At 39.6% G+C, this 123,832-nt stretch overlaps 2 protein-coding genes across 3 annotated transcripts; both read right to left on the bottom strand.

Moving 5' to 3' along the window:
* Nucleotides 1-20,656: 20,656 nt before the first annotated feature.
* On the bottom strand, nucleotides 20,657-50,948 carry Rragb (Ras related GTP binding B). 2 transcript variants are annotated; one of them, XM_036174222.1, is made up of 11 exons: nucleotides 50,156-50,946; nucleotides 49,307-49,340; nucleotides 46,158-46,257; nucleotides 41,920-42,003; nucleotides 40,071-40,137; nucleotides 37,908-38,130; nucleotides 31,867-31,962; nucleotides 29,646-29,768; nucleotides 27,314-27,405; nucleotides 22,510-22,625; nucleotides 20,657-21,299 (listed from the first exon to the last, which is right to left on the bottom strand). In XM_036174222.1, the coding sequence occupies exons 1-11, from the start codon at nucleotides 50,245-50,247 to the stop codon at nucleotides 21,202-21,204; spliced, it is 1,125 nt and encodes a 374-aa protein (XP_036030115.1). In that variant the 5' UTR covers nucleotides 50,248-50,946; the 3' UTR covers nucleotides 20,657-21,201. The 2 variants fall into 2 exon arrangements, with proteins under 2 accessions (XP_036030115.1, XP_036030116.1); XM_036174223.1 differs by lacking the exon at nucleotides 41,920-42,003 and having other exon boundaries at nucleotides 20,749-21,299; nucleotides 50,156-50,948.
* A 13,930-nt stretch (nucleotides 50,949-64,878) lies between these two features.
* Foxr2 (forkhead box R2) lies at nucleotides 64,879-65,775 on the bottom strand. Its single transcript, XM_036175683.1, has one exon. It carries the CDS (start codon nucleotides 65,773-65,775, stop codon nucleotides 64,879-64,881), a length of 897 nt encoding a protein of 298 aa, XP_036031576.1.
* Between the last annotated feature and the right edge of the window lie 58,057 nt (nucleotides 65,776-123,832).

The following is a 123,832-nucleotide window of genomic DNA, read 5'->3' as shown; positions in this document are numbered from 1 at the left end:
GGCCTGGACAAGTCTCAGGCTCTGTCCTTGAGCTGCCATGGAGGCTGTCTGGCCTAGCACATATTACTGTGGGGGCTGACTCAGAGGCCCAGGCTCAAGCTCTAAGTTGGTGAGGGGTCCCAGACAGCAAACAATTGACTGAACCTTGAGTAGTCAGAGTACATGCAGAAAGGGAGCTACTGAAAAGACTTTTGTTCATGGCCCTCCTAGAAACTGCTTGCTCAAGTCTCAGGAAACAAATTGAGGCCTGAACTCTGAGAGAAGACTGAGCAGCCTGTTATGACATCTGTTTGCTCCTTTCACTATGTTTTTAGTTCTGATTTTGAAAATACATTGCTGTGGATATCACTCTGTATAAATAAAGTGCTGATTGGCCAGTAGCCAGGCAGGAAGGATAAGGTAGGCAGGACAAGGAAGAGGAGAAGGCTGGGAACAGGAAGGCGGGGAGGAGACACTGCCAGCCGCCTCCATGAGAAGCAACATGTAAAGACACTGGTAAGCCACAAGCCATGTGGCAAAGTATAGACTAACAGAAATGGGCTAAATATAAGAGTAAGAGCTAGACAATGGTAGGCCTGAGCTAATGGCCAAGCAGTTTAAATAATATAAGTGTCTGTATGATTATTTTATATGTGGGTTGTGGGACCGTGGGGGCTTGGTGAAACCTGGGGAGAAGGTCTCCAGCTACAATACATAAAAATCTGAGATTATTTGATAGAGCAGAAAGACCAGGAGAAGACCAAAATGAAGAATGATAAACTGTTTCAAAAGAAAGATGAAGTAACAGAAGGCTCACTTGAAAAAAAAAAAAGGTTTGTGTCTACATCTCTCATACCTAATAAAACAGTCTCAAACATGTTTGGTATTACTCTCAAGCCAGGTTTGCCTACTTTTATTTTTTCAATTTAAGAGGGCAAACATGTTCAGGTAAAGAATAAGGGTAAGAACCCAACTAGATGAGTGCATAGTATCATACCAGGGGACACAGATGACTCATTCAGTTTCTTTTTTCAATGAAGATTTATTGAATGCCTCCCATATTCCATGCACTGTGTTCATCCCGAAGATGTAACAGTAGAATACAAGGCGTGAGTCTTGTACTTATGGAGCATCCAGATACCCAGCAAAGGATAGATTTCAATCAGTTATGTCACGGACTATATAATTATGTGACAGGTATGATTCCTTATACTAGTAAGGATTCTCTAGAGAAACAGAACCAATAGAATGAGTAGAGATTGTGAAAAAGGATTGGCTTACATGATATGGGCCAGTTAGTCCAACAATGGCTGTCTGGATGCTGGAGAGATTGAGAATCCAGTAGCTGCTCAGTCCACAAGGCCAGGTGTCTCTGTGGTCCCAATCTGGTGTTGAAGCCTGGAGGATTCTTGGAGAGTGTTAGTCTTCAGTTTATGTTAGCAGGCTGAAGAAGATGGGTTCTGATGTCAGTGAAGGTGGTAGCAGCAGCAATAGCAACATAGTAGATGCACTGACCAGCAAGGAGCAAAGGCGGACAGGCAACAGCAACGCTATTTTCTATCTTGGTCACTACTAGAAAGTGACACCTACTCTAGAACAACCAAGAGTCATATTTCTTAGTTGATTACTTTAAAGTCCCATAAATTCAGAAGTTATGATGGTTCATTTCAACTGACAAGCTAATTAAGAACCACCTGGGATATCAATAAAGCATAGCTTCCAGTGTCTGTGAGGGTTTTTCCAGAGAAAGTTAATAAAGGGCAGAAGACTCTCTCTGAATGTGTGTGGCACTATCCATGCCCTGGAGTCCTGACCCAAATAAAAAGGGGAAGAGAAGTCAACTGTGCTCCAGCATCACCCTATGTCTCTTTCCTGATTTACCAGGATGTGAGCAGGCAGCCTTCCACTGTCAAAGTCAGGAACTGATCCTGTTGTCATACCTGCCTCAGGATGGTACCCCTGAACTGTGAGCCAAAACAAACCTTTTCTCCCTTCAGATGCATCTTGCCAGGAATTTGGTCATAGCAACGAGAAGAGTAAGAAACTCCATTATCTCTTTACTTTCAATTAAGAAAATCTGCCGGGCGGTGGTGGTGGCGCACACCTTTAATCCCAGTACTTGGGAGGCAGAGGCAGGCAGATCTCTGTGAGTTCGAGGCCAGCCTGGTCTACAGAGTGAGTTCCAGGACAGGCACCAAAACTACACAGAGAGACCCTGTCTCAAACAACCAAAAAAAAAGAAAAGAAAGAAAAAAGAAAAAAAGAAAATCTACAGATATGGTGTCCAAAATGTTAGGAGTGAACATTGCAGGAGTAAAGTGACCTATGTGGTGGCTAAATTTCTCCATTTAATTTCAAGTAGTAAAACACTGCCTCTAAATAGACCATGAAAACTTCATTATGGATAGTCCGATTCTAAATCCCTTTCACATGCCCCATCTTATCAGACCGGTAGAAGAGTCGGTGTAAAGCAAAAGTAATATACCTGCACCATATTCCACCTCGCATTCCTCACCCCACTCAACACTGCACAGAACTGGAGAGCATTTAGTTAACCTTCTCCCAAGATTGTGTTTCATAACATATGATCTTGTGTAAAAACCTGTATGACCTTTGCCATTAGATCTTCGGGTGCATGTGTGAAGCGTGTACGTGTATGTGTGTCCACATGCTTGTTTTTAAATTTGATGAATTTGTGGGGCTTGCAGATAATTCCAGTAGAGATATCACATGAGCATTTGCACTGACAACACAGGCAGATCATGAAAGCAAATTGGAAGGCTTCATATATAATGAATTTAAAGCCTTGGCGTTTATCTATGCAGAATATATAGTGAGAAGAGAAGAAAATACGCTTTTTTTTTTCGAGACAGGCGGTGCCACCGCCCAGCAAAAATGCACTTTTTAAAACTGTCTTAGTTAGGTTTCTATTGCTGTGATGAAACACCATGACTATAAGCAAACTTTTCACTTGGACATCACAGCCCAGCATCAAAGGAAGTCGGGGCAGAAACTCCAGACAGGAACCTAGAGACAGGAGCTGATGCAGAGGCCATGGAGAGGAGCTGTTTACTGGCTTACTCCCCATGGCTTGCTCAGCCTCCTTTCTTATAGCACCCAGGACCACCAGCCTAGGGTGGTACTTCCCACATCAATCATTCATCAATAAAATGCACCACATAGTGAGATCCAGGACAGCCTCCAAAGCTACAGAGAAACCCTGTCTCGAAAAAAAACCAAAATAAATAAATAATTTTTTAAAAAAAGAAGAGAGATAAGATGGTCTTTGGGAAGTATGTGGAATCTAAGTAAATCTTTTACCCCAAAGATGGGAAAGACTTAAGCAGGTGCTCCAGGGAGAAAGGGGGCTGTTCTCACATCGATGACTGTGCAGAAGGAGACCCCTCTCTGTCTAGGCCCACAGAAAGAAGTGTTACTCTACAGTATGACATCAATTAAATGACATTTTTCAACAAGAAGAACCGATGCCAGAGAAGTGAGCAGGAGGTAAGGGAGAAGGAATAAACAGCTGGAGGAGGTGGCTGCAGGAAACCATCCTGTATGATACTGGCCTTGTACATTTGTCAGAGCTCATAAATTGTACAAAACAGTGACTCCCAATTCATCACTGTCAACTCATAGATTGTAACAAATGTGCCACACACTAGCAAAATGTTGCTGGTAGGGACACATAGGAACTCAATACTTTATAGGAGTTTTGAGGTAAACCTGAAACTGTTGTTTAAAAAAACCAAGACCTTGTGACAGCTATTGTGTGCTGTCCTTTCAGGGTTTTCTCTTTCACTTGCATCGAGTTTGCTGTCGCATCTGTAGCTGAACATCTTTGGAGATGGTTTCAGAGAAGTATGGCATAAAAGGAAGTCATGCTGGCTGTTTTCCGTCCCCTTCATTCAAGCCAGAGTCATCTGCAGAAAGGGAACTTAGAAGATGCCTCAGCAGACTAGCCTGTGGGCAAGGCTGTGCTGCATTTTCTTGACTGATGATCGATGTGGGAGGGCCCAGTTCAATGGGGGCAGTACCACTCCTGGGCTGGGCCTGGGTGTTACAAGAAAGCAGACTCAGCAAGCCCATAAGCAGCATGCCTCCTTGACCTGTACATCAGTTCCCAGCTTCTTCCTGCTTCCTAACTGCTCTGTGGAATGGTAAGCTGAAACAAACCCTTTCCTCTTCAAGTTATGGAACAGGAATCTTAAAAGGTCTTATTAAATAAAAAAAAAAAACAAAAAAACTCAGTGCCAGCCATTGAGGTGAATGCTGAAAGATCGGAGAGACAGAACAAGTCACAGCTACCTCACCTCACCAATTCCTCAGCTGATCCTGTTTCCTCAAACTGGAAGCCTCTGTGTCCTCATCAGAATGGATCTCAGCTGAACTGTTGCTAAAAGCCTAAAAGCCTCTAGTTCCTGGTCCTCAAGCCTTATATACCTTTCTGCTTCCTGCCATCACTTCCTGGGATTAAAGGTATGTGTCACCATGCCTGGCTGTTTCCAGTGTGGCCTTGAACTCACAGAGATCCGGATGGATCTCTGCTTCTCAAGTGATAGGATTAAAGGTATGTGTGCCACATCTTTCTGGCCTCTATGTCTATCTAGTGGCTGATCTGTTCTCTGACCCCAGATAAGTTTATTAGGGCGCACAATATATTGGGGGGATACAATATCACCCCAAAGTTACTTTTGGTCATGGTCTTTATCATAGGAATGGTAAAGTAACTATGAAAGCAGGGTTTTCTTTTCTTTCTTTCTTTTTTTTTTTTTTTTTTTTTTTGGTTTTTTCGAGACAGGGTTTCTCTGTGTAGCTTTGCACCTTTCCTGGAACTCCCTTTGGAGACCAGATTGGCCTCGAACTCACAGAGATCTGCCTGCCTCTGCCTCCCGAGTGCTGGGATTACAGGAGTGTGCTGAAAGCAGGGTTTTCAACTCCTCCTAAAAACAAAATGCACTGTCACTGAGCCCATCCTGTAACATTAAAGCAATAGTCACAAAAGTCCCTTTTTCTGATACCTGTCCAACCAGCTCCTCAAGGACACACAGGGAAAAAGCCATAGTAAGTATCGTGAGCAGCAGATAGTACCCAGAAGCACAATGAGTACTGGGCATATGCCAGGGATAACTAGTCAACCACAAAGCCCATCTTGAAGGTCTCTGAAAATAAGGATTCCCTGGACATATGTGGGCTTCTGTAGGATTACTTTCCACTTTCCAAAAGTGGTCCTTTGGAGCAAGCCATTTAAGTTGAAGCCACGTGGTGATATATAATCCTGCAAGAAGAGCTCCCATGCCTGCTATGGTGCCCCTCCATGTCACTATACAGCCCTTCACAGAGATGCTAGGAACAATCAGGAGTCTCCTACTCCTAGCTCTCCTCCATGTCCTAAAGCCAAATCTACTCCATGGCAAATTGTGCCCCCAAATGTACATTTTCTTCTCAGTATCTGTAATTTTATAGAAAATAACTAACAATAAACAGTATACTTTTATACCTCCTCAAATTACCTATTCACCTTTTTTTAAAAAAGATTTATTTATTTATTTTAAAGATTTATTTATTATGTATACAGTGTTCTGCCTACATGTGTCCTTGCAGGCCAGAAGACAGCACCAGATTTCATTATGGGTGGTTGTGAGCCACCATGAGGTTGCTGGGAATTGAAGTCAGGACCTCTGGAAGAGCAGTCAGTGCTCTTAACCACTAGCCATCTCTCCAGTCCAAGATTTATTTATTTATTATGTATACAGTGTTCTGCCTGCAGGCCAGAAGAGGGCACCAGATCTCATTACAGATGGTTGTGAGCCACCATGTAGTTGCTGGGAATTGAACTCAGGAGCCATCTCTCCAGCCCCATACCTGTTCATCTTTTTTAGTGAATGTTTCAACTAACTCATGATGAATCTTGAAGGCCATAGTAATTAGTTATTTTGCTCAGATATACATTTGAATTATTCAAGAGAAACTATTCAAAAGAAACTATCTTCCCAACTAAAAAGTAAAACACAATATCCCTCCTTATTTCTCCCTACTTTTTGTTATAGAGGCAGAAACAGCTAGGCACTCAACATTTTTCCTTCTACAGATTTAAGATTGTTAAGACTTCCTTTAATGGTGGTCTATGCATACTGCAGTTCGCCAGTTCATTCCAGATATATAAGCATATAGCAAACTTGACTTTTACAATTATTATTCTAACATCCATTCTCCAATTTCTTTAGAGAAAAACATGTTATTTCATTTGGGGATGCAGTTGACCTAATGAAAAGCTGATACTTCTTAGGCTTCTGACTAGATTCTGGCCAATGTGGTGGGAATGGGAATAGTGTGTGTGTGAGGGGGGAGGGAAGGGAGGGAGAAGGAGAAAGAAAGAGATTTCCTGAAAGTCTAAAACATTCAGCTCCAAGGAGGATGGATGTGATAGCTACAGTTTGAATGGTTATATTGAACCATAAGGTGATATTTTAAGAATAATGAAGCACAGGCAACTTTGGAGGTGGCTCATTGGTGCTGTGCAAGATGAGGACTTGAGTTCAGATCCCCAGCACTCATGTAAAAATCAAGTGTGGTGACATGTGTCTATAATTCTGAGCTGGGAGTAGGAAGAGACAAGCAAATCCTAGGTGGCTTGCTGGCCAGCCAGTGACACATCCTGTCTTCAACAGTAAGGTGGAGAGTGATAGAGGAACATACTTGAACTTGACCTTTGGTCTCTACACAAGCTCATCTACACACGCAAATGAATATACCAAACACACACACACACACACACACACACACACACACACACACACACACACACACACACACATATACACACACACACCCTGCAGAGAGGAAGAGGAGAGAGTGGGAGCAACAAAGCAGGAAGAAAGCCGGGTGGTGGCGGTGCACATCTTTAATCCCAGCACTCAGGAGGCAGAGCCAGGCAGATCTCTGTGAGTTCGAGGCCATCCTGGTCTACAGAGTGAGTTCCAGGAAAGGCACCAAAACTATACAGGGAAACCCTGTCTGGAAAAAACAAAACAAACAAACAAAAAAGCAAGAAGAAAACTGGGTCTTTTCTGGAAGCAGTCCAATTCTAGACAATATGATGCTCCATTGCATTACATCTTTAGCTAACCATTGCCTCCATTTCTGTGATGGTCTCTGAGCCTGGAGGTTTATATAAGGTTCCTTCCATTTGTGCCCGAGCACTCCACTAACATCTGTTCTGTGTACCCTGACCAGTTGTGAGTTTCTCTGTTAACCACCAGCCCTTCAACTTTGTCCTTTCTGACAAGTATAAGGCACAAATAATGTGACATAATGTTTAACCATTAGGTATTTGAAACATTCCCACCATTTGCTATTATTATTATTATTATTATTATTATTATTATTATTATTATATTGGTTTTTCTTTTCTTTTTTCTTTTTTGTTGATTCTTCGAGACAGGGTTTCGCTGTGTAGCTTTGCGCCATTCCTGGAACTCCCTTTGGAGACCACGTTAGCCTTGAACTCACAGAGATCCACCTGCCTCTGCCTCCCGAGTCCTAGGATTACAGGCGTGCACCACCACCACCCGGCTATTATTTGTTTTTCGAGACAGGGTTTCTCTGTGTAGCTTTGGTGCCTTTCCTGGAACTCACTTGATAGCTCAGGCTGGCCTCCAACTCACAGAGACCTGCCTGCCTCTGCCTCCCAAGTGCTGGAATTAAAGGCGTGCACCACCACTGCCCGGCTTCATTTGCTGTTATTTGAAGTGCATAATAATTTTCCTTTTAAAAAGAAATTTCTTCAAATGTACTTTGACCATTTCCTTAGGTTATTTTTCCAAATAAAACAAAGGGTTGGAAACATTATGTCACATTATTTGTGCCTTATACTTGTCAGAAAGGACAAAGCTGAAGGGCTGGTGGTTAACAGAGAAGCTCACAACTGGTCAGGGTACACAGAACAGATGTTAGTGGAGTGCTCGGGCACAAATGGAAGGAACCTTATATATAAACCTCCAGGCTCAGAGACCATCACAGAAATGGAGGCCAAAAAGATCCTAAGAGCCAGATGTGAGGGAAGACAAAAGCTAAACAGAGTCTTCTGACCCATGTGGTGGTGGTGCACGCCTTTAATCCCAGCACTGGGAAGGCAGAGGCAGGCAGAGCTCTATGAGTTCGAGACCAGCCTGGTCTACAGAGCAAGATCCAGGACAGACACCAAAACTACACAGAGAAACCCTGTCTCGAAAAAACAAACAAACAAACAAACAACAACAAAAACCCATCACCACCAGTGTCTTCTGGACATGACAGGATGGCTGCACCCATGAACTCACAGCAGCTGTGGTTGCTTGTATAGGATCACGCCAACCAATATTCTAATATTCTAATGCAGAGGGAGGAAGGACTCACAAGCTCCACCTCTAGCTGAGGAGCTATTGATAGTTGGTGGCTTCTGGAAGAGTCAGTTTCCTAGACGGTTGAGGCCCCTGGTAAGTTGACCATACTCCAGATCACATGCCCAGAGGTATATGGACAGCACAAGCTGGAGTCAATGGGCTGCTAAAAAAAAAAAAGGAGGACACTAAGTTGAAAAGGTACAGGGGTTGGGGTAGATTTGGAAGGAGTTGGGAGTGAATATGATAAAAATACATGGTATGAAATTTTCAAAGAAAATAGAATTTTTTCAAAGAAAGGACAATTTGGGGACACTCAGCAATATGCAAGTATAAAACTAAAATTTTGTTTTGTATTTTGAAAGGTACACAGTGGCATCTTAAAATACATTTTTTGAGCCGGGCGGTGGTGTGCACGCCTGTAATCCCAGTACTCGGAAGGCAGAGGCAGGTGGATCTATGTGAGTTCAAGGCCAGCCTCGTCTACAAAGCGAGTTCCAGGACAGCCTCCAAAGCTACAGAGAAACCCTGTCTCAAAAAAAAAATACACTTTTGATGGCTAATGAGGCAATGTACATTTTTATACTATTACCTTTGTATATTGCTGCATAATTTGACTCAACCTAGAAAGGAGGTTCCCTAGTAGTACAAAATGAAATCCAATATATCTTTAATTTACCTATTATATTTGTAATGTATTTCTGGATAACAACTGTAATAAAACTTACAGACTTAATAAGCAAACTAGCTTTTCATAGTTTCTGTAGGTAAACTAGGTGGAACATTAACAAGGTTTCCTTGAAGCTGACACTCATGGTAGTGATGGGGACTGTGGTGTCATCTAAAGGCTAAGCTGAAGGAAAATTTGCTGCTAAGCTCATTACATGATTGACAGAAGCACTCAACGAGCTTGGAAACTAGTTACTAAAGTCTCATATTGTCCCAGGCTACTGGCCAAGGTCACACTCAGTCAGTCCCTCAGTTTGTCTGGGTAAGCACGCAAGACAGCAAAATGGAAGCTTTGTAAACCAATTCCAGAAATGACATCCCATCAGTTGTAAATTCTATTTGGGGGAAACAGTCATCAGATGCAGCTGAAACTCATGGAGAGGGCTATGTGACTGCATGGGGGCTGCCGACTTCAACTACTGAGGGGCCTGAAGTCAGCAGCTATTGGATATATAAACTATAAAGTCAATTTCAATATTAAATTTAGACACATAATGATTTGTGTGGTGGCTATTTTTGGTTGTCAACTTGACCACATCTGGAATTAACTAACACCCAACTGGCTGGGGACACCTGTGAGGGATTTTTTTCTTCATTAAATCATTTGAAGTGAGAAGACTCACTTTTTAAATCCACATCTTTTGAGGTGGGAAGATACATCTGGGTTACACCTTCTGGTAGAAGACCATATAAGAACATGGAAGAAGGAAGCGCTCCCCCCTCACCTCTCTGCCTGCTTGTTCTCGCTTTGCTGGCAAGTCCATTCCTTCACTGGCATTAGAGTCTACTTTGGGATTCTAGCATACACATAAACTGAGACTTCCAGCCTCATGGACTGAACTGGATTCTTAGACTTTCTGTTCATAGCCACCCATTGTTGGACTAGCTGGACCACAGCCTGTAAGCTACTCCAATAAATGCCATATATATATGTATATTATAATATATACTCTATCAGTTCTGTTCCACTAGAGCAGTGGTTCTCAACCTTCCTAATGCGAGCCTTTTATACAGTTCCTCATGCTTTAGAGCAAGAAGCATGCTCTTGCTTTCTAGAGTCTATTGTAGCAGGAAACTTGAGTGTGCTCAGAACAAAAGAACTGTGTTTCCTACACATTGGAACATATCTAGTTCAACTCTGCTTCTGAAACTGAAGCAAACCACACGTCCTCTAACACCTAATGCTTGCCAGTTAAGATGAGAAACGTGTGAGCTTCATGAACAATGTAGATCATTTGAGCTGAATTTATAGACCCAGAATCCCTTGAATGAAGGGATGGCCAGGTTCCCCTGAGAAGGACCTTGATTAAATGCCTAGAATTTTACCGTTAGCCTTTCTCCGCTCCTTTCCCAAAGAGCTTATGGACTTTTACAAGGGTAACTGTACAGGTCTGCTGGATACTGGTTCTGAATTGATGCTGATTCCAGAAGATCCCAAGAAGCACTGTAGCCCTCAGTTAAAGTATGGGCTTATGGAGGCCAGGGGATTCATGGGGATTTGGCTGAAGTCAATGTCACAGTAGGTCCAGTGGGTCCCTGAACTCATCCTGTGGTTACTTCCCCAGTCCTAGAATGTATACTTAGAAATTGGCAGAATTCTCACATTGGTTCCCTGACCTGTGGAGGAAAGGCTAAAGGGAAGCCTTTAGAGTTGTTTCTGGCAGGGAAAATAGTGAATCAAAACCAGTATGGCATCCCTGGAGGAACTGCAGAAATCAGTGCCGCCATCAAGGACTTGAAAGATGCAGGCATGGTGGCTCCCACCACATCTCCCTTTAATTCTCCTCTCTGGCCAGTGCTGAAGACAGATAGATCATGGAGAGTGACAGTTGACTATCAAAAACTCAATCAAGTAGTGACTCCAATTGCAGCTGCTGTACCAGATGTAGTGCCCTTACCTGAGCAGATTAACACATCACCTGGTACATGATATGAAGCTATGGATCTAGCAAATGCCTTTTTCTCAGTACCTGTCCACAAGCAATTTGCTTTCTGTTGGCAAAGCCAGCAGTATAAAACTGCAAAGTTTTACCTCAAGGATATATTAACTTTCCAGCTCTGTGTCATAACATAGTTCAAAGGGATCTTGATTATCTATCTCTTCCACAAAGTTTCACATCGGTTCACTATAATGTGCCAACTGGACAAAGTGAGCAGGAGGTAGTAACTGCTTTGGACTTGCTGGTAACACATATGTGCATATCAGAGGATGGGAAATAAATCCAACCAAAATTCAGGGGCTTTCTATCTCAGTGAAATTCTTAGGAGTTCAGTGGTATGGGCATGCAGATATATTTCTCCTAAGGTGAAAAATAAATTATTGCACCTGGCTCCTCCCACCACCAAGAAAGAAGCACAACATTTAGTGGTCCTATTTGGATTCTGGAGACAGCACATTCCTCACTTAGGTGTGTTACTCTGGCCCAAATACCAAGTGACTTGCAAAGCTGCTAGTTTTGTGTGGGGCCTGGGACAGGAGAAGGCTCTTCCACAGGTCCAGGCTGCTGTGCAGGCTGTTCTACCACTTGGACCACATGATCCAGCGGACCCTATGGTACTCGGGGTATCAGTGGCAGAGAGGGGTGCTGTTTGGAGCCTTTGGCAGGCTTCTATAGGTGCATCGCAGAGGAGACCTTTGGGACTTGGGGGCAAGGCTCTACCATCACATGCAGACAACTGTTCTCCCTTTGAAAGACAGCTCTTGGCCTGCTATTTGTCCTTACTGGAATCTGAACGTTTGATAGAGGGCCACCAAATTACAATGCAACCTTAGTTGCTCATCATGAGCTGAGTGTTATTGACTCACCAAGTCATAAAGTAGGATGTGCACAGCAGCAGTTTATTATCAAATGGAAGTGGTAAATAAGTGATTGGGCCCAAGCAGGTCCTAAAGGCACAAACAAGTCACATGAAGACATTGACCAATGCCTATGGTTTTTACTCCTGTTAAAATGCTGCCTGATGCTAAGCGTGAACCTATAACCTCATGGGGTGTTCCCTACGATTGGTTGACTGAAGAAGAGAAGATGAGGGCCTGGTTTACTGATGGCTCTGGACATTATGTAGGCACTACCCAGAAGTGGACAGCCCCATCATTACAACCCTTTTCTGGGGGCAACTCTTTTTGAAAGACACTGGCTAAGGGAAATCTTCACAGTGGGCAGAATTTCAGGCAGTATAAATGGTGATATATTTTGATTAGAGGAAGAAATGGCCAAATGTGTGATTGTTGACTGATTCATGGGCTGTAGCCAATGGATTGGCCGGATGGTCAGGACTTGGAAAGAACGTGAATAGATAGTTGGTGAAAAAGATATCTGGGGAAGAAGTATGTGGATAGATCTCTGCAAATGGGCGAAGAATATGAGAATACCTGTGTCCCATGTAAATGTTCATCAAAAGGTGACTTCAGCAGAGGAGGAGTTCAATAACAAAGTAGATAGGATGACCCCTTCTGTGGACACCAATTAAGAGAATATCAGTGGTTATCATAGTTAAGTTTGAGATATTAAAACAATGTCCCTAAAATTTATAATTCATTTGTAGTTGCATGAGGGATGGTTATATAATGCTAGGCATAATTATGATCTGGTTAAATATATAATGTGTTTATAATTGTATGTCGGATAGTTTTATCATGTGAGATGTAATTGTGACCCGGTTAATGTTTTCATTTGGAAATAAAGCATGGCATAAGGAGATATGATTGTGTGTCAAGTTGACAAGGGGTGGACTTTGGTGGCTATTCTTGGTTGTCAACTCGACTCCATCTGGAATTAACAAAACTGAAGTGGCTGGGTACACCTGTGAGGGATTTCTCTTTTTTTTTTTTTTTTTTTTGAGACAGGTTTTATTTGTGTAGCCCTGGCTGTCCTGGAACTCACTCTGTAGCCCAGGCTGGCCTCAAGCTCAGGGATCCACCTGCCTCTGTTCCTGAGTGCCGGCATTAAAAGCATGCAGTACCACTACCCTGTGGCATTTTTTTCTTAATTAAATCATTTAAAGTGGCAAGGCCCACTTTTAATTCAGATCTGAGGTAGGAAGATCCACCTTTAATCTGGGCCACGCCTTCTTTGGGAAGCCTGTGTAAATAAAGGACAAGGAAGATGAAAGCTTGTTTTCCTTCTAAGAGTCACACTAAGATCCTTCAAGCATCTTTTAGAGTGCCCATAAGAAGTCATTTCCATTTTTCAAGAGCTAATATTTTGAATACCTTCTTAATTCACTTTATCTATTCTCACTGTTTAGTTGGTTCATACAGTAGTATCAAGACTAAATGTGAATGTCTAGGCTCCATCTCTCTCCCCTGAGTTAAGACTGGTATAGTGGAATATGCAGTTCTGTTTCTGTTCATGCCTGACATAGCACAGCACTGTTCCCAACTCCTTTTTCAAACTGGATTCTCCTGCAGTTACTCAGTCTCAGACACCTCCATTAACCTAGTTGTTCAAGCTGAAAACCCTGATTCTTGCTGGACACACCTCATTAAGAACTCCTTTTGGCTCTAAGAAACTAGCCAGAACCCTTCTAATTTTCATTGTTTTGGCCTAAAATCCCAACATCTTATTATTATAAATGCCCACATTTCATTTCTTCATCTCTCCAAACAGTCTGTTTTCTAGCGGCAATCAATTTTTAAAAGTATGACAGTATCAGTCTTCAGCCTAAAAACTCTCTAGCAGCTTTCCCACTTTAATGAGAATAAACATCAAATAAACCTAAAGAACCTGATACTCTTCTCATCCACTTTTTTCTTTCTTTTTCTTTTCTTTTTTCTTTCTTTCTTTCTTTCTTTCTTTCTTTCTTTCTTTTTTTTTTTTTTTTTTTTGAGACAGTGTTTCTTTGTGTAGCTTTGGAGCCTGTCCTGGATCTCACAGTGTAGACCAGGCTGGCCTTGAATTCACAGAGATTTGCCTGCCTCTGCCTCCTGAGTGCTGCGATTAAAGGTGTGCACCACCACTGCACGGCCCTCACCCACTTTCTTTCTTTTCTTTTTTCTTTCTTTCTTTCTTTCTTTTTTTTTTTTTTTTGCTGAGGATCGAACCTAGGGCCTTGAGCTTGCTAGGCAAGCGCTCTACCACTGAGCTAAAATCCCCAACCCTCTCACCCACTTTCTATTTTTAAATTTTATCATGTATGCTTGTGGACACACATACGATGGTACGCAAGTGGAGGTCAGAGGACAACTTTGTGGAGTCAGTTTGCTCCATCTCCCTTTACATGGGTTCTGGGGACTGAACTCAGGTTGCCAGGCTTGCTCCTGAAGCACCTTTAAATGCAAGGCATTCTTGTTTGCCCCCAATTTAAAAATAAACTCATCATCCCACCTCATCTATTTCTCACTACTCTTTTTTTGTTTTGTTTTGTTTTTTGTTTTTTTTTTCGAGACAGGGTTTCTCTGTGTAGCTTTGTGTCTTTCCTGGAGCTCACTTTGTAGCCCAGGCTGGCCTCGAACTCTGAGATCCGCCTGCCTCTGCCTCTGGAGTGCTGGGATTAAAGGTGTGCACCACCACCGCCTGGCTATTTCTCACTACTCTTGCCTCCCATTTAGTTATGTTGACCTTACTGCTGCTTCTCTAGTATTTCAAGAACCTTCCCAAACCAGACCTTGTAATTTCCTCGGCCTGGACAATGTTTCCCTAATGCACATGACTCATTAATTTTATTCACATCTTTGTTCAAATGTCATTTCATCATGGATGTTATCTATTCCCTAACAAAATGAATCCGTTATTAGTTCCTGTCAACTTGAATGGACCATATGGTGTACAAATACATCATGTGTATGACTCCGTTTTTTGTATTAAAATAACATTTGAATGGACAGACTGAATAAAGGAGATTGGCTCACTAATGTGGGTGAACCTCATCCAATGAAGATGAATAGAAAATAAGGGCTGATCCTTCTGGCAGCAGGAGACTGGCCTGACTGACCCAAGTGGGGAAAGCCATCCCTTTTCTTCCTGTTTGAAGCAACACTGGCTTTCTTGGGCTTTACATTTGTCAGCATTTGGACTGGAACTTATACCATCAGTTCTGTTGTTTCTCTAGCATTTTGTATTAGACCGCAGGTTGGCTATTAGAGGCCCAGAGGCCATTTAGGTTGGACCCCTTCTTCATAGTCATCAACTTGGAGAATAAAAACAGTTCAGAAAAATTATCAGGATTTCAATTGTTGTCAGAAAAATTGGCCCTGAGTCATCTCTCAGGCCCTGGGTGGAAACATGACATCCATAACTGCATAAAAAGTTAAATAGGGAACTATTTAAACCTGGTGCCACGCCCCCTAAACCTTATGTGATTACTGATGAAGAAGGATGTATCATTTCCCCTCTTGTAAGACACAGCTGTGGTGGTCTGAATGAGAAATGCCCTTACAGGCATTGTATGAGTACTTGGTCCCCAAGTGGTGGAATTGTTTGGGAAAGACTAGCAGGTGCTTTGAGGCTTCAAAAGGCCCTGTCCATCCCCACCCCATACCCTCTGCTTCCCGGGATCTGACAGAAACGTGAGCTCTCAAGAGCTGCTCCATCCAACATGCCTGTTGCTTGCTGCCCATGCTGTCCCACCTTGACAGCCTCTAACCTTCTAAAGCCATAAAGTCAAGCAAATACTTGCTTCTATAACTTGCCTTGGTCATGGTATTTTATCACAGCAATGGACAAGTAACTAATACATAACCCAAACAGGCCTACTAGCCACCTGGACAGGACAAAGTCCCTCAAAAATAGCCGCTTATTCTAGAGATCCCTTTAGAAAATAATATTCAGCCCGCCTAAACTGAGTACCAAGGCTCTGGTCCCCTGGTCACTGTTTGTCTCTGCCCCATGACAAGTACTCTAAACTTTGTTTATCTTTGACACTACATTCTATATGTCTCATTGAATTCTTTTGATGGAGATCACAAGGACCAGGGAGACAGATAGTCCAGACCAAGATCCTAGTGACATGTGAACACAGACTAAGATGTGACTGGCTGGCTGGCTGTTCTATGTGTCTCCTGTTTGCCAACTACAGACCCCTGGGACTTCTCAGATCTCCATAATCACATAAGCCAATCCCTTATATCCCCACCCTCTCTCTCACACACACACCCCACCATCACCACAACCACCACCCCAACACACCCTACCTCTTTATCTCTTGAGAAGCCCAAATATAGTTTCATGTATTGCTTTAACAGGTTATTGGGAATTTGGTAGCTTGAAATGATAGAAATTTCTTATAGTTCTGGAGGTCAGAAAAATGATGTGTTTCACAAAGCTAAACTCCAGGTATCAGTGTGGGTGTTTCCTTTTTTTAAAGATTTATTTATGTATTATGTATACAGAAGAAGGTGTCAGATCTCATTACAGATGGTTGTGAGCCACCATGTGGTTGCTGGGAATTGAACTCAGGACCTCTGGAAGAGCAGTCAGTGCTCTTAACCTCTGAGCCATCTCTCCAGCCCAGGTGTTTTCTCCTTAAGTCAGTTGGGGAGAAGCCACTTCTTTCCTGTCAGTTCCTAGTGGCTCAACAGTATTTCTTGGCTTGTGGCTACCTGCTTCCATTTTTAAAGTCCACAATAGTGATTTTAGCCTTTCTCCACAGTCACTCTTGATACTGACTGTCTTGCCTTCTTTGTCCAAATTTAAAGGGTCCTTATATGTTGCGCTGCATGGATCATGTAAGAAAACCTTACCTCTTTAAGGACAGATGACCAGTAGCTTTAATTATGTATATAATTTTAATTTCTCATTGCATATTGACATAATTCAAGGAATTAGGAGTGGGTAACTATTCTGCCTATCTCAACACCTTCCTCTAACACTGTTGTAATTTTTAAGTTTTAAGTTAAATTTTAAGTTTTATTTATTTACTATGTACACATTGTTCTGTCTGCATGTATACCTGCAGGCCAGAAGAGGGCACCAGATCTCATTACAGATGGTTGTGAGCCACCATGTGGTTGCTGGGTGCTCTTAACCTCTGAGCCATCCCTCCAGCCCCTTCATAGTACTTTTATCTCTCAATATAACATACATAATTAGTTACTGCCCATCTCCTTTATTTAAATGTAAAAGTCTATGAGTTCAAAGGGTTTGTTTTGTTTACTCCTGTGTCTCAGGCTCTGAAGATATTATTTGGACCATAATAGATTGTGGGCAAAATATCTTCTGACTAAAATAATAAGGCTTGTGATATTGTTAGTGAGGAATTAGTGTTCCTGCTTTAAAGAGAAGCCAGGAATTTAAGTGTGAAATCATAAGCATTATTTTTGGAGACCTGAAACAGTTACACACTTTGTCCCCCTCTGTTAAAAGGGCCCTAGGGGAGACTGTAATCCTTCACAGTGGGAATAAAGGGAAAACTTAAATATTGCAAAACTGCTTAGGTGTGAACCTAAATCCTTGAAGCTCTAGAGTTTTTCCTTTTGGTTTCCTGTTGTTCTGCATCTTCTACTGTGGGAGTTTCTTAATCCATGCAGCTAAGCCCCAGGGCAAATGGAGCGAGATGGATATGCAAGTGTTTCCTTTACTATTTTTATAGAACCAATACAGAGTCTAATAGACAAGTTATATACATGAGGGTGTAGCTCATACTCTCCATCATTAAGTTGCAGTGAAGTTCAGGAGGCCATATAATTTCAGGTATGTGAATGAGTTGTAGATCAGACTACCGGAGTTCAAGCCTCAGCTCCTCCAATAGTACGTGACTGTGCTTAAATTTCCTAGCTTCTTAAACAGTTTTCTAGCTTATAAAATAGGAACAGTAATAAGAGTACTACTTATCTCATGGGGTTCTCATGAAGATTAAAATGAGATAATCTTTGTAACACTCAACTTCAGACATAAGTAGCCAACTAGAGGTAGTACTGTTTTCATTACCTGGCTAGCTTGTCACACTCTAATGATTCAATAAACTGATAGGAAAACACCAGGTCAATGAGTCAGCATTCATACTCTCCTTATTCTAATGAGTTTTCATTTGTAATATATTGCCTATGAAATAGAAGCTCCCAAACTATTGTGGGGTTTTTTTTTTGTTTGTTTTTGGTTTTTTGAGACAGGGTTTCTTTGTGTTGCTTTGGAGCCTGTCCTGGAACTCGCTCTGTAGCCCAGGCTGGCCTCGAACTCACAGAGATCTGGCTGCCTCTGCCTCCCAAGTGCTGGGATTAAAGGAGTGTGCCACCAACGCTCAGCTGGTTTTCTTAAAAATCTAAAACAACGCTGTTTTAAATCTCAAACTTGATAATCATTTTGATAAGCAGTGATATAAAACTTTCTTTCTTAATACAATGTCTGGAGAACAAGTTTTCTCACAACTGCTCCCACATCTATACTGCTTCTTTGCCCTAAAGCAATGGTTTCCATAATGTAGTCTCTGGATGAGTAGGGTTAGCAAACCTATTGGAAATGTACATTCATGAGGCACATTCATGAGGCCCATCCAAGACCTACTGAATGAGAGCTTTCAAGGTGGGCCTGGGGCAGCAATATATGTTTTGAAATTTTTATTTTAGATTTATTTTATGTGAAAGTGTTTTGCCTGCGCTATATACCACATGTGTGCCTGGTGTCTGCAGAGGACAAGAAAGGGGTGCTGGATCCCCTGGCACTCAATTTATGGATGGTTACAAATCACCATGTGGGTACTCCTTTAAAAAAAAAAAAGATTTATTTATTTATTATGTACACAGTATTCTGCCTGCATGTGTCCCTGTAGGCCAGAAGGGGGCACCAGATCTCATTACAAGTGGTTGTGAGCCACCATGTGGGTGCTGGGAATTGAACTCAGGACCTCTGGAAGAGCAGTTGGTGCTCTTAACCACTGAGCCATCATCTCAACAGCCCCCGTGGGTACTCTTAACTGTTGAGCCATGAATACTTTTTAACAAGCTGTCTCTTGTGATAGTTACTGTGATATATGCTGAAGTTGGAGCAGCCCTGTCCATCCTACTCACATAACAGTATAAAAAAGCTTCACTTTATTGTGCCATTTTCAAGCTCTACTTCTTATTTTTATTCACCTATTTCCAAATTCATGCTTTCATTGTCTATCTACCTACTTAACAGAAAGTTATCAAATATTTCCTTCGAAATCCCATCTTGGCGAGAACAGGCCAAACAAGACTCACATTAGCCACAGAACAGATCTCTATTCATTTGGTTTTTTCATTTTCTTACATGCTAATGGGATAAAGAGTCTGGAATATCTACCTGAAAGATTTCTTCTGTGAATAATACAGCTTCTAAAATTATTCCCATTAAGTTCTTTTGAGTCTATACAACATAGGCTACTTACAAACATGTTATTTGCTATTTAATAAAAACTACTTATTTCTCAACAGGGAATAAAAATCAAGCTCGGGAAGACATTTCTTTTTTTTTTTCTTTTGAGAGACAGGATTTCTCTATGTAGTCTAAAGGCATAAATCATCACACTGGCACTGGAAGATATTTTATAGCAAGTACAGGAGCAATGAGAAAAGTCCATAGGGCTGTGTATTTCCTAAACATGTGTCTCTGTGTTCTGTTTCCAGGTTAGAGGTTACAGCAATTCTAGTTAATGTTTTAAGGTGCATTTGATGTTACATAATATATAAATGACATAGTAACCACTGCTGAACCTCAAAATTTTCATCTTACTTTCCTTACTTTCTATCCAGATTTTATTCATTCATTTTCTAGTTGCTTCCTAGAACTGACTTTTTAATCTTTTAACATTTTATTTATTCAGTTTGTGTTTCTCCCTTTGTGTGTATGTTTAAATATGTGGGTATGCATGCAGAGATCACAGGACAACTTGTAGGAATCTCTCTTTACCTTCCACCGTATAGTTTTTGGCAATGGAACTCAGCTCATCTGGCCTGGTAGGCAGGGCATTTACCAGCTATCTTTTAAAAAAATATCTATCATCTATCTATTTATTTATTCACTTGTTTATGTATGTATTCAGCATGTATGCCTGCAGGCCAGAAGAGGGCATCAGATCTCATTACAGATGGTTGTGAGCCACCATGTGGTTGCTGGGAACTGAACTCATGACCTCTGGAAGAGCAGCCAGTGCTCTTAACCTCTGAGCCATCTCTCCACCCGTTTACCAGCTATCTTACCAGCACTGAAGACTTTCAGTCCAGATCAGGCCTGGATTATTAACATAGTATCTCCAACTGCTATCAGCATATATGGTATAGATAAATTATTTTGAAATATTGATTTCAAAGAATTATCCTGCTCAGTTGCTTCTTGTGTTTTTCTTTTTACTATAAAATTCAGATATCACAGATATCAGACATTTAAAGTCTTCCCTAGAACTTGGGGCTAAAATCTGGCTCCGTTCTTCAATTAACTTTATTTTATACCTTTTTCCAATAAGCAAGTTCTCTTCTCTAGAATAAATGAAACTTTTAAATCATAGTGTGAAGTTCAAGATATAAGAAAAAGAAACACAGACACTGAAATCCCTAACAGCAAACATTTATTTACAATCCAAGTTAAGGAATACATATATATGTATGTATATATGTGTGTATATGTGTATATAAATATATACATACACACAAATACATATACATATATGAGTTTTGAGACAAGATCTTGATATATATCCCTGGCTGGCCTGGACCTCCCTATGCAGAACGGCTGGCCTGAAACTTGCAGCAATCCTCTTGCCTCTGCTTCCCAAATGCTGGGATTATAGGCATGAGCTACCATGCCTGGCTGAGTTACGGAGTATTTTTAATTCATGCTGAGAAAACAGTAATACTTCAAACTTACATGTATATATTTGATAATGAATACAAGAGGATGCAGGGAAGGACTTTGGCATACACAACTATTAGAAGAAGGTTATCAGAACACAAACACCATTAGAATCATGTTATCAGAACACTTACATATATCACCTAAGTATATGTTACACCAACTTCATGGACACCCCATCTTCTAACTCCTCACTGGCTATTTGAATAAATAGCATTCAAAGTTAAATGGTAAGACTGGGGAATAGAGAAGAAATACAGATGTGGTAAGCATCACAATATTTTAGAGTCTACATATACGAATACAACAATAAAATTAAGAAACAGTGTTTCAACTTTTTTGTGTTAAACAATATTCAGCAATGTTTAGCGCATGAGAAGACACTGTTTTGGTCCATCCACTCTCTCCAGCTTTTCAAAGTGTTTCCTGGCATTGCGGATGTTGATCAGAGTAGCTGCAGAAGCTAAGGGTGGAGAGACACCCAACAGAGTAAGAAGAGCAGTCAAAGAAATGTCTCTCTAGTAAAAGTAAATAAATTAAAAGATCCAAATCCTTCAATGTATGCCAGAGAACATACAGGAACAGCAAGCCTCAAGTTATCAAGGTTTGATATTTCTGAAGCAGATTTTCATATATCCTAAACATAAAATTTCACAATCTTTTGGTTTGAGACTAATAGAATAAACCTCAATATCTTACGTTACCTTTAAATATTAACCTAAAGTAGATAAAACCAGAAGACAGATAATTTAAACACATGGGATTATGGAAACACTGTGAGAACCTTTAGTCTAACAGTTGTAAGCAGACATGGCTTCCATGGTATGGAAATAACAAATACTACTCCTTAATGCCCATAACAGAAATATGCAGTTGTGGAACATGTCGATTCATGACATGGTTCAGCTTTTAACAACTCAGAGGTTACATGGCTAGTCTTTTAAAAGTTTAGGGATCTGGGTTCTCTTTTCTTTAAAATTCCTCAATTTAGTAACCTGCTGTGGTAGTTTGAATGTAATTGGCCCCCATAATCTCATACGGAGTGCCACTATTGGGATGTATGGCTTTGTTGGAGTGGGTGTGGCCTTTCTGGAGGAAATATGTCATTGTGGGGGTGGGCTTGGAGGTTTCCTATGCGCAGGATACCACCCAGTGAGTTAGTCTACTTACTGCTGCCTTTTGGTGAAGGTTTTGCCAGCTCCATGTCTACCTACATGCTGCTATGCTCCCCGTCATGATAGTGGGCTGAGCTGTAAGCCACCCCCAATTAAATGTTTTTCTTTGTAAGAGTTGCTGTGGTAATGGTGTCTTTACACAGCAATAGAAACCCTAAGGCACCTGCTTTCTTAAGTTCTCATTAAGAAAAATATAGTACCTGAGAAAAGTTATTTTTCAGCTTCAAAATGTAAGCCTATAAAATCATTTAACACTACTACTACCACTACTACAGTAGCTTTAATATATATGTATATTATTCATTACATATGTATAATATGTAAGGTTTACCACACCATTTTAAAGTATACAGTTCAATGAGATTAAGTAGCTTCATGTTATTGTACAACCACCCTCATTATAAAATAATTTTTAAATATTTAATAAAGTACTACCTCTTCAGCCTTTGTTTAAAAATTATGAGACTTTGAAACTATGTCAGCCAAGTTTCAACTTACGAATGGATGGATCAGACATCACGACCATGACATAAGTGTTGGATGTGAATATGTCAATGAAAGCAGCGAAGTTAGAGTTCCTCACTTCCATACTCTGGAAAGAGGCAGCCAGCTTGCTATGGGAGAAAGGAAAATGGTGGTTAAAGAAAAGACTGAAATAAGTTGTTCTTATTATATTAGAAATTTTTATAGCACCGGATCTCAATTCACCACTTGTTAAGTTTCTGAGGAAACTGTACTGATGAACTTAACATGTTAGGTTATTGATTGATATATACTAAGAAGTGAAAATGGGCTTAACTCTAGACACATATTAAAAAATGTTACCGAAGATTTTCTAATAATTTTTATAATTAGCATACAAAGCAATGGGTTTCATTATGGCATTTTACTTACACACACACACCTCACTTTGTTCTTAATTGCCCCCTCCCTATTCTCCTAGAACCCTCTCCCCTCACTACTGCTAGTTTCCTTATCCCCCAAATTATGCACCTATCTGTTTTCATGTCATGTGCATCATATTTCCCTCCCTTCTCTCTAATCCAATTTAAGATATCTTCCTACTCTTTTATGGCCCCATTTCTTATTTTTTTAAAGATCTATTTATTTATTATGTATACAGCATGTATGACTGCAGGTCAGAAGAGGGCGCCAGATCTCGTTACAGATGGCTGTGAGCCACCATGTGGTTGCTGGGAATTGAACTCAGGACCTCTGGAACAGCAGCTAGTGCTCTTAATCTCTGAGCCATCTCTCCAGCCCCCAAACCTTTATTTCTTAAGCGTGTCTTTAATCCCAGTAATTGGGAGGCAGAGCCAGGTAGATCTCTGTGAGTTCAAGGTCAGCCTGGTCTAAGAGCGAGATCCAGGACAGGCACCAAAAACTACATGGAAAAACCCTGTCTCAAAAAAACAAAACCAAAAAAAGAGTATTAAAATCACCAGTAGCAGGACCCATCTGAGTTTTCATGCTCTTGTGTATTTGTTTTATGAAATTAGGTGCTGTAACGCTTATACATTTACAAATGTTATATATTCTTAATAAGAAGTTGTTCCTCATATTACTATGTAGTGTCCCAATTGATCTAATTTTCATTGGAAGCATACTTCATCAAGCATCAGAATAGCTGTACTAGCTTATCTCCTTCCATTTGCTTGAGGAGTTGACTTCCATTCTTTAGCTCTATGTCGATAAATTTCTTTGCCAGTAAAGTGAGTTTACTGTATGCAACAGTTAAATAAGGAACTGAGGACACTTGCATTTAAGGTTTCCTGTGTCCTATGGGACTATTTTATTGTGTTAAACGTTATGAGGTCCTTCCCAGCTCTCCTTTCTGCATTTTTCCCTTGAAATTTTGTCTTTCCTGTGATCTCATGATTGAGACTGTCTTTCAGCTGTGTGTAGTAATTGTTCTCATATTTTTTTTAAGGTGCTGGTTTGGTAGTCAGGAACTCCCACAGTTTTTGCTTACCTTGAAATGTTCTTTTCCACTTATTAAAAAGGTAGCTTTCTTGGACATAGCAATTTTAGTTGTCAGTTTGGTTTCAGGGCTTGAAATATATCATGGGATGTTTTTCCAGCTTTTAAGCTTAGTGATAAGAGATTTTATGTTATTCTGATGTTTGCCTTTGTCAGAGGATTGACATTTTCTCCTTATAGCTTTTAATACTGTTTCTCCGTTTTGTATTTTTGTCTCATTTGTCATGGAGAGGCTCTTCTTTGGTGATGGCTACTTAGGGTTGTAAATGCCTCGTGTCTGGCTATCCATTTCTTTCCCTATATTTCAGAAAATGTTAGAATTTCACTGAATATACTGGGAACTGAACTCAGGTCCTCTGCAAAAGCAACAAGTGCTCTTAACCACTGAGTAGTCTGTCTAGTTTGATGCCCTAGCATTTTATTTTAGCTCTCCTCCCAGATTCTTAGGTTTGAGCTTTTGAACATATCTTAATAATTCTTATAAGTTTTGGTCATGCTAATTTTTTCTTTTGGCTTTTTGAGACAGGGTTTCTCTGTGTAGTCCTAGTAGTCCTGGAACTTGCTGTATGGACCAGACTGGCCTTGAACTCTCAAATACTGGGATTAAAGGTAAGCGCCAGAACCGCCACTGGCTGGTCATTGCTAATTTCTTCCTTTCTTTCTTTCTGAATGCAATTTGTCCTCTACTTCTAATATTCTTTTTTTTTTCTGCTTGGTTTTGTGTTAATGATTCTTCCCACTGTGTTTTTTGATATTTTTTTATTTTGTGAAATTCAGAATTTCAATTTCCTTAATATTTTCTACCTGTTAATTACATTTCTCCTCCACATTGCTAACTTTTCCATCCACTTTGATAACTTTCGTATCTAGGCCCTGAACAATCCTTACTTCAGTCATTTGTGTTCTGAGTCCTCTACTTGAGTACAGTCATTTTTTAAAAGCAGGACTCTTATGTCTTCTGGCATTCCAGGTATTTCAGTATCTTTGATTTCTAGTAAGGAGGAATTGAGAGCATCTGTGCACATGAACACAGTGTCACAATGGTCCATTCTCTCTCTACTGATGCTTTGTTGTGTTTTGTGTGTCTGTTGGATGTAACTTTTAGTTTTACTGTTTCTTTCTTTTCTTACTGGTTTGGTTTATTTTATGCGAGTCATCACAGTGAGCTGCCTTCACTTGGTAAGTAAAGCCAATTTAGTAACAGAAACAATGGTTTGACAGAAGCCCTGGAGTTAACATGCTGGAAAAGACCTTGTATCGATCACTATGTCCTTAATGTTCAAGACAGAGGGACTAGGGTACTGTGAGGAAATGTATCTTACTTGTTTATAGCTAAGGTTATTAATAATTAAAAAGTAAAAAGAGGGAGGGTGAGGAAAAGGGAAAGAATAAAGTATAATAAAAGTAAAGTACAGGGCTACAGGCATGAGAAACAATAGAGCAAACAAAGAGTAGGTGCAGAAAAGTAAAGTCTGTTATAAAACTTATTCTTGCAAGCTACAAATTAAAACAAAATTATTAAACAAAATACAAGCATATAAATTAGGAATTACATAAAAATAACTAAAATGAGACAACATTATAATCTTAGGATTTCTTCCTTTGGGATGAATATAGTTGCTCTCCAGTTTGGTTGTCTCCTTTAGCTGTTAGTCTATAATTTAAACATGTTATATGGGTGTGTCTTCCCTGTTGCAAGGTGTTTCTGTGTTGTACTTGTTTCCAAGTCTGAAACAATCCATCTGCCAGCTACTGACTTACCTTGAATGATTCCTGGCCAGTTTTTATGAGGAGCTTTTGAGTCAGAGGCTCTGAGGGAACGTGGAAGGCTATATTTGTATTCACTTCTGTCATAGGATGTTGTCCTCGAACCCAGACTCCTGCTATTCATTTGCTAAGATCTATACACACACCCCAAACTGTACTTGTGTCCATCTATAACAGCGTGCCAGGTTCAGCATAATTCCTCTGTGTGAGCATGTTGGTGCTTGTGCAAAGAGTGCTGACGGGACTCCTGCTTCATATGCCCTTGTTGCATTTCTACCCTGGTATCCCTGGTAATCTCAATGCTCATGGTGTATCCAGCTCCTAGTTGGGTCTCCATAACTTGTCTATCTCCAAATAACTGCTCCTATGACATCAATGCTCAGCATGGAACAGCTTCTCCCTGTTCTTAGAAGTTCCCTCGATCCCAGTGGAGGCAGTGTGGTACACTCCAGTCTAGCTGCTCACTGTTTCTACTGAAGACAATGATTTTGATCTCCACTCAACTCATTTCTTTTCTATAGCTCTCACATCCCCTCATGCCAACACTTCCAGCTGTTCTACTTTAGTTGCTAAATAGTCTTATACTCTACTCTTGCCCTCTTAGCAACAGTGTTTCCTTTTTATTTTTATTTTTTTGTTTTCCAAGACAGGGTTTCTCTGTGTAGCTTTGTGCCTGTCCTGTAATTCACTTGGTAGCCCAGGCTGGCCTGGAACTCACAGAGATCCACCTGTCTCTGCCTCCTCAGTGCTCAGATTAAAGGCATGCCTGGCCAGTGTTTCCTTTTTAAAAACCCAGGCTTTTTCCTTCACCAGGTCACAAGTTCCCCATTCCTTTTCAAAATCTTACTGGATATTCTATTTTTTTGTGGTTTTTTTTTTGTGGGTTTTTTTTTTTCAAGACAGGGTTTCTCTGTGTAGTTTTTCACCTTTCCTGGAACTCACTTGGTAGACCAGGCTGGCCTCAAACTCACAGAGATCCACCTGCCTCTGCCTCCCAAGTGCTGGGATTAAAGGTGTGTGCCACCACTGCCCAGCTATTTTTATTTCTTAAATGGTATCAGATATCTCAAGAATGATACTTGACTTGAGTATTTTTTTTTCGAGGTAGGATTTCATTGTGCAGCCCTAGCCATCCTGGACCTCACTCTGTAGACCAGGCTGGCCCCTGCCTCCTGAGTACTGGGATTAAATATGTGTGCCATCACCACTACAAGTATTTTCTATAAGCTTCTATACCAGTTTGGTTCATATAATCCATGGATTTGGGTTATTTTTTCATTAAAATTCCTGAATTTAGTAACTTTCTCAAGTTCCCATGAAGAACATAGTGTCCTTGCCCAGCTACTTTTCATGTTCAAAATCTAAGACTATTATGCTTATATTAAAAACACAATGGCTGCACCTCAGCCAGTTGTAAGCTCTCTCAGAACTCAACTTTTTATCTGACTAAGCAAACTAGTGTAAACATATATGCACAGTTAACTAGTTTCTTTAAATTTCAAAATAATAAATATTACCCAGAAATTAACAGGTTAATACTTATAAAGTCTCTTACCTACAGCTCAACTTGAATTGCTTAATAATGTTGCTGATTTTCTCAAATCTGTGGGCATCACGCTGTTCTTTACACTGATAATGAGAAATGACCTGTGAAGAGAGATATTATCCTTTGAGACCATGCATATATACTCACATCACTGTTACTAATTAAAACAGACATCTATGAGTCCTTTGGTCATCTTGGTTTTAAAAGCTGAGCTGTTACCTGGCATCCTGTTTCTTGCTCTCTTTTCCATATCCTTGCCAACAATTTCCATATTCATTTAGATAACATACCCAGGATCATTTTGTTATAATATTAGATAACTTGTGTATTCTCTAAAAATTATTTCTGACTCATGACAGTATGACTTTTGACCATGGCGAGTAAGCAATACACATTCAGTAGAAATCACATTTTGAATTGTGCTTGGAATATGCTGTACATATATTATACTTAGAATATATTATACAATACTCTCTTGTGATACTGAATCGCAACAGTAAGCTGTAAATCCCAGTTTGTGAAGGTAAATTCCCAGTTTATAAAAATAAAGAACTAATCATTTTTGGAGTATTTGCATTGCTAAGCTTAGTAGGTTTTCAAGTTAAGAGTTTATCAGAGCATACCCTATCCTAGTCAAGGAGCATTTGGTGTTTTTCTCAATTACATTAATCACTAAATTTTACCTTATTAACATTTCACAAGATGATCTTTGACTTAAAATAGTATAAGTAAAATGGAAATAAATAAAAATATCTAGCTGCTCTTGGGCAGTCCCTAACATATAATTTTAAAGAAAGCTATAATAAACTATCTGTTGGAATCATATTAGAAACCTTTACTAGATGATCCCAAGTACTGTCGATCATAAATGAATGTATTCAGGACAAATACCAACACCAGGTAAAAATACTTTAATAGCACCTTCCAATTTTAATAAAACCACAAGTACCCAAAAGGCTGAAAATAAGTTGCAAATTCCTAACATAAGAAAATCCACATCATTTGCCAGAAAAAAATTCACATGGAAATTCTGACATGATGTTAAATTATAATTCTTTTTTTTTTTTTTTTTTTTTTTTGGTTTTTCAAGACAGGTTTTTTCTATGCTATCCTGGAACTCACTCTGTAGATAGACCAAGCTGTCCCGGAACTCAGAGATCTTCTGCCTCTGCTTCCTTAGAACTGGGATTAAAGGTATGTACCACCACTGCCCAGTGGGCTAATTTCTACTATTTTTCAAATGTATTCATTGGGTTCAGTGATTAGGAGTGCTTCTTGGTGTTCCAGAGAATACAAGTTTGGTTCCCCGTACCCATGCCACATAGCTTATCACTGCCTGTAACTTCAGCTCCAAGAAATCTGAATACCTTCTTCTGGCCTCCATGGATACCCAACACACAAGTGGCAACCACCCCCCACACCCCCCCACACACAAATAAAAACAAATATTTAAAAAAATATGTATAATACAGGTTTTGTATCACTGACCCATGGTTGTACAGCAGACTCTGATATCATTGCTAAATTCAATTTATAAGAAAAGTAGAACTACCAATTATGCCTCTTACCTGCTCCACTTCTCCATCTGAATTCTTAAGTCACTGAGTCTTTTAAGTGTTAGAAGTGTTCAGCCCGGTGGTGGTGGTGGCACACACCTGTAATCCCAGCACTGGGGAGGCAGAGGCAGGTGGATCTCTGTGAGTTTGAGTCCAGCCTGGTCTACAGAGCTGGTCCAGGACAGGCTCCAAAGCTACAGAGAAACCCTATCTCAAAAAACAAAACAAAAACAAAAACAAACAAACAACAACAACAAAAAAACACTGGGTCTTTAATCCCAGCACTTGGGAGGCAGAGCCAGGTGGATCTCTGTGAGTTCAAGGCCAGCCTGGTCTACAAAGTGAGATCCGGGACAGGAACCAAAACACCAGAGAAACCCTGTCTTGAAAAAACAAAAACAAAAACAAACAAACAAACAAAAAAGAAGTGTTCATATCGTATCAATCTTTTTGATAAATGGGTGGGGAAAGAGTTTTCTTAAAAGAAAAATGTCCTACATTTCTTAATAGAGAATTGGGTAATAAGATTCCTGCATTATAATTGAATAGTTATTACTGGAACTAATCTGCAGTCTCTAATGAGCCATACCTGCAAAAATCTAAATTTATAAAAGGTTACTTACCAAAGGACTTTTTCCGCACCACTTGCAGACAATATTGCTTTATAAATAAGATCATATATGCTGATGTAAAAGGGGAGTGGTTCTTCCTAAAAGCAGTAAGATCCTGTTTTCTGAATGGAAGAAGACAGTTTGAAATTTATCTGTAGAGCAGAAAGTCCTTACCAGAAAGGTAGCTCTCTCAAACAGAAGTACTTCATCAGCCTCAATAATTTCAGCAAAATTCCGCAGGTTCAGTTCCAGTTGCTGAACATTAGGAATCAGCTGATAAACAATGCTGGACCAAGCCTAACAGGACAGAAGCACAATCAACTATTACTAACAGGTAGCCAGTTCCAGGCCTCTAAAATGAGTAAGTACCCTACAAGACACAGACAGCTAAATACATTGAAAATTGAGTTCAAAACAAATACAGACGTTAAATAGAACAAAACGAAACAAGAACATTAACCTAATACTTGATTTGTATCCTTGAGTTGAATGTTTAGAGTTCAAACACTTGAGAAATGCTGGAGAAATTTCTTTCCATGAGTAAACAGGTAATGTTAATGTCATCGTGTAGCCTTAGGAAAAAAGTTGCAAAGTATGATCTACTATGCTAAAGAAAAAACCCTTCTAATCCAGACATCCAACAAATATTGAAGTCCAACATTATACACAGCTTTAAAAAGAAATAATGCTACATTTAGCATACATCCAAGAGTCAATTTTGTGAAAGTATCAGTCACAATGACAAGTAGCCCCTCCTTTCAAAGATACAACATATTCTTATAAAAGAAACAACTAGGATTATAACTTTCAAATGTTTGGTCACATCTATACAAATTACTGATTCAATTGAATGTTAAAAGGTCTATTGTGTGACTGCCTGAAACTGACTTCATCCAGGAGTATGCATGCAGATGAGATTAGTTTCACCCTCCTAGTATCCTCTTAAGGTGCTTGTTTTCATATTTCTGTTATAACACTTCCTTTACTCTCACTCCGATTTTTCTTGTTAGGTGTACTTCATTCTTCTGTCTCCTACAAGACGTCAGGAACCTATCTTAGCCATTTGTGTATGTGACAGCATCCAATAGATAGACAATGAATGCTTGTTGAATAAAACAATATCAAAATTTAAGTCAGTTCTATGCAACATTGATGGAAGAGATAGTAGTAGTGCCATGTCTCTGGTTTTCAATTAGTTTACTACTTAGGCATAGTGTTCCAAGTTCCCAGGTCGGTGTTAATGTCACTGCTGAATTTACCTTGGAGAAGGCACCAAAGCTAACCACAGCAGAGACATTGTCACTCACAGCAGTGTTGTGATTAGCCAATTGTCTTTGGTCGTGTTATGTATTGCCATCCTTCACACCGCAGCTGGTTCTTATCAGTGCATCATGTCCATCCTTATTCACGGTTACCTGTTCTATGGGAATAAGGCTTTGAGAGAAATTCGGCCCATATTAATCTAGAACAGTACTTCCTAGACAGGTATCTCAAAATGTTGTTATTAGAGTGAGCCTGGGTCAACATAATACTGGGGGGAAATGAATGTTAAAAAAATCAATTGCTATTTTTAAAAGTCCAGTGGCTTTTGTCCTTGGCAAGTCAGGTTTCTGTGCATCTGGTTGTAGACACTTGTCTGATGAGTTGAAACTGAAGCTCTAGCTACCAGTGACAGAGAAGGATCCTTTGGCACCCTGCATCACACTTGTCAATGTATACCAGAAGCAGTCTGAAGGAAAGGTCTGACCACATGAGGACACAGAAGTAGTGAATTTTTAAACCACTAGTAAGCAAGAAAAATGGAAGAAGTAGGAGGCTATGTACCAGTAAGGTAACTTCAACTTCATCCACAGAACTACTGAGATCACCTCTAGACTTGCAAACAGTATGAGAATCATTCCAGCAACATTAACAAGGAGGCCTGAAAGCTGAAGTTACAGTATTTTTACATATATCACATCTCATTCTAAGATTCACTTCTCCCATTTCTCCACTAAATGTTTTTCTTCTATTGCTATCTGAATTTAAGCAGATTAGTTTATACCATGAGCATGTAAAGTACCTGTACATTAGATACCACAATAATCACTGAAACCACAATGGGTCAAAATGGATGGTGGATGTTAAACAACATTTTTGCTATGACAAAGAACAGTAGCAGATTAATCATGTCCAAACTGGCAAACTTGGTGACAATGTCAACTCAATCTAAGATTAAAACCAAACTCTTTTGATGTTAAGTTTGATGTTCTCTGAACAATTTGTTATTGATTATTTTCTTTTTAGTACAACAAATCTAGATGGCTACGAAATAGTTTTAAATTTTTAGTTTTGTTAATATCCTTCTAACTTTTATTCATGCTCTTAAAGTAGGAAATGGAGGAAACATACACACCTTATACAAAGTTTCATCCCAGATAGATGTTCGGAAACAAGAACATTCTAATGGACGAGATAAGCGCCTTAAGTCTTCTTCTCGTTCTTTAAAAATCTGAATTTAAAAATCCAACAAACAGATCAGCATGTAATAACTCTCCTCCTTCACTCCAAAATCTGAGGTGTAATTATTGGATCATATTTTGACAAGGACCTCTTATTCTGTCTTCATAAGACTTGAGTATTATTATTTCTCAAACAAGGGTATACAGGTTACTATTAGATCTCTTCAGGCTTATCCCGCTTTTGCTAAATATGCATAGAGAGCACTGTTAGAAGATAAAATTTATCATACAGAGGTATCTTAAAATATACATACACTCCAATTTACCAAACCTAGGTCATTTTAACATGGCAATACTTATATTAAAATTCTGCAAATCAAAATGTTTTCGCTCTCCAATATTATAGAAATACTCCTTAATAACATATATTACATACATATATACATATATATATATATATTTATATGTGTAGTGTACTTAATTTGCAACAAATACATAATCCACACAAACAACTAAGCTCTAGCCAGCTAGGATTTGATTATATGTATATAGCCCAACATATACAGAGAAAATAGGTATATAAAACATGTATACTCAAGCCGGGCAGTGGTGGTGCACGCCTTTAATCCTAGCACTTGGGAGGCAGAACCAGGTGGATCTCTATGAGTTTGAGGCCAGCCTGGTCTACCAAGTGAGTTCCAGGAAAGTCGCAAAACACACACACACACACACACACACACTCTCAGATGTTTCCCTGAGTGGTTGATTGCTAGTATGAGTGTACAGACAGTGATGGCTAGTTCTTTCTAATTTTAAATTATATTATAATAATTTAATAATTTATTTTTTATTTTCTATACACAATAGATTCACCTCTCTCTCTGTGTGTGTGTGTGTGTGTGTGTGTGTGTGTGTGTGTGTGTGAGAGAGAGAGAGACAATAACTACCAAAGGAAAAGACTATCAATTTAAGAAGGAAGGAGTTAAAGGGAGGAGACTTGGAGACTTGGAAGGGGCTGGAGTAAGGAAAGGGTAGGGGAAAGGTAATGTAACTACCAGGTGGATCTCTATGAGTTTGAGGCCAGCCTGGGCTACCAAGCTTGCTGAGTTCACTTTTTTGTTTTGTTTTGTTTTGTTTTCCGAGACAAGGTTTCTCTATATAATGGTCCTGGCTGTCATTTTTGCTGTTTGTGTGTATTTTATTTCAGGGCTGACCACTTTGTACTAGATAGCCAACTGCTATCTAATTGGACTTATGGCCCAACAGGAGGGAAATCATGCCTGGTACTAGAAATCTAATCAACTTCCAGGGACTAGTGAAGTCACGGATCATAGAAGAGAATCTACTACTGCTACTTTGCTAGATGAGCATAATTACCTACTATATTCTAAATTTTATCCTTATACCCATAGGTAAGTGTAACCACCACCCCTCACCAAAGCAGCCTCTCTCTACAGCAGATGGAGACCATCACAGAAAACTACAACTGGACACAATGCAGAACCCAACAAATCTTGGGGAGCCTAGCCCCAATGGATAGTTCGACATCACAACTCCTGCATCTATTTGGTCTACATTGCAGAACAGGGGGCAGAAAGATTTTAAGAGCCAGAATACCAGGGAGTCCTGTGAAACACTTTTCCCTAGATATGTCTGGACTGCCTTTTTACTTCAAGTACAATATCAGAGTTTTCTGGTTCTCAAGTATGTTGGCCTACTCTCCAAATTTCAAGTTGTCAGCCTCTACAATCAGTTGAACTATTTGCTTATAATAAATCAATCTCAACTTCTACCCTCCCTCCCCTATTTCACGTTCTGTTGACTCTGCTGCTCTGGAGAACCTTTACTACAAGATTTTAGTACTGAGAGTGGGTTCTAGAGTATAATCTTTTTTGTTATTCAAAAATTTTTTGAGCCAAGCAGTGGTGGTGCATGCCTTTAATCCCAGCACTCAGGAGGCAGAGGCAGGCGGATTTCTGTGAGTTCAAGGCCAGCCTGGTCTACAGAGCGAGATCCAGGACAGGCACCAAAACTACATGGAGAAATCCTGTCTTGAAAAAAACCAAAAAATATTTTTTCATGTAATATATTCTGATCAAGTTATTTTCTCCCAACTCCTCTTTTTCCTATCTTCCCAACTTCATGTTCGTTCATGTTGTCTGTCTGTCTGTCTGTCTGTCTGTCTGTCTGTCTATCTATCTATCTATCTATCTATCTATCTATCTATCTCAAAATAAAAAAAAAAACCCTGAAAACTAAAACACATTGCTATCCCCATAGATCAGGGCATTACTGAACCCTCCTCAGAATAGTTTCTTCTTATAGTAGATGATTATTAATGCAGAGACCCACAACCAGACATGGTACCCAGAGTGAGAGACTTTGGCACATTCCACCAAAGGCTCAGGGAATGTACTCAGTAGAATCTTAAGAATAAGTTTTCTGAATTGGTTTTTATATAACTGGGATTAGTTCTCTAATTGGGCTAAAATTAAAGATGCTATTTCAAGAAGAAATGAGAACACTCAAGAGAGTCTGTGAGTGATGTGGAATTCTGATACGGAATCATACTAATCAAATACTTGGTAAGAGACAACAATCTGATAACCACATATGTGACTACTTTTGTCAATATGAGCACAATAGATTTGCTAGATGATCCTAATTCTTCTGTAGAAAATGATCAATGGTAAGGATGAGTTCCGATTTAAATATCCAGTTCAATCACAATATAAATGACCTGGTTTCTCTATTTGCCCTGAAAGATACCTTTACTTCCTATAGCCATGGGCCTGAGATTGCTGCAAAGTAAACTTGGAATTTCATCTTGTGAGCAGATAAAATTACAGTGCAAAATAAATGAGTAGCTCCACAAGGTACCTACTTGGAAAGCATGGGCACTACTGGCTATGAGGGAACATGACTCTGGAGAGGGGAACTGATTCATATAATAAAAGCCTGAAGAAGTTGAAGATGCTTAAATTCTCAACTCTTTGCCCATGGAAGCAGCCACTACATTCTTATCTAAGAATAATCCAACTTTTTCTGAAGAAACTGAAATGGACTCCTCAAAAGTAGCTACAAGAGAGTTCTGATTCATTCCTACCATACCCCTTTGCTTCTAGGTCTATACACATTCAAGTATCAGAATATTCCTAAAGGTGAAATACAAAGCATGAACCATAAGGATGATTCTACCCTCTAAAAGAACTCTATGACTTTTCTCATATAGACCAAAATACAGGGATAACTATGAGAATAGATATTAAAGGTATAGAATATGGTGGAAGGGATATAACATTCACTCAGGCCAAATTTATTGATATGGATCCAGTAAGCAGAGGATTTGTAGGTAAAGAGTTAAAGTATTCTGCTTGTTTAGTTCCTGCCTACAAAACATAACCTATACTAACTGGAGTTAAAATGTTGGACCTGTACTGATCTAGTACACAGGAAGTAATCTAATGGCTTAGGGAATTTACAATGCTCAAGGTTTGTCATTTACAACCCATTCATCAATAGTGGGAGGTTCCAGAGCACAATGATGATGAGAAACAACTTTTAAGAGGAACTCCAACTTCCTTCCTCAGCTCTCTGATCACTCTTCTCTGTAGAGAAATTGACAGTGGTAATTGCTACCACTTAATTGGCAAACCTAAATACAAAGGGGGAAGTGGATGCTACAGTGGCAAGAGCAATACGGAAACATTTTATCATCAAATACAGGGAGAGTACCCTTATTTGATTGGACAGAGAGCCAAAGTACCAACTCAAAGAAACCTATAGTTAGCTGATTATGGTGCTCCTATAAATGATCTAGAAGGGATATCTACTACATTCTTATTTGATCTACATAAATGAAATAATTTAGGTTAAATGATCAAAAATCTAGCACAATTTGTAAAATGCGCTTCTCAACTGGTATCTAGATTTGTACCACTTTATAAATCCAGAAACCCTTGAATGAAAAGAGGAGGTTGGGTCAACTTAAGGAAAGATGCTGACACAATTTCATTCAGTTTCTATAGAGGACATGGCTCTTAGAAAGTGAGATATCATATGCTTAAGAAGTTTCTGACTGCAAGTTACAACTACTGGACCAGATGTGGTTAAAAAACAATTCTTTTATTGGTATAGGAATCAACTTTCCCCTTTGTATATAAGAAGGCTACTGATTTATTTGTGTTAATTTTGTATCCCACTACTTTGCTGAATGTGCTTATAGCTTAGGAGTTTTCTGGTGGAGTTTTTAGGGTCTTTTATGTACAGAAACATATCATCTGAATATAAGGATACATTTACTTCTTCCTCTCCTATATTTATACTCTCATTTTCAGGTCTCTAGACAATTTTCCCTGCTCTCCAGGTTTCAGATTACTTCCAGAAGAGGTTTTCAGAATCAGTTGGGATAATTCCTTAAATAAAATACCCTTCCATTCCTTTGTGTCTTTGTTTTTCTACACAGAAACACATCTGATTATGTTTCTCTGGAAAACTCAAACATACAAAAACATACATAGAAATATTTATTTTAGCTGAAACTTACTTTGAGAATCACTTAGTCATTTTTATTTTAAACTTTTCAGTCTAATATTTAATAAAATTAATGATTTTCTCAATTAATTAAAGTTAAAAATGAGATTTTTATTATATATATTAACATGAGATATAGTATTAAAAAATCTCATTTTAACTTATATATTAATTAAATATATATTAAAAGACTATTAATATATATTTGAGGATATTTATGAGCATTTAAAAAACAGTAAGAGAAATTACAAGTGATTGAAACATCAACAAGGAACTCATTTGTTGGAATTCTCTAGCTTTAATTGCTATTTTTACTAAAAAGTAATTTTTAAAAAATGTTGTGTACCAGGGATTTATTTCAAGGCATCAAATGGGCCAGGCAGCACTCCACCATTGAGTTACATCCCAGCTCTTGAAACTATCTTAAAATAAGAGAATAAGAAGCAGCAGCTCCTTAAGAGGGCTCCAGGTCAGTTCCTGGTTCCCAGCACACATATCAGGTGGCACACAACCACTTGTAATTCTCGCTCCAGGGGACCTTTGTGGGTTATATAACACGTTTCCTTACTAAAACTATTACCAGAAAAATCCTTTAGTACGAGGTGCACCTTAAGACACATTCCAAGCCAAGGAGAAATTATATTCTCCTATACAACCAGTATAAAAACTGCTTTCCTTAGTTCTTCTCTAAGACATAGAGATTTTCTTTTTTATCTTATAACTTATTATCTAATGCTCTTATTTTACTTTATTTTTTAATTTTTTTGGTTTTTTTTTTGAGACAGGGTTTCTCTGTGTAGCTTTGCACATTTCCTGGAACTTGCTTTGTAGCCCAGGCTGGCCTCGAACTCACAGAGATCCGCCTGCCTCTGCCTCCCGAGTGCTGGGATCAAAGGCGTGCACCACCACCGCCCGGCCTAATGCTCTTTTTTATACTGAACACACTGAAGGTAAACTACATCTATGTCTTACCCGACCAAAATATCAGATAGGTTAAGAGTTTGCCTCTTTTACTAAATCTCTTCTGTACTGAGGCCAAATTCTCTCTGAATTATAGGTCACTAATTTTATGTTTTTGTCGAGATAATGGTTGGTATTTTCTACTCTATCATCCTTGGTCATCTTTGAGTTGTACTCATGCATACAAATTCTTTATACTGGTGTAATTGCGAGGGATTGCGCATAGTGTTTGGCACAGTGTGGCAGGCATTTGAACTGGTGCATAGCAGTTTCCTTAACTAGTCCAGTGACAGCAACCACCTTTCCTCATCTTACCCCTGGGGTGGGGGGCCTTTGACAATACAATAGGGTCAGCAAACTATTTTTTTTTAAATGATAAAGGTTACTTAGTGAAAGCACACAGGTCAGATCTTCCTAGCTCTGAAAAACAGAATGCCACAAAGTTACCTACACTTTTATAAAGGAAGTCTGCAAAGCACGCTAAACCTTTTCAGTTTCTTACCAAGTCTCGTTGGTCCTCCTGTACCAAATCCATTTTGTGTACCAAGCAAAAGATTTTGGCTTCTGGAGAATTCTGTAAAATGGCCTCAAGGCATGACTGATAATAGTGCATGTCCTTTTCAAGTTCACGGCTCTCCACATCAAAGACATAAATCAGAACCTCCACATTTCGAAAGATGTTGTCACGCTGGCTAGTAAAATAGTTTTCCATGAAGTTGTCTTGTCTGACAGGAAAGAAAATCCAGATAGTAAACAGATCCTCTGTTCAATCACTCCTGTTTGAAATTTTCTTAGCTTGATCAAGAGGAAGATAATCTTATACTTCAATTCAAAGAGCAAACAACAGCCAAATGTGTTGAGCTCTATCTACCATACTCTACTTCAGAGTCATAACTTGCAATCCTGTAAAATCCTTGGCCTTTCTTCTTATGTTTTGTTTTATTGTTGCTACTGTTTTTGTATGTATCACTGGCTGAACTGGAACTCACTATGTAGACTAGGCTGGCCTCAAACTCACAAGGATCCACCTGCCTCTGTATACTTACCATGCCTGGCCTCTCTCCTTTCAATTTAAACACACTTACCTTCTGTTCATTCTTGAGTGGCTGATGTTTAACTCAGGAGTCTTTTACACAGTTGATCACTTTTTCTCATGCTACTTGTTTACTTCATCTAATTAATTCCACTTTCTTCCTTTAGATTTCAATCCAATCCATATGGCCTCACAGAAACCATCCCTACCTTGAGCCAGCTCACTCACTACAGGCTCTTTACCAACACATCCCTCTCATTTACAACACTTACCACAAGTGCAATACTACACTTATTTGGATGAGTTTTTAATTAACAGTGTTCAATTCTCTATACAACCAGATAAGGATCATCCTTGATATCATCTCCCACTGTCTCACAGCTTTTAAAATGAAGGGTGGTAAATGCTTAATGAACATTTGCTGAATAACTTCATGGTCAAAATTCTAAATTATATGAAAATGACTCCAATGATGACTTTTCAGCAAAATATTACTCTCTGTTCCTAGGTTGGGTGCCATTTTCCAAAAAGATCTCAACAGCTGCACAGCAATAAAACAGTAGTGCCATTTAGTGGTGTATATTGGGTAGTGTTTACAAATTTCTAATCCTACACCTTGCTAATTACAGCAGTGTAACCTTGGAAGAATCATAATTTCCCTAACTTACAGATCTACAAAACTGAATTTTATATTTTAGTACCTAAAAGCAAGGAACTTGGGTAAGTCTGTTGACATAGATTAGAGAATTGGAAGCAATTACCATGAGGGAAGACTTATATCCTAGGGTGTTAATCCAGCTGCTAGCAAGAAAAGAGTTACTTTTAGAATATTTAGTTCTTATATTATTCTGTCAAAATACTCACTGAGCATCTTTTGTAAGTTTGGAGCTGAGAAATACCCACCAGACAATAGCATCTATTTTGTAAGACCCTGCTTAATTGTCATAATAAACCTATGAGTTAGTTATTGTGCTCTATTGCACAGGTGAAGCTACAGCACAGAGCGTTTGAAGAATACACCCCAGACGAAGAACCTATGCTCTTAACCGCTGTGCATTACACACTGCTGCTTCAGCACAGAGATAGATGTTTATGACCTTAAGGTGGGCAACATCAGCACATAGGCATAGTAAGTGTACATTTGTGCTGGGGTTTTTGATGATTGCCTTGATTATGAAAGGAAGTGCTCTCTTACTCTTCCAACAATAGGAAACTTGGCCACATAATATATGCTCAGAATCCAATCTACAGTGATAAGACTGCCTAGAAGTAATTAATAAATGGCTGTGAACAGTCTGGTACAATAAATAATAGCTAAGAACTCAATACTGCCATCAGTCAACCTGAGACAGATTTCATTTATGCCACGGCAAAAGAGGGGTGATCTATCCCACAGTATACATACTTAGATGGAGCTTACATTAGCTACTTAAATACATCTTATACAGAGGGCATTTTGAAAGTTGTATAAAACACAGATCTTTATTAAATCAACTGACAGTTCTGAAATATTTTTTAGGCAGTGCATCTATGCAAATAATAGATATTCTAGATGTGTTTGCCATGCTGATTATATTAGATGACATCATTACTGCCGTCACCTTCACAAACAAGTAGGCACATAGTACTTACCCACCACAATCCCACAGGTTCAAAACCAGGTTTCCCAGAAATCGAACATGAGAATGTTCTACATCAACTGGAAGATAAATGTTACCAATCTAGTATCTGTAGTAAAGAACATTAAGATAAGAAAAATACTAGCCCAAAGTGGGAGTGAAATGCTCAAAGCCATAACAAGAAGGTGATTTCCAGCTTAGTCATATGGTTTAGTGGCAAGGTGGGCACCTACACTACCCTAAGCTAAGGAATTGCCTCTTGTGTCAGTCATTTTAAAATTTCAGTAGTTTAGTACCCAAAGCAGAAAACCAATTATAATATTAATGTTAAGTTTTACAAGCAAGACAGTGACATACACCATTTAACAGATCTTCCCAACTCTACCTTCTTTTACTAACTTCCCCACAAAAATTAAAGACAGAAAGCAAACATAAAACAAACATAAAACACAACAAAACTAACTCCTGTGCTGACTTCCTCTTCAGTTAATGACTCTATTGGTTTTTCTATTTTTGACTCCCCTGACATTCAATTCTTTTGAGTCCTTTTTAGTATCTCTTAATTCCATTCTTTATTTTATAATCTATCACCCAACGTCAAGGAGGGCCCTTACACCTCATGCCTACACTACAAGAAAGCCTTGGGGGGCAAAAAAAAAAGAAAGCCTTATTTACATTATATCATTCATTAGGCGACTGCAAAGTTCATCTTCTTAACACTACTTTGAACATATCACTCCCCATTCAAAACACTTTCAATGGCCCCTCCATGTTTAAGGGGGTACACTCAAGGTCCTTCATCCTTTGGCTTCCAATCTATCTTTAAAATCCCCAGATTCACATTTCACTTCCACTCCGTTGTATTCATAGTCCTCCCAAACCTACTACCTCCCCATCCCCCAACATATTTTACATTCAGGGGTCGCAAACTTGCTAAATCAGGCCATGTGAGCAAACCTATACCATTAAAGCTGGCTAAATATGAGGGTACATGTACCATGGGCTCACAGAGGTTGATAGTTATTCAAATCTTGTTCATTTGCTATGCAAAATATTGGCTCAGGTTTACTTTAACATTTTAAATAGTAACTTGAATTCTAGGTTTTTATGAAAATTTTTACAAGAGATTACTACTTTCAATTTTTCTAAAACAATGTGCATGCTAAAGAAAGCACGTCTATAGGCCTTATCCAGCACACGGGCTGTCTATTTGCGACCTCTGCTTAATTGCCTTTTCCATCCTTTGCTGCAAAGCACCACCCCTTCTTCCTTTGAAAGGTAATCCTAAAACCCAGACTAATTACCACCTCCTCCAAAAGCCCTCCTTGCCTGACAAAAATCCCACTTATCATTATCTCTCCCCCTAAACTCATTCAAACATTTACTAAGCAACTACTCTCTGCCAGGCACTAAAAACCTCAAGAAGGAATAATTTAAGATTTTACCATGTTAGTTCTCAAAGTGTAGCAATTTTGTTCTATAGAATTTATATGCTAGTTAACTCAATCACATTGTAATAGTTTGTCTATCCCCAAGCTGTTACCTAAACTAACTGCTGTCTACTTTTGTATGATTTTATCTTCTCATAATTATAGACACAAAGCATCCATGATAAAGTAAATCATATAGATTTTTTAAAGTCAAATAAACTTTAGTTTATATGACAGTTCTATCTCTATGACTTTGGGCAAGTCATGAAAGCTAAGATTAGCTTCCACTTCTGTGAAAAAGAAGGAAGGAACATAGTAGTGACCTCACAGGACTGCTGTGAGGATTCAAAGAGTGCCTGGCACATAGCAGGTGCTCAAACCACTTCCCATTTCCCCTTTATTCCCCTCCTTGGAAAAGGAGTCATGTCTTACATGTCTTTGTATTTCCACCAGAGTCTACGAGAGAGTAGGTGCTCAAACTGCTATTAATTTGAAGACTATGTATACGGTCTAGGACTAAAAAAAAGGAAAGAAGGGCTACTGAGAAAGGGAAAGACAATGACAAAAGTGACAGGATTCACTGACTTTCAGACATGGGGCATACGGGACAGAAAGGGGTTTCTACTCCCATATCACAGTTCTCATCAAGTGGCTAAAGGCCCCATTGCCAAATCCAGTAGACGTTTTAGTCCGTCTTTACTTTCTGCAGCGTGACACTGTTGACTACTCTCAAAAGGAATTCTGTTCTCTTGGTCTCTGGTATCAAATCTACAAACTGTCTGCAAGACCCTCCCTCATGGGCTCCTATTCTTCTTTCTGTCCCTTAAATGTCCTGGTTCTTTGGGACTCCAACAGTGGCCACCTTCTCATCAAAATATTTTCCCCAAGGTAACTGTCACAATATTACATTTATCATTTGGATACAAACTAGGTAACACTAGTGCAGATTTCTCTACTATTTTTCTGACTCATATACTGTATGTCTGTACTGTGAGTTTCCCAATATAACTCATCTCTCCTTTCAGCCTAACAAATCTGTTCCCCTTTCAGTTTTCTCCATCTTGGTGAATTTAACCAGCTGTCTAATCTAAAACCTCTCATTCTCCAGTCTTCTTTTCCCTCACAATTCTCTCCAAGTTTCCCAGAAAGTCCTGCTGACCCAGTAGCTTCGTACCATATCTACTACCACTACCCTAGTCCAAATCAAGCCCCTGCCATCTCTTCAAGTTTTTTTTTTTTAATTATAGAAATTTACTTCTAACAGTTACAAAATCTTGAAAGTTCTGAGATCCAGCCATCAGCAGAGTGTGGATGTAGTGAAAACAAGTGCTCTGGCTTATCGATGGTACCTGTTTCTACCCTTGCATCACTTTAGTCTGCTGTCCACACTACAGATATAGTGACGCCTCCAAGTCGCTGAGATTTCTACCATGCTTTAAAAAGACCGTGAATGTGTATGCATAATTGTATACACTGAGAAGAGGGTCAGAATGGTAGCCACAGAAGTACTAATGGTGGTTCTCTCTAGGAAACCGGCTTGACAATGAAGAACAAAATAGACTTCTCCTATTTAAATGATATTTGAAGTGTTCACAACTATTATTTTGAATTAAAAATGTGGCTCTGATCATGTTACTTTTTACTGTTGAACATTCTTTCATAGTTTGACTATCGTTCTTGGCTTCTAAGACATTTTACAACTGAACCCCATTTCCTGCTTCCCCATTAAATGTTAAGCTCACCGTGTGTCCCTCTGGTTCTTCTATAGCCTTCCTGCTCTGTTATCATGAGAGCAACTGACAAGAGACCAGGGTTTGGGGAATAATATACACTTACGGGGCAGAAAGAAGAAAACGTTATGATAAGGATTATCTTTTTGTTAAAGCAGGGAGGGTGGTTAAAGATAAAGAAAATCATTACATAAAGAGCCAAGAGAATAGAATTTTGAGAAGATAGGAAATCTTGGAGCCATCAACAGTGTTTGATACTAAAATACTTCATAATCATTTTAGTGACAAATTTACCATCCCAACAAACACATTTTAACATCTACCTAATAAATTAATAACATCACCATTTCTTCTTTACTTCAAATTTCAAAATGCAGGGGGCTTTAAATTTATCAAAATAAAACTTGACTTTTTTCAGGAATGACAAACCAAGAAAACACTGACACATTAAAGTCAAACAACATTTTAAAAGTAGTTTTCTTTTTATTACCCTTAAAGAAAATCAGTAATTGCATCAAAGGGGACAACAAATAAAAGCAATGCACTACATGTAGTCTGAACTAGTCTACATGTTCAGCAACAAACACAGACTTTTCTTCAGTAGTGAGAAACCAATTCATGATGATATGCTAAAACATTAATACCAACACTGTTCATTGTATTTTTACGACCTTTAAGGAAATTTAGGAAATACTAACCAAATATTAGCAATCAACTTACTACTTGACATATTCTTAGAGGCAAGAGCCCTATCCCACTGAAAGTATCAGGCAAGAGACACTTCTAGATATATACTTGTTGAATAAATGACCTATTTTAATGAGTAGGGTTATATAATTTGCAACATTATATTTATAGTGATGATGCTAGATTATGTCAAAACTATTTTCAGCAGTTTCAATAATTCTAAAAATCTTGCTGTGAGACTATTCATTGGATTCAGGGTAATAAACCAACTGTATTGATCAGTCAGAAACGAAAATATCAGTGGTACTAAGAAAAGATGTTTCAACAAAGTGTATAGAATTTAAAACAAGAAGAAAAGGTCTTTCAGGAATTCCAGGAATTGAGCAGTGTAATATTGACAGGCTGTCACAATAAACAGAAGAGCACAGACGATTATCACAACTCTGACACTTAGTAGCTGAAAGTGATTATTTTTATTTATTATTTATTATTTCATCATCTATTAGAATAAAGGTAATATGAAAACTAAAGTAAATGAGAGCAGGCATAAAAGTCACAGTACTTCAATAAGCATCTCTACTCCTCTAAAGACACACCGATACTAGGCCTATCTATTTAATCTGGAAGAGAAAAAATATATGACATCAAAACACAGAAAAACATTTGGACAAGTACACTTTCTAAAGGCTAGATGCCAACTCAACAAGTGTAAAAAGCCACAGGAAACTATCTTGACCAACATTTTTGACAGTAACTTAGATACTTATCAAATATAAAACTGTAGATAACTATAAAGGAGAGCAAACACATGAGGTGAGAGAATAAGTAGCTAAAATAAAAATAGGAACCCCTTTTTATTATGCATAAGAAAACTGCAACCCAGTGGCTTGGATTCCAAAATAAAGGAACATGAGCCATTTAATGTAAGGATTCATTATTAAGTTCAAATTATGAACTGTACAAAAACCAAAAGATGTGTATGCTTTAATAAAATGTATGCAAAGATGAACTGGGGCTTTGATTATGATTCAGTAAAATGAACGGTGCTCCAAAACAAGAAGGTGGGGTTTTACCATGCTGACAGCAAAGTAATGCCCAGAACAAGAGATGTAGTAGGCCTGCCCTGCTCTGATTAGACCACATCTGCACTCATGTCTCATAAGAAAATAGAGACAAGTTTGAACAGGTCCTTAAAAACATTCAAAATTATGCCCAATGAGGAACCAAAAGTATTTAAGGTAAGGATAACAAATTTGGGAGGCAGGGAAGGAGTAAGATAAATTGAGATATTGAGTATTTGCAAATATTTGTAGAGAACAGACTAGAAAGAAAGAAAGAAAAGCAGACAAGATTCTATCTAGGAAATAGCTTTCTAATTACCAAGTTTCTGCTCAAGTTATGAAGTCTACACTAGACACCAAGCCCAAACAGAAATAAAGTTCCTTCTCCTTTGTATCTCAGAGTCTGAAGCATAATATGCTTGAAAGATGTTTATTATTCTTGAAACCAGATTAGGGCACCTTATAGAACAATGCTAACTTGCTGATAAAAGTACTAACTATGCCAGAAACCCAGACTGGACTCTCTGAAGGCTAGGCAGAGCAATGTCTTCCTCACCCAGAAGCCAAGACCAAAGGCAGACTTCAGAAATGCTTGGATGCTTCAGAATGACATAATCAGCTTCGGAGTAAGACACTCCCAGGATTCTTGATTCCTTGTTCTGGTAGCCATGATAGCCCCGAAGTCTATACTAATATTCTAGCCATAAAGGTCTAATAAGTAATTTCCCAACTCAGAGTAGATGCTCCAAAGAGAAGATCTAAGTGTCTAAAGAAGGAGAAACAGCAGAGTGCAGAACAAGTATACCTCTCACCTTTTAATAAGGACAAGGACTAACTCCTGCATTATTGTATGCTACTTACTGCCTATGATTTTCCCCTTTGTATAAAAACTTATAAACAAACACTGTCCCCACAAAACAAGCAGGCAAAGGGTCCCTATTCTTGTCTAAGAAACAGCAGGATACACAAGTTAGCTAAGAGCATCCCACTTTGCAAGCAACCTAGAAAGAAAAGCAGCTCCCAAGGACAGTGAGCAATAATAACCAGAATTAGGCCACGCATTCTGAGGAGAAATGCAAAAAAGGAAAGCATGCTTCAAAGCAAATTCATAAACCTGTGCATTCCCAAGCGTGTTATGCGGATTATTAATAGCCAAGGTCACCTCACTTTACAATAAGATGAAACATCTTACTTGTTGCACCAAGGCGACGAGTGTCTCTGGCAATATAATTTGCAAAGATAATAGACCTCATGCTGGTCTTACCAGATCCACTTTTACCCATCAGCAGCACCTAAGGGCAAAGGAAAAAAGTTAGCAATCTAGAGCAAATCTAGTGTAAAGGGATCCATTTCTCCTCTGTAGTTGGCATTTTACAGAAGTGTACAAATGACCATTATGGATACCTGCAATTAAGCTCTTCCCCAAATAACATTCCAAATGCTGAGCACTTACCTGCAATGAGTTACACATCAGTTAGCAATACAAAGGCAGAGTTTGTTATTATATATAATATCTTTTAAAGATTTTTTTTTTTTGGTTTTTTGAGACACGGTTTCTCTGTGTAGCCTTGCGCCTTTCCTGGAACTCACTCTGTAGCCCAGGCTGGCCTCGAACTCACAGAGATCTGCATGCCTCTGCCTCCCAAGTGCTGGGATCAAAGGTGTGCGCCACCACCGCCTGGCTTAAAGATTTTTATTATTTTGATTATGTGTATATGTGGAGAGGTATGTGCACATGAATGCAAGTATCTACAGAAGTCAGAGACGTGAGGTCCCCTAGAACTTGTAATGACAAACAGTTGTAAGCCACCTGATGTAGGGGTTGGGAATCAAGCTCAGGTCCTCAAGAAGAGCAGTACATGCTCTTAACCACTGAGCCATCTCTGCAGCCCCTTGTCATTATACATAATATTTATTTAAAACTATGTTAGAAAAATTCCATCTTGCTGAAGAGATGGTGCAGAGGTTAAGAGCACTGGCTGCTCTTCCAGAGGATCCAGGTTCAATACCCATCACCCACATGGCAGCTCACAACTGTCTGTAACTCCAATTCCAGGGAATCTGACACCCTCACACGGCAATCACAGGTGAGACACCAATGCACATAAAAAAATTTGAGGGGCTGGAGAGATGGCTCAGTGGTTCAGAACACTGACTGTTCTTCCAGAGGACACAGGTTCAATTCCCAGCACCCACATAGCAGCTCATACCTGTCTGTAACTCTAGTTCCAGGGCTTCTGACACCTTCACACAGACATACACACAGGCAAAACACCAATATACATAAAATAAAAATAAATTAAAAAAATTTGAAAAAAATAGATAAAATAAATTTTAAAAAAAGAAAAATACTATCTCAATAGGAAACTAACCCTATTCTCCTATAATGCAAGGTTAGATATACATTGACCCGACTAGCAGAATAACTGAAAAGCCCCTCCTACTTCTCTGTTCAAGGTCAGTTTTTTTTTTTCACTCCAGCCCATGATCTCATCCCCTTCACGTACTTCCATAACTTCCTTTCATCAGTTTCTGTCTCTTCGTTTAACTTTGCTATGCCCTACAAAACTGGGCAGTTAAATTACACAAAAGACCATTTTTGGTTTAGCTTATCTACTGTCTTTACCTCCTGCTTCTCCTAGCCTGGAACTTTTGGCATCCAGTCACATTGAACTGAATGGCATAGTCTCTCTGTTTCCAGCCCTAGGGAGTCCTGACTCTATGGATTCATTCTGTGTTCTCTACCATCCTTTATTCTTCTTTCAGTGAAATCCCACTTATCCTTCAACACTCATTGGTTCAACAATCATTCCAGGAATGTTATTTGGAACTAGGGATGTAGCTCAGTACTAGAATATTTACCTAATACAAGTGAAACCCTGGGTTCAATCCCCAGTATCCTCCCCATAGTTTGTGACCCAAAAGCCTTAGGCCTGTGGTTCTCAACCTGTGGGTCAACAACACCCTCACGGGGTGGTTGAACGATCCTTTCACAGAAGTTGCCTAAGACCATTGGAAAATACAGATATTTACATTATGATTCATAACACTCGCAAAATCACAGGTACGAAGAAGCAAGGAAAATAATTTTATGGTTGAGAGTCGCCACAGCATAAGGAACTGTATTAAAGGGTCGCAGCATCAGGAAGGCTGAGAACCGCTGACTTAGGTATCTTGACTGCCCTCTAGTGGTAGTACTGTATCATTGCAGACCATAAAGCTCTGCAGTCCCTTGTTTTGGGAACTCTCTCACAGGACTGGAAGCCCTTGAAGGGTAGAGGGAGTAAGTATCTTTGTACCCTTTGTGCCCTTTGTATCTCCAGTGGCCGCCTAATCTATAACAAAAGCTTGGACTATGTTCATCAAAAGAATGAACAAGACAGTAAAACAAAAATACAACGACAACTGTGTGCAAGCAAGACCCTACAGACACAAGAAGGACACCTGTGAACAACGCCATACATCCTCCCGCTGAATGACAGTGTGTGAAACGCAATTCTGATAACCTTCTCCTTTTCCAATGAAAGAAACACCTATTCCCTCTTCTACCTCCAGTCCCCATATATTTTATTGAAATGTCTGATTACAAACAGAAGGAACATTAATGAAAACATACTGGACATGAATTTATTCAACCAGACAATTTATACAGCTTTACCTTACTAAGAAAATGTAACTGCATAGCTAGTCTAAAATTAATGTGGAAAATTTTCCCTGTCCTTTGCAAAAAAAAAAAAAATGTAACTGAAAACAATATCTTTCTGGGGATAGAAACTGATTCTTTAATACATGTAATTCTGGAATGATTAAATCAAATGAATTTTTGGCCCCTTCCTCCTTTCACAGTTCTTTAAGTTTTTCATTGTATCGAAGGCACAGAATTAAATTTTAGATGAAGTTAGGTTAAATATATTAGATCTTTTCATGAAAGGGCAAGGATAGTGATGTTTGAGGCTTACAGAGGGTTTACTCACGTAAAGTTCCTAATAGTCCTACGAGGGTTATGACCACTTTGCAAATGACACTGAATCCCAAAAAGGTCAAGAAATTTGCTTCAGAGCTACAGTCATAGGGATACTGTCTAAGTCCCAGTAAAAGTGCAAAGCAAAGAACATCCAATTCCTGCTAGCAAAACACATGTAACATTTGATCTGGGTTAAAGAATCAATGTGCACACAGAAGGTTGTCTAATATTTGAATATGGCCTGACTCCGTGAGATTAATTTTAGACAAAGTGAATCTGATGGTAAATAAAGGGATGAGAATCAGAAAGACCAGATTTCCTGAACTATAACTTCTTACCTTTTTCTTCATGTTTCTAATGTACCTAACACATCTTACCTTTTTCTTCATGGTTGCATTTGGCATTGCCCACCTGTAGATATAAACCAAAAGACAGTGTTTCCATGATCTAATTGCCTTAGAATGAAAAACAACAACAACAACAACAAAAAAAAAACAACACAAGTAAACGGAGAGAAGCAGAATACTGTTTAGAACAGCTAAGTGCGTAGGAGACCTCGTTTCAGAAGTCTTCATTTTCCTACATTATAAAACTGCGTTTATGGTCCCCGTTTCCTTCGTTAGCTCAAGAGATGCTTCCTAGGAAGACATATTTAGGAATATAAACCATTTAAATTTAAGATTTGATATTCTGTCATAAAACCAACGCAATATTCTGAGCACTTTTATAAACCAAACAATATTTTCATATTTAGATACTATTTTTTTTAATTCAGCTGCTTATTTTTCAAATCTGGAAGCATCTTTGGACCTTCAATCGTCCTTCCAAGCTGCAGTCCATTCATTAAAGGCGCCAAGTACATATAACGCAGCTCTCAAAGAGGCATATCAAAATATACGTCATTGGTCAGTAAATATCTGCCCTCGCCCTCTTTCTATCACTATCAAGGTGATATCACCAAATCACCTTCATAGAAAACGCAAAACAAGTCGGAACTGTCTCAATTAGAACACTACGCAGCAACCAGGAATCTCAGCTCCAGGCAAAGGGCTGTTTCTGTTCCGTTCTCCGGTTTTGTTTTCTATCACCAAGGGCATGATCCCAATCAACCATACTGGTAAAGTAAAGCAATTTATCACTGGAGGTTAGGGGTTCTTGCATTTCACCATACTCTTTCCAATTAGCACACCCTCCCTCCTAGGTACAACATAATACCCTTCACCCACCCAAGCGATCCTTCCGGTTCCCCGAGTGGAGGCTCCACTCTTGGGCCCAGATTCTCTTTCTCCGTCTTTTTCTCAGAGTCACATTCTTCCATGGCGCAACAAGTCCTTCACAGTGCCTTCTAAATCCGCAGTACTCTTTTCTTCTGGCTCACCTCCTCCACTGCCTATGCTCACCACCCGCGGCCCGCGGGGCCTGCTCTATCCCTGCCTCCGCCTTTGTCCACTGGGGGGCCGCTTTTCCCACAGGTTACCTTTACCGACCCGAACTTGATCTCCAGGCTCGGCCCCGCAGGCCAGCCCCAGGGAGCAAGCGATTCGGTGCGTGCAAAGGAAGAGATGGAGGGCAAGGTGGATGAGGAGTTGGTCCTGACTTTGGGCCTCACTCGCCAAGGTCTCAAGACCCGAAGGGAACTTGGTCCTCCTCTGTGCAGCCCGCAAAGGCTGAGATAACGGAATGAGCTGACCGGAGCTGCAGAAGCCAAGCGGTCACCGCCTGGAGGCTCTTCACGATCTCGCCGCCAGTCAGAATCCGCCTGAGGCCGCGTTTACTTCCGCGCCCGCCCTTCAGGAGCACGAGCACCTCACCGCAGCCACGCTACTGCAGGCCAGGATCACGTGGGAACCTGCCGTAGTCCCAGGCTTGTCACGTGCTGCTACCCTGGGGGGCTGCAGTGTGTGTGATGGGGGGGAGCTGGGAAGAATACCATAGAGACTGCTCTAGGAAAGCCAGAGAGCCGCCCGCTGTCACGTGGCCCGGCCTCTCATTTCCGCGCCACGGGCCCTCAAGGTGGCCCGCAGGCGTTAGGAAACCCCGCGGACGTGGCCCCGCCCACTCGCTGCTCAGACTTAAAGGAGAAGGATGCAATTTCAGTACCTGCAAGCAACCTGTTTTCACTGCTGCTTATGCTTAGGGATGTGTGCAGAAAAGGCTATTGTAGTAACTTTTCCTTCCGTTAGTCCTTATGGCAGTTCTAATAATTAAAAAAGTTAATACATCGGGTTGGGGATTTAGCTCAGTGGTAGAGCGCCTGTCTAGCAAGCTCAAGGCCCTGGGTTCGATTCTCAGCTCCCCCCAAAAAAAGTTAATACATCTAAAGTGTTTTAAATAGTTTTTCACATAGAAAACTCTCAATAAGTTGTTATTGCCAGGACCAGACACACACACAGGGTTTAACACATTCACCACTTAACTTGAAAATATTGCAGATGTATTTTTAAATTTTCTGATTAACATGTAGTGCTTGTTCATACAGAATTTAGTGTGGAAAATAAGTTCTCATAAAAGACTGTATTCTCATAAGAAATTAGGAAAGTATAAAACTTATAACGGACCATGCTTATTATATTAGTGGAAAGAGACTGCCAGAAACAAGACGCCACTTAAGAATCTAAAGAATTGCTTCGGGAGAGCAGGAGATAGAGTAAGATGTGACATAAAGGAACTTACTTTTCATCTTAAAACCTTATGCATTACATGCAAATTATATATATATAAAACACATATATTTTATGTGTATACACACATTAGTTTGATAAGAAAAGGAGCTGGCGGTGGTGGTGCATGCCCTTGATCCCAGCACTCCACTCAGGAGGCAGACGTAGGCAGATCAAGGCCAGCCTGGTCTACAAAATGAGAGAAAGAAAAGGAAGCAAAGAGAAAAAGCCAGCCATTACAGATGAATTGGAGGCAGGCCTGGTCTACAGAATGAATTCCAGGACAGCTAGGGCTGTCTTGAAAATCCAAAAGAAAAAAAGAAAAGAAAGGAAGGAAGACAGACAAGGAAGCAAAAGTATTGTCAGCTCCTACCATATGAGATCCCATATGACTCCCTTTCTCCACAACTCCCATGCCTCATGAAAATAAATACTCTACTGTGAGTATTAGATCAAAGGACTCTAGATAGGAAAACATATTCCATGCAAATAGCCAAAACTAAGCTGGGATGACCACACTAATGGTTGATAAAAATGACATTAAATCAAACCTAAAACTCCAACTTTGAATACAAGTTATGAAGGAGACATTTTACAATGATAAACAAGTGTATCTATCAAGAATCTATAACAAGGTGGGTTTTTTTGCCTCTCAGGTCTAATTGTCAATATAAGAAAGTTATGAAAGCTTTTCAGTAACGTTCAAATCTTAGAATACATCCGGAATTTATACTTAGGGAAATTCTGAACATGTTGCAATGTAGGAAATTTTCATTAAATCTTTTTATATTTATGCAACCTTAAGTTCTTCATAATGAAGATAAAAAATCGAAACCTGGAGGATGTGCTGTTGTATAGCATATTCTTGAAGACTTAAGGCATGTGTCTTGTACAGAAACTAAGTCAGAAAATGTACACCTCAAAAAAATCTTCAAGAAATCCTTGAAACTGATGGGTTTCAGTATGCTTTAATCAAATGAAGAAAGCCAGAACCTACTGCTTGAAGAGCACTTGACAAAATATTCCACAAAGATAGCATACTCTTTAACTAGCAGATGTGCCTCAAATGTGCAGTGTCCTCCCGATATGCTGTTTTTATATGTTTCCCATGCTGCTTTAGAATTTCATGATAGATTTCAAACTGTCTTTGAGTCTCGAGTGCTCCAGTAAGCCACTACTTCCTGCTGCTCCTTGTACCAACCCAAATAAAGCTTGTTAGTTAAAAAAAAATACATAAATATAAATGTAGATGCACCAAACATCTCCTAAATATATGTAGAATTGAAGAAACAGACAAGTTCAAATAGCAATTATAGACTTAAATACTTGGTTTTAAAAGCAGATTAAACAACCATGGAGAAGATATATGAGAAAATGAACTTGAGAGAAACCGTAGACCACTTGGGCCAGACAAAAATATGTAGAATATTCTACCCAACAAAGTTGGAGATGTTCATAATTTTTTTTTACTTAACTAGAACATGTGAGCAAAGGTAGACCATATGTTTCACTAAGTCCCACAAAAGATTCTTTAAAAAAATAGCATTAAAATCATAAAAAGCTTTTCTGACTACAATGTAATAGTACTAGAAATCAATATCAGAGGAAACCCTGGACCATATTCAAATTTATGGCAAGTGAACAGCACACTCTTGAACAGCCACTGGCCTGCGAAGACGGGTCTTGTCTCCTTTGCACTTCCTTGGTGGATCCTTCTGTTGTTCTGCTTTCAGCTGCATTCCTAGTTAAGCTGTAGGTATTTTCTGAATGTCTATTGTGTGCCTCACATTGTTCCAGGCAGCAGGGTTAATCCATCTGGTGCCTATGTTTTGCTTCAGTCTTTTACCTTAGTTTTTGCCTTTGTTAGTGTCCTTTTTTTAAAATACCATTGGCATGGCTTTTCCTTTTGTTTTCTTTGTGTTGGGTCTGTATGTGAATTCATGTTTTCCTTTTGATAATCTTGATGCTTTATTTCAGTTTTACCCCTAGTGTTATCTGAATAGCTTTTTACATGTAAACCTGTGTCTATTAAATTATTACTTATTAGAAAATAACTTTTAACTTCCACTTGAAATGTAGTGAAATATATTTCTTATTAGCTGTTCTTCTAGCTGTTCTATTATATTTTCCATGGTTTTTCTAGTCTTCAGATTTACACGTTTAAATTAACTGGGCTGTTTTTGTTTTCCAGACAGAGTCACATTGTGTTGCCCAAGCTGGTTTTGAAGCTGTCTTCTTGCCTCAGTAGCTGGAACTAGAGGAATGTGTCACCATGCCCAGCTAAGCACACACTTTTAAATAATGTATCACATTGGTACTGGATTTAGTTTCTATCCTTGCCCTTTTGCAGAGTGTTGAGACCAGGCTCTATGTCCCACTCTAAGTTACTCCATCTTGCTGAAAATAGTGGTTTTCTAAGTAGCTGTCCCTATGTAGATCCCACCATCTGTTAGGCACTACCCATTGAACTCAGACTAATAAATATCTTATTCCTGGGACTAGAAAAGGAGGTACCCAATAAGTTTATTGGGAGTAAGCTGAGACTGTAAGGGCACATGGGCTTAATAAAATCCTATCAGAGAAACCATTCTCAAGAACTTATCAGACATATCAGACCATATGGGCGTGACTTCCTCTCATGGACCACATAAAGTGATGGACACCTAACTCTGTGATGGTGGGGTCACACATCAACCAATTATCTGATACCTGTGAGTGCATCTAGGATCAGCAAACAGAGGACTCCACAACTATATCTGGAGCTTCAACTAGGTTTGGAATCCTGCCATTGACACGGTCTACTCCACTGTCTATCCAGCTGTTTGCCTGCCCCTCAGAATTGGAACTCACGATTCCCTGCTCCCAGACCGTGGCTTGGTCCTTCATTTCACAGGTGGAGTCTGATTCCAGCAGCAATAGCAGCAGGTACCTGCTGGTGCTGGTCTAGACTATTATTTTATTAAGGAAGCCACTCTCCCGGTCTACTTATGAAACCACCACAGACTCTATTCCTTGTATTCATTCCGTAAACCATATACACATATAAACCATATACACATATAGATATATTTACTGTGTGCTGTGAGAATTAATCCTACTAATCAAGTTTGGGAAAACAAAAAGGAACTTACATTTGCCTGAGCCAGATTACCAGGATAGGTGGGATTATCAGACACACTGATGCCACTGAAACCTTATAATTTTAATGCTACTCAATAAAATACACAACAATCATTGTGGAGAGACACAAACACACTTGTCTAATTTCTAACATTGTGTACTCATTACAAAGGGGCATCACTCAGAAAATTAATTTTTAATTTTTTTCTTTTTTGGGGGGTGGGAAATGGGGCCATGCCAAGGTGTGCCTGTGGAGGTCAGAGAACAACTTTTAGTACTCTCACAGGGACTGAACTCAGTTCCTCAGGCTTAGCCACAAGCACCTAGACCTGCTGAGCTGTCACTCACACCCATCTTTCCCTTCCCACACCCTGCCAAAAATGATCTTTCAAAAGGTTAAACAGATCCTGCCACTTCTTGCCTTAACACTGTTTAGTGGCTTCTCATTTCTGACCTATCTTAAGTGACTTGTCAATTAGCTCTCCCATCTCTTCTCCCCAGGCCTGCCTAGGGTCAGCAGGTTCCAGCCTCGGAAACTGAGTTTCTTATTCTTTGAACTCTCTTAAATGTTGCCTCCAGGAAAAAGGCTGGGAAAGGGAGCTACATCAATGGATGTTCCTTTAAAAGAGTGAATTTGTCAGTCCCAGTTTGGAATACCATTCCCCCTGCTTTTGCAATGGCCCCAACTTTCTCAGCTTACAGTTAATATCCTCCGAGGTCTTTCCAGTCCACATTCTAGTAGAGCAGGCTAATCCTTTGTACCGCCAGTAATTATTTTCTATCATATGCTTTTCCTTTATTTTATCATATTTATTTTTCTATCATATTCACAGCCCAGAATGCGGGCGTATACTTGGTATTCACTGAGTACTTTTTCTAAAGACAGGGACAAATACATTAAAATAAGAAAGGAATTTCTGATTAGTAACAGAAAGAAGGAAAATATATGACAGCTAGTCAGTTCTTTAGCACCCTAAATACATCCGTGTGTTTTGAGAATGAGAATGCCTAAAGATTTGTAGAGGGAAAGGCAAGGAAGCCAGAGCACAGCTAGGAGAATTCTTCATGGAGAGAAGACAAAACTTCTATGGAAATCCTTTAGCTAGGCTAATTAAAAAACGACCCCTCCCTCCAAAGCCCTCAAATTGTAAAAGAAACAGGAGTTATTAGACCTGACAGTGAAGATTTTCCAAGGATTATAAGAGATTACTGTGAACAATTTTAGGACAATAAACTGAATCACCTTGACCAAATGGGTAAATTCTTGGAAACACACGAACTACCAAAAATGGAAGCATGAGGAAATAGACCATATAAACTAATCTCTAAAAAGTAAGGAGAGTGAATACTCAAGGATGTCCTACAAAGGAGAAATCCAGGACCTGGTAGCTTCATGGCTAAATTCTATCAAAAACTTAAAGAAAAAATATTCCTCGTCTTTCCCAAGCTATTCCTGAAAATTAGTAAGAGAGGAATATTTCTAAACTCCCTCTGGGAATAATGGGAGAACTTCATACATTTTCTATTTATTGAAATATACTTGCACGCTTTTGTGTGTGTAATTTAGAGAACAAAAATAGCTATTCACAGCCATGCGGTGGTGGCACATGCCTTTAACCCAGCACTTGGGAGACAGACAAGTGTATCTCTGTGAGTTCAAGACCAGCCTGGTCTACAAAGCGAGATCCAGGACAGACACCAAAACTACACGGAGAAACCCTGTCTTGAAAAACAAACAAACAAAAAACAACCCAAAAAACAAAAAAACAACGCCCCCCAAACCTCCAGAGCCTCTAAAGAGCACCAGACTAAATTTGTGCTTTACACATAGTAGTGCAAGGCTGAGAAAAGAGAAAGTAGTTGCTTATATTCCAACCACTAGTTGTAGGAAGAACAAACTCCAAACAAGTGCTGTTAAGCTTTCTTACTATGAACACCATCTTAATGTTACAAAGAAAAAAAGATTACCTAAAACAGAGTGGCTTTTGGCCCCAAAGACCCAATGTACTCCCACTTCTGAATGTCTAAGAGCCCCAAGACATAAAATTGTAAGGACCTGAAAGGGTCCATAAGAAGAAGCATTCTATTGATACATAGTATGAGATCTCATCTATGTAAAGTGTTCTGAGGAAGTGGTGCAAAGATGCTGCATTGGGAAAAACAGAGGTGCTGCTGATATCCCATACTAGTAGAAAGAACCCAACCTGTATCCATGCTTTCCATGGGAGAAAACACCCACAGAGGATTCAGAACTTCATTTTCCTCGAATTCCTGACATAGATAATGTAAGTAATGTACTCACCTGGGAGAGTTATTCTTGCTGATGAGATAGATGGGCCTGTTATCCCAGCTGCAGGATTCTAGCCTGAGTGTTGTATGCGACTTTTTCCTCTGGGAAGCTACTGAACTCTGGCATTTCTCCCTTGACGCAGTGTATTCCAAGAGCAGGAAGAGTGCTCAAATCAGGCATAGCTCCTCTCAGTCTCTTTGGCCTTGTGCCCCTGGCTGTTACTGTGATGGCTAGAGCCATGAGGTTGCTCAAGACCCCCTAGCATGTGCCTATGGGCAGGGCAGCAGTGAGAACCACAATATGCCCTATCACCACACCGGTAAGGGGCACCTGAGCATAGTATTGTGGGGAGGGATGGTGGAAATCTCACAAGCACCTGCATTTAGTCCTGGCCATGGTGTGGGTCTACATGCAGCTGGCCATGCCCCTGGGGTTACAGGGCAAACCTGATCTCTTGGTTTAGGAAGGTGGTATTTGCAATCCCTGCTGTGTTACAGCGCACATACCCTACAGTGCAAGGCGCTGAGTGGGCGTGGTTCACAGTCACTCTTATTGACAGATTAGGATTAGGCAGTTAATCCCTTACTCAGTGCAATAGGGTTCCCACAGAGGGGGGAGAATGCAGGAATTTCTGACCCATTAAATAGCCAGTTCACACAATAGCTCATTGTTGAGATAATTTAGGGCTCCAGCACCCTGGTGGCTCACTGGGAGATGATGTAAGGTCCTTTCCCAAAGCAAGGTTACTGTGTGTTTTTCACATTATTTGTAGTGGGCTATAATTATGTGAGGACTGGGACACTTTTTAGTAGGCTCAAGTCGCCAGCATCCACACTGGGGGAGTTTACTGGGAGTCCGCCTCTTCCCTGCAAAGGCAAGACTCCACCTCCTGCAGCTGTGAAGCTTGAGTAGCATATATGAGGGAGTTTTGTTTCTCTCTCTATGATATCTTAGGTCTGTGAATATATAGAAAGTTATTCCACCCTCTTGGTGATTTTCCCCATTGTGATTCATCTCAAAATGCAGCTATGGAAGAAGTCAGTGCTGAGTCCTTTTTAATTCATCCATCTTGATTTTCAAAGTTAAAACAGTTAATTTTTTTTTTGTCTCTTTGTCTGAATCCTCCAGAATTTGTAAACTCTTACTGAATATAATTTTGCTAATGGTAAGGTAACTATTGGCGTAAGAAGAGGCAACAAGAATCTCTCCTCATTGCTATCTGGATATAACTGGAAAGTTGTTATATTGTCAGGGTTTCAACTGCTTCGTCGTATTTGAGGTCGGAACTCACTTAATTTGATAAGACCAGGGTTTTAGAGACCTAAGATTGCCTTTCTGGGATCAGTGCTTCTAAAGCTCTTCTGAGAAAGCCAGAGTGGCACTGAGCTTACAGAGTCCCCACATTTTCAAGTATGCAAATAAAGTCACTCCCAGGTGGGCCCAACCAACCAAGTGTATTTGGGGGCTTTGAAAGAGAATTTTTCCTCAAATTTGTAAGTATTATAGGTGAAATCTGAAACCTGATAGTGGGTCATTGTGTTATCTAGCATCAAGAAATGTTTAAAGTTCCTTCTGAGAATCCACATAAAGATTGCTAGAAGAGAAAAGATTATTAGGCTGAATCTAAAGAGATGGCTGCTGTTATTTTGTGAGTAAGAATGACGTTCCCTTAGATTATTTGTGATTAAAATGGAGGGAAGACTAAAGAGGTATTCTGTATTTCTTTTTTTCTTTCTGGAGCTGAGGACCAAACCTAGGGCCTTGCGCTTGCTAGGCAAGCGCTCTACCACTGAGCTAAATCCCCAACCTGATATTCTGTATTTCAATGGGAAATTACTCATTATGTCATTTCAGTAGTCAAAAATTGAGCATTGTTTATTGTCTTTGAATTACCTCAAAACTCTTGTATTAGGTAGCTGGAATGTACACATGTCCTTTAGCCTCAGATATGTTGAGATCTCCCATCCCCAATTGAAAACTCATGTTTGCAGTTAATCTCAGTGTTCCTTTAATAATACAAAGCTGAGGCTTGACTTTTCCTTCAAAACGGTTGTTAAGGTGTGAAGTTGTCTTAATGACTGAGAGAAAAAATGATATGTGTGTGCAGGTGTGTGACCGGAAGTCAACCTCAGGTATCATTCCTCAGAAGCCTCCCACCATTGCTTTATGAGACTTGAATTTCTCCTGGAAACTGAGGTTCACCAGCTAGAGCCTCTGGAACTTCTGTTTCTACCTCCTCAGAGCTGGGAGGATAAGCATGCACTAGTGTGCCTAGTTTTTTGGGGTGTGTATGTGGGATGGAACTCATGTCCTCATGCTTGCATGACAGACACTTGATTGAATGAGCTATCTCCCCAGCCCAAATTGTATTTATTTTTGAAACTTTTCTTTTCTTTTTGAGGTAGGATGCTGTGTGTTCCAGGCTGGCCCTGAACTCACTGTATAGCTAAAGATGACACTGAACTAATTTTTCTGCCTCCAACTCCTGAGTGTCGGCCAATAGGTATGTGCAACCACATTAGTTTTACAAAGTGCTAGGGATTGAATCCAGGACTCTGTGCATGCTAGGCAACTACTTTACCAACTGATGTATATCCTAAGCCATCCTTGTTCTTTTTTATTTTTTTTTGGTTTTTCGAGACAAGGTTTCTCTGTGTAGCTTTGTGCCTTTCCTGGATCTTTCTCTGTAGACCAGGCTGGCCTCGAACTCACAGAGATCCGCCTGCCTCTGCCTCCCGAGTGCTGGGATTAAAGGCATGCGCCACCACCGCCCGGCCTCTTGTTCATTTTGTATTTGTGTTAGATTCACGTTTTACCTATTCTGAAGCTCACATTTTAATAAACTAAATAAATAAGTTTTAGAATTGTTGTGAAATAGTTCAGAATTTACTTTGCAATATTATACTCTTTTGGGCCATTTCCATTTTGTATGATTGCTACATGCCTATTTACTGTCCAGATAATAGAATTATAGAATTGAAACTTTTTTCCTCATTAAAGCATTCACATGACCTAAAGGAGCTACTATGAGACCTTCTAGCTGTTTTAGAAGGATAATTGGGTCAAAATCTTATCTTTCTCTATTTTGTCCATAACAGGCTCAACAAGGAGCCTAGATATTTTCATTCCTAGGGCAAAGAGAGAAGCCAGCTACTGGGCCAGTGTGACCTGTAGGCAAGAATACGTAATTATGTGTGTGGTAATAAATTCTGAGGAAGAATAAATATGTATCATGTAGCAGGCCACTTCAGATAACTTCTCCCATGTACTGTAATCTCCAGAAGTTCATTTTATTTCCATTTCACAGGTGGCGAGAAAGGGGTTTTCAAATAATTTGCTTCTAGAAGTAAAACAGCCATTGGCAATTGAGCAAACCCAAGGCTCTGTGTGCTTCTCTCCATTGCACACTTAGCTCTAGTCCCTATCAGACTACTCTTAGGGGAGCAAACCTTGAGCCATTTCTTTGTTTTATCTTTCCTAAGGCACCAGGCAATTCCTCGCGAAATAAAAAAATCAATCTTTTGGTCTAAACTAAATCCCAGCAGGTTGGCTGAACTGAAACAGAATGGAAATAACTGCTAGTTCCATTACTCAGTTCAGCTCTTTGGAGTCCCTCACCTTAAACTAGAAATGGCTAGCTGCTTGCTACTTTACTCAAAACAGCAAAGGAGACCAGAAAGAACTATGTGCTCTCGAAGCTCATGCACTGAGCTCCAGGTTTTAATCATACAAGTCATTCTTCTTCAAAAGGCCCTTGTAGAGAGGCTCTGTTGCAGGACTGTCACCAATAACTTGAACTGCCATTATTCAATTTGATATTTGACTAGATATATACTCCAAAGTTATCCTTAGTGGCAGCCACAAGGCATTATGAGTAGTCAGACACAGATCTACAGGGAGGAGAAATAGTTTTCTCTAAGGGTACTTTTCAGAGTTGTCTTACTGATACTAACACTGAGCCTGGCTGGGTAGCTTCGTGGCCGTGAAGACAAAGGAAGCTGGAGGTATTAGCTCTCTGGCCCAGTTCTCCCTGTCCCGGACACTTCAAACTCCTATCTCATTCCTCTCCCTTCTTGAACCTCCTCCTGCTCCTGTTGCCTCTCCTGAAACCTGAGGTCACAGTAGGTCCTATATCGGGTCCCATCATCAAAGAACACAACTCTGCTGGGTGGTGCATTCCTTTAGTCTCAGCACTCAGGAGGCAGAGACAGGTGGATCTATGTGAGTTCGAGGCCAGCCTGGTCTACAGAGCGAGTTCCAGGACAGCCAGGACTGTAACACAGAGAAACTTTGTCTCAAAAACAAACAAACAAACAAAAAAGAACACGACTCCAGGCCTCTGCCAGGGACCCCATCAGCCACCCTTGCTCTCTGCTGTCTTCCCAAAGGATTCAGTCTTACAGGACCTCTCTGAGCAGATCATCGTATTAGGAAAACTTGACATCATTCAGAAAAGAGCTCATAATTAATGTTATAGTACCCGAGTACCGTTTGTCTCTCTTGCCTTTGTGCTGGAATGCTGTTGATGCTGGTGAAGTAACTAGTCCTTGAAAAGAAAGTGCAAGTGTTTGGGGCTGGGAGCAGCAAACCATTTTAAGAAAAGAATCTGAGTTCAAAGGAGAAATGACAGAGGTTATCTGGACACGAGTAACAGGAGAGACAAGTCTTTGAGAGAAGAAAAAAATATTAAGACCCCAAAGCTGGAAGGAAAGGAGTTGTTGAATTCCTTGCCACTTTCCAATGTTCCCAAATGCAAGAGCTTGAAACTTATGTGATGGCAGGGATAATGTCCATAATGGCCAAAGGCAGTTTGCCTGGGAATATAAAGGACTTTTGAGATCTAGAAAAATTAAAGGTGGAGATTTGGTAGATGTAACAGAAACCCTTATACTGTTTTTATAGACGATGAAGATAACAAAAGGAGCTGGAGAGATGGTTCAGCAGTTTAAGAGCACTGACTGCTCTTCCAGAGTACCCAGGTTCAATTCCTTCCCGGCACCCACATGGTGTCTCACAACTGTCTGATTCCAGTTCTAGGGGATCTGACACCCTCACACAGACATATATGCAGGCAAAACACCAATGTACAAATAAAAATAAATAAATTACTTAAAAAAAGCAGGGGCTGGGGGTGGGGGATGGCTCAGATGTTAAGAACATTCTCCGCACTTCCAGAGGACCTAAGTTCAATTCCCAGCACCCATATGGCAGCATACAACACACACACACACACACACACACACACACACACACACACACACACACACGGGGAGGGGATAGTTCTTAAAATGAGACAAAGGAAAACTATAGATAACACTTGTTTAGAAGAACATAATCCCATGCCAAGTGTGTTTCTATTTTCCCTGTTTTGTTTAACTTCAAAGGGCTCAAATAACAAACTCAGTGACAGCTGAACCTCTGAGGTGAGTGAACAAGTGCTGTGACTAGTTACTTCTTTGTTCATGGAACCAGAGCAGAATGAAGGACCAGAGCAGCTGCAGAGATGAAAAGCCCACAAGTGTCAACACACACAATGGTTGAGTTCTGAACATGGCCACTTCCCTCGTTAGAAAATGTCCAAAGAGAGTCTCTGAAGAAGATCATTTGTGGAAAGTACAGAAGGATACATTAGGAATCATGCATTTATTTATTTATTTATTTATTTATTTATTTATTTATTTATTTATTTATGGTTTTTCGAGACAGGGTTTCTCTGTGTAGCTTTGCGCCTTTCCTGGAACTCACTTTGGAGACCAGGCTGGCTTCGAACTCACAGAGATCCGCCTGCCTCTGCCTCCCGAGTGCTGGGATTAAAGGTGTGTGCCACCACCGCCGGGTGGAATCGCGCTTTTAAAGAGGGTCTCTGAAGGTTATTTGCAGAAAATACAGAAGGATACATTAGTGATCTCACTTTTAAGGAAAAGAGTCTTCTGAGGTTCACCTGGAAGTGTTAATTTTGTGAAAACCAAGAAACCAGCATCAACTCCTTTAGCTAGAAAATTTTTTTACTTCCAGAGTCTTGTGTCAACATTTTCAAAGTAACTATGATACAGAAGTAGCGTTTACAATGACTTTCAGGAATCATTTTGTTTGGTTATGCAGCCTTTGCAATTAAACCTAAACAGTTTTGTGTCTACCGTAGGAAGTCATTAAAATGGAAAGTCTCCGTTAGTGTAAGCATGTCAAATTACCTGCTTTTGTACTGAACAGACACTTTATACTCTCATCTAATACTTGGCAACTAAATACATATTTAAAAGCTATTTTCTAGATGTTGGCATATATTTAAAAATACGTTAACACAAAAGGCAAAAAACTACTCAAATTTCATGAACTTAGTACCTACAAAAACGAATTTTGAAATTAGAAAGCCAAAGGCTGAAATATTCGCTATGTTGGTATTTTGTTTGTGCTTTTTAGCAATGTACAAATTATGTCCTTAGTTCTGTAGAGCCTTAAACACCAAAGTACAACTCACAAGCTGTTTGGTTACCTTTAATAGAGTGGCTCCAGACCCTAGGGTAGCTAGCTGTGTTCCTGAATTCACCAAGCACCTGGTTAACGCTCTTTACCCTGTTGCCACGATGATGTTTCTTCTCCAGTTTATGTGCTCAGCAAACTCCCATTTATTCTTCAAAGCTAACTCAAAAGGCACTTCATTTTTAATGCTTTTCTGTTTCCAGGAAGGATGTCTCCCTGTTTCCATGGCAACTTCGCACCTCCATTTAATTACACATAAATTATCTAGGCCTCACAAATAAGTGTTTGCTTTTTATCTTTAACACCTAAGACGGACCTTACATTTCCTCAAATGAAGTCTGGTGAAAAACACAAATGAGCACCAATACATTGTCATCCAAAAGCTTAGGGTTAATACAGAAGCAATGTAAGGACTTTCAGTATTCAAACAAACAACAGCTGCCTGCATTTGTCACGACGGGAGCTGAATGGCAAGAGAACAAAGCTGTTAAGTCTAGGACTAGAAAGAGAAAAGTGAGGCTCTGAGGGATAAAACAGGTCACTCCAAAAGATGCAGTCAATGAATGGTAGAAGGGGATATTTAACTCTCTACACTTCAAACACAAAAGGCTAGTTCTCTTTATGCACCTATACCTTCACATGGCACCCAAGGTTCCCACAGCCTGGGTTTATTTTGTATTTGTCCTTTATTATTTCACAGTTTACTCCAATAAGCATAGCATGCTCTTCTATCCCTAGCTTGCCTGCCATGATTCCTAAGACTTTCTGTCTCTGCTCAAAGCATAGAGCAATTGCAGCTGTTGTGGAACTTTCCATCATTCTACATCTGGATTTAATCTCTGCCTTCTCTGTAGTCACCTCTGACTACTTAACAGTGGCTAGAGACAGACTTGGCACTAATCAAACAGGGCAGGATTATGGATGAGTAAAGGTTAGTCCGGTACAGTAAGCAAGGCAGTGTTCCAGAAAGTGAGCAATTGTACTTCAAAAACGAAAGAGAAGGCTGAGGAGATGGCCCAGCAGTTAAAAGTGCTTGCCATACAAGTGAGAGGACCTGAGTTCAGATCCCCAGAGCCAAGCTGGGTGGGCATGAGGATCTGCCTACAATCTCAGCCTCAGAAGCAGAGATCGGGGATCCTAGCAAGCTGGCTAGTAAGAAGACTAACAGCATCTATAAGCTCTAGGTTTGACTGAAAGACCCTGCCTCAAAGAATCAGGTAGAAGAGAATGGAGGAAAATTCTTGATGTTAACCTTGGGTCTCCACACACACGTGCTCACACACATATAAGCATGCATGCACACTCTTGCACATAACACACACACACACACACACACACACACACACACACACATGCAGGCACGCACGCACACGCACACACACAAGAAAAGAAGAAAATATTAAAAATGAAAGAGAAGGTCTATCAGCTCTGGTTGGCGCATGCACTGCTTGATGCTCTCCTTTCGAGCATAGGCCAAGACACGGGTGTCCTCCTGAAAGAAGCGGTGTCCCTCATCGGTGAGCTTCCAGAGAAAAGAGCGAGGTTTTCCATCCATGTCATCCTCAAGGGGGACTGGCACCTTTTCAAAGCAGGTCAGGGAGCAGAGATTGTGGCGAATGGTGTTTTTCCAGCCCTCTGGTGCTGTCCGGAAATAGGGGAAATGTTGTCGAGTGAAATTGTAGATCTGCTGCACATTGAGGCTGCAGGAAGGGCTGCTTTTTAACGCTAGAGCAACTAGATGGCTGTAGTTGAGAGGAGGGCGTGGCCAGGACTGCTTCTCAGGGTACAGTGTGTGGGGCTTCCAGTTGTATTTGTTAGAGGACGTGCATTCCTGTTCCTCAGTCTCCTCATCTATGAAATCAGAGTCGTTGGAGAACATGGACAGCTTTGGTTGCTGATAATGCTCAGTGTGGAGAAAAGACAAGGACTGCATCATTCTCTGAGTCCCTAAGCAGCTAGACTCAGTCTTTGGGACTGGTGCACTTGGCAGGACTTTATGACTGGGATTTGGAGCCTCTTTGCTATTGGCGGGGCACACAATGTTGGGATTCACCCACATCCACAAGCTGGGTTCAGTGGGAGGACCATCATCATCAGGGTTGGGCTTCCTCTCCTGAGGCAGTGCTGGTGGTTTTAGCAGCTGAATTTTGTATTTGGCAAGACTCTGCTCAGCCAAAGAGCACTGATCTGTGGTACAAGGCAGGAAAAATTCATTTCCCATGTCCCACTCCAGCATCCCGGGGACTTGGCCATGGAGCCTGTACCAGAAGTCCCGATCTTTTAGCTTTACATCCATCTTTACTAGAGAGCTAGGTGGAAAAGAAACAAAAACAAAAACAAAAACAAAAACAAAAACAAAAAACAGAACTTTCAAACTGATAAAAAGTCTCTCTGGCACTTTGTAAAGCTTTTTTTTTTTTTTTTTTTTTGGCTAGGGCACTATTTAACACAAGATATCTCAGCTATACAGCAATCTTCCAGTAGGGGCCTGCTGGAAGTGCTCGCACGAGGATACTGATACTTCACTGATCAGAGAAGTCTGGCTCAGAGAAGCCTCTGCTTTCTGGAACACAGCTGAAAACAGTAACTGAGAAGATCATTTGAGCAGGAAAATCTGCTTTCCGATTTTTCCAAGTGTTTTCTCGCTGTTGATCACAAAAGGTGTTTTGATAGCTCTGTAAGATAACATGGTGCATATCATTAACCCTATGTCACAGTTATGAGACCTGACATTTACAGAATATTTGAAACTGTATATGTAAATAAATATAGGACAGCTGGATCTATAGCCCTTTCCTAGCCTTTTGCAATACCCATGGCCTGCTGATCTCATTCAATGTACTCTATAAAGTAGGCACAGAACTGAGTTGTAGACTATAATTGTACCTATGAGAAGACTGCCCGTTAGACCCACACTCCTGCTATTTTAAGTCCTCTTCTGAGAATCCGCTGGCTTCTACTTCTCCAGCTTGGCTTCCTAGGCTTTGGCTTCTAAGTATACTTTAAATACTGCACCATCAAAGGTTTGCTACATCATGTGAGAACTTACCTTTCATGTAGGTTCATGTTAAGGAAATTTTCAAGAAGAAAAAACAGGAAGACACCATTTAGCTAGTCTCAAAAAAAATCTATAAAGTATATGATTTCACTAAAACTGTTATCCAGCATTATATCACAAAGGTTCCAACAAACGACCATGACAACTACTGAAGGGCACTAATTCCTATTTTCTGCTGCTCATTTGCACAAAAGTATTGTTCATACAAGCATGTAGAATGACTTTTCCTTTTTTTGTTTTTTTTAAGATGGTTTCTCTGTGTAGTAAAAACTTATCAAGAGTAAATCACATGCTTTGAAAGCCAGCTTCACCATTATCTAGCTGTGTGATTTACTCACTATATTAATCTCCATTGTTTTTGTATCACAACATAGAATCCTACAACATAGTTATCATTTTAGCATTATTGCCTCATAATCCATGTGTTGGAAATACTAACCTGCTAGGATTTTCACCATATCTTTTTCCTGTGTCCCTTTGATCAAGAGTTTCTGCATAGAATGATGCCCTATGCCCAAGTACCTTGGTTTACCTAATACCTACTCATCTTTTAAATTTTATTTTATTTTGTGTGTGTGTGAGAGAGAGGCGGGGGGAGATAACCAAGAGGAGAGAGAGAGAGAGAGAGAGAGAGAGAGAGAGAGAGAGAGAGAGAGAGGAGGACATTCATGCCACTATGCCTGGAGAGGTCAGAGGAAAAGTGTGGAGTTGATTCTCTCCTTCCACCTTTATATTAATTCCAGGGATATATTTCAAGCCATGGTGTTTGCACAGAAATCACCTTTATCCACTGAATTGCTTTGCTGGACTTCTACTCATCCTTTAAGATTGAAGAAATGTTGTTTTCACCTTTCACAGTGAGGTACTTGCCTGGAGAAAGCATGGGACAGAAACTAAAATAATTTAATTGTGCCAATTCCAGACATCCTGGCAACATTTGAGTTTTCAGGGGTCCATTATTCTTTAAAGGCAGGCTCTATTGTTACAGAATGTCTCTTTCATCTTTAAGAACAGAGCCCGGTTCTTAGAGTGTTTAATAAAACCAGTTCATTACTGTGTATTCTCGTGCATGTATGCACAGGTGTTTGTGTGTGTGTGTGTGTGTGTGTGTGAGAGAGAGAGAGAGAGAGAGAGAGAGAGAGAGAGAGAGAGACAGAGAGAGACAGAGAGAGACAGAGACAGAGACAGAGACAGACAGAGACAGAGAGACAGACAGAGAGCAAGAGAGAGACAGAGACAGAGAGTGAGAGAGACAGAGAGACAAGACCACGCATGTGCACACGCTAGAGCATGGGAATGGAGGTCCGAGGATAATTTGCAGGAGTTGGTTCTCTCCTTTACTTGAACTCAGGTCATCAGGCTTGGCAGCAAGTGGGACATCTCATTAGCCTGTCTCTGCCACCACACCCAGCCCCTTCAATATTCTAAAGCATCCCTCTGCCCTGATATTGCCTCTCACCCACAGGACCGGTAAAGGAGATAGCTGATGTTTTAGGTCACCAAAAAAATAAATCCAAGTAAATCCTTTTGCTGTTATGAATCTCCTAAATTGTTTCAGTGTCAGAGGTAGCATTAAAAGAATGGAAAACCACCTTCAAGGGGCTTCCATAACTAAATTTTATCTTTTGACTAGACATATTGTCATTAATTGAAACTATTTTAGTTAATAAAAGACTGAGTTTATGATGATACACTCAAAACTTGTGAAAAGAACAAATACTTTAGGGCATTTACGATTTGTTACTTTTATATAGCAAAATGCACGGATATTTATTTTAAGCATATGCAAATATAGATATATACTTGTTTCTATCAGTAGCCAAGCAGGAAAGAACACAGGAAAAGCAATGAGTTAATCATAAATTATTTCAGATAAAACAAGCACCACATCAATGGCTGCTATGTTTGAATATACAGACTGGGTAAAGTTCCAGGGTGCCCAAGAACAGAACATGAGAGTCTGTCCAGTCTTTGTTTTCCAAACCATGTGCCCGAGTTCTGGGCTGTGTCATTCTGCAGGAGGCACCTCTTTCTGATTCACACAGAAATCATACCCTTGCAGAGAGGGACTCTTGTTTCTAATTCACACATAACTAAGAACTTGTAAGAATGATAAACACTGATGGGTACACATAATAATCATGTAGAGAAAAATCCAATAGATGAAAACATATTTTAAAGAAGAGAATAATCAAAAAGCTTCAATCCCTTATCTACAAATTTATGCAAATTATAATGAAATGCAAATAATGAATATATTAATCCGAATAATGCTAAAAGACTGGGTACATAGTAAGAGGTCAGGGTAATGGGGATGACAAAACATGCATAAATTAAAGAATGCTTCAGCTTTTGATAAAAACTAGTTACAAAGAGGCAGCTCTAAGAGAGAACAAGTGAAATGCTCTTACGAAAAGGTTCCCAACCCACCACACACAGTTCAATATCTATGAGCCCAGAAAATCAGTTTTATTCTTTTACCTTGGCAAATCTGAGATGTGTTTTCTAGGTAGTTGGGTAAAGTTAATGAAATTCAGATGTAGTAAAATCCTGAAAAGACATTAAAAAAACAAAAACAAAAACAAACAAACAAACAAAAAAACCAAGTATAACATTAAATGAAGGAGGAAAAGTACAAGGGCAGGAACAAAGAACAGTAAGTTAACCCCTCTGTCTTTGTACCTTGTAATAGGCTTACGGGGAAATATATGATGTATTTTTAGTTGTTGTATTTGTGTAGACTTAATATGCTCCTCAAGCAGTATAACTTCTTTCCCAAAAAGCCACATTAAGTTTGTAATTATACTTTATAGATTTTAGGATATTCAGTTCATCAAATTAATAACCAATGTTTAGGTGGCCAAGAAAATGTGGTTTAAAATTAGTTTAAACATCTGGTTTATGAGCTACTTGAATTTAATAAAGTTGAACAGTAAGCAAAACACAAATACTAACGAGTTGTCCTCAGTGTCCTACTGGACACTAAAGAGCACGTACAAGAATGTATTCTTTTTTATTTTTATTTTTTATTTATTATTTATTTATTTATTTTTTGTTTTTTCGAGACAGGGTTTCTCTGTGTAGCTTTGTGCTTTTCCTGGATCTCGCTTGGTAGACCAGGCTGGCCTCCAACTCACAAAGATCTGCCTGCCTCTGCCTCCCGAGTGCTGGGATCAAAGGCGTGCGCCACCACCGCCCAGCAAGAATGTATTCTTTTCATTAGTTTCTCTTTCTAGCAATCAGATCAAAGTTCATACCCATGTACCCAAATTGACAGTGTTAGGGGCTGCCGTGAGATGGCCCCGTTGGTAAAGACACTAGCCATCATGTTCAATGACGTGAGTCTGACTCCTGAGATTCACATCATGGAAGGGGAGAATAGACTCCACAAAGCTGTCTTATGACCTCCACATATACATGTGCTCTGAACATCCCCCTCCCACACAAATAAATAAATAAATGCAAGAAAAACCACAAGAGAATTCAATTTTGAACACATTCTAGGTATGTTTGAAACCATGTACAAACTATAGTAGGCATTGAGGATAAATTATTGTCATTTTACTCATCAACTTATCTCTGGTATGCCATACTGTTTCCTCATCTATTAAACAAGCATAATAAGAAACTTACCCTGCTGGGCGGTGGGGAGGCAGAGGCAGGCGGATCTCTGTGAGTTTGAGGCCAGCCTGGGCTACAGAACAAGTTCAGCACAGCCAGGGCTGCAAAGAGAAATTCAGTCTCGAAAAAACAAACAAACAAAGAAACAAAAAAACAAAACAAAACAAAAAAGAAACTTAACCCAATTAGCCACTGATATCAAATGAAATAAATGTAAGTTAATTAATTTGTAGTGTATATTAAAGCCTAATTTAATATTTGACACATGACATTCCATAAATATAAGATCTTATTTATGTTATTATTTTGAAGAGTAATATAGATTCTTTAAAAATAAATTTTAAAAATTATTTCTCTCTCTCTCTCTCTCTCTCTCTGTGTGTGTGTGTGTGTGTGTGTGTGTGTGTGTGTGTGTGTGTGCATGTAAGTGCACATGTGTAGGGCCTGTGGAGGCTGGAAGAGGCTGTTGGAATCTCTGGAACTGTAGTAACAAGTGGTTGTGAGCCTCTCTACATGAATGCTAGGGACTGAATTTGGGTCCTCTGAAAGAATAGCATGTGTTTTTAACCACTGAGCCATCTCTCCAGCCTGAGAGATAGGCTCCTAATCATGAATGTTTCATACATAAATCATATTGGAAGATAAGGAGGAGTGATTTTAATGACTATACGAGGAAATCTTGATATTCTTTGAGAACTGATCTTAATGTTTAACTTTGAAGGTTCTTTGAACTCTGCATTATGAGTTCAAAAGTCTCCAACACAAATTTTGATTTATTTTATTCCAACACTTTGAAAGTCCTGAAATTAGGTCCTAGTTTATTTGTAATACCTTTTGGTTATAAGACAGGCTGAAGTCTAAAAACTCCTCTATCGCTTACTGATTCTTTTCCAAAGGTATTACCTCACCTTCCTGGATAAGCAAAGGAGATTCTATGAAACAAAACCAAAATTAAATCAAATGAAAAGCTTGTCTAGATGGCTATCACCAGGGGCAAATTTCACACAGTCCAATGCAAGAGATTCTTTTATAATAGGCACTAAATTACTTGTAAAAATATAGAGTACATAGAGCAGTGTCAGGCTCTTGGGTCTAGTACATATTTCACACCACATCATCTGCTTTTTGCCATTCTCAACAGGACAATTCACAACAGCACACATATGTTAAATGTCTATATATATATATATAGTAGCCAGTTCAATTTAGCAGAGTGATTTCACATATTTTGGTAAGCCCTTCCTGTTTGCTTCAAACACATAAGTAATAAAATTACACAGAGAAAGAGATACAGTACACAAGATAATAAATCACAAGTATAAAAAAACCCTCATTACATCAGAAACTTTACAAAACAGATGAGTAGGACTGAAGTCATTGGCTTACTGACCTTTTGAACACCAAGCAGGAAGAAATCCAGAGTGTGGCAGTAACCCAGAATCTTCAGCCTCACATCTAGTAGTGGACTTAAATGCTGGAGTGCCAGCAGGGAGCAACCAAAACTATTTTAGAAAGAAATGGAGTATGTGTTAGGCATTGGTCGCTGTGACAGAACACATGTGCAGAACAACTTGGAGAAAGACTTACTTTGGCCCCAACAACCTCCAAAACAAATCTTTGTGCCTGAGCAGCTGAACTCTGGGAATACTTGCATAGGTGTGCCCTATGCTACCAATTCTCTCCTCAAAACAGTATTTCCAGTGAACTTAAAAAAAAAAATCTTTGCATTTTTGATGTGGAAATGGGTGGGGTCTGGCCAATTTCTCAGATTCCCTCAAGACATCTTTTCTATTGCCATGATGCAAAGTACTTAAGTTCATTTAAAAAAAAAATTGAGACAAGGTTTCTCTGTGTAGTTTTGGTGCTTGTCTTGGATCTCTTTGTGTAGACCAGGCTGGCATTGAGCTCACAGAGATCCACCTGCCTCTGCCTCCCTATTGCTGGGATTAAAGGCATGTGCCATCACCGCCTGGTCCTTAAATTCATTTTAATGGTCCTAATCCTTAAAGCAGCCACGATTTCATTAGTGTCAATAGGCTTTTCTTTTCTAGGCAAATATCAAGTTTGTCCAACTTTTTCAAAGCTCAATGCTGGGATGCTATAAAATTTCCTCTACCATATTAGTCCATTGCCTTTTAACCAGGTCTTCCACAAAGTCTTAGGGTATAAGATAAAATACACATAACTTCTTTGCCAGACTGAATGCCCTCCAATCTAGTTCTCAATACAGTGCTTATTGCCACCTAAAGCTTCATAAACAGCCTTCACTGACTATATAAGCACCTTGATCTCAGAAACCACTTCTGAAAGTTTCACACTTTCACTAGCTCATATCACCAACTTATAAAAGTTCCTCTCAAAAACTGATTCCAAAAGTCAGGAAGGAGAGAAGAGGGTGATTAAGGGGAACACCACTGACTGTCTGACAGAAAGAGTGTGAGAGCCTGAGCCTAGACTCCACTGCCTTTCTCCCTTCTCCCACCTTATTCTGTTTTTTTAAAAAATTTTTTATTTTATTATTATTATTTTTTGCAAGCCTATGTGATGGGATGGTACCACCTAAAAGATGAAGTCCCCATACTTAGTCTTTTCTGGAAATGCTTTCATGGAATATCGAGCATACATTACTAGTCTCTTAGATGCTTCTGAATCCAATAAAGTTAACAACCAAGATTAATCATCACAAGGTGCATAAATGAGAAAAGGCATATAAGAATAGAAAAATCAAGTTTCAATTAAAATTAGACTGAAAATTCATCACAAAATACACAAAATTTATTAATAAGAAAACTTAACAACTATATAATATATACATTCCCCAAACCATGATACTATAAAGTCATCTACTAAGGCTATTTGAAAATTGGACATATTAAAATATACATAAAGAAAGGAACACACATATATATGTATAGATGAGAAGGAAGTCATAAAAATGTGAGAAATGGCTCAATGAGATGGTTCAATGGGCAAGGTACCTGATGCCAAGTCTGATGACCCAAGTTCAATTCCCAAGACCCATAAGGTTGAAGAAGTTATCTCCCCCATCTACATCTTTGTGCCACCATTGCCCTAGCATATCTTGTGGGCAGGACACCACTGTAGATCAAAGGGTTTGTGGCTGGCTTGGTGTTTACATTTCTTCTTTGGTAGCCCTCAGAGTATCTTCCTGTACCAAAGATGATGGAACACAGGGGTGAAGGCTCCATATAGACAGCAGCTTGACTTCTCCATGTTCAATGAGTTGTGTGGGTGTTGTCTTCAGCAATGCAGGCTTGCTGTCATTTTGTGGAGAGCAACTTATTGTCTTGGCAAGCTTCATTTGGTGACAAGAGATGGCCAGTTGGGACTCTTGTCTCCCCCATTATTTGTCTATTTCATTTAGATCACCTTAATATACATATATATTTTAGGAAGAATCTACTGCATTAAGTTTCCATACAAGGACCCTTAATTTTAGTTGTCTCTTCCCATATTCCCTCCCTCATCTCCTTCTCTGCTTCCTCTTCCCACTTGATCCCATTCCAGCCTACCCCCATCCACACATAACTATCCCATTTGCCTTTCCTATGAGATCCATCTAATCCCTATAGTCTCTTACTTGACATACCTCTGTGGTTCTACAGATTGCAGCTTGATTATCATTGACCTAACAGTTAATATTTGCATATAAGTGAATACATACCATATTTCTTTTTCTCGGTCTGGGATCCTCACTTAGGATGATTTTTTTTTTTTTTGTAGTTCCACCCATTTACCTGTTAATTTCATGATGTCATTTTTTAAAAAGGCTAAGTAAAACTCATTGTGTAAATAAACCACGTTTTCTTTATCCATTCTTCTGTTGAGGGACATCTAGGTGGTTTCCAATTTCTCCCTATTATGAATAGAGCAGCAATGAACATGGTTGAACAAATGTCTTTGTGGTAGGATGATATCTCTTCTGGGTATATGCCCAAGAGTGACATAGCTGGATTTTGAGGTAGATCAATTCACACCTTCCTGAGGAACACCACCCTGATTTCCTGTACAAGTTTGCACGCCCACCAACAATGGAGCGGTGTTCATATTCCACATCCTTGTCAGGTCTTAAGAGCTTTGACTTGTTTTGTTGAACTCAGCCATTCTAAAGGGTATATGATGAAATCTCAAAGTAGTTTTGATTTGTATTTCCCTGATAACTAAGCATGTTGAACATTTATTTGTTTCTCAGCCACTTGAGTTTCTTCTTTTGAGAATTCTGTTTAGATCTGTACCACATTTTTAAACTGGGTCATTCGTTTTCTGGATATCTAGTTTTTTTGAGTTCTTTATATATTTAGACACTGGCCCTCTATCAAATGTGTAGCTGGTAAAAATCCTTTCCCATTCTGTAGGCTGCCATTTTGTCTGACTGATGGTGTCCTTGGCTGTGCAGAAGCTTTTCAGTTCCATGAGGTCCCTTTTATTAGTTGTTGAGCTCAGTACTTGTTGTGCTAATGGTGGACTGTTCAGGATGTTGTCTCCTGTGCCAATGAGTTCAAGGCTATTCCCCACTTTCTCTTCTATCAGGTTCAGTGTAACTTGAGGTCTTTGATCCTTTTGGAGTTGAGTTTTGTGCAGGGTGATAAGTTTTGATGTTTTTGCATTCTTCTACATGCAGCTATCCTGTTTGACCAGCACTATTTGTTAAAGATGCTTTTTTTTCCCAGGGTGTGTTTCTGGCTTCTTTATAAAAAAAAATTAGGTGTCCATAGGTATGTGGATTTATGTCTGAGTCTTCAATTTGATTCCACGGGTCAACATGTCTTTTTTTTTTTTTTTCTTGATGCCAATACCATGTTGTTTTTATTCCTACAATTCTGTAGTACAACTTGAAGTTGGGGGTGGTAAAACCTCCAGAAGTTCTTTTATTGTACAGGATTGTTTTAACTATCCTGTTCTGTTGTTGTTGTTTCCCTATGAAGCTGAAGATTGTCCTTTCAGGTTTATGAAGAATGGTGTTGGTATTTTGATGGAGACTGCATGGAATCTGCAGATTGCTTTTGGTAAGACGGCCAGTTTTACTGTATTAATCCTACTAATCCATAAGCATGAGACATCTCTCCATCTTCTGATATCTTTTCAATTTCCTTCTTCAGTGATTTGAAATTTTTATCGTACAAGTCTTTCACTCACTTGGATACCGGAAGATACTTTACATTATTTGAGGCCATTGTGAAAGGTGGTGTTATCCTGATTTCTTCCTCAGTCCATTTGTCATTTGTATATAGGAGGGCTACTGAATTTTGTCAGCTAATTTTGTATTCAGCTACTTTGCTGAATAGTGTTTTTCAGCTGTAGTCATTTCCTGATGGAATTTTTAGGGTGACTTATGTATACTATCATATCATCCACAAATAAAGATACTTTGACTTCTTTTCCATTTGTGCCCCCTTGATCTCCTTCAGTTGTCTTATTGCTCTAGCTAAGACATCTGGCTTTTAGAGTCTCCCTTGAGAAGTCAGGTGTAATTCTGTTACTTGGTCCTTTTCCTTTGCAGCTTTTAATATTCTTTCTTTTTTTCCACACTTAATGTTTTGAGTATTATATGTCAAGGAGACTTTTTCTGGTCCAGTCTATTTGGTGTTCTGTAAGCTTCTTGTAGTTTGATAGGCATCTCCCCCTTTAGGTTAGGCAAATTTTATTCTATGATTTTGTTGAAAATATTTTTCTGGGCCTTTGAACTGGGATTCTTCCCCTTCCTCTATTCCTATTATTCTTAGATTTGGTCTTTTCATAATGTCCCAGATTTCCTGGATGTTTTGTGCCAGGAGTTTCTTAGATTTAAATATTCTTTGATTGAGGTATCCATTTATTCTATCATGTCTTCAACGCCTGAGATTCTCTCTTCCTCATTTGTATTCTGATAGTGAGGCTTGCCTCTGAGGTTCCTGTTGGAGTTCCTAAATTTTTCATTTCCACATTTTCTTCAGTTCGGAGTTTCTTCATTGATTCTTTTTCCACTCTCAGGTCTTGAACTGTTGTTTTAGTCATTTCCTCCCTCTGTTTGTGTTTTCATTGATTTCTTTAAGGGATTTACTCATTTCCTCTTTGAGGACCTCTATCATATCCATCAAGGCTGCTGTAAGGTCTTTTTCTTGTGCTTCAGCTATGTTGGAACACTCGGCCTGCTGTGGAAGGGCAGCTGGCTTTAGTGGAGACATATCGTTCTGGCTGTTACTGATTGTGTTTTTACACTGGTGTCTTGGCATCTGTGTTTGGGAAGATTGCGATTCTAGCTCTGGTCTTGTCTTTGTTGGGTGGGTGTTTTGTTCCTTGGTTTCTGTTTCCTCTCTGTTTCTTAGAAAAGTGTGGTGGTTGTCTGTTGCCTTGGAGGAAATTCATCTGGGGTCCTGATAGGTTTGGCCACTGGGGTTTCCAATTAAAATGTGTTTCTGGGTATTGGGAGCTGACATGTAGGAATAGAGATGGGTTAGGGAAGGTAAGGGGGTCCACAGGAGGGAGAAAAGCCAGGTTTCCTCTAGGATCTGCTTAGTTCCCTGGGAATGGGGGCAGAGAGTGAGAGTTCACAACAAAGGGCCTGCTATAGAGCTGGGGATGTGCCTGGGGGATGGACTTAGAGGAATGGAGGGAGCGAAGATCAACAGTCAGCACACTTGCTCCCCTGGTCAGAGTGACCTGTAGGCTCCCAGGGAGTACCTGCAGGTGTTGGGGACTGGGACAAAGCACTGAGGGGAGGGGGAGAGAGTAGCAGGGGACGATCTGTGTGATCACTGGAGATGGGGGTAGAGGGGGGAGGCTGCAGCAGGTGTTCTCCTGCAGAGCTGGGGATGAGGCTGGGGGATTGGACTTGGAGGAGCAGAAAGAGAGGTGAAGATCTGCAGTCAGCCTACCTGTTTCTCTGGCAGGAGTGGCTGTGGGGTCCCAGCGAGTGCCTGCTGGAATTGGATGCTGGGATCAAGCAATGAGTATGGAGAGAGAGAGAGAACAGGAGGGGAAGGTCTGTGGGATCCACTGGAGATGGGGGCGGGGGGGGGGGGGGAGAAAAGGAGGCTGCAGCAGGTGGTCTGCTCCAGAGCTGGAGATGAGACTGGGGGATTGGATTTGGAGGAGCAGAGAGGTGGAAATCTGCAGTCAGCCTACCTGCTTCCCTGGCAGGAGTGGCCTTCGGGTTCCCAGGGAATGCTTGCTGGAGTTGGGGTCTGCGATAAAGCAATGAGCAGGGGTGGGAGGGAGATTAGGAGGTGGCCATTGTGTCATCCAATGGAGATGGGGGCAGGGGAGGGAAGGGAAGCCTCAGCAGGTGGTCTGCTGCAGAGCTAGGGATGAGACTGGGGGATTGGATTTGGAGGAGAGTGGGGGAGAGGTGAAGATCTGCAGTTAGCCTACCCGCTTCCCTGGCAGGAGTGGCCTGTGTGTGTCCAGGGAGTGTCTGTTGGAGTTGGGGGCTGGGATAAGTGTTGATTGGGGGGAGGGAGGTTAGCAGGGGAAGATTTGTATGATAGAGTGGAGATGGGGGTAGAGGGGAAGGGAGGCTGCAGCAGGTGTTCTGCTGAATGGCCAGGGACGGGAGGGTTGGATTTGGAGGACCACAGGGAGAGATGAAGATCTGAATTTAGCCTACCTGCCTCCCTCTAATGAGTGGCCTTCAGTTCCCAGGGAATGCCTGAAGGAGTTATATTCTGATCTCCATATGTACAATATAGTACATGCATGTGCACACATTTGTGTGCACATGCACATACAACAAATGTAACATTTTTTCAATTGGTAAATGAAAATGTCACGGTCAAAGAAGAGATCAACGAACTGGAAATACCAGTACTCATGGACTCCATCAACATATAGCAGGGATCATAACAATATAAAAGCATGGTCAAGAGAAACAGAGGCTATGCCAAGATTATGGAACATTCATCTAATAGAATCTTTAGAGGAGTATAAGGTGAAGAATGAATAACTGAAAAGAAATGACTGATAATTCTCTAGATTTAAATGACACACATTTTCATATTTAAATGAGCAGTATAAAACATCAACTTACTCCTAGACACAGTGAAAACAGACTTCATAGCAGCAAAGAAAGAAATAGCAGGAAGGGCTGATGGGGGTATGCTGGTCCCCAGAATTTCTGAGAGGTCAGACACATTCCACTCCTGACATGTTCTTTATCTAAAATAATCTTCCTCAGTGTTTACAGTATTGTTTAGAATGAACTCCATCACAATGATGAACAAATGTTTTACACTGCCTTTGGAATCCAGACTTCAGTGGAATGTACCTAATTAAAGAGACAGCAATTAAACCTATTCTTCTGAAGCAGTGGGACAATAGTAGGTACTGATGCTGAGGCTGTGGCAGAAGCAGACTAATTAATTATGTTAAGACTTTAATTGATAAAGCCAAAGCACAGGCACAAAGCCACTGGTTTATTTTACAATGTCATGATGTTGGATGCAAACTTGCTGTGTAATTTGAGGACCATGCAGATACCAATTCTTCTTTCCTTTGAAGAATTTTCCCAGTAGTTCATATGGACTCCACCGAGACCTTTCTGCAGTGAGCTGCTTGAATACTTGACTCTGCACAGAAGGTGCTCAGACCTACTACAAAGCAGTATCACCACTTTACACATTTAAAATTAGAAATAATATCTATAATTCATGGAATGTACATATTGAGTTTGAACAATTTTGACAAATGGACTTATATGTAAATGCCATGCAGAATAACTTTTAGAACATCTAACCATAGTTATCCTCTTTGTAGTTTGTGGTCATTGATTCTTGCAGTTCATTTCTAGCTTTTATTGCTATAGATTACTTGCATCTTATGTAAAAAGAATTATATAGTAATAACCACAAACAATAAAAATAATCTTAAGAACCAGTTGAGGGTTAAAAAGCCTTTCTTTTAAAGGACCATCAATTAGACTGGTGCAGGTAACAGTGGATGCTAGAAATATTTTAAATATTAAAATAAAATAACTTAGATCTTTGTACTTTTGAATTAGTCAAGTGTGAAGACAAAATAAAGACATTGTTTCTTAGAGATGACCACTACATGCAAAGATATACAGTAATTTTTAACTATAAGGAAATGTAGACAAAACAGATGAAAAGAAACAACTAAAAATTATGTTTAATATTTTGTGTTCAAAATAGAAAATTAAAAAAACTATTCAAAATACTTTATTAAATAGGTGGTTCAAGCATACTGAGGACTCTGCCATAGTTAATAGGACAGAATTACTGAAGGCTTTGATAGAAATTTTTACAGTTTTGTATCTATTTATTTTTATAGTTATATATAAGTTCAAAATAATAAGAATATAAATGTCATTTATAACATCCAAAGCAGGAGAGGGTAACTAAGAAGCCAAGAGAGAAGATGTCAAACAGAAAACTAGTGAGATAATATAAATGAGTGAAAAATGCATCAATAAAATAATCTAAACAAATTAACCCACTGAGTAGACAAGAGTATCAAAAGATCTTTTCCTACACATTTCCATAAAATCAGTTTGTTTTGTAGTTTTAGCCAAAAAGTGTCCTTTTTAACAACTCAATTCATTTAGCATTCATAGTTTTTCATACAATGAATTTACATTACTTTAAAAACACTATGAACTGCTTGGAATTCAGGGCTGTGTGTGTTCAAGTCAGAGCTTTTCACAGGCAGCTGCTGCATTTCTATCTGCTGGTTTCAAGTCTTCTGTTTCACATTTGGCTTGTTAGTGTGGCGAATCACGTTTTACTTTCACTTGCGCATCGACAGTTTGGAGTATCTAGTATTAAGATGAACTCTCTGCTTGGATTTTGCATTGACAACATAGGAATCATTTCTAGTCTACAATGTTCCCCAAATGCAACTCCCTCTTCCAGATTCCCGGACACAGAATAGTTTTATCATTCGCCACAGCTTCTAGGTTTTCCGATGAGTGTCCTTGAGTTTTTTTGGTTTGTTTTCTCTCTTCTTTTTTCTGTGAATGTATATATTACACTAGACAGCAAACCTACTGCTAAGTTTTCTTCTCAATTCCTAGTATGTTAATGTGAACTTCGTTTATGCTATTTAATAAGGACTATGACTACAGTTTTTCATGTTTTTCCCTAAAATTCTACTTTCTTCTAGCACTTGGAGTATTCTGGAAGGGTTATAGAGATCCTAACCTAGAAAATGTCCTGTCACTTATTACTACCTCTCTCAGGATGGGGGGCGGCGGCAGGGGCCTGATGTGGGTGGGGGTTTTCCTGCTGTTTTTCAAGCTTCAGCTATCCCATGGCAAATAAGATCTGCATTTAAACTAAATAATCTGAGCAGAGTGTTTGATTTAATCATGAAGTCAAGGCTACCATGATAATCCTGCTAGGATCTCCAAGAGTAAAGACAATATGCTGGAAAATTGGGATTGAATTGCTAGCTCTTCGCCTGTCAGCTGATTTACCCAAAGTCTCTGCACTGCAGCCACCACGAGTGTCCAAGGAGTCCACAAGACTGATAGCAACCGAGCTGTGGGGACTAAGACCAACATTTCCAGCTGGCTAGCTCACATCTACGGGATGAAAGACATTCACTTTGTTTTATTCTCATTTGAACTCCACTGGAGTCAGGGATGAAGTGCCAGCTTCTGCTCCATGAATGAAGCATTCAGGTAACAACATCCCAGTCAGTTGCTATCTGAGCTGTCATCAAAAGACCATAGAATCTGTAATTTTTCTTTTTCTTTTTGGTCTTTCCTTTTTCTTTTCTTTCTTTTTTTGTGTTTTGATTTTTTTTGTTTGTTTGATTATTGAGACACAGTTTCTCTGTGTAGCCCTGGCTGTCCTGGAACTCTTGCTGTAGATCAGGCTGACCTCGAACTCAGAGATCTGCCCTCCTCTGCTTCCTGTGTGCTGGGATTAAAGGCTAAAGGCATGTACATGCACTGCCATCACTGCCCAGTCTGTAATTTTTCTAATTTGTAGATTTCTAGAAGCAGCAACTTGATTATGCCATACTGTCAAAGTCTACCCACAGACAGCCAGTCATTGGTGTGTTTCCTTCCTATCTTGACATGTGGATCATTTCTATATTTCAGGAGTTTGGACATCTTCACAATGTCGTAGGTCATGGCTTGTAAGCATGAGGTGGCAGTCTGCATCTGGAGGAATCCTGATCACACAAATCTGTCTAACACTTTCTTGCCTCAGAAGTGAAACCAGCATATCTATGTCAAACTTGGAACCAGTGGGATGTGTGGTGCCAAGCTGCAGGCTGATGGTGCAGGCCTCACACGAGGTCTGGAGGCCGTGGCCACGCTGGTGCAGGCTGCAAGCTGGGTCCAGGGTCAGGCAGGTCACTGCCCCACAAGAGGGCCAAAAGCAGGGGCTCTGAAGCCACCACAGAGCCTGAACATCTAACCCTAGGCCACAGCAGAGTCCACAACCACACCTAAAAAGATTTTGGAAATGGAGTTACAGACTATTAAAGCTTAAATAACGACAAAACATTAACTTATTAAAAGATAAGATGTTTAGCTGGGTTTTTTTTTTTTTTTTTGGTTTTTGTTTTTGAAGACAGGGTTTCTCTGTGTAGCTTTGGAGCCTTTCCTGTATCTCGCTCTGTAGACCAGGCTGGCCTCGAACTCACAAAGATCCTCCTGCCTCTGCCTCCTAGTGCTGGGGTTAAAGGCATGTGCCACCACCGCCCAGCAAGATGTTCAGTTTTTATAGGTATGTGTTTGTGTATGTGTATGTGTGTGTCTATGCACATGTGTATGAGCATGTGCTCAGAGGCTAGAAGTCATTATCAAGTATCTTTATCATGTCCTATCTTTAAAAACTACACATATGTAGGTAATAGCAATTAATAAAAAATAAAAAGCTATACCAGCCAGGCGGTTGTAGCACACATCTTTAATCCCAGGCAGAGGCAGGCAAGATCTCTGTTGGTTTGAGGCCAGGCTGGTCTACAGAGCAAGTTCTAGGACAGCCAGGACTACATAGAAAGACTCTGTCTTGAAAAATCAAAAAAGAAAAAAGCTTTACCAAAACAGAAATAGGGCGTGTAGCAATATTATCAGGGAAATACAATAAGAAGTAAACCATATCAATAATAAAAAGGATGTTCTAGGGCTGAAGAGATGGATCAGCAATTAAGAGTACTTGCTTACTGCTCTTCCAGAGGACTTGGGTTCAGTTCCTAGCATCCACATCAGGTGGCTTACAACCACCTATTATTGTACTTCTAGAGAATACAACATTTTCTGGCCTCCAAGGGCACCTGGCATGAACAGGGTACAGAGAAACTCATGCAGGCACCCACAAGTACACATAAATAAAAATAAATGTATGTTTGCATTAAAAAAGAGTATTACATAATAATAAAGAAAACAATAAGCTATGTACATGAATGCATGTAAAAACTAGGTAAAAACATATGCAGCAAAACCGATAAAATTGCAAGAAGACTTTTGCACAAATAAGACAAAATTAAAACAGTTGAAGAAAAATAATAATGGGAAGCTTTGAAGAATACAATTGAAAAGAGTGACAAGAAACAGAAAATAAGAATTTCATAAATTTTTAAGAATTTACAAAAATTTGCCATAAACACAGGGGAAGTTTAAAAATATTGCACAATCTGCAACATACAGATGCTTCACTGATGACACAGGAAAAAGCCATAAAATGTCATCGTAACAAAGCAAAAAACGTGCTTGGAATCTCCAAAGTCTTCTCATTGAAATGACTGGGAACCGGAGGCTCTCACGTTAAGTCCAGATGAAGAAACGTAAGTGCCAAAATTGTTTACCTAAATGTAAAGTCGGGACAGCCAAAGGTTGGGGACAGTGAGTGGCTAAAACAAGGCTGTATTCGATTAGCTCATGCTGTACATATATATGTGTTGAAATATCACCTTAAAAGTTATTAGTATGGATCTAGAAAAAATCATTCTGAGTGAGGTAACCCAGACTCAGAAAGACAAACACGGTATGTACTCACTCATAGGAGGATACTAGATGTAAAACAAAGATGACTAGACTGCTACACAACTCCAGGGAGGCTACCTAGAAAATGGGACCCTAGGAAAGACCCAGGGATCACCCAATGACAGAGAAATGGATGAGATCTACATGAACAACCTGGATAACAGTGGGAGTAATGAAGGGCAAGATTTGAAGGAAAGAAAGCTCAGGAGAGCAGGAGATCCCAGCTGGATCAAGAACAGAAAGGGAGAACAAGGAATAACAGACCATGATAAATGAAGACCACATGAGAACAGGAATAGGCAGAGTGTTCGAGAGGTCCCCAGAAATCCACAATGATACATCCTCTGTAGACTGCTGGCAATGGTCGAGAGAAAGCCTGATCTGACCTAGTCTGGTGGTCAGATGACTAAACACCCTAGCAGTCGTCTTGGAACTCTCATCCAATAACTGATGGAAGTGGTTGCACAGATCCTCAGCCAGGCCCCAGGTGGAGCTCCAGGTGTCCAACTGTGGAGAAGGAGGAGGGACTGCAAGAGCGTGAATTGTTGAATCCAAGACTGCAAAAAGCACAGGGACAAATAGCCAATCGAATGGAAGCACATGAATTATGAACCAACGGCTGTGGAGCTCCCAGCTGGATCAGGCTCTCTGGATAAGTGAGACAATTGAATAGCTTGATCTGTTTGGGAGGCACCCAGGCTGTGGGACCAGACCTGTCCTTGGTGCATGAGCTGGCTGTTTGGAACCTTGGGCTTACACAGGCACACTTTGCTCAGCCTGGAAAGAGGGGACTGGAGCTTCCTGTACTGAATCCACCAGGTTTAAATGAGTCCCCAAGGGAGTCTTGGTCCTGGAGGACATGGGAATGGAGGGGAGGGACTGGGGGAAAGGTAGGGGTGGGGCGGGAGGGGGGAGGACAGGGGAACCCATGGCTGATGTATGAAATTAAAACACATAATAATAATAATAATAATAATAATAATAAAGTTATTAGTACATTCCGGATGGTGGTGGCGCACGCCTTTAATCCCAGCACTCAGGAGGCAGAGCCAGGTGGATCTCTGTGAGTTCAAGGCCAGCCTGGGCTACCAAGTGAGTTCCAGGAAAGGCACAAAGCTACACAGAGAAACCCTGTCTCGAAAAACTAAAAAAAAAAAAAAAAAAAAAGTTATTAGTACATATTTTATACATGACAAAAATATATGATTAAAACCAATTTAAGAATAAAATTCTCATTAGTGAAAAAAATAATAGAATAAAATGTTCAGAATAAAAATCACAACATATTCTAGGTCCAAAAATAAAACATGGTATTCCAAAACTTTTGAGATACAATAAAGTGGTATTCAGAAGGAATTTATAGTTATAAATGAGCAATTACTTTGAAAACCGAAGCACATTTAATATCAATGATGTCTCCTACCAAAAGACAGGAAACAGAAAAAAAATGTATCAAAAAACATAAAAGTTACCTATAATAATGACAAGCTATGTACTATGAATATATGTGTATATATATTGCAAATTTCAGTATTGAAAAAATTTCTGGGTTTTTGCATTACACTCCAAATATTCAATATTTCAATAAAAACTTCAAGATTATAGAAAGAAATCCTTTTAAGGTTAATCCCAATAGTGTAGGGAAAAGGAAATACTTAAAGTTACAGAAAGAAAGCACAGTAAAGGGATTTGTCATGCCAATGACCAAGACTTGTTATATATCTAGACTACAACTAAGCCGTGTTATTAATGAGGAAAGACAAAGAACGTGAGTCCACAAATAAGCTCTGTTATCCGCACTCTGTCCTCTTAGCACTCATTCCCTAGTGTACTATAAAACTATTATTTGTTATCTAAGTCCATTAGACAACAAGGTCAATGAGCAATAATATTTATCTGTTTCAATTAGATATTCCTACTGCCCCCAAAATGTGGAGCCTCAATAAATACTGGTTAATTAGTAAAGACACAGGTGTAAAAAAATCAAAGCCTGAATTCTTCTTAAAATACAGAGAAACAGATGCATTATGTCCTTGGAGAAGGACTTCTTAGAAATAGACAAAAATTTGATTGCATAAAATTAAAAAAATCATGTGTACTTGCAGACACCACAACAATGTAAACAAAGGGTAGAAGATTTATGAGAATCACAAGCAGGACAACCTAAGGGGTTCAGGAATGTGTTAGGGACTTAGGAACACATAAGGAACTTAAGACTGAATAAGGGACTCAGACATATCAATAAGAAAAGATCAAGCAACTTAGTAGAGCTGGCAAACCACATACAGAGCTCATTTGCAGGACAAACACAACCAAAGGCCCAAGTAACACAGTTACTAGAGACCTCGCTATTAGTCAAAGCTCAAGCTAAACAACCACAAAAAGGTGACATCATGCATCATATAGGCAGTCATGTTGAAAGGAACTAAGGGTTAGAACACAAATTGTAGTTTTCAGTATATATACAAGAGAAATTACTCCATACTTTTCATACACGTTCACCTTCAGGTATTATGTTTTACATAGGTTATTATTTGTCAATTTAGTTCTGCGCCTACTAACCTGTCCCCTCCTATTTTTCTTTTATTTTTGAGAATATAATATAATCACATCATTTCCCCTTTCCCTTTCTTCCCTCCAAAACCTTCCATATATCCCTTCTTGCTCTCTCTCAAATTCACGGCCTCTCTTTCTTTTAATTGTTGCTACATTCTTTGTGTGTGTGTGTGTGTGTGTGTGTGTGTGTATACATATATTCCCAAACATAACCTGTATTAAAGAGAAACAAATGAAAGAGAGTTAGTTTGGATTAGATGAGATTTAGATGAGATGGTCTTCCGGTAAAGTTGCAAAAGCAGAACATTGATGTGAACCAAATTCTGAAAGAAGCTGATCTGGAGCCCATTTGGGTAGACGTTCAGTCAGAGGATAAGTAAGACTAAAAAAGGCAGCCAGGCAGTGGTGGCACTTCCTTTAGTCCCAGCACTCAGCAGGGACTAAAATCTCTGTGAGTTTGAGGCCAGCCTGGGCTACAAAGCAAGTTCCAGGACAGACAGGGCTACACAGAGAAACCCTGTCTTGAAAACCCAAAAAAAAAATTCTCCCGAGAAATGTTGTCTTGAAAAATAAACAAACAAAAAAGCAAGTAAGCAACCCGATAGTCACTGTGAACAAAAGGCCATGTATGTTTGAATATAAATACTATAATGGACTACTCTGCTAGACTTTGAGCAAAGCTATACATTTCGGTATGGTTAACTTCAAAAGATGGGATTTTTTTGGGGGCGGGGGGCTTGAGACAGGGTGTTTCTGTGTAGCCCTGGCTGTCCTGGAACTCTCTCTGTAGATCAGTCTGGCCTCAAACTTACAGATCTGCCTGCCTCTGCCTACCAAACCCTGGGAATAGAGGTGTGTGCCACCATCACCCGGCAAAAGATATTAATTTAAACAATAAAATTTGCAGATCAATATAAACGTTATGCATTCATCTAAATGAAATTAGAAACGCTGCAAAACAACAGTATCTTAAATATTCAAATTTAAAAACATGAAGTAAGAATTTTAATTCCTGAAAACAGGGAAAATAGAATTAAAGAGGACTACACATGGAGTTCCAACTGTGGCTATAACCTTGGAGAAATTATCATGATACCATTTCACACACTTATTTTGGCAAATCAAAAATAAGGAAATATGTTGGGTGGTGGTGGCACACGCCTTTAATCCAGGCACTCGGTAGGCAGAGGCACATGGATTTTGGTGAGTTTGAGGCCAGTCTGGTTTACAGAGCGAGTTCCCGGACAGCCAGTGCTGTTACACAAAAGAAAGGTAAAAATTAAAAAAAAGGAAATAACATCAAGTTTTGACAAGAAGGGAAATTCTCATCTACCCGTGGGAAGGTAAACTGAGTCAACCGGATGACTTATTAAAAATTATAATACGGCCGGGCGGAGGTGGTGCACGCCTTTAATCCTAGCACTCGGGAGGCAGAGGTAGGCGGATCTCTGTGAGTTCAAGGCCAGCCTGGGCTACAAAGTGAGTTCTAGGAAAGGTGCAAAGCTACACAGAGAAACCCTGTCCTGAAAAACCAAAAAAAAAAAAAAGTATATATATAAAATATGAGGCCAGCAAGATCTAAAGGTGCTTGCCACTAAGCCTGGTACTGTGTGTGTGTGTGTGTGTTCTATCCCTGGCACCTAATGGTGAAGGAAAGAACTGACTTCTGGAAGTTGTCCTCTGACCACCACATGCACCACTGCATGCTTCCCTATAAATAATAAATGTACAAAACCAAAAAATTATAATCTGTGTACCTTAAGATTCACCAATTTGCTGTGCAGTGGTGACGGACACCCTTAATCCCAACATTCGGGAGGCAGAGCCAGGTGGATCTCTGTGAGTTCGAGGCCAGCCTGGGCTACAGAGAGAGATCCAGGACAGGCACCAAAGCTACACAGAGAAATTCTGTCTCGAAAAAACAACAACAACAAAAAACCCACCAATTTTTTTTTGCTTCTAGGTGGGCATCCTAGAAAAGTAATAGTATTAAATACACACACATACACTCACGAGACATTGGCCAAAGCCAAAAAAGATCCCACTAACACATCAGCTGACAGACGAGTGACTAGCATGAGAACACTGCCATTTTTACAAACACTTTGGAATATGAAAGAAAATGGCTCAATATCTGTTTGTATAGAAACTGGTGGTAAAAAACAGCAAGATCACATTAAAGAATATTATGCAGCTTTTAGGAATATAATATTTGTAGTTATACTGAATACCGTCCAGGACAGTTGACTAAAAAATTTATGGAAAATTCGGGTAAACTCCTAGAGGGAGGCCATGTGAAATTATCACCAAAAGCCTACCTATATTGAAGACAAATGACTCTAATGTTGCAGAGCTTCACAGACCACGGAACTAGTGGAAAACCTTTCATTGCCAGTCCTCGCAAAATCCAACTGAACATTCCAGAAGCAGGTCTTAACTGGCTTTCCTTATAGGGCAAGGTTGCTGACGTAAGCACTAGAATTGGCCTATGGATGAAAATGTCATGGAGGCGGGGCCAATTTTAAACCTCTCAATAGAAATGAAATGGACCTTTGTGTGGTTCAGTCAACAGTAAATCCGTCTGTGGCATGGCGGACCCATATGCAAAGAGTGCTGCTGTCCAGAGCCTTTTATAAGGAGGAGTAGCTTCGCCGCTGTGGCGAGCCTAACGAAAGACCTCCTAGCCGGGTGGTGGCGCACTCCTTTAACTTTAATCCCAGAACTAGGGAGGCAGAGGCAGGCAGATCTCTATGAGTTTGAGATCCAGGACAGAAACGGTCTTGAAAGACAAAATAGAGAGAGGGGAGAGGAGGGGAGGAGAGGGGAAGGAAGGGGAGGGGAGGGGAGGGGAGGGGAGGGGAGAGGAGGGGAGGGGAAGGGAGGGGAGGGGAGAGGAGGGGAGAGAGAGACCTCTTGGTGAATACAGAAACTGCTCCTTACAAAGGATCCTGCTACAGACAAACATATACGATATATAAGATAAGTTCCTTATGTTCTTTCTTAGGTTTAGTTATAAGCATTTTTATTTTTGATATCATAATGGATTTGATTTCTCAATTTTTTTTAGTTCATCATTAATGAATACAAATATATGACTAAAATTTGCATATTGATTTTTTTAATCCTGTAACTTTATTGATTCTCATTATTTTGAGACTGTCTTGTTATGTAGCGCAGGCTGGCCTGAGAGTAAGTCAGTCTTTCCCCCTTCCTCCACCCCTCCTCTCCCCTCCCCCCCTCCCTCTCCCTCTCTTTACACTTTAGTGTTGCTCCTAAGTATATGTATTTTGGGCTGACCACTTCAGTGGCCCCTTCCTTTGAGAAGAATGATTTTTCTTCTTTTAGCAGCTATTAATTGCCTATAGCTGCTCTTCTAGGGATGGGGCCATGTGAAATTTCCCCCATCCATGTTGGCATGTCAACTGTTGTTTATCATTTTTCAGGTCTTTTGAGGCAACCATGTTATCTATGAAGCCACCTGATTCTGGTTTTGAGGAGGTTTTTGTTTACAGAATCAATCTTATCATTTGTTTTTAATATATTCAGATTTTCTGTTTCTTGCGTTTGGTAGTGTGTGTTGTTTTAATTATTAGTTTCTTTCATGTCACTGTTTGGTGTCTCATTTTTTTTTTTTTATTTTTCGAGACATGGTTTCTCTGTGTAGCTTTGCGCCTGTCCTGGAACTCACTCTGTAGACCAGGCTGGCCTCGAACTCACAGAGATCTGCCTGCCTCTGCCTCCCAAGTGCTAGGATTAAAGGCGTACGCCACCACCGCCTGGCTGGTGTCTCATTCTTTATGTGGTATTATTTATGTGGTATTGGTTGTATGTCCCCTTTCCCACCTAATTTTTAATTCTTGAAATTAAAATATAATTACATAATTTCCCCCTTTTATTTTCCTGTCTCCAACTCCTCCAATGTATCCCCTTGCTCTCTCTCACATTCATGGCTTCTGGCCTTTTGTTTTTAGTTGTTGTTATACACAGACACATACATATTTATATATATATATATATCTGTATATACACATATATATTCACATTTATATGCCCAATATGTATGTTACTAGTATGTTTATGATTTCAGGGGTGACCATTTGGTATTGCATAATCAGTTGATGTACTCTTCCTTAGAGAAGACTATTTCTCCCACTCTCAGCATTTTTTAGTTGCTTGTAGTTCTTTATCTAGGGCTGGGGTCCCATCAAACTTCTCCCTTCCATGTTAGCGTGTCTATTGGTGCCATCTTTATTCCTGCTTTGTTTAGGCAGCCATATTGTTAAGACTTCATGGGTATAGATTCCCTGACATTTCTAGGAGACATAATCTCAAAGCAGAAGACATTCTGTTCCTCTGGCTTTTACAGTCTTTCTAACGTCCCATCTTCTGAGATGTTCTCTGAGCCTCAGGTATAAGTTGTGTTGCAAATGGATTAGTTGGGGATGGGCATCACAGGATCACTTGTACTCTGCATTTTGATCAGTTGCAGTATTCTGTAATGATCTCTCTCTGTTACAAAAAGAAGTTCTTTGTTGAAAGGAGTGAGCTACACTTATCTGTAAATATAAGAATAATTATTCATAATGCAGTTCAATATTGTGCTGATTTAGAAAAGGGCTGCTTGTAGGTTCTCCTCCATGATCCATCACCTCACTGGACCCTTGTAGTTGGCTAGGTTTCCAGCACCAAGCATGATTTCCCTCATGTTGAGTGAGACTTAAGTCCAATTAGAGAATTGTTGGTTACTGCCAAGATATGAAATGCCATTATTGCATCCTTAGAGTTATCGTGGCATGCTGGTCATTGTGGCAGTTCATAGGTACTGGCTAGTTTTATGTAAAATTCTCACAAGCTAGAATCATCTGAGAAGAGGGAACCTCAATTGATTAAAAAAAAAAAAGCCTCCCAATAAGATCAAGCTGTAGGCAGTCCTTTAGGCCATTTTCTTAACTAGTGATTAATGGGGAGGGTGCAGCCCATTGTGGATGGTACCATCCCTGGTCTGGTGGTTCTGTAAGAAAGCAGGCTAAGCAAACCAGTAAGCAGCTCCAGTCCATGACCTCTGCATCAGCTCCTGGATCCAGGTTCCTTCCTGGTTTGAATTTCCATCTTATCTTCCCTTGGTGGACTGTGACTTGGGATATTTATCCAAACAAACTCATTCCTTCCCATGTGATGGCCATGGTGTTCCATCACAACAGTAGTAACCCTAACTCAGACAGTGTTATATTGGGGCAGACCTATTTTTTAAAATTTATTTTATTATTATTATGTGTTTTAATTTTATACATCAGCCATGGGTTCCCCTGTCCTCCCCCTCTCGCCCCCGTCCTCACCTTCCCTCCAGCCCCTCCCCTCCATTCCCATCTCCTCCAGGATCAAGACACCCCTGGGGATTCAGTTAAACCTGGTGGATTCAGTACAGGCAGGTCCAGTCCCCTCCTTCCAGGCTGAGCAAAGTGTGCTTTTTGCAATCTTGGTCTCAACAATCCATGCAGGTCCGGGGCAGAACTATTTATTGGCCACTTCTCTCTCTTGGAATCTTGCATGGGATCATTGAGTTCCATGAAAGACGGTCCTCAGGGAAGAGGCTTTCAGGTCAGTTTCAGCTCAGGAGTCTCTGGGCTCTATATCAAAATACATGGTGTCTTCAACAAGAGGGACTTACCTTCCACTTCTCGGGGTGGGTAACCAAGGGCTGTAACAATAGCCTATAATGTTTGGGAAGTCTCTTGGACCAACAACTCATAAGGAGGCTTCTCATGCCTGGTATTTTTTTTAAGATGCTCATGGGAGCATTGCCAGCCCAGGGGGAAATTTTCATTTAAACTATGGAGATATGAGTATGTGTACACATAGACTTATATGTATTATATGTAATTTTAGGTAAATAGATGATATGATTCCTTATGACTTCTTCAGGCACCGTTGCCATTATTTTACCCATCTCTCTTACTTTCATTCTGTGTTGACCTCCCTCCCTGCCCCAAGCTACCTCCAGTCCCATTCTCCCTTCAAATTACATTTGCCCTACTGCTTCTGTCTCTGTTGCTTCCCCACACCATGGTCCCTTTTCACTCTTATTCCTAATATTTAAATTTTTAATTTTTATTTTGTTTGACAATTTCATACATAAGTGTGGTGGTATTGTGTTCCCCCAAATATTGTGTGTTTCCCGAAATAAACTTATCCGGTGTCAGAGAACAGGACGGCCACAATATTAAACATGAGGATAGGCAGTGGTAGCACACGCCTTTAATCCTAGCATTCCAGAGACAGAAATACCTCTGGATCTCTGAGTTCAAGGCCACATTAGAAACAGCCAGGCATGGTGACACACACCTTTAATCCCAGAAACCCAGCCTTTAATCCCAGGGAGTGATAGATAGCAGAAAGCAGAAAGGTATATAAGGCGTGAGGACCAGGAACTAAGTTAGTTAAGCATTTGGCTGGTTTAGCATTCAGGCTTTGGAGCAGCACAGTTCAGCTGAGACCCATTCGGCTGAGGACTCAGAGGCTTCTAGTATGAGGAAACAAGACCAGCTGAGGAACTGTCGAGGTGAGGTAGCTGTGGCTTGTTCTGCTTCTCTGATCTTCCAGCATTCACCCCAATACCTGGCCTCGGGTTTGATTTTATTAATAAGAACTTTTAAGAGTCATGCTATACACGAGTACTGTATTTACACCATTTCTACCTCTGTCTCTCACTTAAAACTCCCCTGTGTCCTCACATTCACTTTCAAATTTATGATCTCTTCCTCTTTAATTATGATTGTTTTACACACACACACACACACACACACACACACACACACACACACATTATAGTGTTGCTCCTATGTACGTGAATTTCAGACTGACCACTTGGGATTCAATAACCTAATAGGGGGCTTTTCTCTAGAGAAGACTGATTCTCCTTCTCTTAGCATCCATTAATTGCCTGTATAGCTGTTCATCTAGGGTTGGGGTCTTATGATATTTTCCCCATCTGTATTGACATGTCTACTGATATTGTCATTGTTCAGGGTTGTTTTGGCAACTCTATTATCTGTCTGTGAAGTCATTTGATCCTGGGATCTGAGGATTTTTTTGATTACTGATTCAACCTCATCATTTGTTTTTAATGTATTCAGGTTTTCTGTTTCTTGTTTGCTCAAGTTTGGTAGTGTGAAATTGTTTTAGTTATCTGTGTCTTTTATGTTGATGTTTTGGTGGATAATAGTGCATTATGACCTTCTTTATTTCTGTAGTATTGATTAGAATGTATCCCCTTTTATTCCTAATTTTTTAATTTAAATTTTTATTTTGTTTGAGAATTTCATACATGAACACTGTATTTACATAATTTCCACCCCACCCCGTCTCTAACTCACTATCAAATTCATCATAACCTCTTCTTTAATTGTGATTGTTAGCTCTGTGTGTGTGTGTGTGTGTGTGTGTGTGTGTCTAAATACAAGTTTCTGAGTCCATTTAACGTTGCTCATATTGCTTATGTGTTTTTGTCTGACCACTTAGAATTTGATAACTTCTCCAGGGGCTTGTACCTGGAGAAAACTGATGCTCCCCCTCTTCCTAGCATTAATTGCCCATAGTTCTTCATCTAGCCTCGGTGCTTTGTGAGATTTCTCCCATCATTGTCATTTCAGCCAATGGTGTCATTGCTCAGGTCTTTATGCAACCACGTCGTTGAGATTCCACATGTGTAGCTTCCTTCCTTCCTTCCTTCCTTCCTTCCTTCCTTCCTTCCTTCCTTCCCTTCCCTTCCCTTCCCTTCCCTTCCCTTCCTTCCTTCCTTTTTTTATTTTGGTTTTTTGAGACAGGGTTTCTCTGTATAACATTCCTGGCTGTTCTGGAACTCACTCTGTAGACAAAGCTGGCCTTGAACTCACAGAGATCCGCCTGCCTCTGCCTCCCAAGTGCTGGGATTAAAGGCACACACCACCACTGCCTGGCTTGGTTTGTTTCTTAAGTCATTTTTGGTCCTTCCTTCCTTCCTTCCTTCCTTCCTTCCTTTCTTTTTTTTTGTTTCATATTCAGTATTTATTTTATTTAAAAACAAATCAGTATACACAATATTAAGTTTCATTGTGACATTTTCCAGCAAAATTAGTATTTGTCGAGTCTCCCTTCTATTTTCTTCCACATCCTCCTGTTTTCCTCATTGTACACTTCCACCTCATCCAACAGATGGCTTCCTTTCTACTTTAAAGGCACATGCACCGTATCAACCTCCCTATCATTTGCAGTACATCATTTTCCACTCTTGTAGTCCCCTTTCTAGTTTCATAGCCTGTACCTACACTTCTACTAGCCATAGAGATATTATATTCCAGGATCCGTGTATGACAGACAACATAAAATTTTCTTTTTTTTAAAAGACTATATATATAGTGTTCTGTCCGCATGTATGTCTGCAGGCCAGAAAAGGGCACCAGATCTCATTACAGGTGGTTGTAAGCCACCATGTTGGTGCTGGGAATTGAACTCAGGACCTTGGAAAGAACAGCCAGTGCTCTTAACCGCTGAGCCAGCTCTCCAGCTCTACATATAATCTTCATCTTTCTAACTCATGGTTGCCTAGCTTAATATAATACTTTTGAGATCTATTCATTTTTACGCAAACATTTATTTCATTTTCCCTTACAGTTACATAAATAAATATACATCTAAATGATGTATATATTCATCTGTTTTGGACATCTAGGCTGATACCATTTCATTGTTATGAATAGAGCAACAATGAGCACTACTGTGTAGGCATCTCTTGTAGTATGATGCAGAGTCCTTCTGGTATATGTTCACGAGTGGTATAGCTGGGTTAAATGAAAGCTCTCTTTTGAATCTTTTGAGAACCTCCAGGCTGATTTCCACAATAGCTCTACTAGCTTACACTTCAGATCAGCAGTGAAGAAGGATATTCCTCTTCCCTCACATCTTGCACAGCATTTGTTTTCTCTTTTCTTGATAGCAGCCCTTCCGAGTTGGTGAGAGACATCTCAACGTGGTTTTCCTGATGGCTGAAGATGTTGGATGCTTTTTCACTTTGGTCATTTGTGTTTCGTCTTTATGAGAATTGCTTCTTCATATCATGAGCCTATTTGTCAACCAGCAAATATTTTCTTCATTTTGTTAACAGTTTCCTTTGCTGTGAAGAAAATTATTCTTTGCATGTCATCCCATTTGTTAGTTCTCAGAGTGAATTCCACTGCTGTTGGAGTCCTGTTCAGAAAACTGTTGCCTACACTTAAACCTTCTGGTGCTTTCTTATGTCTTCCTCTAGCAGCTCAGTGTTTTCACTTTTCAATTAAAGCCTGTGGGAGCTGGGGATTTAGCTCAGTGGAAGAGCGCTTGCCTAGCAATCGCAAGGCCCTGGGTTCGGTCCTCAGCTCCAGCAAAAATAAATAAATAAAAATAAATTAAAGCCTGTGATCCATTTTGAGTTTCTTTTTATGTAAGGTGATGATACAGATCTAATTTCATTCTTCTGTGGGTAGATAATCAGTTTTGCTAGCACCCAGAAAACACATCTCACATGTTCTCACTAGTTTGTGGATCTTAGCTTTGAAACTTCAGATGTGAGAATATAACCTGGGAGAACCACAGAAATCAGAAAAGTACAACAGGACTATGGGAGGTGGGTGAGTAGTGCCAGAGCACGATACAGATGATGTGAAGTGGGAAATTAAACAGATGGGGGGGGTAGTGAGGGAGGGAGAGGGGAGATCAATACAGAAGGAGGGAGGAGAGAAAAATAACACTAAGGGAGTTTGAGAAAGCATAAGGAATCACATTATTTACCTAGAATTACACATAATATACACATATATGTGTATTATGCATAAGCGTATATGTATGTATATATGTATGTATGTGTATATATATATATATATATATATATATATATATATATATATATTTATTGAAGTTATTTTACTTGGACTGACAATGCTCTCACATGAACCATAGATTAGGGGTGTTTTTTTTTGTAATTTTATTTTGTGTGAATGGTAGTTTTACCTACATGTGTTTCTGCATACCATATGCCTGCCTGCATGCTGTTGCAGAAACCAGAAAAGGATGTCAGAGTCTCTGGGATTGGAGTAGCAGACAACTGTGACCTGCCATGTGGTTGCTGGGCATCAAATATGCATCCTCTGGAAGAGCAGCCCGTGCTCTTAACTGAGGACCCATCTCTTCCATCCTGCACTTTACACGTTTGCAATATGCTTACTCACTTTTCTGGTCCTACATGGCTCTGTAAGCTCTTATTTAGGCTCTATATCCCTCATATAGGTATCTCTGTCCATGGCTATCCTTTATATTGATGTTTTGATGAGGAGATCAGGGCCGGAATCTGGCAAGTTTGCTGATAGTATTCTTCCATCTACTCTTGTGATCATTATAGTTTTATACTATATATTTAAATCAGGAAATGGGTCTCTTCCCATCTTGTCTCCTATAGTATTTGAAGGTCACTTGTGATTCCATGTAAATTTTAGGATGAATATTTTAAAGAGTTATTAGGATCTTGGTGGTAATTCCATGAATATGTAAATTGCTTTGGGTAATACAATCTCCCATTCCATGAAAATATGATGATGTTTTCCCATTTATGTCTGTTTTTTAAATTATTTTTAGCCACAGTTTGTTTGCTTGCTTCTGTGTACATTTCCTTGATCTCTTTTGGAAGAATTCTGCCTAGATTATTTTATTGTTTTTGATGATACTGTAAATTGTTTTTGTTTGTTTGTTTTAGGGGCAGAGTCTCACTGTACAGCTCATGCTGGCCTAGAAGTCACTGTGAAACTCTGGATGAGCCCATTTCTTAATTTTTAATGCCTCAGCCTCCTGGTACTGTGATTATAGGCATGCACTACCATACTCAGCTTGCAAGTGGAGCTCTGTCCTTCCAGGATGTATGTTAGCAATGGGTAGAGAGCTGCAAGTGGTATTTGTCCATTACTTTGCTGCATTCCAGAATTAGCTCTAACGTGTATTTTGTGGAATCTTCAGGATTTTATACATAAAAAGTCATGTCCTCTATAAACATATTATTTACTTTAGTTTTCAATTTGAATGTTCTTTCATTATCTGTTTCCTAATTAGTTCACATTTCCAGTATTATGTTAAATACAAGTGGTGCTTTGTGTCTGATGTTTCAGAGAATGCCTGTCACCTTTAGCCACCGAGCATTCAGTTATCTGTGGCTTTTTCATAGATGACTTTTACTATGTAAGTGTAATAATAGCTTCTCACTGACTTTTTATTGTGAAAGCACGTTGAGTTTTATAAAATGTTTTCTGCATTAAGACTTTGATTCTTCATTCTATTGATATGATGGTAGAATTGTTAATTTTATGTATTATTTTTGCTGACCAAAGGGTGACCATATATTTGGTTAACCTCGTCCTGGATGTGGTTTTGAGTGTCTTTCTGGGTGAGATTAACATTTGAATTAATGAATAAATAAAGCATATTGCACTACTCAGTATGGGTGGGCCTCACCCACTCCACTGACTAAAACTAACTGCAGGACAAGTGAGAGCCTGTCTTCTGGGCTTACTGTCTTCAAGCTGGAGCATTGGTCTTTCCAGGCCTTCAAGGTTGGAATGAAGCTATGCCATCACCAATTTTCTTGACTCCTCGGCTTACTCATTATCAATCTTCTTTCTCTATAATTATGTGATTTAATTCCTTATAATGAATCTCTCTTTCCTTCCCTCCCGTCTTTTCCCTCCTCCCTTCTCTCTCTTATAGATAGATATTTCCTACTGCTTCTTATCATCTTTGGAAACCCGGCTCAGCTAGATGCTTTACATTACATTGTTTGCCTTTCATCAGTCATGAAAGGGAATATAAAGCCAGTAGGCATATCTATTTATTTTTAGTTTCAACTCTGCCATAGATTGTGTGTGTGTGTGTGTGTGTGTATAATCATTCTTTGCTTTCTGGTCTCTAAAGTTTCTTGCTGAAAAATAAACTAATAATATCATTGAGGATCATTTTTTTTAAAAAGTATTTATTTATTTTATGTATATGAGTGCTCCATCTGCATGTATGCCTGCATGCCTGAAGAGGGCATTAGATCCAACTACAGCTGGTTGTGGACCACCAAGTGGTTGCTGGGAATTGAACTCAGGATGTTTGGAAGAACAGCCAGTGCTCTTAACCTCTGAGCCATCTCTCCAGCCTGAGGATCATTTTAATGTAATGAATATTTTCTTTTCGCTTTTATTTTTTCTCTTTTACTTTGCCTATCAACTGTTTAAATATAAGCTGTCTCAATATGAGCCTCTGCTTTTCTGACTTGATTTCATTGAGATTCTTGGGTGTTTGGATTCAGGTTTCTGTACTGTGGGGAATCTTTTGTCATCATTTCTTCAGGCAGTCATTTCCACCTTTGTCTCTCTCCTCTCCTCTGGAACTACCACAATGTATGCATTGGTCTACTTGATCATATTCCATATTTTCCGTCACATTTGTTCACTTTCTCTTTTTAGGATTCTTCTTTGACTCAATTTCAGATGCCTTGTTTTTAAGGTGTCATTTCATTCTTTCTTTCTGTTATAGAATTGCAGACTCAATGCTTCAATACAGTTACTGTATGTTCAGGTCCTGGAACTGCTAGTGCTTCTATCATTTTTGTTCCTTTTTATAATTTTTATTTCTCTTGGTTGATGTGTTCATTTTATGTAAGTTGAATGAAAACCTTAGTACTCTGAGATTCTCTTTATCGTTTTGAACATATTTCAGCCACTGTGGGGCTGGTTAAGAGCACCTGATTCTCTTTTTAGAGAACTGAAGTTTGGTTCCTTGCCTCTAACTCCATCTCCAGGAGATCTTATGGACTTCTTGGGCACCTACACTCATGTGCACATGTGCATACACACACACACACACACACACACACACACACACACACACACACAGAGAGAGAGAGAGAGAGAGAGAGAGAGAGAGAGAGAGAGAGAGAGAGAGGAGAGAGAGAGAAAGCATGCTAAATAAATTCTGACAATAAAGACTGTTGTTTGAAGGTCTTAGACTAAGCCAGACATTGTAGAATGAGCTTGAAATACCTGCATTCAAGAGTCTGAAGCATGAGAACTGGAAGCCATCTATCCTGGGCTATATAATACAGCAAAGGATCTTGTATAAAAAAAAAAAAATCCAACAGCCAAGAGTGGTGGTGCATGCCTTTAATCCCAGCACTTGGGATGTAGAGGCAAGCAGATAGTTCAAGGCCAGCCTGGTCTACATAAGCCAGCAGGACAGCCAGAACTGTGAAACAGAGAAACCCTATCTTGAAAAACCAAAAAAAAAAAAAACCCAAAACAAAACACAAAACAAAACACAAAAAACAAAAAAAACCCACCAAAAATAACAAAGAAACAAAATAAAAAAACAACAAAACAAAAACCCAAGAAGTATTTGACTCCCAAGAAGTATTTCACTTCTTACTCCTCTGCCTATGTTTCTCTGTGCATAGTTTATGATAACTTTATTTTATTTCTTTCTCTAAATGTGATAGTTTTAAAACTGTTGTTTTGCATACTTTATGGGGTTCTATATCAATGAAAATTGTGCATTTAAAAATCCAACTGTTCTTCTCAGTCTTTTCTTTAGATTGGCCTTGTGCCAAAATAGTCCTTCACTGGATAGCTGACCATGTTTTGTGTTCTTTCATCAGACTGTAGAAGAAGTTTGTCAATATTAGTCTTTACTGAACATGCTTCCCTCACTAGGTTTTGTGCGGCTTTTATGAAGTATACACACACACACACACACACACACACACACACACACACACACACACACACACATACACGTCTTCTTCAGTGGAGTCTCATTGGGTATGCTAACCACATTTCAGGGTAGGTCAAAACAAAATGAACTTAGTATTACTTTTGTAGACTTTCTTATCTCATAATGCTTTGAACATCTTCTGTGTTACTAATCTCTTCTTTGTATATTTGGGCTTATGATTTTTCTGTGGGCCCGTTTCCTATTTTTGTATGCTTTTTGGAGAGAAGGGAAGGGTGAGTGGGGAGGTACAGACAAGGTGGGATGCTACAGCCAAGGTCTTCTGGACTCAGCACTGTGATTTGTCAAGGGGGATTAGGAACTGTTGCACCGTCTGCATCATGTGGATGCTGGAGGCAAACCCAGGCCCTCCTCAAGAGCAGCCAGTGCTGTTCTTAACCACTGGACCATCCCCACCCACTCTTTGGACTTCAGGCTGGGGTGAGACACAATCTTGATGTAGCTTCCATCTGCATCTCCCTGTTGACTAAATATGTAAGTACTTTTCCGCCCACTTACTGGCCATTCACACCTTCTTCTGCCAAGTGCCTGCTTAGTTCACTCATGCGGACTGACTGGATTAAGGGCTTTTCCAGTGTCTACTCTCTGCTTATACTAAAACTGAAATTTTCCTGAATTCTTAGAAAACCTTGTTTAATCAGTTTGTTGATCTTTTCAACTAACCTTTGTTTACAGTTTTTACTTTGTTGTTTTTCTATTTTTTCAACTATCTCTAATCTTTGTTTTCTTTCACATAGTAGTTATCTTCCCAGCAAATTAATTCTCTTCCTGAGTTTACTTTTAGTTTTAATAAGGTGTATTGTCTTGATTGTTTTCTCTTTCTTTAAGGCAAGCATTTATTTATAACTTTAAAAAATTATTTTATAATTTCTTTGAGAATTTCATACAATATATTTTGATCATATTCACTCTCTTAAAGATCCACCCACCTTCCCTTCCCACCCAGTTTTGTGTCTCCCCCCAGCCCCCCAATTGAAGGCCTATTTGTGCTACTTAGACCTGTGGCCTTCTGCTGGATTGTGCTTGGCTTCTCAGTGGCTACACTCTTAGAGAAAACTGACCCTTCCTCTCCCAGCAGTTAACAGTGGCTAATAGCGCCTCAGGTAGGGGTGGAACATTGTATCCAGTTCTACTCTCCATAAGGCAAACATTTATAAGTATAAATTTTCCCTTATCACTCTTCCTGTAGCATCTTTTGGGGTTAGCTTGTTTAGCCTAATCTAGCCACCTGTGCTTTGCAGTAGGGACTTGGAGGCTTCTGCAGAGTCCCAAACCCAGGATCCTGGCTTATTTCCACCACTTCCTGTGTGCTGTAGCCAACATCTAGGTTCCCACACAGGACAGTTTGTGCTGTCTCCACCCTACTCCATCCCCAGACTTTCTACATCCTCCTCCAGTGTCTAGCCTGGCGAGTACCCACTGACTCCCAGCCTTTAATACCACATAAACCGCACATGGTGTTATCGCAGGGGGATCACAAGTTCAAGGTAATACTCAGCTACATAGCAAGTTTAAGGCCAGCCTGAGATAGATGAGACCTTGTCTCAATTTTGTTTACTAAACTGTTATTTGGCCAAGTTATTGGTCTTATACAATTCTCTAATAAATCTAATAAGTTGCTATAATCAGACTGTATAAACCATTCAAGAAAAAAGTTTAAACACTGTAACATGAATCTTAAATGGTCTTATTAATAAAAAAACTCAGTGCCAGCTATTTGTGTAAATTCTGAAAGATCAGAGAAGCAGAACAAGCCACAGCCAATTCCTCAGCTGATCTTGTTTCCTCAAACTGGAAGCCTCTGTGTCCTCATCTGAATGGATCTCAGCTATACTGTTGCTAAAAAAGCCTAAAAGCTAAAAAGGTTTCTAGTTCCTGGTCCTCATGCCTTATATATACCTTTCTGCTTCCTGCCATCACTCCCTGGGATTAAAGGCATATGTCTTTCCCAAGCAGGTCATGAGATCTCAAGTCCTGGGATTAAAGGCATGTGTCACCATGCTTGTCTGTTTCCAGTGTGGCTTTGAACTCACAGAGATCCAGATGGATCTCTGCCTTTAGAAGGCTAGGATTAAAGGTGGGTGTCCCACCATTTTCTGGCTTCTATGTCTATCTAGTGGCTGTTCTGTTCTCTGACCCCAGATAAGTTTATTAGGGAGCAAAATATATTGGGGGACACAATATCACCACAAAACAGAATTCAGTCGTTCTTTTCATATTCAGTTTGTCATATGCATTATATTTACATTCAATTTGAGTCTGATGTGAACTGATAGGTTTCATTGTATATTCCAAAATATTGTTCCATCTTTATCTGTGCATCTTATACACACTCGGAAGGGCTTTTCCTTTTTAAGTAGGAAATGAAGAATGTTTGAGGAGGTGATTAAAGCTTCTAAAAGGACAGATCAAATAAAAAAATGATGATTCTGAGAGCAGAAAAAATTGGTGAAAAGGTTCAGCTGAAGCAACAAGACTTGTGTTTGTAAATGGGATGTACCAAAATACTTTTGTGAATTTGAAAGACATTGGGGAGGGCCTTATGGGAGGGAGGGTTTGGAGGGAGTAAAGGGAAGGGAAAAATGTAATCAAAGTATAATCTCAAAAGTAAAAAAAATTGACACAACGAAAAAAGAGAGCATCATTTTTTGGCTTACAAGATGATGGGAGACTTTAACGGAATGAGTGAATTTAAAATGTGCATGATGGGATTGTAGGAAGATGGGAGAGGGTGGATTGCAAAGGCCGGTATGCATTATGTACACTTGTACAGTTCTTAAAAATAATCTTGATAAAATATTTGGAAATAAAAAGTATAGTTATTTATGAAAAAAAAAGAAAGAAAGAATACAGCTGATGCTGGACTTGACACGCTGTGGAAGAACATTGGTAACTGGTTTGCAGGAAAGGTTTGGAAACCTTTGACCAAGCAGACTCAAGAAAGCCTAGGATGTTGCAGGTGGCTTCAGGGGGGGATGGCTCCAGAGATCAGAACACTGACTGATGACAGCCAGGCTGATAAGATTTCAGAGAAAGATGAGCAATCTGACGGAGATTGTTCTGCAGGCCACTCATGTTCCACTAATCTGGAGGTATCTCATCCATTTTGGAGATTTTGTGGGAAGCTGAACTTCAAGTTGACAGATTAGTTAATCTGCTGGAGGAAACGGCAACACATACTAGCAGCAGTGTGGGTGTTACTGTCTGCTTCTATAGGATGGACAGAGGAGGGGCAAAGATGTATGAAGATGTGCAGTCTAAGGGTACCTTCCTTGTTGCTCTGATTAAAAACACCCTGACAAAAGCAACTCCAGGGAGAAAGCATTTATTTTGGCAGACAGTGTGAGGGGACAGCCCCCCGTGGCAGGAAGGCTGGCAGCAAGAGCTTGTCTACACATTATGTCTGCAGTCAGGAAGCAGAGAATGATGAGCTTTGGTGTGCAGCTGCCTCTGGCCTTCTTGCAGGGTTCAGGACACAGGGTCAGAATGGCGCCATCACGATGAGTGGTTCTTCTCACCTCCATTAACTTACTCACAGTGCTCCCTCACAGGCCTGCTCAGAGGCTTGTCTCTTAGTTGATTCCAGATACTGTCAAATTGATAATCAACACTAACATCATAGAGGATGCAGTTGCAGTTATTAGTGCCATTAAAAAATAAAAGTAAAAATACATCAGCTTGGAAATTTAGAATACAGATTTCTGTACATTTAAATAGTAGGTCATATGTTAGGAAAATCATTCGAGGAAACACAAATTAGATTCTGTGAAACATAGTTTGAGGTTAGTTCTTCATAATAAAAGAAAGCAAATGTTTTGTAATCACAACAGGAAATATTCCTCGAAAGTGTCTCAGGAATTAGTAAGGTATAAAAGGTACAAATTTATTTATTTTTTTGAAAAGTATTTAAAATTACCTGGGGTCATATTTTTTTTTAGCTCACAAGATTGTCTTCTTCCTGGTTTTTATTTGGTGAAAAAATAGCATGATTTGAAAACTGACTGTGGTTGAAGCATGCTTATTTGTCTGCATAACAATAAAATATTTTCTTCTATAAAATGTTGGTGTGAAGGTTCAGCTGAGGCAACAAAACTTATGCTGGAAAATATACCATGCCCAAACTGTGTTAGAATCTGCAAGGGGATTGTACCACAGTGTTGTCAGAAGTGCGAGGACATAAAGAGTGTTTGCTAATCTTTCATAAAAGCTATTTCCATAGCCTTAGATATTGATGAACAGTTAAGTAATAAGGCAAGTAGCTTAGGATCAATTCATTATCTGTTTGAGGGGGATGGCCTCAAAGAAAAGTAAATATGGATGAACTGAAGACCATTTTCTGTAATGTATAACTTCTGTATGAATTGATCAATAATTTACATGATTGGGGAGGACACAGCAGGGAAAGTAGATGACTTATTAATAACCAACAAGATGTGAAAGCAATTTTAATAACCAGTGGATGAATGGATAAAGAAAATAAGGCAGGCACAGAAAGATAATTGTCACATAAATCACACATATGTAGAACCTAAAATAGTTGATTATATAGAAGTTGGGAGTAGGAGAGTGGTTATGAAGAGATTATGTTGTTGAATGGTTGGGTGAGGTTGGTCAAGGTATACAAAATTTCAGCATTTAAGTAGGGTGAATAAGTTCATGAGATCAATTGTGCTATACAGTGACTATAACAACACATTATGTTCTTCAAAATACTGCCAGTGGATGTTAAGTGTTCCCACTACAGAAGTGCTAAATATAGGAGGTAATAAATACCTAATTTACTCAGGGCTAGTCATTTATTATATATGTGTGAAACAATGCATGTTTCAAAACATCAAGCTGTACACATAAATGTAATTTTTAATTGTGGATTTGAAAAATAAATGTGATTAAAGTGACATGAGAATACCTAACTCCTGTGAAGGAGTATATCCTTATACTAAATATTTGTAGCTGCATAATAAGCTCAGCAGCTTAAAGCAATGTATATTTATTATCTCACTTATTTTGAATCAGGCGTTCAGGCAAGCCTTAATGGGTTCCTCTCCATCAAAGCTTTATCAGATACTAGTAAATTAATGACCAGATAATAAAGTATAAAGTTGTTTTATTTTTTTAGAAAGATTCAATCTGTTGCGACCTGCTAGAGCCTCAGTTAGTCGCTAATCTTTGTCTAGAATATACCTCCATTTCCTCATGAAGATGTGGACCTCTCTATAGGACACAGCATGACAAAGTACTTTATTGGAGTGAGCAAATAGGAGAGCAGAAATCTGATCATGGCAGAAGCCACAGTCATATGCTAATCTTGGAACTGACATCTCATTCTTTTTGATATTAGAAGCAAGTCACTAGGTGAAGCATGTACTCAAAAAGAGAGACATTTATAGAATATGACTAACATGAGGTAGAGTCATTGGCAATGATCAAAGAAATAACACCATCGATTGGCCTACTTTCCAGAGCTTCACAGTGAAAGGAAAGGTACTGGATGTGTATTGATTGAGAAAATTCCACATCAGTACTTAATGTCAGAACTTCTGGTACAAAAGGATATGAGTATGTTGTCAATGAAAGAAGGCGTTACCTGGAAATAGGACAGTATCTTCCCATGAAGAAAACATTTGCAAAAGGATAGAAGTCTCTTAATATATCAACTCTGATCATTTTGCTTCTGTGTATCAACTCTAACACAGAAACAGAGCATCCTCTCCTGTCCCATGTTATGAAGTAGACTCTACCTTGGATACTCTAATTATATAAGTGATACATCTCTCAACTCAGAGACTACTTATATCCTCCTAACAATTGATACTATGACAGGAAGGAACCTTCCTTCTCATATTCCATCATTAGTGTCTTCTGAAATCTATGTAGTATCTTTTTTTTTTTTTTCTCAGAGCTGAGGACCGAACCCAGGGCCTTGAGCTTGCTAGGCAAGCTTTCTTTCTTTCTTTCTTTCTTTCTTTCTTTCTTTCTTTCTTTCTTTCTTTCTTTCTTTCTTCCTTCCTTCCTTCCTTCCTTCCTTCCTTCCTTCCTTTCTTTTTTTTAATTTGTGTGTGTAGTATCTTTATTCAAATGAAATCTTAGCAACTGTCCCACAGACCAGGTTGCAATGTGTCAGACAATAATGTCATTTTATTATGGATATATAAAAATCACCTGGAGTTATAGCTAATTAAATGTAAAACAAATTTAAATTGAAAATTAGGAATAAATTGATAAATTAACTTGAGGCTGGATTAGCTTTTTTGGGACTTTTAAAAATCATATATTAATTGTACAGAGGAATGAGCTTCACCATGACATTGTCATCTCAAAAGTATATAGAATCTAAGAAAGCCAAAAACTCCAAAATAAATAAGTTGATAATCACAATTAATGTATTTTGTGGTAAAATTTAAACTATTTACACTGGTGACATTTTCAAATAAAATTACGTTCTTTGTTAAGGTAAAATTATGTCACTTGTAGGAAAGTGAAATTATCATAGAAGTGAATTTACTCAGATTCAGAAAGACAAACGTCACATTTTAAAATTATTTGTGGACCAATATTTGTGTCTGGAAACATGAAATAATGTATGTGTATGTGATATTAAACTAGAAACAAAACTGTAGATGAATGGGAGAGGGGGGATAGAAAGAGGGGTGGTTTTGGACATAGGGAGAACATGGTTAACGTCCATTTATCAGCTGGAGGATGGCTTGTCTATAAAGCACTTGCTTTGCAAACATGGTGACCTGAGTTTGATCCCCAGAATTCACCATTAAAAAAGTATGGAAGCATGTGCTTGTAATCCTAGTGCTGGAAAGGCAGAGACAGGAGAATTCTGGGCCTTTCCAGCCAGCCATTCTAATTTCGTGCTTCAGGCCAATGAGAGACACTATTACAAATGTGGTGGATGGCATTCTTGAGAATGACACCTGAGACTGTACTATGGCCTTCACATGCACATGGACATAAATTTGTACACAGACTCACATACATGTGCAAAAGTATACACACAAACACACATGTACACAAATGTGCACACATGCATAAAAAGTACATTATCAAATAAGCAAATGACAACATATTCTGGTGTGGATGTGGGGGAAAGTGAACAGCTTATACACTGCTTGTGGGAGTGCAAACCAGTACAACCACTATGGAAATCGGTGTCGAGGTTCTCAAAAAATTGAAAATAGATCTACCACATGACCCAGCTATACCACTCTTGGGCATATACCCAAAGGATTCTATAACCTATTACAGAGATACTTATTCATCTCTATTCATTGCTGCTTTACTCACAATAGCCAGGAAATGGAAACAGCCACGACATCCATCAATTGATGATTTGATAATGAAAATGTGGTACACAATGGAATATTATTCAGCTGTTAAAAAAATGAGATTGACAGGTAAATGGATGGAGTTGAAAATAATCATTCTGAATGAGGCAACCCAGACACAGAAAGATAAACATTGCATGTTTCTTATCATTTCTGGATATTAGCTTTGAACCTTTTTGTTTGTTTGTTTGTTTTTCTAGACAGGGTTTCTCTGGGTAGTTTTGGTGCCTGTCCTGGATCTCGCTCTGTAGACCAGGCTGGCCTCGAACTCACAGAGATCCACCTGGCTCTGCCTCCTGAGTGCTGGGATTAAAGGCATGCTACCTTGAACCTTTAAATAGGTATAGTCCATTTGGAATACCCACAGAGGTCAGGAATTTAGTAAGGAGCCATTAGGAGGGCCTTTCAAAGAGAAGGAAGATAGAACACAGTGGTATAAAATGTTAAAGGTGTATAATGCAACAAGAAGCATTAAATTGGAGTGGAACATGGGAGGGGAGGGTAGAGGACAGAATCTGAGGAAGGATAACTAACATTAAATGCCTTATGAAAAAGCCATATGGAAACCTATCACAATAGAAGCATCATAAAATATATATATACACATTAATATAAAGCTTTATTGGAGTTATCCTAAATGGAGGTACAATACCCCAAATTGACATCTCATGTTAACAAACAAAATCCCCAGTACCAGGAATAGGTTACCTCTTTTTGAGTTGCTTGCCAATGGGGGCCACATAGACCCTCCCTAGAATAATAGACTACTGCCAGTACTCTTGACTACCTTCCAGAACTTGATGGTTAAGACTCGACTGTTACAGACATTGCATATTTGAGTCACAAAAATATGGAGAAATCAAGGTGGTACTCACCTGGAACCTTCATCCCTATTGGCTGGCTTGTATGGCACTGGAAGGGGCTATGCATAATGCTAGGAGAGAAAAATAACCCACAGTACCACCCATCTGTGAATACTGAAAGCTATAAGGACTGGTCTAATCAGATATGCCCTCTGGTGTGATGGTGGCACAAATGTTATGAGGGTAACTAACCACTTTCTGATTGGATCTCAGGCCTGCTCCATGAGATGGAATCCATATCTGACACTATTAAAGGGGCCAAAATCCTGTGGCTAAATAGGTCATAGGCCCCAGGGGGAGAAACCATACTATTATTCTGCTGAACGAACACACTATTAAAACAGTTCCTAGTGGCACTTTTTAGCTACACCCAATAGATCAAAGCATCTCTCAACTCTCATCAGAGAAGCTTCTCCTTACAGTAGATATCAGTTAACACACAGAGAATTCTGGCTGGCCAATGTGCAGAGAATAGGAGACTGTGTGGTGCTAAGCACTGAATGGGACATACAAATCACACACACACACACACACACACACACACACACACACACACACACACACGCACACACACACACACACCTCAGGGATCTTTGTGGGAGCAGGAGCAGTGAAGGGAATCAGTGTAAAGGTGGTTGCTAACATCACGGAAACTTTTCTAGACACAATAGAGCAGTTGGGCACAGGGACTCACAGTGACTGTGACAGGCTGCACAGGCCCCAGCCGATGAAATCCCAGGACAAAGATGGGAAGGGGGGCCCAACACCCCACCACTAGCTGAGGAGAGGGTCAGTTTTCTTCAATGATGTGACACCTAGTAGGTTGATCACACACCAGTTCAGACCCACTACTGACACTAGCTGAGCAACACAAGCTGAATTTGATGGAGAAAAAGGAAGAGGAAGAAGAAGAGGAGGAAGAAATAGAAGGACTCAAAATTGAGTGGGAAGTGATGGGATAGTGAAGAGTGGTTATGGGAAGAGGAGGAGGAGGGAGGGTGAATATGTCCAAAATACATTGCATGAAATTCTCAAAGAATTAATAAAAACATGGTTTAAACAAGTACATTATATACTTGTATGGAACGTCCTTACGGAGCTGAGTGGATGTGGAGCGTGTAAGAACACTTTCTCTGGAAGCACAAGTACCTGAGGTCTAATATCACGTAAAAACCCAGGCATGGCCACCACACATGTAAACCCAGCATTGAGGAAGAAACAGACGGTCCCAAGAGCTTGCTAGCAAGTCACTTTGGATGAAACTGCATGGGGCTTGTCCAGTGAGAGACCTTGTCTGAAAAATAAGATATCAAGGTCTTCCTCTGGCTTCCCCTCTTGCATGCTTCGGTGCTCACCCCTACCCTCATGTGGATGTACCACAGAAATGCATTGAGTCACACAAAAAGAAAATGACTTCATGAAACTCAATACTATGTATAAAGAATATACACCAAGAAACATTACATTTACTAAAATATTAAAAATGAGCCTGGGGATATAGCTAAGTTGTAGAATACTTCCCTAACATGCATGAGGCTCTGGTTTTGATCCCCAGCAACACATCACACAACAACAAAAATGACCTCCTCAAAATTGGCTGTCATGGCCATGCCTGTAATGCTATCACTAGGAGTAGAGGCAGGAGGATCAGAAGTTCAAGGTCATCTTCAGCTATATAGTGGGTTCAAAGTCAGCCTGGGATACTTGAGAAGAAAAGTTAGAAGGTGAGCAGATTATACATAATGAACTAAAATTAGTCCAAACCAAATGTGAAAAAAATACACGAATCATTCCAAGAATCTGAAATGATGGAAGCCCTGTAACTCTTATTAAAATTTGGAATGTTGTTCTCTGGTAAAGATGTGCTGCTAAAGACTAGCAAACTACCTACAAGGATTATTTATCATCTATACACTGGATGTGTTATTAAATAAGTTCATTCTAAACTACATTTCTTTATCTCCTTAGTATTGACTGATTATTGACTGAAATACAGCAAAATCTATAGATTTTGTCTTATACCTGGAGACTACATTTCTCTCAATTCTTTATGTTGCATCCCTGCATTCATACACACAAAACACATATATTCACATGCACATACACACATGTACACAGAATATATATGTAAAATAGATTCTCACAAAGTCTTTGCAAATTTAAAGCATAGGAGAGAAAGTTGTATTCTACCTCTATACATACCATTCAAACACCACACTCAGCAGACTCTGGGAAAATAAGCCTGAAGCTTATATAACTTGGAGATACTGCTTTAAGAAAGAAGTATAAAATTGTAAATACAAACTTAGATACATCAGTTAATTTTTATTCACAGTGCAGCTCATTATAATGCATTACATTGTTTTTTCATTAAAAAACTGAGCCAGATATGGTGGGGCACACCTTTAATCTCAGCACTCGGGAGGCAGAAGGCAGGCAGAGCCCTGAGTTTGAGGCCAGCCTGGTCTACAGAGTAAGTTCCAAGACAACCAGAGCTACACATAGTGAGATCCTGTCTCAAAAAATATTGATTAAAATATAATTACATCATTTCCTCCCTTTAACCATTCCCATGTCCCCTACCTCCAGTTACTTCCATGTCCTATTCCCCACTTCCCCTAAAATTGATGAATTCTTTTCCCTTGATTATTATTGTTACATATATAGGTATAAATATATAAATACAAATTGCTGGCTAAAAAACCCACCATAAAATGTCACCAAACCTACAAAAATATACATCTCTTATTTTGTGTTTGTTGGCTACTCTTCTTTGATTGTTTCATATAAAAAGAACTGCAAAATATCATTTGATAATTTTTAGTTATTGATAGCTGAGATATATAATGAAATTCATATGTGAATATGTGCTATAAATTACACATATATGTTTCATGAAGGCAGAGACTACAATGAATTCTTTTCAAAAATAGTTCATGCATAATTAGTTTCAAAGTCAGCTAGTAATATGAGAGAGCGCCAGGTATAGGCAAAAGATCTGATTATCTATTGTGTTGCAAGTAGACATGCAATGTAGAATGTTGTACTGTGTAATTGAAGGACCTATGACATATGATAAGAAGAACACATTGAACTTATTGTCATTTTTATTATTTTATATATTTTTCTTTTTATTCTTCTCTCATACATCTTGACCACAGCCTCCTCTCCATGTACTCCTCCCAGTTGTCCCCTACCTCCCCTCGCCCCCAGATCTACTGCTCTGTTGCACATCAGAAAAGAGTAGGTTTTTAAAAACAAATTAGTATGCTTTGCTTAATTTGTGTTTTGTTTTTTGAGACAGGGTTTCTCTGTGTAACAGCCCTGGCTCTCCTGGATCTCATTCTGTAGACTAGGCTGGCCTCGAACTCATAGAGATCCACTTGACTCTGCCTCCTGAGTGCTGGGATTAAAGACATGTACCACTACCACCTGGTACTTTCCTTAACTTTTAAGTTATAAACTTGGTACTGGTTTCATATGGCTTTTTTTTTTCTGGCCTTGAACTCACAGAGATCCACCTGCCTCTGCCTCCCGAGTGCTGGGATTACAGGCCTGCGCCACCACTGCCCGGCTCATATGGCATTTTTATACACATTCACTGTTTCCTCACTGTCCTCTCCCATTCCTCTCGTTTTCCTTGGCTAGTACTCCCTTCTCCTTCCATGTCATATGCATCTCATTTCCCTCCCTTTTATGGTCCATTTCACTTCCATGCCCCCATGCACAATTTGCAATCTTGGTGGTGTAATATGGGATAAACATGTAGTAAGTATCTGTGTGTTTGAGGCTGTCATATTTCACTCCATACAATGATTTCTAATTTTGCCCTTATTCTTGAAAAATCCATGGTTTATTCATTTTTCTTTCCAGCTGAAACATTGTCTACTAGGTGCATATACTAAAATTTCTTTAACCATAGGACCTCTGGAAGAGCAAGCAGCACTCTTAACCTCTGAGCCATCTTTCCAGCTCTGCCTTTGTTTCTCGAGGCCTTCCGATGAAATGACGTTCCAAAACAGTTCTAATTGGCTAAATTTTTTTGATTGATAGTTTTTTCAATTTCCAAAATTAAAATTTAATTACATCATTTACCCCATTCCCTTTCTATTCATGACACCTCAACAATATAGATGCCTAACCCAGACCTGAAGAAGGACAAAACCAGCAGCACACTGAAGTGGGGAAATCTCACAGGCTCACTCCTAGACAAAGAACTACAAACAACTAACAGCTGCTGAGAGAGGGAGAATTAGTCTTCCCCAGGGAGGAGCTCCTTAAGTAGTCAGCCCTGAAATAATACACATTGGGAACCTTAAATCATTAATTATGGATACCGAATAGCGCTATTTAGGCAGTTCTATCTCCAACACAAAAAGAGTCATTTTCAAGATATATACCTTAAATAGAATGTGTCTCCTAATTCTATTTAACTGTGTTTCATGTATAATGAGTGAAGAACATCAGCACATAAGAATACACATAATGCATTCATACTAACATTTGGCTTAAAATATACCCTGGTTTTAAACAGGGGGTTCTAATTGACTAACTTTTCCCCCAAGTATCAGGGGGAGATGCACATGCAGAGAGCAGAGAGAGGGAGAGACAGGGACAAAAAATAGGTGGTGTGTGTGGGGGGGGGAGAGAACAAAGAAAGCTGGCTAACTTTTAAAAAGTTTTTCAAATATTTTTTGCTATTTTACTTGTTTTGAGCACTGTCAGTTCAGTTCATTAATCCATTCAACAGTTGATAATTTGATTTTCTGTGTGTATTTAATTTTCCAGTTTTTAAAAATGTATTCTAAGGACTGGAGAGATGGCTCAGAGGTTAAGAGCACTGACTCCTTCCTCTTCCAGAGGTCCTGAGTTCAATTCCCAGCAGCCACATAGTGGTTCACAACCATCTGTAATGAGATCTGGTGCCCGCTTCTGACCTGTAGTCATACATGCTGTATACAAAATAAATAAATAAATCTTTAAAAAATGTATTCGATGTATTAATCCTCTGTCTGGGGTATTTGGATTGTAATTCTGGGTATTAATCCCATGTCTGATGTATTTCCCTCCTAATTCTTTCATGGCAAGTTAATTGATATATAGAAAAGCTACTGATATGCATGTATTGGTTTTTGTAACTGCTAATTTGCTGAACGTGTGTGTCCGGTCCAAGTTTTGTGACTGAGTGTCTAGGGTCTTTTAAGTATAAGATCATATCTTCTTTGGATATGTATAGTTTGACATCTTCATTTCCTATTTCTGTGTCTTTTATTTCTTATCATTTTTTGTTGTAGTTAAACCATCAAGACCATATTCAACACAGTAAAGAGAGTGAGCACCCTTGTCTCATTCTGGCTTTTAGAGAAAATACTTTCAGTTTCTCCCTAATTAGCATAGTATTTGCTATAAGTTTGCCATATATATATATATATATATATATATAGTCTTTATTATGCTGAGATGTGCTTCTTCTATTTCATCTTTCCGAGGGCTTTTATTATATAACAGTGTTGAACTGCATTAGTCTCTGTCTAGTAACATGATCACGTGATTTCTCTCCCTGAGTCTATTTATGTACTGTGTTAAATTTATTGTTTGCATATATTGAGCCTACCATACAGCTCTGCAATGAAACCAACTTGGTCATAGTTATCTGCTGTGGATATCGCTCTGTGTAAATAAAGTTCTGATTGGCCAGTGGCCAGGCAGGAAGTATAGGCAGGACAAGAGAGAAGAGAATTGTGGGAAGTAGAAGGCTGGGGGGAGACACCGCCTGCCGCCACCATGAGAAACAACATGTAAAGACACTGGTAAGCCACACGCCATGTGGCAAAGTATAGACTAACAGAAATGGGTTAATTTAAGATAGAAGAAGCAGATAACAAGAAGTCTGCCACAGCCATACAGTTTCTAAACAATATAAGTTTCTGTGTGCTTTCTTGGTTGGGTCTGAGCAACTGTGGGACTGGCGGGTAAGAGAGATTTGTCCTGACTGAGCCAGGCAGGAAAACTCTAACTACAGTTATCCTATCATGATCACATTAATGTAGTCATGAATTCAATTTGCCAGGAATTTATTGAGAATTTGTCCTTGTGTTCATTGATATTTGGAACTGGTACATAGTTTTCATTTTCTTGTCTTTATCTGGTTTTGATTACAGAGTAACACTGACTTTAAAGAATGAGTTTCATAGTGTGCCTTCTGTTTCTATTTTGTGAAGAAGTCTGAGGAATGTTGATAGTTAACTCCCTAAGGGTTTGAAAGAAGTGGTACTCTGGCTGGCCATGAGCTTTTTTATTCCCATGCGAACTTTTAGTATGACTTCACTATCATAGTATTGTGTTTCATTTTGTATTGCTCTGATAAAACACTGACCCAAAGCAATCTGGGGAGGAAAGGGTTTATTCCATCTTACAGCTTGTAGTCCATCATGAAGGAAAGTTGAGGCAGGAACTCAAGGCAGGAACCTGGAGGCAGGAACTAAGCAGAAGCCACAGAGGAATGCTGCTTACTGGCTGGCTCTCCATGGCTTGCTCAGCCTGCTTTCTTATATAACCCAGGACCACCTTTCCAGGGATGGCACTGCCCATAATGGTCTGAGTTCTCCCACATCAAGCACTAATTAAGAAAATGCACCACGAACTGTTAAAAAAAAAAAAAGAAACAAATGGAGAAATACATGGGTAAAATAGGAAGAAAAAAAGCAAACAAAAAGTGTTGGGGAAACTTCTTTCTCAAACTTCAAAACTTGTCTACTACCAATATATGGCTAGCGGATGAGGGTCAGTTGAACATGTGAGTTTTTGTCTTTGCTATGGATTATTCTGGGGTTGAGCCTGTGTTGAACATGTGTATGATGTTCACTAGAGTGATCTTCATCTTATATAGTTTCCCTTTTTTATATACCAGGGGCCACTGCTGGCCATATTTCGCTCTGCCATGTGTGCGCTAGGCAGGTTCTCTGACCCTCTCAAAGCTCCCTAGATCATATCTTGTGGTGTGGCTCATGTTCCAGCTGGGGGACTGTCTCCTAAGTGTGCTGGGAACATGAAAAGCAACCACAGCACTGAGATGCATATGGGCTGGGGACTTGTATTTATAATTCAGTATCTCCTAAGTTGCGTATGTTTTTCAGAGGTGTCAGGCTCTGTATCAGCAAAGAGTAGAAAGATGGCTCTAGAAGATGATGCACTCGCTGACCTTAGACTCAGGACTACCAAATGTCACTGTTTTCTTCTGGTTATGAGATCTGCTCCAGGCCACTGGGGGCTAGGTTACATACTTCACTGCCTAAGCTGAGCCATCTGTAGCTTGTACTTTTGTCTGGTAATGTTGAGCCCTTGTCCTCTACTTCCCACAGCTACCTCTCAGGGCTGTATCATTCCCTGGGGTTCCCTGACTCATGGCTGTTCTCTTTTCTCAGTCCCCCTTGGGGGTGGGGCTCATTCTTAAATGACATGCTTTTTCAAGGTTACTGGTATCTCAGCGCTGTCCTCTGAAACATATAGACTGGTGAAATGAGATCTCTCTCCACTGCTAACTCATCTGCTGGAGGAAACACTGTGTCACCAAAAGTCTCAACATGACTCGAGGCTCGTGAGTTCTGTGGACTTGCTTCAAGCATAGTCTTACCGATGGAATTGCACCAGGGTCACCTGCTTTACCGTTCAGAGCTTCAGCTTCCTTTCTACTATTTGGCGAGTAGCCCACCTGGAGCTGCATTCTGTTTGCCTTACTGGGTCACTCATCCTTTTCTCTGCATTCTTCGGATACCCTAATATTACCTCTATGGGTTTCTGAAGCTTGTCCACTCTGTGGAATAAATTCTTTGCTTTCTTATGAGACTTGTACTTAGCCAGGCCATGCAGAACCAATTTTTGGCCTTCCTTATTACCCAAAAGTCTAGTGGTATTCTAACTGTATATGAAAAGTAAGAATTAAATGTCATATCATGTAAGAATTCCTATATGAAATCATTTGTGTGTTTGAGGAGTGACTTATTTTTAAGAAATAGTGACATCAGCCAAGTTGTAAGCCTGTGGAGATTAGATATACATTGCTGTGCTAAAATACACACATGAGAGAGAGAGAGAGAGAGAGAGAGAGAGAGAGAGAGAGAGAGAGAGAGAGAGAGATGAAACAATCTCATTGGGTTAAGCAGATCTAAGAATTTGGAATGAGAATTGGCAGTTTGAGGAAATGTTAAGAGAAAATGAGAAATTCATAGAAAAATTGTCTGATATGGTTGTCAAGATCAAAATTTCTGCATCTATACCTTACCTTTGTTAGTCTCTGAATGAATGAATGTCTATGCCTTACAAGGAAACCTTAAAAAGTCTAAAGAAGCTAGGCATGGTGGCACACACCTTTGGGAGGCAGAAGCATGTGGATCTCTGTGAGTTTGAGGCCAGCCTGGTCTACAGAGTGGGTTCCAGAACAGCCAGGGTTATACAGACAAACCCTGTCTTGAAGAGAAAAAAAAGCCTAAAAAGAAAGTCATCTCTACCATGCTCCTGCAGTCCTCATTTAGGGACATGTTGTGAAATCTCAAATTCCTTTGGGCAAAAACCCAATAAATTTGGGGATGCCCATCAGGGGAGGCAAAGATTATAGCTGTCTTTCAGTTTATATTCATAAATACAGCCAGCTCAGTCAGTATAATGTTACTTGTATGTATGTTTTCAGGGCTGACCTTTCGGCACTGGACAACCAATTGGTGTGTTCTCTCTTTTTAAAGGAAGATTCTACAGTAGTAGGTTTTCATATGACTTTTTTGAAAGGTCTTTAGCATTATTTATCCCTCCCGACACTCCTTCCTCTAACCTGCTCTCCTCTCCCCCACTCCAATTTAACCTTTCTGGTTCCATTATTCTGGAGGATTGTCTTAGTTAATTCAATTGATGTAGGAAGACCCATCCTACTTTAGGCAGCACCATTCCCTAGGCAGGAGTCCTGAACTATGTAAGAGTGGAGAGCTCGAGCTGAGTGCATTTGAGCATGCATGCATTCATTTCTTCTGCTCTTGACTATGGCTGTGTGTGATATGACCAGTTCTCTCAAGTTTCTGCTGCCATGACTTCCCTCTTAATGAACCTCAACCTGGAGTGAGCTAAACCCTTTCTTTCCTAAGTTGCCTATTGTAAGGGTATTTTATCATAGCAATAGAAATAGACTCTAGGGCTGGAGAGATGGCTCAGCCATTAAAGGCTAGGCTCACAACAAAAAATATAAGAAATAGACTCTAATGGAATGTCCTGTTTCATTCTTGATACAATATTCTCTCTCTCTCTCTCCTTTCCTCCCCCTCTTCTTCCCCTTTATCCTTCCAAATTTTGTTAAATGTTTATCCATTTCATTGATATTTCTAAAAGCCAGTCTTTTACTTTTTTTTGATATTCTTTGGCCTTCTATTTTTAATCTTGTCAGTTTCTGATCCATTCTTTATCATGTCTCTCCTTCTTTATATCTATTTATTTTTTTCCCTTAAGAAGAATTCTTTAAATATAAGACTGTTATTGAGTTAGGACCTACATTTTAAAAGTTATATATATTTTTGATACTTTATGTTTATCAGTGAATTATTTGGAAGGTTATGTTTAATGTCTAAGTGGATAAATATTTTACTGTCTTTTTTCTTCTTTCCTTTTGGGGAACTGAGGCATTGAACCTCAACCCTCATGCATAAAAGGTAAGCTTTCTATGAATTCAGGTTATATCCACAGCCTCTTTTTTTGTTATTTTCCCAGTTTTTTACTCTTAGTTTTATTTCATTATTACCAGATAACATGGTTTATGGTTGAAATTCTTTTTAAAAGCATTGAGATTAATTTATAATTTACAATATGTTCTTTGTAAATGTATGTTATGAATGTTCTTATGAATGGGTAGTTTAAAATAATGACCAGCAAGAGTAAAAAGAATCTTTCAGAGGTATTACCTTGACTTAGGTGGAAGACTTATGGAATGTGTTCCCAGATCTATGCTCTTAAGTGTCTCATTTACCCCGAAGACTGATCTGTACCTCTGTCTGACTTTGGTCCAACTACCAATACTAACTACTAAGGAGCCTTGGAGAAGTCTCATACATTAATGTTTCAGGAGGCAGCACCAATGAATTCAGTGTTGGCCATAAATTTTGGAAATACCTTTTAACTCATATCTAGCTTGCTTATCTGTAATTTAAGATCAGTTTTGTATGCACAAAGTATCAAAGCAGAATATATCATTGCCAGGCAAGGTCTGTCAACCTAAGTACCACAGAAGATCCAAAATGGGCCAAATCTGGGCTCCAGTTCCACTGACTTGTAAACTAAGAGTAATCCTGCATCTGTAGGAGGCTTCCTGGGGATTTCAATGATCTGTCACTGGAACATTCTTGCTGCAGTAGTGGGGTTTGAATGAGAATGGCCTCCATAGGCTCATTGATTACTTTGTACCCAGTTGGTGGAGCTGTTTCAGAAGTATTAGATGTATCATTGTGGGAAGAGGTGTGTCACTGGAGATGGGCCTTGAGGTTTCAAAAGACTCATACCATTCCCCCACCTACTATTTGCAGATCAAGATGTGAGCTCTCAACAGTTTCTGACACCATGCCTTTGCTCCACAATCACAGACTCCAAGCCTCTGAAACTGTAAGCCAAGTAGGCTTCTTTTATAAGTAGCCTTGGTCATAATATTTTGTCACAGCAATAGAAAAGTAATTAACACAGTTTGAGTGAGATCTCCATAGTCTTGGACTTTGAAATACTTGGAATATTTAGGAAATATGGCCTTGTGGAGGAAGTATGTCACTGGGCATGGGATTTGAGAGTTTAAAGCAGTGGTTCTCAACCTTCCTAATGCTGCGACCCTTTAATAAAGTTCCTCATGCTGTGGTGATCTCCAACCATAAAACTATTTCATTGCTACTTCATAACTGTAATTTTGCTAATATTATGAGTTGTAATGTAAATATCTGATCTGCAACCCCAGAGGGGTTGAGACCCACAGGTTGAGAACCACTTGTTTAAAGCATCACACCATTCCCAGTGCTCTGTCTCTGCTTCCTGCTTGTGGTTTCAGCTGCAAAGTCTCAGCTTCTGCTCTGGCTACCATGGTTGCAGTCTGCTGCCTCAGGTCTGAAGCATAGACTCTCTGGAACCATAAGCCCCCAAATAACTTCTTTCTCCTATAAGTTGCCTTGGTCATGATATTTCATCACAGCAACAGACAAGTAGCTGATACACTTGGCAACCTCAATAACACAATACATATGAAATTGCTTCAAATCATCCCAAGCCCCTTTCAACCATGATCTCAGAACATTCTGCCTACTTAAAGTTCAAGCTAAGAGACATGTCTTAGTCTATGGGGCAGACAATCTAACATCAGTATCAAAACAGATGGTAAAGGGTTGTTAATCTCCTCCCTAACTTCTCTTCATTGTTGCTTGACATACTTGCCCACATAGGAACCCAGCAGTGGCCACATTAATCAGTAATCCCCACAGGCTGACCTTCTGACCTTAGTATCTCTATAAACTTTGACAAAGGAATCAAATATCTTAGCTGTGTTCTGAAAACAGAACTGCTCATGTAGGAGCCTACCAGGAGACACATCTGTCTGTGACCCTGAAGACAAACTAGAAGACCTTTGTCTTAGTTATAGACACGAAAGTAGCTCTGCTACTCAGTTTTCGGCCCTCTTGGTCCCAGGATTGGTTATGGCTGCATGCCTCTAAGTCCCTGCAGTGATTCAGTGCAACAGTGTCAGGCACATGGAAGAAAGCATACCCATTTGTGCATAGAATAAGAGGACTAGTGACCCTTGGGTGAGTGCCAGCACTGGGAACTGACCTGACATTCCCAGAAAAAATAAACCATAAGAGCTGCACCTGTGTTAGACATTCTACAAAGTCAAATGACTGAGTTTCATGACTATGGAGAGTTAAATGTTGCAGACCAGAACCAAATTATTTTTGAGCTACTTTTAGCTTCTTTGAAAGCTGTTCGTTGCCCACTCCATGTATGACCTAATACCTTTGTGACTATCAAAACTTTAAAATGTATTCTGAGCAAACCACTAGCTCCCAGCTACACAAAAGCTAAGAATGTCACCAGATATCATCCGAGGCCCATAGCAAGCTCGAACCTGTCTATCTGATGTACCAATGAACTTCAAGTGTCTTGAGGTACATCTTCGTTCTGTTACCATAAAAAAACTTCATGGAACTGTTACCACATTGGACTGTGGTATTTGGGGTAACATGAATCTGTGTTCCCAGATTCACATTTGGCTCCAGAATAAACTCTTCTTTCCTTTGAGTTGAGTGTTATGTTTTTTAATCAAGAGGTTCAAGGTATTACAACAAGACAGTCTAACCCACTCTGATAACAGACAGGATCCACATTTGGTAGATCAAAAAGCTATGTTAGTTTTCTCATCACTGGGGAAATGTATCTGACAAAAAAGGGTTTGGGAAGAGGAGGGGTTGACTTGGGCTCACTGCTAGGAAGGTATGTAGTCGGGATTCTACATTCCTCATGGATTCATCACTTCTGGAACAAGAAGGATGCAGAGAAAGGGGGTGCTAGTCCTCAGTTGGCTTCCTCCTTTTCCCCTTGGAATTCAGTCCAGCCCCCCAGCCTGATCCCATGGGATGGTGAATCACACATTCACAGTGTGCTGTTTTGCTTTGTTAATTCTCCCCTAGGGATCCCTCACAGACACATCCAAATGCATGCCTCACTAATGTCCTAGCAATTTTCAAATCCAAAATAGTTGACAAAGAGGATGAATGATCATACTATTCCACTAACCACAGACCAAACTGTAAACTCAGCTGGAATATTGCCTATCATATGGTAGGACTAGGGTTTCATGCCTCTATCTGTTGGCCTGAGGTCCTTAATTCGGAGAGACTTCTTTCTATGGCCCTCTTCGTCTTCAAAACTAGCATGTTTTGAATCATTCTCGTGTGTTGCATTTCTTCCACTTACCCTTCTGCTGCTAAGACAATGAAACGCCCTTGAAATGGCTGTCCTGGTTTGGTCACACATTCCTGGGTAATCTTAAGGTCAGCTGACTCAGGTCTTAAATTACATCTGGAAAAGCCCACCCAGTAATACCCATATGAGTGTCGGCCGTATTGAGTAATCGGAGAATGATGAGTGTCGGCCGTATTGAGTAATCGGAGAATGGGAACTTTGTAGGGCAGCCTTAGCCTCATAAATTCACAACCACAGAAAATGGAACTTACAAGGCATGCTCAGTTAAAGTCCTCAGAGTTTTTTCTCCATGGCATTATCAATTGAGTGTCCATTTAGCTCTAATGTGCTCAGTCGTGAAGGTGCGATATGGTAAAAGGCCCAGGTCCAGTCTCTGAAGCATACCTTGGAGAGCACAGTCCTTCTCTGTCTGTGCGCCAGCACTCCCAGCTTGCAGTGCTGGGGTGTGTGTGTGAAGGTTGGAGGCCAGCTTGCAGGATTTGCTTTCTCTCTGTGTAACAAGGGTCATGTTGTAAGGTGGCAAGTGGCTTCATTTACTGAGCTATCTCATCAGCCCCTAAGTCCTTTTATTTCATGATTTTTTTCAGATGGCACATTTTTGTGATGTGTATTGTTATCCCTTCTGCAGAGAGCACATTTTGTATCATGTATTGCTACCTATCCTCAAATATCATGTCTCTTATTTGTAGTATATTTTCCATTTCTATTTAATTTAATTAAAATTGCTGATACCTTATAGCTTTAATCTGAATTTTTTTACTTGTGCTATCTTTATTTCTCTTTCCCCCCTTGCCTTTCATTTATATCCTTTTGACTACTATACAAATATGCTTAAATTTCATTAATTCAAAAACAATTTGTAAGAAAATACAAGCATGGCTTCCAAGAGAAGTGTGATCCCTGGTCTTGGTACCAGCCTGTCATATATGAGTTTGCAATGAAAAAAGAAACTTTCAAGTTAAATAATTTGTAACCAGAACTTTAATCTCAAGAGTCCTCCCAACCATTAAAATGAAAGCATTGGGGGAGAGGGGATACTTTCATACTAACTCCCAAACACAGCTCCACAAGAACCTTCGAACTGGAAGGATAATAGTCTTTCGATATCTCAGATTTCCAAAGAAAGACTATTACAGAAGCTGTGTATTCATATACAGCAACCACACGGGGAACTTAGGCCCCAAACAATGGTTAAATGCCATTCAATTTGTTGGATTCTACATACTTTATAACTAGGCAACCTTTGCCCAGAGTGCACACTAGCTGGATTTTTCAACAACACTTGGTTGTAGTCAGTGATTCAGCTGTATTTGTTGGCTTGTGTTCACAACTTTTTTTTTTTTTTTCTGAGACAGGGTTTCTCTGTGTAGCTTTGCGCCTTTCCTTGAACTCACTTGGTAGTCCAGGGTGGCCTCGAGCTCACAGAGATTTGCCTGGCTCTGCTAGGATTAAAGACGTGCACCGCCACAGGTCGGCTCAACAACAGCTTTTAAAGAGTGCTTAGTCATTCACAGCTACATACTACATCCCAGCTATGAAAGAAATTAAATCTCTGTTCAATGGCTGCTGCTTTGGTTTCAGCAAGTCACACTTTAGGCTGAGCAAGACTTAGGGGTTTAGTTCAGTCTGTGAAATTAAAGTTCATAGCAAACCCAATCTTCCTTAAGGAAACGTTTTAAGGTAACGATATTTTATGTATTCTGTGACTCATATAAACCATTTCAAACCACAAAGAATTGTATCCTATATGGTTTCTGTTCCAAGAGACAAACCTGAGCAGCTAGAACATCTTAAAATGTACCAAGCTTACGAAATTTCAAACCAAACTTGAATTTTCTGTATATACTCCTGTTGAATGAAGTTATTTTCTATATACCAGCTCTCTTGTAAACTGTTTTTTCCTTTGACCTAAAGAAGAATGTAGAGAGCTGTGACTTATCTCCCGAGGCAGTGACCTCTCTCTTCTCTATCTGTTTGCAAGAGATGGGGGGAAGGTTCCCAGTAGAGGAAGAACCTAGAGGAAAAGGACCCCAGGCCCAGAGTAGCCACTCCCCCTCTCAGGGACTGGCTATATGAGCATCTCAGCAGCCTGCTGTGCCCAATGTTTGATATTCAAATTAAAATGGTGCTTGATTGAGAGGACTCAGCAGAAGACTTAACTTTTTTATCATGAAATGTTTTTCTTTCTCCTACTGTGATTGATAGTTTTACTGGGGATAGTAGTCTGGACTTGCATCTGTAACGGTGTCTTAGAACTTGTAGAACATCCTTTCAAGCCCTTCTTGCTTTAGAGTCTCCACTGAAAAATCAGGTGTTATTTAATAGGCCTGCCTTTATATGTGACTTGGTCTTTTTGCCTTGCCATTTTAAATATATTTTCTTTGTTCAAAACATTTAGTGTCTTGATCATTATGTGCCATGGGGGAATTTCTGTTCTTCTATCTATTTCTTGTTCTGTGTGCCTCTTACACCTTGATAGATATCATTTTTCTTAGATTGGGGAAATTTTCTTCTAAGATTTTTTAATTTTGGTTTTTGAGACAAGGTTTCTCTGTGTAGTTTTGGTGCCTTTCCTGGATCTCGCTCCGTAGACCAGGGTGGCCTCGAACTCACAGAGATCCGCCTGCCTCTGCCTCCCAAGTGCTGGGATTAAAGGCGTGTGCCACCACTGCCTGGCTCTTCTAAGATTTTGTTAAAAACATTTTCTGTGTCTTTGACCTGGGTTTCTTCTTCTTCCTCTGTTTGATATTTTCTTAGTGCCCCATATTTTCCGGGTGTTTTTTTTTTTTTTGGCATGGATTCTGTTTAGATTTAACATTTTCTTTGACTGAGTTATCCATTTCTTCTACCTTATCTTCAAGATGTGAAATTCTCTTTTATTTCATTCAATCTGTTGGTGAATTTTATCTTTCAGCCTTTTGTTTGACTATCTGAGTTATCCATTTTGAGTTTTAATCAGCTTGAGTTTTCTTTAGAGATTCTATTTTTTTTGTTAAATTCTACTTTCATATCTTGAATTGTTTTCATTATTTTGTACAAGTGTTTGTGTTTTAATAGTCTTCATTGTAGCATTTACTCATATCCTCTTTAAGGACCTTGAGCATATTCATAATTGCTATTTTGAAGTACTTATTTCTTTTGCAGTTAAATTG

The sequence above is a fragment of the Onychomys torridus genome, chromosome X (genome assembly GCF_903995425.1).
Source record: "Onychomys torridus chromosome X, mOncTor1.1, whole genome shotgun sequence".
NCBI lineage: Eukaryota > Metazoa > Chordata > Mammalia > Rodentia > Cricetidae > Onychomys > Onychomys torridus.
The sequence above is the reverse complement of the archived record's forward strand: the minus strand, read 5'-3'. Positions and strand labels throughout refer to the sequence as shown.

Bases quoted from the DNA above. Each gene is read 5' to 3' on its own strand.
- Rragb (XM_036174222.1), bottom strand. From the start codon at position 50,247: ATGGAAGAATGTGACTCTGAGAAAAAGACGGAGAAAGAGAATCTGGGC. The intron at 42,004-46,157 runs GTAAGATGTTTC...CCTTTTTTTTAG, and splicing joins TCGTCGCCTTGGTGCAACAA to TCCTAGACCGTATACATAGT. The intron at 31,963-37,907 runs GTAAGAAACTGA...TTTTAAATTCAG, and splicing joins AGGAGGACCAACGAGACTTG to ATTTTTAAAGAACGAGAAGA.
- Foxr2 (XM_036175683.1), bottom strand. From the start codon at position 65,775: ATGGATGTAAAGCTAAAAGATCGGGACTTCTGGTACAGGCTCCATGGC.